This window comes from Cyprinodon tularosa, unplaced genomic scaffold (assembly GCF_016077235.1).
Source record: "Cyprinodon tularosa strain WSP-4 unplaced genomic scaffold, ASM1607723v1 ctg214, whole genome shotgun sequence".
NCBI lineage: Eukaryota > Metazoa > Chordata > Actinopteri > Cyprinodontiformes > Cyprinodontidae > Cyprinodon > Cyprinodon tularosa.
In genome coordinates, this window is record NW_024038796.1 from 2548450 (window position 1) to 2671615 (window position 123166).

Sequence of the window (123166 nt, forward strand, 5' to 3'; positions counted from 1 at the left end):
TGATAAACCAGACTAAATGTGAGATTGCCACTCGCAGGCAAAAATGATTTTGGCCGCTGGCAGGTGGGGCTAGTTTACTAGGCTAGTTTTGAACAGGAAGAATCTTATTTTAGAGATCAACAAATGGAACACTAGAGGCGACAGGGCTTCAAGTAAATGTCCAAACGGCCTGCCCTACTGCGCATGCTCCGTGCCTCTTTGTGGCCCTTGTCTTCTTGGTGGCTGTCTGGTCTACTGAGCCATGTTCTAGCCGTAAATCTATAAATACTCCACAGTTAGGCAAAGAAAAAAAACTATATATATATATATATACACATTTCGCTGCATTATTATTAACGCTCCTCCATCTGGCCATCGTTATAAATAGCCAGGAACAGACAGTGTCGATCCGGGGCGTCGACTGGCCGAGAGGCAGAGCATCCATTCCTCCTTTCAAAGGCTGTTAGCCTCAATTAAAGGCAGGGGGCAGCGGTGTCGGAGGGAATTCCAACATGTCCGGCTACCAAGGAAAGAAAAATATCCCTAAAATTACTGTGAGTACTTCGTGTCTGTTTTATTGTAGTTTCAGTTTACCTCACAATCCGATCAAAGCTAGCTGTTAGCTGCTGCATCCAGTCGGTTACTTTGATGATTCTAACAGCAGCTCTGCTGAAGCTCCACATACTAAACACAGGGGAGCATTCAGAACTAGATAGCTGGAATTGCCATTTGAATCTGTAATAGTTTATTTTTATTTTTATTATTAAATGCATATGTATCAAGAGGATGGCATCCCTTATTCCCAGTTATCCCACCATCAGCATCCTGGATTCATTGACAGCATCACATCATCTATGGACCCCTGACTCCTTTCTCTTATTTTAAACTGGCAGCATTTAATATATATTTAGTTTTTCATCCATGATATTTCAAGAGTGCAGTTTCATTGTGTTTAATTTGGGAGAAATCAAACTTCTTTTATAAAGTAGGTCAGGAGAGAGCATCTCTGCCTTCATTATGCAGCTGTCATGGCTGTCAGTGGGCTACTAACCAGACTTTGCTGTAATCCTACTCTCTCTAGATACTCTCTTCACATATAAAACAAATTGTTTTTTGTATTTGTTTTATTATTTTTGTGCTGGATTGATACTTAATAAAAAAATAAAACATTCCCCCCAGCCCCATGTGCATGTCTGTAGGGACATCTCAAACAGAACACAACTGATCAGAGTTGAAATGCATGCATAATTCTTTTCTTTTTCCCACAAATCTTGTTTTTTTAGGATTTTTATTTTAATCAGTTTGTAAAGAGGACGAGCTAAGACTTAAGTGATCCTATTTCATTTTCAGATCAAATGTTTTGGGAAACAGTTATAAAAAAGGATGACCTGATCAGTTTGTTCAGTTATAGCCCAAATGCTGTGTTTCCTGCTGCATCCCCCCACTATCAAAGTAATCACCAGTAGAACTGAATTTTAAGCAGCTCAATCCTCAACATATGAGCACATTTTGCATGTAGCTGCATCAAATCACTGCAAAGTCAGAAAAACAGAGATTTTCTGTATAAACTAAAGTATGAGTGCAGATTCCCTGCAGTGCTGCTGTTCTGGGAAACTGGAGAATACATTCATCCATTTTTAAGGGGAAAAGATGCATAAAAATGTAGAAATGTTTCTTGTCTGGCATGGTGTTTACAAAAAGTAGCTGATAAACTGGACTCCCTCTATCCACATTTCCAGATGTCAGTTTTGTGAAATTCTGCTGTGTTAATTTATACAGGTTTTCTGTGGGTCATTAAAAATCATTAAAAGTCAGTAAATAGTAATTTTTTTAATTAAGGCCTGATTTGGAATTATGTTCATTAAATGTGATTATTTTGGCATTTTAAAGTGCTTTATTTTGAAAACAAAAAAACCTTTATGAAAAATTTTATTAAATGATATATATATTTGCAAATATGCAAATACATCGCAATATATTATATCGCAGTATATTTGCATATATTGAGGCGGAGAAAAAGCTGGAGAATGGGAGGGGGGAAATGCTAATCTAAAAAAAAAAAGTGGCTGGAAATCAAGGAAATCAATGATTTCTAAGAAAAAGCATTAAATTAGAGTTGCTCATTCCTGTATAAACCCTGTTATACTTCCTCACCCAGACGGTTTTTATAGTCTTGGTTCACCCTTTGAAAAAAAAATGAAGTTTTTATTTGATACATCAATCAGGTAGTTTAAGGACGCCAGCAGGTTAGCTAACGGCTGAAAGCCGAGCAGGAAGATCCCAGATTCATTGTCCAGACAGGAACAGCTCCACAGTAGAGCCTCAAACCTTTAGAAGGTATTCCACAGATAAAATGAAAGGAGAAAAAAAGACAAGTTTAGTCTGAAATAGTCATGCATCACATGAGCATATAAATCCACTGTCTTGCATTGCTACAGCCATTTTGTTGTTAAATTTAATGATAATGCACTGACAGGGTTTTTTCTGGCTGATGATATTTTTTTGTTTTCTACTACTTTTCTTCTGTAATAGTGAGAGAACATAAAGTAGAAACATGTCAAGAAGATTCTCTCAGACTGAAATCCAACAGAAAATTTGGAGCAGGAAAGTTTTTCATTAAAACACATTTCACTGAACTTCCAACTGATTTTTATTCATTTAGAGGATTAAACAGTGAAAATCCTGATGGGACTTAATTGTTTTGACGCATATCATGAATAATGTAGGAAATTGATTTTTTTTTTTTTTTGTGCTGAAAATGCCAGTCAGGAAAAACTAAATTCCTGAATCCTGGCAGGTTGATTGGTGCATCTCTTTAATTTGATGCTTTGCTAATTATAAAACCAAAGCAAAAACCTGCAGTTGCAGCCATGTGCCTCTTTAATCGTGTCCACCAGGTAAACGCAGGTATTTTAGGTTAATGTTTGTGTTTACTAGTTTCTGCTTGGTCCTTTGATATTTTACTTAGTGGGCTAAGTTCAGAATAATCTGCTCAGGTTTAAGAACATCATATTAGTCTCTCAGCTTTTTGTCTTACTGCATGTTCTTGTATAATTTTTTAATGCTTCATCAATAAATGCAAACATTTTTTGTTCTTTTATTCTGACTTATACCTAAGAAGTTGTAATTAAATGACCCAGATCCCATCAAACCCTCCATGGTTAATAAACCTATATGCCCGCAGAGATGGAAAACTACTGTGAGCCACTGTGAGGCTTTCACAGTGCCGCCATCATTGGGTCTAAATGCTTCCCTTTAGAAAGCCTGTAGCAGAAGTAGGACAACATGCCACATTTTCTTTTCATCTCATTTTTCTGGAGCCAATTATGAAATGCGGGAGTCGTTGCTTTCGCCTAGGCTTTTGATCAATGATTTCCCGGCCCTTGTAGAAGTGGTGTAGGAAGCATTTAAAAATGGGGGGGGGGGGGGGGGGCACACATTGGCTAGAGGGAGGAGGCTTCATAAAGAGAGCAGCAGTTGCAGCCATGTGCGTCTTTAATCGTGACCAGCAGGTATTTAGGGGTGCAACTAAAGATTATTCTGCTAATCGATTAATCAGTTAACTATTTTTACGATGAATCGATTTATAATCGGATAAAAAAGATTTTTTTTTTAAAGAATTAAACCAGGTCAAACTAAATCTTTTCCACTTACGGAGTTCTGGATAGAACAAACTGACAGAGAAAGTTTTTTCTTTTATCTTAAAGGCAATATATAAATATATATTTTTACAATTTTGGTATGATTACTCCTCTAAGTGGGCCAGCTAAAGGCACATTTTAAAGTCTCTACACTCCAGTTAATGATTATTCAATAAATAAATTAGTTGACAATTATTTTAAATAACATTTCTTCGATTAATCACGTTAAAGGCACACTATGCAACATTTTTCAGTTAATTAATGTGTTCCATAACGTTTTGGATGATTAAATGAGTCATTTCAGGTTGAGCAAAGGTATTCTCGGCCGCCCTGGTGGTCTGTGGGGGAAATACCGCACTTGCAATTGCAGGAGCCCTCGGCCCGCACCCACAGGCTCAGAAGTCTCGCGAGAGTCGGTCTTGCTTTATGGCGAGAACTGCTACACGCCCCCAGTTAAAAGCATGCTCGTTGCTAGCACAGTGGCGATCTTTGTGCAGTTATCATGGTGGAACCAGCGTGAAAACAGCGAAAGCCCGTGTCGGAGCAGGCAAGAAAGAGGAAAAGGGCTCCGGACAGAGAGAGGAGTCGTACACGGGTGAACATAGGGCAAGCTTTTTCCGAATGGCGAGAGCTAAAATAAAAAGAAGGCTGCAAGGCTGACACGGACCTCGCATTTCTGCTGATGCGATTGTAAGTAACATTGGAATGGTTTCTCTCTCTCTGTGTGCATGTTCATACTTTCACTGTGTTAGTCATTCGTTGCGTTCGCCTGTCTGCTAAGCTCAAAACAACCGCGCCTGGCTTGACGGAGAAACCAGGAGAACAGCTGAGCATACAGTATTTACGACAGTGCACTTTTACTTTCGCCCTCTGGGGGGAGCCTCGCTGGAAAATCAACACCGGTTGCATAGTGTACCTTCAAATCGGATTAATTGTATTATTCTGTTAGTGCATTTTATCAGCCAACTTAACTCCAGTTAGTGGAGCATTTTCTTTAGAAAAATATCTACTTCCACTTTGATTTGACACACGTCTAAAGTTCAATTATCTCTAAAGTTCCTTCTCAGAACCACTAATCCAGGATCCAGGGAAGAAATGTTTAATCTGCTCAGCTGTAATCAATGTAAAGCCACCATAGTAGAACTTAGACATATGTGTTTCCACTGCAGTGTAAATATTCAAAAACTACTACAGACACAGTTAAAACTAGAAGTAGTGGAATCAGTGGAAATTTTAGACTTGTAAGTAGTCTGTCAATCTAGTGGAATGGATCCTTTCAGGGAGAAAGAGAAACGGATACATTTAAAGTCATATTTCTATGAATGTGTGTGTGTGTGTGTGGCCGGGGGTCTGATTGCAAAGCTTTGAAATGTGGAGGAAACATGCCAAATATTTTGAGTTCCTAGAATCCAAACAGAAATATGTGATTTATTTAAAAGCAAATCTTCTTTCAGAGCGACCGTCTCCTCGTCAAGGGAGCAAAGATAGTGAACGATGATCAGTCCTTCCTGGGCGACATCTACATGGAGGATGGAGTCATTAAGTAAGTCCTGCTTCAGGATTTCTTTCACTGCATGTGTGACCTTAACGCTGATTCAGCTTCTGCTTGTTTGTTTGTTTCTTCAGGCAAATTGGAGACAACCTGATTGTTCCAGGTGGAGTCAAAATCATAGAAGCCCATGGGAGAATGGTGATGCCGGGGGGCATTGATGTGCACACCCGTTTCCAGATGCCTGACCGAGGCATGGTGGCGGCGGATGACTTCTATCAGGGCACCCGGGCGGCCCTGGCTGGTGGCACTACTATGATCAGTTACGTGCAGATGTGCATGCTGTCAGGTGTAAGATTGTATTTGGCAGCGCATCATCATGCAAGAAGAGTAAAACCAACATGTTTATGTGTTGCTTATTAGTCGACCATGTGGTACCGGAGCCTGGTGTCAGCCTGCTGGCTGCTTTCAAACAGTGGAGAGAGTGGGCCGACAGCAAGTCCTGCTGTGACTATTCCCTGCATGTAGACATCACAGAGTGGAACAACAGCACCCAGGAGGAGATGGAGACACTAGTGAAGGATCATGGTATGTAGACAACACTGCTTTCACACAGACCACTGCTTGGGGGTAATCAACCCTTTTAAAGCTACAATGTGTAATTTAAAGTGACATCTAATGATCAGACTGCAACAACATTGCCCTCCAACAATACAGAGGCCATCAGGGTACTAAATGGCTTCCACGACGTTCGCTTTACCTATCTTGTCAAGTGATGACTCAGTTTTGTTTAAATTAGATGCTTCTCTCATTCTGCTTTGCCGCTCACTCCGGCCGAAGGCTCCTCTGATCCTCAGCAGTCCTGTCTGTCTCCAACAGTTAGCCTCTAGATGCTAGCATGGCCTGCCGTCATCTCTTCCAGCTCTGTCACCATGGCGGGCTCCTTCAATGTCACGCCATCCTACTTGCAGTAAGCTCTAGCCACGATTCTCTGCCTTCTGACCTCTCTCCGCCCGGCGGACAAATCCAGTCTGCCGTTCTGCTTCGATCCTCTAGTTATCCCGGGCCAGCTGTAGTCTCTTCCGGCGATCAGGGCTCTGTTTCATGGCAGACCTCTCCGATCTACCGCTGTCCTCTTCAGCGCTCTTCTTGAGCTACAGTAGCAGCTACAAGCTGCCGCTTTTGCCGCTGGGGCTCCTTAGCCGCAGAGGACAACGTAGCTGGCCGGGTCGTCCTGGTTATGGAGCTCTCTCTCAGCCACTGTTCTCACACTGATTCCCAGCCGCTTCTGTCTGAGCTCTGAAACACCGTCTCCCCTTACCTCTGTTGTCCAGGTGATTCATCCTCCTGTTTTAGGCAGTCTGACCAAAGCAAACATGGACCTTGGGCAGGAGGAAGATGTTTATAGGCTATAATGGTGATCAGGAATTGTGAGTTGTTACAAACCATTAATAATCAGAAGAAAAACAGAACTAGATATTGGGTCTTTTTAAATTTTTTTTACCTAAATTATTTCTTTGTGCTCTGAGTTTTTCCTTCACCCTCTTTGTTCCACCTTTGGCTGTTTTCTCTCATAAGCTTTCTAACTTCAGGTGTCAACTCTTTCCTGGTCTATTTGGCTTATAAGGACGTTTTCCAGCTTTCAGACGCTCAGGTATGCTTTGATGGTGGCCCACCTCTGATCTCTGCTGGCCTGTCTTTAGCAGTGTCTTCTTTTTTCAAAGGTCATTTGTTGGCTTTGCTGTGGATGACAGGACTTTATAAACGTTCACCTTGTTTCTCGCAGATCTATGAGGTTTTCAGCGTCATCAGAGACCTGGGAGCCATTGCTCAGGTTCACGCTGAAAATGGAGACATCGTTGCAGAGGTAAAAGAAGTTGACTTTTTTCACAATTTCCCTCTTTACAACCAAATACTCTGGTGTGTTTTTTTTTAAATTTTATGTAAAGGGAAAATAACAGCAAAAAAATGAGTCCAAAACACAAAAAAACATATGCAACAGAAAAATGCTGCAAACTAAAAATGCTGCTATCACTAAAAATAGACGCATCAATAAAACAAGATGCAACAAAAAGTACAGCAAGCGTAAAGAACATGGGGCAAACAAAAACAAAATGCTGCAATCACAGAGTGAAAATTATGAAAATAGTAAAAACAGCTGCAAACTCGCTCTAAAAACAGAAGTGCTCCAGACCACTAGAGGGGGTTAAGCAAAGAACTACACATATGCGACCAAACCCTCCATACAAACAGGAAAATGAGCTTTAAGGCAGAATTTAAAAAAAGAAAAAAAAGTTGGAAGAAGGAAGTAGAGGGTTTTTGTCTTTGCATTGTCAAACACATAATCTTACTTTAATACCAAGTAACAGTGTAGTTATGTATGGTAACACTCTGGTGGGATATGGTTTGTACTATACTACTATAGTTTTCGTAGTATATTACACTTTTACAGAACTGATGGGTAGAGGGATGAAGATAAATACAGTTTAATAGTGGAAAGAAGCCTAGCGTAAATCTTATTAAGGGTGTATTTACACCTGTCATATTTGGAGTTTGTTTCCCCCCTTTGATCCGGACCTTTTGTATAAATGTGAATAAAAACTAGCAAACTATGCTCTGCATTCAAATGGACTTCAGGTATGAATACAAACCGGCCTCTTTTCCACCCAAATACAGAAAGAAAATCTTTTTTTTTTTTTTTTTTGCAAGCAACCGTTGTTGTAAGTTGTAATCATACCTATTATGCTGTCTGTTGCTTAAATAATAATAATAATACATTTTATTCCAAAGGCACCTTTTTGAACACTCAAGGTCACCGTACAAAAGATAAAAACACAATGGCAGAAAAAATGTAAAAACACAGAATAAAAGCTATTTAAAAATACAAAGACTGGGACAGGGAAATTAATATTAAAGAGAATAGGCAAATTTAAAGAAATAATTTTTGAGTTGGGATTTGAAATGGAGAAGTGAGTCCATGTTTCTAAGTAGGGGTGGAAGAGAGTTCCAGTTTTATATTAGCTTAGAAATGCCGCTGCCAGCAGAGGGTGATTCTTCCTAACGCAGTCACCAATTTAAAGATAAAGATAAATTCCCAAAATCTAAATTAATGAGCTGCTCTAGACCCTATCCATGATTTATGCTGTATGCAGGAATTCCATCATTTTCCTCCATTTAAGGTGTTGTATTCTGTAGTCATTTCTGACTAGTTGGAGCATTGATTGTCAGATGAGGTTTGCTGTGAGCTATAGTCCACTTGCAAAAAGTATAAATTGAATTGAAACCAGACCAAAAAAAAAGTGCTTTTTTAAAATAGCTCCATTCCATTCGAATGGAATGGAGCTATTTTACAAGAAAGAAAAATCTGACTCTAATTCTGCAAATTCTCTTGGGCATGTAACTACAGTAAAAAGTTGTTCTTCGAACCTTTTACCACTTTAGCTTATGACCCATAAGATAGTGTCAATTCATAACCTCAGCTGTTTGTCAAGTATAAACACATTTCTACAAAATAGATTAACAACTGGTGTAAAAATAACAACCTCAACAACCCAACTCCTTTGCTTTCTCAATTTTTGCTTAGATCGATTCCTGTGTTGGATCTTAGGTCTCCGTACTGGTCACTCTTCCAGAATTTGGAATTGATGCCATAAAGGGTTAACCCAGAAACTGAATACAGATGTATATATTTTAGATTTCTATTTTTGGAAAAAATAACTGAAAATATATCATAAATTTTGCTTTCAAAAAACAAAGATTAAAAAGTCATGCCTTTGCTATTATACATTTTTTTTTTCTTTTTGGGAATGGAATTGTAATTTAGGAGCAGAAACGCATTTTAGAGCTGGGGATCACTGGCCCTGAAGGTCACGTACTGAGTCGTCCTGAAGAGGTAAGAATCTGATCTGTGCTGCTGGGGATTAAATAAAAAAAGCAGAACACTCTGAATTCAGATAACAAAACACCTGTGGGTGACATGACCTCTGCGTGCTTCCGTCATTAACCACAGGTGGAGGCTGAGGCAGTCAACCGATCGGTCACTATAGCCAATCAGACCAACTGTCCCCTGTACATCACCAAGGTGATGAGCAAGAGTGCAGCTGATGTCATCGCTCTTGCTCGAAAGAAAGGTAAAGAAAACAAAGGCTCAACCTTTTTTCTGCAGTTTCTTTGCTCTGACACCGCGCCGTCTGCTCCTATAGGTGCTGTGGTTTATGGAGAACCCATATCCGCCAGCTTGGGGACAGATGGAACCCATTACTGGAGTAAGAACTGGGCCAAAGCGGCAGCCTTTGTCACCTCTCCGCCGCTCAGTCCTGATCCCACCACCCCTGACTACCTCAACTCTCTGCTGTCATGGTAAGTGCTAAAGGCCATTACCGATAAAAAGCTGCAGCTCATAGGCAACATGCGGACTACTCCATATCATTTTTACTCCTAATCTCTCTGTTTACCACATTTATGATTCATCCTTTGCAGAGTTGTTCTTCAGAGAGGCAAATTCAAACCATTGTAGGTATCAGATCTGCTCAGGTGTTCAGATCTGCTCAGGGCCCTGCCCTTTCTTATGACGTCATCATACGGCAACGCCACCCGGACAAACTCTTTTGCACCCATTCCTTAAGAAGCAAATCTCTTTTGGAATCCCAACATATTACTACCCATATTTGCTATTATTTTCTATTTAATCCATGATCTAAAGTAGCCGAACATAGAAAACAATAATTCTCAGTCTTGAAGGAAAGCACTGCTTATAACTCAGCTTATTTTCATTCTTTTTATTAAGATCCAAGGGCAAGGGAGGACAAATGGAACATCTTAAAAAATGACTTTCGTAGCAATTTTAGATAAAGAAAACAAGTTATTCTACTTGAAGAAAAAGAACGGTTGTTGTTGACATAAAGTTAAAAATTGTGTAGCTTAATATAGCTAACTGACCGAGCTAAAACAGGCTAACCTGTTAGCTACTGAGCACAGCAAGTCACAGCGCTGCACAGCTCTCCCCCGTTACTTTGTTCACCATAAACAGATTTTTTCAGTTTTGTTATCAATCAGGTAAAACTTAATCGGTCATTAGACACTCCAACGCCACAGATGCTCCAGGCTTGGCACACGGATGCTGCATTATGTCAATTATTGTTACCTGGACGACCACAATGTTTTACAGCATGTGGCAACATTCAGACAAACGTATAGCATCACTGGCATACTGGAATGAGGCAAATAGATGGTTATGGTCTATTTATTTACAGTGGGGACCTGCAGGTGACTGGTAGTGCTCACTGCACGTTCCATACATCCCAGCGCGCAGTAGGCAAAGATAATTTCACCATGATTCCAGAAGGCACCAATGGCACCGAGGAGAGGATGTCTCTTCTCTGGGACAAATGTGTGGTAAGTAGGACCTATATGTATAGCAGTTCAAAACTACAAGGAAAAAAAATTTTTTACTTGTGTTTGTGCATCGGACATGTTTGTATTATTTGCTGCGTCTTTAAAAGGTGACTGGAAAGATGGATGAAAACCAGTTTGTGGCAGTAACCAGCACGAACGCAGCCAAGATCTTCAACCTGTTCCCCCGCAAAGGTCGCATCGCCGTGGGTTCTGATGCCGACCTCGTGCTTTGGGACCCAGATCTAACAAAGATCATCTCAGCAAAGAGCCACAACCTGGTCTGACTCTTATCGCCCTTATTATCTTTTTTCACTGCTTTTGATTTATTAATTTTTTTCTGTATTTGTTTGATTAGGTGTAAACTTTCTGTTGATCGAACCTATTTATGTCACAGGCTGTTGAGTATAACATCTTTGAGGGGACAGAAGTGCGCGGGGGCCCTGTGGTGGTGATCAGCCAGGGTAAGATTGTGTTGGAGGAGGGGACCCTTCACACCACGGAGGGCTGCGGACGCTACATCAGCCATAAACCCTTCTCAGATCACGTATACAAGAGGATAAAGGCTCGCAGCAGGGTGTGTTTTCTTTAACATCCATCTACTCACATAATATTCTTTCATTTTATTTCTGTTGGTCAGAAATTTAACTAGTTCAGATCTATGGACTATATTAGTGTTACAGTGATTTTAGGAATGCATTTTAAAAATATAGAATGAATCTTTGACACTTTGCAACTTCAGATAATTTAAAAAATAAAAATTGTTTTAATTGGTTGGGTAGAAGGAGAGCACCTCTGGCAACAATAATTCTCATTCACAAAACAATGAGATCTACGTAAAGTAGTAAAAACCCTAAGCAACCTTATTTTGTAGAATTGGTCCAGTTTGACTTTAGGGTTAAAGGAGAGTCTTTCTATTAGGGGTGTAAATCACATCCATCATGGCGATTCGATTCAGTATCGATTTCCTGACCCAGCGATTCGATTATTTTCGATACTCAAGAATACACCACGATACGATTCGATTCGATTTATTGGTAAATAGATTTATTTATTTATTTATTTTTATACACCTTACAGGCTAGACCAGTGGTCTCCAACCCTGGTCCTCAAGATCTATTGTCCTACAGATTTTAGATGCATCCCTGCTTCAACACAGCTGAATCAAATGAATGGCTTGAAAAGGTAATCAATCATTTGATTCAGCTGTGTTGAAGCAGGGATGCATCTAAAATCTGTAGGACAGTAGATCTTGAGGACCAGGGTTGGAGACCACTGGGCTAGACAATGTTTCAAATTTGACATAAATCAATGAAAGCTGTAATATCGTTCTGCATTTTTTTGAGAAACAACAGCAAATGACAGAAGTAGAAAAGTTGTACTCCACCTAGGCCTATTAAAACCTCATTCACTGAAAAATAATAATACCCCTGCGTTATAGATTCTTAAAGGCCTTGCATCAAAAAAATACTGCACAAAATCAGTGCAATGAGTGCAATTCAGTACCTCGGCTCCAGACGTCCCCGCCCCCTCCACAGACTCTCTGCTGCTCCTCTACCAAATTGTAGCTGACCGCAAACAGCGCCGCAGACAGGAGCCACCGCAGCACGGGAGGGAGAATTACGCCCAGGAGCAAATGGAAAAAAATAGACCCGAGGTAAGAAAACAACGGCTGTTGGATCGATGCATTGATACAAAACGATTATTATTTACACCCCTACTAAATGATGAATGAGACCAAGATCCATATTCTCCATCTTGCATCGCAGATGCATGGAGAGAAAAAAACATGGCGGATGAAATGCAGAGAGCAATCTTTCTTTTTGATTATCTTGGAAAGATTGCTTTGTTAATGCGCTGACTCTCCTTCGAAAAGAAATCGCTAGATGCGCTCCAGCACTACCATCCGTGGTTACCTCCATAAACACAGAGCACGCTCTCTCTAGTGTATGTACGGGACACTAAAGTTGTATGAATGCAGTTCACACAGTTCATTTGAGTCATATATATTTGGATTTGTGAAAGAACACGCAAAACCAGCGGAATTTACCAAAAATAAAAAATAAAAAAACTGCCTGCAGTGTGAACGTAGCCTGAAGTCCAATTTATAGCCTCTGTAACCGTCAAATCTGTCTCTGTGCGCGAAGATGTCCCCTGCGCAGAGGTTCTGCAACCGTCATCGCGCACCTCAAAATAAAATCCTGACTAAGCATCGGATGGTCGCAAACAGGTGCAGATCTTAAGCGGAACAGATGAAAAGCAGCTGTGACTGGTCCTTCGTATGTCTTTCCAGCTGTCTGTGTGGTCGTACTTAGACTTCGACAGATTTATTTTGTAATTTTGTATACACGATTATATACCAAAAGAAATTTTGTTTAAAAAGGCTCCAGACAATTTCATTTTTTAAAGTGCAGCCTTGAAAAACAGTAAGAAATACATAAAAAATAGTAATATAAACATAAGACTGTATATTTACAGTTCTAACAGTAATTATTTTATTTTTTTCCTTTTTTTATATATAGTCCTCGATTCGGTGCCGATGTCCATATACAATGGACAACTATGTCGAAAGGTCAATCGCTCTTTTTGCCAACTCCATTAACAGAACCTGTTTTTCTTCGATGTCCAGCAACTCTAGATCCATCTCCGTGAACGTGATATCTTGCAGATGCGCCATTGTTGTTTTGGAAGATAAACACTCCCACCGGCGCTACCGAAGTTCTTGTGACCATCCGCCGAAGTTCTAGCGAGTTCTTGAATAGGCTCCCCCCTGCGCTTTGGCGGGAAACTGCAGTGCGTCCCTAAAAATTCCAGACGGACGGTGCTGAAGCATACCAGCAGAACTGGTTCGCGACCAGACCCAAGCGACATTTGATGTGTGCGGTTGCAGAAGTCTAATCTGCCCTTTAGTGTCTCCTGGGTTGTTTTTGAAAATTCAACCATTTTTCAGGCCTCACTGGAGGTCAAATGGTTAAAAATGAAATCCAACCAAATGTTCTAGTAACAGAATACCCCCAAACACCTACCATATTACACCATTAAACCCATTACAACATTAAGCTTAGGAATGGCCTAAATCTCAACCATATTTTTGGGCCATGCTTAAAATGTAAGGAGGAGATTTAAATGAGAATGCCACAAGGTTCTTCGTCTGTCAGAGAGGTGCTGGAAACATTAGCAGAAGTGTATGTAAATGTTTGTATTTATAGTTTTAACTCGGCATCAAACATGTTTTTTTTTTCTCATAAGTCATCAAAGTTGTATGTATTATAATTAACTAAAAAGAACAGCTCAAATAAATAATTAAAAGCCCAACATTAAGGGCTCTTTCTTACCAATGCAGTGAATTTGAACTTTGTAGAACATGTTCACTGAAGACATTGTCCGTCTTGTCTAGCTCACAGAGCTGCGCGGAGTCCCCAGGGGCCAGTATGACGGGCCAGTATGTGAAGTAACCGTGACTCCAAAAGTAATGTCCCTAGTTTCCTCGACGAAGGCCTCCCCTGCTAAGCAGCAGCAGCAGCAGCAACAGCAGTTCCCTCATCAGCCGGTGCGCAACCTCCACCAGTCTGGCTTCAGCCTCTCCGGTCAGTTCTTGCAGGAATATTTCTCCTTCACAGCTGCTTAATCTCACCAAAAGCAGTCTGCAAACTTCTAATTACATATTTATTTATGTCTTAAGGCGCCCAGATTGATGACAACGTTCCGCGTCGCACAACTCAACGTATTGTGGCGCCCCCTGGTGGAAAGGCAAACATCACCAGCCTCGGCTAAGCTGCTTTTCCTCGACTTAGCCTCAGAAGGAACATGGGACCCAGAGGCCACAATTACCAACATCACACCCGTTTTCTGTCACTTCTGGCTCCCCTGCACCACTTCTGACCGTCTTACACCACAAAGTCACATTGGAAAAAAAGCACTATTTCATGTTGTGTCACCTCCCCGAGCATACATTCCTGTACCGAGGTAGGATCAGATGAGTTTAGGAAAAAGTTTGATTTACTTGTTGATTTATTTAGTTGTTTACATTGCTTTTATAACCTCTACATTTTAAAGAATAGATCAGAGCGATGGATTAAAACTACTCAGGAGAGGCAGTTTTATGATATTCTAACGGCAAATAAAGTTCAGTTTTGTTTTTCTCTTATAGCTGATAATTGAATGTTCTAAGGACAGAATCACTCCGTGCAAAAAAGTACAGGTATATCCAGATTAATGATGGAAACATGAAAACTTTAAAGATCCAGAAAGCAATCAATTCCTCCAACCATTTGTTGTTGTTTTTTTACGTTGCGAAGAAATCATCAAACTAATAAAATCTATTATGAATACCTGCTATGTCACTAGAACATGTTCTAATTCTGATCAAATCCATATTTATTTCTTTTTATGTAATTAGTTACATTATATAGGCCTTATTTCAGAGCCATTAACTGGTCAGTTGTTTTTTTGTTAAAATAACCAAACATTAAACTTCACCTCCAAGATATTAATATAAATGCAATACAATTAATTGCTAAATAATAGAGCTAAAATATCAAATCCTAAAACAAATTTTAAAATCATAAATTTCTGCTCCAAACTGTCTACTTAGAGCTACTGTAGTTTTAAAATGAGTTACACGCCCTTAAGTTTACAGACCGCTATAGTCCATAGTTTCACTAATGGGAATATGAGAAAACAGCGAATTTTGCTTTACCTGTAAATGAGGAAAAACATGTAGCCTTTTTTCTTTTCAACTGACTAGCAGTGTGCAGCAACAGGTGTGGGAGGGGCCCTTTATAAAATAACAGACTAATGACTCTGGCACTTTTTCTGATATTTCATTAAAAGAACTTTTTTATTGCTTAGGAAGGTTATGATGAAAACCTTTAGCCGGTAACGCTCATGCTCGCTGCTGTCACACCTATAATGATTCATCGGCAGGATGTCCTCTGCTGCCATTTTTTTTTTTAACCTTTTTATAAAAAAAACATTTTTTAAGCCTGCAGTATTTGATGTTTTTTTTTTTTTGTTGGTGCTGTAATATTCTTGTTTTGTAATGGTTGCACTTTCCTCTTTTATTTATTTATTTTCTTAAATAGATGGTTTATGTCGTGAAACGTTAACTGCACTAAAAGGGAGAGAGAGGGTATTTGGGGATCCTGCTACTCAACGTCCTGGGCGGTTCATGACATCTCGTGAAGAAATATGAACTTTTGCCCCGCATTGCATTGAGTTTTTTTTTTTTATTCCCCTCACGGCTTTAGGTCTTTTTTTTTTTCTTTTCCTTGAGGGTCGTCAGGGCAACCAGCATCCAATCCTCAAATGTTTGTTGTTCAGGAAACAGATTGACCCTAAAGAGAAGTTTGATTGGAGGTTTTTGCCAACGACCTCTCTGCACCCGGTGCTTTCTGACCTTTTTGCTGTATACCAGCGTATGATGTCCACATCCGTGCAGCGGTCGCCTAAGCTCTGTATGTTTAGCAGCCGGGGTAGAGCCAACCAGTCACCCAGTTTCTTTGTATTTGCACCTAAAACAATCCAAAAAATAGTTAACGTGTATGTGAGATTGCAACTTTGTACTAGATATATATGTACGTTTTAAAGAAACGTGTTGCCTGCCTGTTATGTAAGATATTGATAGTACACTGTATCAATGAAGGCTCTTTAAAGAAGTGGAAAGATGTTTGTTTTTTTGGGGAGACCTGATGGAAAAATCTTCAGTGTGTGTATATGAAGTCCCTCACAGCGTGCTGATGATGTCCTCTTTTCTTGGTGTTGGTGTTGTGAAAGACGTTTAATGATGCTGTATATTGTCCCTTTACCTTCCTATCTACACAACTTCGCAAACACCAGATTCACTTAAGCTAATAACAGTGTTCATGGCCACACACAGCTCCTCAGCAGAACGCTAGACTATTTCTCTTCATTGCCTTGTTAAGTGTAGGTTTTTGTATACAAAGCTATACTGTGAAGTGATATACATTTGGGGAAGTTCCTTGGAGATGGTTATCTAGATGTAATGTTAAGCACTGTTTGCCCTTTTCCACCAACTGTGATGCTCTTGCTCATGTTTGCTTGTTTTATTTTACTTGGATGTACCAGAGTTTGGAGGGAACCATCGGTCCTGTCAGCATTTGACCTTCTCTGTGTTCAATTCAGTGGATTAAAATAATAAAAAAGTTAACTTGAGTTTCTGACTTTCTTTTATTTGGAGAAACTATCTTTTTCGAAATAAAGACAGTCCCCCCATAGCTCACTAATAATGTAACAAAAGGCAAAGAAATGGTTATTTTAGGAACAAACTACCGTAACACACCAATTCTGTAATTTTTGCAATGTTGGGCAATGAGCATTGTCTCTTCTAAAGGTGCAGCCACTGAAATAAATATTAAATCTGTCAAAGTTTTACTCTTATATTTTCTTAGGTTTTTGAATTCTAATCAAGAAATTCATCAGTTCGACACAAATCAGGGTTTCTGGGGGTCATTAACCCATTTAGGCCGGGAAAGCATTACCGCATTTCTACCATTCAAGCCGGGGGCGCTGTTGCGTAATTCTACCATTGACGCCGGGAGAGCATATAAGTCAAGCAAGAAGAAAGAAGTTTTTTTCAAGCAAACATGGAGGAGTTTGACAGAGAAGAGATGTCGGAAGGCAGTGATTTTGAGGAGTGTGTCGGCTTTGATGACGGTATAGATGAAAATGATGACTTTGAACGCGCTGAACCAATCGAACTACCACCGCAATGCACGGAGTGTTTTCAACCGCACACCTGGAGTGAAAGTTGATTTGCCTGCAGACACCACACCGCTGCAGGCATTTGAGCATATTTTTAATGAAGAACTTTGGATGCATCTTGTTACCGAGACGAATAGGTACAGTGACCAAACAAACCAAACTCCAACAAGAGCAAAGATGGCAAAGTGGTCACCCGTGACTGTGACGGAGATGAAGACATTTATTGGGCTGTGTATGGGCATAGGACTTCTTGTGTTGCCAGTACGAAGAGATTATTGGCGACAGAGTAAACCTCTCTTCAGGACGCAGTTCCCCCAAAATATGTCCCGGGACAGATTTGTGGCCATCTGGAGGTAAGTTGTATGCAATTTATAACACAGACATATGCATTATTATGCATAATAATACTGTTAATAAGTAATCATCAGATAGTTATTTATGTAATGTTTGTTCTTTATTTTAAAAACGTTTTATATTGCACATTCTCAATGAAGACATGATCACATATGGAAAAAATAAAGGTTGAATTTTTTATTTTTTTATTACTGCTTTTCACTTTTTTTTTTTGAAGAATTTCAAAGATAAAATATATTTTGAGTTCTATCTGCTACAGAAGCTGAGATATCAATAATTTACTAGGCGTTGACACAGTTGCTGAATTTACAGAAAAACTTCAGGTTTTAGGGGTATTTTTTAAAATCGGCCATAGGTTTTTAAGGTGTTTTTTCCAGGCGTTTTAGGCCTAAATGGGTTAAAAATCATGAAGTCATAAAATTTGGCGTTAAAATTCATTAAATTTGATAATCGTGACATTAAAATGCTTCGGAAAAGAAGCTTGAGGCGGGGAAAAGGCTAGAGAATGGGGAAAATGTAAATTTGAACCAAAGTGGCGGGAAAACGAGGAACTCGGGACATGGCTGCAGCCTGTCCATGGTGAAGATGGTGAAGGATTTTGCCATATATATATATATATATATATATATATATATATATATATATATATATATATATATATATATATAAAGTCATGGGTATTTGTTAGATTATTATGTAAGATAATTTCTAACAGCATTAAAAGAGCATTAAAAGCATTAAATAAGAGTTACTCATTCATGTATAAACCCTGCAAATACATTAAAACAAATGATGTGTGAAAAAGAGGAATTATGCAGAGCTCATGAAAATAAGAATGTGTTTCTGGTAGCAGGTTTAATACTGATTGTTGCTGTGATAAAGCATGTTAATGGCAATTTTTACAGTTGATTTTTTAATTTTAGGAGCAAAACTGAAGACGAAATAAAAAAAGTGGGAAGAACATTTCCAAAGATATTTGATAGGAGTCAATAGAAGAATTAGAGAGACCTAGAAAGAACAGACAATTACTAGAAAAACACCTTGTTAGTCTCACTGTTCAAGAAACAGCAACTTAAACATTGTTTAAATTTTACCTAACATGGTTTAAATAAGTGGATATATTCTGCTCAGGTGAGGTCACAGCTGAACTCTAGTTAAGCAATGTTAGAAAGCTTGTAGAATCTAAATGTTTTGTTTTGCACATTTCCTGATGTTTTAATGGTCTGTGCTTTTACAGCACATGCGGTCCTAACACTAACTTCTGCTAGTTACGTGAAATAAGAAATATATGAGGTATCGTATCATCCTTAAATATTTATCTAATATCTAGAAGAACTTTGACAGAAACAGTCCCTTTCTTAATCCCTTCATTCATTTTCTGAAGTGTTACAAGAGTTGTCAGGATCTGGTGATAATTCCATGTGAATAGAAATATCAAAAATGTATTTATTGAGAAAAAGCTTGTCATTTTCACACTTATTTAACCCACTGTTTTCCTACTAAAACTGTTTAGCCTTTCTTTTTTTTAATCACACTGTTATTATAAATAGTGCACAGCATTTTTCTTTTCAGAGACTTAGATGTGCTCCCTTCCGGACATATCGACAAGATTTAATAATGGTCTTATAATGACATTAAACATTTCATGATTGTAACAACTGCATAACTGTCAAGCATAATTTAAAATGATGCATAGATTTATAACAATTTTAAAAATACAAATGACCCTCCTCTACTTTGATACCCTTAAAAGAATCCAGAGCAACGTTACCTTCTGACATTAACTCATGAATAAATGATGCCCAATTTAAATTTACTTTGAATAAAGCTGTTCTGTGGCGCCGTCATTAGATTTGTTTAGACAAAAAGCATCACAAAGACAAAGGAACACAACAGAAAAGTTTGTTCAAGAAATGTTAAAGGCAAAAAACATGTGGTGAGCCCAGCAAACATGGAGAAAAATGGATGCTGTCATCAGATGAAACCTGAATTATATTTTTAGCAAAACACTGAGTAAAAGAAACACCACCGAGAAACATGCTGATGGCAGAATCATGCTGTGAGGATTCTTTTCTTCAGTAGATTATCAAATAAAAAGATTGACAGAGATTAATTTAGTTGTTATGTGTCGGTTTCCTGCATGTTTCAGATTTTTCCCTGGATTAAAACACCAGATTTAGACTCCACTCTAGAAAAACCTTTTTAATCAGCTGTCAGGGAGGTGAGGTCAGGTGTGCTGAAGGAGGGGAAACCCTAAGACATGCAGGACACCAGCCCTCAAAGACTGAAGTTGGATACAACTGGTTTTAATCAAATCAAATTGATTTGTTAGAAGGAACCAATCAAAGTCCAGAACAAAATCCAGCTGCAACTCAGTGAGTAGCCAAAATAATTGATATTCGCAGAGTCTCTGAGGTCTGACTGAGCTTCAGCTATTTTGCAAAGAAGAAGAATAGAAATTTCAGGCTTTAGTCTCAAATAATCCTCTTAGCTCCTCTTCCTTCACTGTCCATATAGTAAGAACAAGACTGTGGGGAAGACAGGAAGCCTTTCAGTTGTGGCTATTCCACGGAAACACACAAGGATGATGCTGGTCAAAACCTGGACTGTAGCCTTCAGAAAAAAAAAACTTGAAAAAACTCACATTACATAAATGTAGTGAACAGCTGAAGCCCTCATTACTATAATATAGGTGCATCCATTTGCATGTGTCACATGAAGCAATAAGGTTTTTTTGTGAATTCATGAGGTGGTCTGTGCCTACATGCCTAATCCTGCAAAGGATTGTGGGATTTCCTATAGCTCTTAAGCACCAGATAGCAACATGGTGAGGTCCCTATGCTAAATGAAATATAATAGGAAGCATGCAGTCTCCTTTTCTACCTCTTTCCTTACCAGGACAATTTGAGCAGCACTTGTCATGGAGAACATTGAGGCAAAAAGTAAATAGTGTCACAGTCTAGAATGTGCAGCAGTAAGGACCATGGTGGATGGATGCAAATGCACACAACATGCTTTGTCTGTTTACATTTTAAAAACCATGCTTGGCTTTCTTTTCCTTTTACAATTATGCACCATTTTTGCAGCTTTGTCACATTAAATCCCAGTTAAATAGATTGAAGTTGATGGTTATATGATTAAGCCTGTAAAGGTTTAAGGGATATCAACTCTATAGAATCATCATCAAAAATTTACATTTTGAATTAGTGTCCCCCTAGCTTTGTCCAAATACCAAATGCAGGCAGATTAGCTGATATCAAAAGTCAACAGCACCTGACATAAAACAGCTGTTCTCTCACTGATCTGACAGCTACGCTGCATTTACCTTTATACTAACGTTTAATCTTCCAGCTCTGCTTCAAAAGGAACAGCTCCATGCATAAGCACTACCTTGGTATAGATTGATTTTAATGTCTCCAAAATGTTAAAAATAAGTCTATACTTAAGTCTAATATAAGGGGAGGGAACATTTTAGGACTCTTTATTAGGCCAAAACTCATGAGGAATGTTTCGTGTATTATGAGTGATTATTTCAATTAATTCCCCTCAAAGCATGCCTATAATTCTTCCATCTCACAATTAAAATATTATATTGGCCGAAATCCAAGGATTTAGGATTGATTAACGGGAATCCCACTATCCAAACACAGCCTATGGTGCTTAAATGCTGAAATTCCAGACACATGGCTATAAATCCTCATTTTCAAAGATAAATCACTGAAATTGGTCAATCCTTACGCCAAAAGGAAGACCGACTTATGAAGGACTAAAACAGCCCAAATTGGGCAGCATCAGAGTGATATTAATAATTATGCCCACAAATCCATGCATCCATACCTGCCTATATTCTCCTTTGGGTGAGTGCCTGTCCTCAGTAGTCGGTTGTTGAAAGGTGAACAGTATGAAGCTCAAGGGCTCTCATAAAGATGCGTGCACACACTCAGCCTTAAGGGTGTCATGATGGGTTCACTAAAAGCGACCCAAGAATGCAGAACACCACTAACGGACACAGGGATGAAAGTTTAACAAGTTTATTATGCACAAGCACACAGAATGTACTGGTTCTGGTTCGGGGCCTGGATACTGGTTCACCGGAGTCTGCGTGAGAGACAGTTCAGTTAGCGTGGCCAACAGAGGTTTGATTTCCAGAGGATCACTGATTGTACCTTGAGGGTTCTTGAGGTTAGCTTTGGGAGAGTCACTGTTGAGTCTGGAGAGGAGTTCATCAGTAGAGTCCGTTTGCTGCTTTAGCGTCTCATGTCTATAATGAACAGACCTTGGTTTGGGTTTTCCAGCTCTAGTCCAGAGCTGCTTGGAGGTTCTCTGAGATTCTTCAGGTTTGGCTCTGAGGGTCGGCTCGGCAGGTTAGCTCTTCCAGAGCTTTCACAGAGGAGACACAGGTTTCCTGGAAGACAGAGACAATAATTAGAATCCAGGCTGGATTCAAAGTCAAAGAGTTTCACTGAGGATCTAGGCTTAAGCGCTGACCAACTGAAACAACACTGCGGCGTTGAGGCAAGGTCTGAAGACAGCTTAAGTAGTGGATCCTCTGATGGTCTTGATGAGCTGCAGCTGTGCAGGAGGCTCCCTCAGAGGATCCACGGCGGACTCTGCTGGAGAAAGGTGGAATTTCTCCAGCTCCTAACAAAGGGAGGTTTACTTTCCTGTTAAGTCATTACTCCAGAGCTGTTCTATGCTTTTTTCTCTTCTTCCTACTATTACTATCATGATATTATTATTTAAAAAATCTGTGTAAATGTTCAAGTAAAGTAAACTAAGTTTTTTTTAGCTGTCTGACGAAGGCATTATCAGTTTGTTGACTATCTCTGGGAAGATTATGAGTCATCCAGGTCAAGGTCAAGCTTAAAACGTTGTCTAAACTGAACTTTTTAGTTTTTTTGATCATCCTGTTCTTTATTTTAAGAAGAAAGACTTTTCTCCTGCCTTTATATATATTTTATTATACAGTATTATACTCTATTATATTATATTATATTATATCATATTTAGAGGCTGCAGTGCTGACACAGCCTTTCTACAGGTTCTAAGCTGATTCCGAAAAAATTCTAAAAATTTCCACTGGACTTGGTCTTCAAATCTTGAAAACCAAGTCCAGTGGAAATTTTTAGAATTTTCACGGAATGACTATGACCTGGATGACTGAGAACCTACATCAGCAGTTCTAAGCTGATGCACCAACTGATAATTTTTATTATGTATTTGATTCTATGTGGTTCTATTTGACCCATTGAAGTTCAAAAAAGTTGTGAAAATAAAAGATTTGCAGTATTCTATTCTATTCTATTTTGATCTATTCTATTCTGTAGTAGCAGGAAAAAATGTAAATACTCCTCAGCAGGAAATCCAACTCAGACGTAGGCTATTGATGTGCACAGAAAACCCCCCAAAAATTCAGAATTGTAAACCAATGCAAAAAAAAAAAAATCTAATATTGTTCAGAATTTAAGCTATAGTACAGAAGAAAGTTAATTATAAAAATCATAACAAACACAATCATAAGTATTTAATTGATTATCATGAAAATAAAAGCATAGGCCTGTAGTAATAAACAGAAGTTAAAAAGGATCAAATGTAGGATCAAAGGAATGCTAATTACACACAGTTTATAGATTAAGTTACAGGAAATAAGAAATCACAACAAATTATTAAATTAATTGGTTGTTGGGTACATTAATGAATTACATTATAGTTATAAATGCATCACTATGAAATTGGTTTACTCCTCCATAGGACACCAGGTGGGGATACAGAGTAATGGAGGAGAGTAAAAGCATTCCTTTTTTTTTTTTTTTATGTTCCTGCTTCTATTTGCCTGCATGGGGGTGGACAGAAGGTTGAGAGCAGCAAAGTTTTGTGATCAGATAAGATGTCTCTCACTTGGCTTGTTGGACATTTGTCCAATTAGTGATGATGAGCTCATCCTGATTAACCTGGGAAAGAGGCCTCCCGTTATAATAATAACTAATATAACTAATTAAAGACAGCTTAAAAAACGTCACAGGGTTTTTTTTCTTTTCTTTTTAATTTTAACCCGGCTAAAACCTCATGGGAGAAGTGTGCAAACATGAGTCACCGGTAACACTTGCTATGCTTTCAGTCCAGTGAAGCGCAGAGGCTGCTATTAAAAGACCACACTCCCCTCCTGTAATTGATCTGCCACGACACGCAGAGTATTCCACCGTAAAGATTAAAAATATCCCTGATATAAACATTGATTAGGAGCCTTTTTTTTAACTCAACTAATTGGACAAAACATGGTAACTAACACTATGAATGACTAATCTAATATACGGGTAAGTATCCAGCAGGTGCTGATGAAACAAAGGATGCTCTGTTCCTCTATAGATATACTTAGTGTTCATTACAGCCATTTAGAAGATTATACATCTTTATTTCTCAGCTTTCATTGGCTGAGGGTTGAGTGGATAATCCCACTTTCCATAAAGAGCCATAACAAAGCGAGGAGGTTAGTTAGGGTCACCTGCGGCAGATGTAATTTATTGCCCCAGCCAGTTGCTCCTCTAATGGCATCTGCACAGAGATGGGTGTAATTCTCAGGTTCGCAGCCATGCCAGTCAATGACAACGCGGACACTTGCAGGCACTCTCGCTCTTGTGTCGGCTCCTTCCCCTGGGGGGGAAACTGTCAACTCCACTTCAGCGAATGAACTTAACATGAAGAGAGAGAGAAAGAGAGGCTGGCTTAACGATGCCGACTGCATCTCTTTCCGCCTACACTTGGAGAAAAAAAGGAGCGCATCTTGCATGGAGCAGGGAGTAGCCAGGAGGAAATAAATCGATACAGCTGGCAGTGGTTGTCCTCCTGCCCTTTTGATGCTTCTGCGCAAACGGAGGCACTTTACAGTCCTGGACTCACACTTAAACACTCTGTTTTTCACCTTTAGACTTAACAAAACACATGGGAGTCTGGTGGTCTGGTGAAGGCCACAGAAACGCTTCAGTGTGGAAGGTTTGTTATATGGGTAATGTGGCTCACTGCCCAGGGCGCTGTCGTATCAAGGGGATATAAGCAAAGGTTTAAAAGCACAATTTGAGATTTATTTTATTAGGAAAAACTAATGTTTGGAATTCTGTTTTCTCGTTAATTGTATTCTAAATCTTCTTATATAACCTTTTAATATATGTACAGAAGCTAAATGACCAAAGAATGAGAGAGGCTTTAAAGGGGAACACCGTTTTTTTTTACATTTGGGCCTTGATTTTATATTATTACATCATGTTCTACTCATCCATATTAGTTTTGTGTCATTTGGAGCTGTTTTAAACATATTCGGTTTTGTAATCCAAGTAACGTCTTCCTATGGGCAACGAGTAAAAGGCACAAACTAAACGGTTAATAATTTATTCTGTATGGTACGCCACCATTCATAACATGTAGGCGAATCACTGTCCCCCAGACATCCGAAGTTATATATTTTCTATTTATATTTTTTTTAAACAAAGCAGCGCGTGTATGACGTCATCCACGCGCCGGCTACCATTTATTCATCTGTCCGCTGAACTGCTGCTAGTTTTACTCCCATGCCTCTCGAAATGGAATTGAACGATTCAGATTAGCTCACCAAATGAATAGAAAGGTAGAGCGTAGCCGGCTGTGGCCCGGGCTGCCTGTCACAACACCAGTCCGGAGTGCGGATGATGTCATACACACTCCGCTTTGTAAAAAAAAAAAAGATATAAAAAATATAACGTTATGAATGCTGGCGTACCATACAGAATAAATTATGAACAGTTTAGTTTGTGCCTTCAACTCGTTGCCCATAAGAAGATGTTACTTACCTAACCAAATATCTTCAGAACAGCTCCAAATGACACAAAACTAATATGGGTGAGTAGAACATGATGTAATAACGTTAAATCAAGGGGCCAATGTAAAAAAAAAACTGTGTTCCTCTTTAAGCAATTTTTATTTTTCTCACTCGCTTTGAATTGAAAACTTTTTTTTTGGTAATTCCCCATAACAGTTTTTTGTTTTCAAATCTAATTGTCCTGCAGGTTTGGTACGATAAAAATTTAATTTTGGTATCTACTCATATTTAGTTTCTCTAACACAATTATTTTATGTCCTACCATGCCAACATGAACATGTTGTGTAATATGATTAAATAGATGCCAAAAACAGTAGCATTCTTTTTTTTTTTATCAGTGTAAGATGGGGAATCAGTTCCATTTTGGCTTTAACACTCTGATTGCACTCATTTAAAAAAAAATGCAAAAAAAAGAAAATCTGTTCTCGTCTACTGGGCGATACGAAAGGTTTTGATTTTCATAATATAACAAGAAAACTTGGGGCTTAAAAATACTAGAAGCCCAGGAATGCAAATACATTGAAAAACATAATGCATAATTTTCTTGTATCTACTTGAGCATATTTACTTACATTAACACAATTGTTTCATGTCCTAACCTGCTAATTTCCTGTTGATATTGTGTTAAAGTAACTGAATATGCTTAAGTAGATGTAAGAATAGGATGCATTACATTTTGTTGCAACATTAGATCCAGAATGAGCTTCAGACATGAAAGCAGGTTCTCAAAAGTATTATGAGCACTGCAAATAAAGTGAAACAATAATGTTTCTCTATTGTCTCAACCTGTTAAAGAGATGCAAAGCAAGCAAAAACGTAGAGTTTTATTATCTGCAGTGACACTGCCTTTTAGGCCACGAGAAAAGGCTGCTTAAAAACAATTATTTCAATAAAAACTTATAAATCCTTATTACTTTTTTAACGTGCTAATTTACAAAGATTATGATTGTCAAGACATGTCCTTTGATCTGATTAGATAAATAAAATGTAAGAGTTGGGCTATTACTGTTGCTACATTTAAAGAAAAAGCAGTGAAGTTCACTGGCCTGAAAACATCAATTAATTAAGTAAAGGTGGGATCATCTTATGGTTTGATTATTTTGCTGCAGCAGTTTTAAATATACTGATAAACACATATTTATAAATCACAAAAAGTTAATATTTTTAGAGAAAAACAATCGTGGTAACTTAAAGCAGAAAAAAATCTGTCTTAATTAAGAAGATAATTGTGTTTTTATTGTTCTTGTAAAAATCTAGTTTCAGCTGAATATACTCTGTATGGGATTGGCTGAGGAAAAATGATCTCACCCTGGGTTTCCTTAATGCAAGAACCACCACTGGTCATCAGTTATTAAAACTGACAGCAATAGAAAAAGGAGCGCAGCCTGAAAAAAGAATGTCTGAGACTGTGTGAGACTATCCTGATATATCTCTAAATCTGGCAGATCTTTTTTAAAGACGCTTGAGGTTGGTCAGGATCGAGGCCAGCAACCACAAGGTCAGTTAAAATTCCACAGTAGTGCATTAAGAGATCCATCTGGCAGGGCTCACAAAATTCATGGCACTGTGGGAATGTGGTGGGAAAACTAGAGACAAGTTGTTCAGTAAATTAACTCGAAAAAAGAAACAAAGCAGATAAAAAAACAACAAGCATCAGATGCTCGGAAATGTCCTCAGAAATCCTCCCTTGGGAACATGTCATAGGAATTTATTGTAAATGACATGGAAGCATGTGAGGTTTCCTCGGTTTGTACTGCGAACACAAACATTTTCACAAGATGAACTGCCTCAGGAAAACTTTGGAAATATCAGGAGCACCGGCACTTTAAAAGATATCCCTTAGGACCATGCACTTTATTCAACATTCATATTTACAATTCAATACATTTAAACCACTCTTTTTAATAAGACAGAGAAGATACAAAAGATCCAGATACTACTGTTGAAATGTCAGATTTCTATCATGTAAAAGAAAGTACATCACAGTGGATAATCTGAACTTTTGCAGCCTGGTTCAAACTGCTTGCATATCGATTATGGAATGGTGCCCATCCTTAGCCCAATACTTTGTTAAAGCCAACTTCTTCTTTTTCAGCCTTATGTCTCTCAGCATGGTGCCTCCTGCCTTTATGTCTGATTGTTACAGGGCACTCTTGTGCACGCCTCTGTTGAGATTACCCCAAGGATTTTTATTTATTTATTTATTTTTTTGGTCTATGGGTAATTTTAAAGTTTTTTTCTCTTTCTTTTCTTCTCATGAAGCCTTTCTTCTGTTGATGTGGATGTTTGATTTGGGTTTTCTCTGCTCTAAAATATTTCTGATGACTGGATATTTGTGCAAACATTCAGTAGTAGTGATGCTACTGATTTAATGCTTCATGTGAATTTTGTGATCTTTTAATGATGTTTCATGTTGTTTTTGCTTTGAACTTCATTTATAAAGCTGATTTAATTGGGCTCTAACACATTTTCCACAGGTTTTTTGGGGGAGTTTAACATATTTTTTGTTTATTTAGCCTGGGTGGCATTTTTTCTTTATCTAAAATTGCTTTCTTTTTTTCTATGTAACATAGATATATGATTAATAAAATACAGAAGATTGCTGTCAGTTGTACCACACAGACAGTATTGGTAACACAAAACAAAGGACTGGTTTTCCTCTCATTATTTATTGATTTTTGGAAGGATATCCAGTCCTTAGTAATGTTATTGATTTAGTTTAATGTCCTTAGTTGAGGGCTGAGCAGTGGAGCAGTGGGTAGCACTGCTGCCTTGCTGCAAGAAGGTTCCGGGTTCTAGTCCCGGTCTTTCTGCAAGGAGTTTGCATGTTCTCCCTGTGCATACTCGGGTTCTCTCCAGGTACTCCAGCTTTCTTCCACAGTCCAAAAACATGACACGCCTTCTCTAAAATTCTCCTTAGGTGTGATTGTGTGTGTGAATGGTTGTTTTTCTATGTGTTGTCCTGCGACAGACTAGCAACCTGTCCAGGGTTTACCCCGCCTCTTGTCCGTAGACAGCTAGACACCAGTACCCCTCATGACCCACAAACAACAATGAAAAACATTGTGAAAAAGCTAATTAGAAAGATGGTTCTATTGTATTGAATCCGATATAAAACGAGTTGACTGTAGGGGTAAAGTCTGATGATGGATAGAAAGAAATAAGAGGTTGTGCACAAATTTTTATTTTCTATTTTTCCCCTCTCAAAGATGACAGTTTGTTCCTTTAAGATTACTGGTACATGTTATGTGTATCATTAAATGTGAAAATCTCCTGAAATTATTCATTTTATTCTGACTTTTACATCTGAAAACCTGACATTTTAACAGGGGTGTGTACATTTTTCATTCCTGCTGTACATGTAAACATTTGGGAATGCTTGAAATAGCTCATCTAAATCACCTTAGCAATTTTGGTTCCCTTCGATTCAACAGAATTGACAGAAAACGTCTTCTTTTTGCCCTCTTGACTGATTTATATCTGGTAAAGCAAAAAGTAAAATTACGATATCAAAGTTGAGGTAAATCTCAGTTTCAAAGCAGCAGCAGCGTCAAATAAAATGTAGCATGAATGATACCTCAGGTTATACAGGATCTCCTTTTTCTGACAGGGATAGCTGGTGGATTTTAATAATTGGAAGGTCTCCAACAACACGAGGTTCCTGTGTAGGAGGCTCAGGACTGAGAACGCAGCAACAGGTTCGCTGGAGGCTTTTGTTGCACAGCTTGGCCACCTTGGCCCTGCTGCTATCGGCCGGGCCTTCCCCGCTGCCGATGGGGCCCACAGAGAAGACTTTCCATTCCCTGCTGTCCCTGGAGGAAGGAGTTCTAGACAGAGCTACGGATGAAGAGGGGCTTAGTCTGCAGGGACCCCCCCTGCTGTCGAGGCTCAGAGCAAGACCCTGGTTGTGACCTTGGGTTTGACTTTGGCTTGTACTCAGATGGTGGTGGTGCGGTCTGGGAGTCATCCTCAAACAGTGAATTCCAAGTAAACTCTGAAAAGCCTTTTTGAACTCCTGATTGGAGCATGGGTAGATGATAGGGTTGATGCAGCTGTTGAAGTAGCCAAGCCAGAAGGTGATCTTGAAAACTGTTTCAGATGGTCTGTGTGCAGGGAATATGGAACCTGCAGTGAAAAGGGACACACATCTTAGAAGGAAGAAACAACTAAGATGCACAGAATAATCAGTTGTGATCAGCTGTGTACAGAAAAATATGCTCTATAAAAATGGACTGACAGTTGCCTTCTCCTTGGGAAGCTTTTCACTTTAAATTAGCAGAATACATCATCAATAAGACTAAAGAAGGACAGTAGATATAAGAGGGGAGTACGACTTAGAAAATAGCAGGAAGCTGAAGATATCATATCAAAGTAGCTCTCTTCTATCCTAGACACTGTCTTTTGTTTTGAGCATCCTGATTTTTGTAACTTGTTGAGCTACAGTGAGTGGCACTAGAGAAAACAGCAAGAAAGTGCCTGAAAGCATATTTATAGAAAATCATAGTCATTATAAAAATTTGAATTATATTTATATAGATAGCTCAGTTCAGATCAGTAGCTCCTGCTACTAATTGTTAAATAAAGCAACATCTAAAACAACAACTTCCATCCAAATTCTTTCCATAAATCTGATTAACAAGGCATAATGCTGAAATACTGTCGTAACCTTTTTTTTGTAAAATCCTGTTTAATTGTAGAGCGTTGTAACACTGATTGCTCTCCTTTACACACAGTGGAGTGTTGCACCTGTTCCTATTATGAAATTAAGAAAAAAGACTGTTCAAGCCTCCTTTGCCCTTAAATATAGAATATCAGTGAGCTAGAATCTGTCTAAGAAAGGAGTAAATAAAATGTCTTTACATGGAGCTTTAGATATATCTCTGTCCTGCAGGATTTGATTGCATATGAATGTTTTCAGTGATTTAGAGACAGAAAGAGGAGCTATTTTGGATGGATTTTTTTTATAAAAACACAGTTTGAGTCTCTGTAGACACCCCTGCAGTATGTCACTGTTTGTGCCCTTTTTCATCTTTCAGACTTGAATCTACTATTCCCATTATTTATTTATTTATTTTTTCTTTCCCATAGAAAGTACCGGTACCCCTGGATCAGGGCTTCTGTGTTATTTTCCTGTGCATGCTCCATCTGTTCAGCCCCCAGTGGCAGAGAGCTAATCACACCTTTAAAAGGGAGTTTTCCCTTTTCACTGTCAGATTGATGCATGCTGGGTATGAGGGACTGCTGCAACTTCAACGTCACAATGCAAGCGACCATCCACATGCTCCTTGATGTAGAATGAATTCTGCAAGTCAATTAATGGATGCTATCAATGGGATTTCCTCTGATAACATTTTGATCCACATGGTTTGATTGGGTTTAATTCTGTAAAATGCTTCAAGATTTAATTTCAATTCAGTTTATTTATATAGCGCCAATTGACAACACATGTAATCTCAAGGCACTTTACAGTTCAACCAGATCATACAGTCAAATTGATTCAAGTCTAAGGAAAACCAGTTGATTGCATCGACTGATTGACTCAAATACAATCCCTCACACTAAGCATGCTTGTAGCAACAGTGGAGAGGAAAAACTCCCTTTTAACAGGAAGAAACCTCCAGCAGAACCAGGCTCAGTGTGAGTGGCCATCTGCTGAGGCCGACTGGGGTTCAAGGAGACGAGATGAAATGCGTTGCCAACTGGAGCTTTATTAACAAACTGAACTAAATTGAAACAGAAGTAATATTGTATAGAAATATATAGGCACTCAGCAAATCCTCACAACCAGCTGGATTTATGGTTTGAGAGAAACATTTAGTCCATCATTCCACAAGTATTTGTAAAAGTGATAAACTGTCCAATATTACCCAGAGACATGTTGTAAGCTTATTTTCAGTACTTTGGGTTAAAACTTGGATAGGTTTCCATTTTTAGTGTCTCTCCAGGGTTAAATTTCATACACGTAATCTACGGCTACGGATACGCTGGTTTCCTTTTCAACATTAAAGTTAATGACATGGCTTTTTAGTTCATAAAACTTCCACTGAATATAACCTCCCGACTCACCATTTGATGCAGCGTTTTAATAGAATTGCAGTAATAGACTGTGCTTTTCTTGATTAGAGGAAGCTCTCATGAATGTGAGTGGGCTCCTTAATGAAGAAGCATATGTAATGGCTTAACGGATGTATTATATGCAGGTCTGCTTGTCTTTGTATATGTAAGGTGACGTGCTGCGTTTTTGAATCATCTGAATAATTCAAACTGTCTGCTGACCTCACATATATTTGTCAGGTTGAAAAAATTAAATGCAAACCGTTGCTGGTTGTAAAAATGTGAGCCCTGTTTATAGGATGGTGATGTAATCAGAGATATATGTAAGAAAGGAGGATAGTCTGAGAGCAAATGATTTTCTATCTCTGTCTCCAGCTTTAGCAGAGAACAATTCGATCATTGTCTGTATCCCTGATAGATTTTTTTTCCCCCTTTAAAAATAGAGGGGGTGTAACAGCTGTTTGATAAATGTATTGATGGTCAAAATCAAAAAGGGGATTTGCAGCTCTGTAATTTAGTATTTCTGAAACCTTCAATCAAACAACATGTTTTGACAGAAGCTGTTGCATAACAATGGCTTGTTTTGCCACGGGCTTGTTTGTTGTATCTATTGAGATTTTGATAATGCAGCCGCCAAAATGTGAACTCTTTGAAAGATAAAATAATGCAAAGCATCAGTGGGATTGTTTTGCAACAAAAACAAGAGCAGTGGGAAAATGTAACACAATGAATGCAACCTTCAGTGCCACAAAAACAGAGATCTAGTCAATTATTATTGTTCTTTTAGACAGAATAAGCAGTATTTTGGTTACTGTAGGATCACATTTCACATAGGACCTTATAATGTTATAGTTGTACATACTGACTTCCTGTTGGGTTGACAAACATTGAGGAAGAATAACTTAGCTAACCAAGCAACCATTATTTCATCACTACAGTTAAAAAAACTATTTTTACAGAAGCAGCTGTTATTCACGCGGTATGATGCAACCTCTTCTAATATAATTATTGAATATCCTGCACCACAACAAATTTTGCTTTTGTTAAACTTTGCAATAGCTCTTAAAAAGGAATCAGTAACAGAATTTCAACCTTTTCAGCAGCTGGAAATTAACTTAGAGTATAGTATTTCTGAAATCTTCAATCAAACAACATGTTTTGACATAAGCTGTTGCATAACAATGGCTTGTTTTGCCACGGGCTTGTTTGTTGTATCTATTGCGATTTTGATAATTCAAATTTATGGACACTAACTTTACTTTTTTATAATCCAATTGATCTGGTTGTACATCTTTACCAAGTTCTTAGGCTGGGGAGCCGAAGTCAAAGCATGAAGTACAATAGGCTTAAAATTATTCACACCCCTTGAAGATTTAGACTTAAAGTAATCTGAAACAACATTAACAATTTAGGGCAGACAAAACTGTTAAGTCTTTGGAGGGAAATATTGATTAAGGTGGTAGCGAGACGGCAGTCCAGCCTAAAAGGCTGGAATCTCATCAGCAAAAGATAAATCCTCTAAACTCCAGCTGAAAAATAAAGAAAATGACATAAATTGTTTATCTGAACAAATCTATTCTTGACTTTTTTTTCTTTTTTTTACAAAACCAATTCTGCCCGAACAATATTCTTGCTTTATTTTTTAAGATGTAGGTAAAATTTCTTATGAAAGATATAATCTAGTTAAATTAAAATTATTCTAAGGTGTATTTAAAACAGCAGGAGGGATTAATTGCTTGTAAAAAAGTAACTGTCTCTTGACATTTCTGATGTCTGAAGGTTCAATTTTAGTAGATCTTTATCAGATAGTGCAGTTATAAATTTTAAAGAATCTGCTTCACTTTCTCTCTCCTCTGTGTCACTGAGCAGTGCTGCAGAGTGCAAAAGCTTAGCTTATTCCCCTTCACAGGTTGATGATTTTGTTGATGGGGTTGCTAGTTCTCTGCGTACTGCCTTAGACAACGCAGCTCCTTTGAAAATGAAAACCGTTAAAAATAGAAAGCTTGCTCCTTAGTTTAATGCAGAGCTGCGTACTTTGAAGCAAAATGCTAGGAAACAGGAGAGAAAATATCGCTCCACAGGCCTGCGGGAGTCCTTCCAAGTCTGGAAAAATGGTTTACTGCTGTATAAGAGGACCCTTTGTAAAGCAAGAGCAGCATACTTCTCCTCATTAATAGAGGAGAATAAGAATAATCCTAGATTTCTTTTTAATACAGTTGCCAAACTCACCCAGAGCCATAGCTCTGTTGAACCGTCCATTCCACCTGCTCTTAGCAGCAATGATTTTATGGGATTCTTTATAAATAAGATTGATCTTATTAAAAATAAGATCATAAGCACTCCTCTATCCGCGATTGTACCTGAGGTAGTCATGGAATCTGAACCGGGTTTAGACTGCTTTGATCCAGTTGAACTTTCTGAATTAGCAAAATTATTGTCTTCATCTAAGCCTTCAACTTGTATGTTAGATCCAGTTCCAACCAGGTTATTTAAGGAGGTATTCCCTTTGATCTCCTCCTCCATTTTAGATGTGATTAATCTATCTCTGTTACAGGGATATGTACCTAAAGCTTTTAAGGTTGCTGTAATTAAACCTCTGCTTAAGAAACCGTCTCTTGACCCAGATGACTTGGTTAATTATAGACCTATATCCAATCTTCCTTTCTTATCCAAAATTCTTGAGAAAGTAGTTGCCAAACAAGTTTGCGATCACTTACACCATAATGAACTTTTTGAAGAGTTTCAGTCTGGCTTTAGAGCTCATCATAGCACTGAAACAGCTCTGGTGAAAGTCACTAATGATATTCTCATGGCCTCAGATAATGGACTTGTATCTGTGCTCGTCCTGTTAGATCTTAGTGCTGCATTTGATACAGTTGACCATAATATTCTTTTAGAAAGACTTGAATATTTTGTTGGAATTAAAGGAACAGCACTAGACTGGTTTAAATCTTATCTATCTGATCGAATTCAGTTTGTTCATGTTAATGACAAATCTTCCACATGCTCACAGGTTACCTGTGGAGTACCACAGGGATCAGTGCTAGGACCAATTCTCTTTACTTTATACATGCTCCCAATTGGTAGAGTTATTAGACAGCATGGGATTAATTTCCACTGTTATGCTGATGATACCCAGCTATATCTGTCTATAAATCCAGATGAAGCTAACCCATTACATAGATTACAGGCATGTAATCTATGTAATCAGGCAAACCTGGATGACTCTTAACTTTCTGCTTCTGAATGCAGACAAAACAGAAGTTAGTCTTTGGACCAGAGTCTCTGAAAAAGAAGCTGATTAGCCAGTCACTTCATTTGGATGGGATTAAACTGATTTCAGATAATAAAGTAAAAAATCTTGGTGTTATTTTTGATCAGGACCTGTCATTTAAATCCCATATCAAAGAGGTTTCTAGAATATCCCTCTTTCATCTGAGGAACATTACAAAAATTAGAAATATCCTGTCCAGGGGTGATGCTGAGAAACTAGTCCATGCATTTGTTACTTCAAGGCTGGACTATTGTAATTCTTTACTATCAGGAAGTCCACAAACTGTAGTTAAAAGCCTTCAGCTGATCCAAAATGCTGCAGCCAGAGTTCTGATGAAAATTAAAAAGAGAGATCATATCTCGCCTATCCTGGCTTCTCTTCATTGGCTTCCTGTTAAATCAAGAATAGAATTTAAAATCCTCCTTCTCACATATAAAGCCTTAAATGGCCAAGCTCCATCTTATATCAGAGATCTGATTGTTCCTTATGTTCCTAACAGAGCACTTCGCTCTCAATCTGCAGGTTTACTAGTGGTTCCTAGAATTTCTAAAAGTAGAATGGGAGGCAGATCTTTTAGTCATCAGGCTCCTCTCCTGTGGAACCAACTACCAGTTTTAGTCCGTGAGGCAGACACTCTGTCTACTTTTAAGGCTAGGCTTAAAACTTTCCTTTTTGATAAAGCTTATAGTTAGAGAGGCTCAGGTTATCCTGAGCTATCTCTATAGTTATGCTGCTATAGGCTTAGACTTTTGGAGGACATAGGGACCCCCATTTCATCATTCTGCTTCATTCTCTCTCTGTTCTCCTATTCTGCAGAATCTGTTAGTTCAATCTCTAACCTTCTGCTCTCTCTGCTTTTCCTCAGAGTAGCTTTGCCTCGTCTGTTCCTGTTTGGCTGTGACGTCATCCTGGAAAGAAACATCAGCTGTGCTGCTTCCATCAACACCCTTGTTTATAGATGTTGGAGATCGGCTTGTTTTCCAGTGTGGTCCTGTTTCTCTGACCGTGACTGAGTGGAAGTGCTCTCTTCGTCCTCTGGAATGGGAGCTGGCTCGGAGCTCGTCTGCCTGGCTGTGTGTTTCCTGGACGGGGCCGCCTTTTACAGCTGCTTTTTGTGTCTCTGCTTCCGTCTCCTTGAACCCCAGTCGGCCTCGGCAGATGGCCGCTCACGCTGAGCCTGGTTCTGCTGGAGGTTTCTTCCTGTTAAAAGGGAGTTTTTCCTCTCCACTGTCGCTACAAGCATGCTTAGTGTGAGGGATTGTATTTGAGTCAATGAGTCAATGCAATCAACTGGTTTTCCTTAGACAGAAAACTTTGTATCAATTTGACTGTATGATCTGGTTGAACTGTAAAGTGCCTTGAGATGACATGTGTTGTGAATTTGGCGCTATATAAATAAACTGAGTTGAAAATTGAATTGAATTGATCTGATTATCTTTTTTTTATTCAAACATTTACAAACATTTTGCCTTATGTACAGTTTATCTAATTAGAACGACACAGCACATCTTTTAATCTTCTTATCATCTGGCTGAATAATCTAACCCAAATTATTTCTTCTATTACTAACTGATTTCTACAGGGAATTACAATTGTTTTCCCAAAACCAATTACCAAACATTCACATACTTACTGGAACTTTAAGCTGACACAGATGTTTGGTCAGACAGGAATAAAATATTTCTATTTTTATCGCAGTTTCAGGAACTACAAAAAAAATAAAACAGATTAGTGTGTCCCTCCATTCATCTTTCAGTTTCTGTACTTTAGCCCCAGGCTTATTGGTTTAGATGTTCTTTTAGGAACAAGGAAATTGTTTCATCTCACTGTGTCAGACAAATCAGTCAAGTTTTTAGGCTGGGCAGATCTAAAGGTCGCATTCAAAGGTCTGAACCCAGGCAATCAGTTTTATTGCATGTTGGTGAATTTCATCTAGATGGAAAGATGAGCAATTCAAGGGGCTGGGATTTTAGTGGATAGTCGTAATGATTGATGCTACCCTCAGCTGGGCAGTTAGTGCAACTATCTGTATCGAGGGTATTGAAATGATGACTTAAGGAGTTTTTCTCATATTGAATCTGTCGTGAGTCGTGGATCATAAAACCTGAAGCCGTCAACAAAAAAGTTATGTGTGAATTAGCAACATTTCCATCATTTGGAAGGAAAGTGGAAGGAAAATAAACATTTCCTTTTTTTCCTACAGAAAAAATATCTATATAGCTCAGTGTGCTTCTCTATACACCCTCCTTTGTCGCTTGTTTGGATGTGTGTCATTTGCTGCAACTACAACACTCTTAAATTACCTCTTTTCTAACATCTTGCATCTGGAAACATGTGATTAGGAAAGGTATTTATAATCAGATTTATGAATTTCATTTCTTTAGATCTCCATTTAGAAACAGGATCTAAAAATACATTTTTAAATTCCAGTATTTAATAATGGATTAATAATTACAATTTACAATTCCTTTAATAATCAAGTCAGAATGCATTTATGCATTCTCAATTATTGTGATTTCTGTTTCTCTTTATTATTACTTTAATAATTAAACTTAAAATGCATAATTAGATAATGCTTTTCTAATTGGATTTCAGATTGCCTGATTTAAATGTTAAATTTGAAATGGCTAGTTTTCTTTTTCAGTGACCCTCCATAATTAAAATGCAGAAAACGTAAAGAAAAATAATAAGCTGCCATGCATTCAATTCATTGCAAGAGTTCCCTTGTTTTGTTTTTGTCAGCATCACCTGTTGATGAACCTGTCACATTCCTGAACCCTTTCTCACTGCAGACCTCCTGGAAGAGAAAATATCGTACTTTAAGACTCCTATCATCAGCCCGGAAACCTTCTCATGCCTCTACAGTGCAAACTAATACTATCCATCTAGTGTTATATTGAAATCTGGCCGTTGTTGGGATCCAAACATCCCAGTCTGCTGCAGAGTCACCTGTTAACCTATCTGATTTATCCAAGGAACCCTGCCCTTGTCAGTCAGGAACAAGGAGCTGAAGAGCTGGACTCCTGTCCTATTTGCCGACTGGGAGCCCTTTGAACCAGTGAGAAAGTGATGTTTCCATGGAGATGAGGTTGGAGTATGTGGTGCTTCTCCGCTGATCTGGAACTGGCTAAAAACGATGTGAGAACTTCAAACCTTTTCATCCTCTTTCCTCCTTAGATCAGATAAAGATAGAACTGGCATAGAGTCAGAGATCTTTTCATTAAAGATTTTGTGAAAATCTAACAACATAAATCACCATTAAGTTTGGAACACTGAATAATAAATCACCTAAAAGCCCATGTATTATTTTACATCCGCTTCCATCAGTAGAACTAGATTTTAATGTCTAACTAATCTGTCATTTAGTAATTGCCGCTTGTGTTTTATTATTGATATTATTCGGCCCCAACCACTAAATAGGTGTAAATACATACTTTGATCAAAAATAAATTCACACTTTATGTTTGCTGCTCACCAAAGATTTGATCCTCATTCTTTGATTTCTGAAACTAAATCAAAATCCTGGTCTTTTTAAATGTCTGTTAATTGATTGTTTTCTGAGAAGGTCAGGAATTCATGTCAGACTCATAGATATATTGTTGAGTTAATTATTGAATACATGTCAACTATTGACTAATTAATTGTGTAGTAGCATATGATGCTAATATAATTAACATAATCCAAAAACGTTTTATTTTGGGCTTTTTCCACATTTTTCCACAATTTTTATGCCTTCCTTTTAGCCAAGGTTCCTTCATGACTAAACGTTTCCTGTCAACAGATTCTCCCACATGAGTTATTGATCCTCTATATCTACCAAGGGCCCTTTGGCTCCATTTCTCATTATTGCTCAACTTGTTTGTTGTTTTGCGATACTCTATTTTTGGATGATGGATCAAACACTTAACATGGTCAAAGCTTTGGATGTTGTCTTAAAAGGATGATACAGCTTTAAGTTTCCTCCTAACTTTATCCCAGACTTTTCCGCTGTGTTCAGTGGTCCTTGTGATGCTGTTCATTAACTAATGTTGTCTAACGATCCCTGGAGGCCTTCACAGAACGGCTGCATTTATCCTGAGATTAAGTTGAACTCTACTAATTGGGTGACATAAGAGAGCCTTGAGTCACAGTGGAGTTTATTTAGGGGTATCAAAGTAGACAGGACAATAACACAACATAGCTCTCAATTTTTAAACATTTTCTTACCCAATAATATGCTTTTCTTCTGGTGAATCACATTAAATATAATGAAAATACATTGGAGTTTGAGGCTGTAATGTGACAGAATGTGGAAGTGTGCAAAAGGGTGTGGATACTTTTTTTGGGATGAGTTGTTTTACGCAAAAGTTTTTGTTTTGTCACATAGTTGTTAAAACCCATAATGGAGGATCTCGCAGAGAAAGAGCACCGACACAAGATTCATTAAAGGCACTGTGGCTAAAAATAGAAATGAGAAAAACCAGTGAGACGTTATAGACGCAGTTTAGAAGACTGCAGACACACAAAACAACATTAAATTATTCCACTGACAGGATCTATTTTCTTGTACTGCCAGCAAATAAAGCTCTTATTTTAATTAACTATAGTTAGCACTGTTCAATAACACAGCAAAGGTACTTCTTAAATGTCAAGGGGAGAGAAGGACAATCCACAAATAAATTTGAGGCCTAACAACTTGTCTTTTTTAGGATCTCAATTGTTATCCGAGTCCCAAACCCTTTTTTCTTTCCTCTCATGACACAGAAATGTCACTCAATCATAGGCAGTCCAGCTCCATGTCAAAACAGGCTTCTGCTTGGTGACTCATTGCTAAATCCATCATCGTCGGCGGACATATGTTGCCTGTGGTATGAGAAGTGTCACTGGTGTCAGCGTGTAGCATTTTTGCTTGAGCGGGGGGACTTTTATACTCGTTTATCGGTCTGAAAGTACGCAACCAAATGGTCGTCTATATTTACAAGCATGAGACCATGGAACAAAAAAAAAAAAAAAACCTTCCAGGATTCGTCAAGGTTCATATCAGCTTGCTTTAAATTTCCGTCTCACATTATTGACATCTGCACGCCAGCGCATTGTTCGCATGCGGATGGAAAACTGGGAGATTTATTGCCATGCATGCTAGTCTTGTCATACAAGGCTCCAGTGCGATAGCCTTATCTGTCAGCGATGGGATTGGCCCTGAATAAGGTGAGTCACAAAGATACAAGGACAGAAGATGCTGGAGCAGAGAGAGTCTCACATCTCAGACAAAGGTCTGCTTTTTTAAACATACGTTGGTCAGAAATTCCCGGAGCTTGCTTACAGATGGTAAGGACAAGAGGACGTCAGAGATATGAAAGATTTATATAAGCTATTTATAGTCTGTCTACCCTTACATTTACAAGTGTGCACTGCTCTAAAGCTACAAGGCTTGTCTGAATTCTTGTAACTCCAGTCTGAAGCCACGAAGGAGTAATTTAATTAAAATGGTCTGACGATTAAATCGGAGAGCACTTTAAACCCTGGCAGCAGAATAAATCAATGAGTAACATCTGTCCAATTAATTAATTCAGAAGGTAAATGGTTCTTCCAATGTGGACTCAGATGCATCTGTAGGTGTGATTTGAAGAGAGCTACATGGAGGCTGATGTTTGTTAGTATCTAAACGTTGATATTTCAAGACATCCTTCCACCTCAAACAGGAGGACACAGCTTATAGTCGTCCCTCCTTACTCAGAAAAGGTCAAGCTAATCATCAAGGTGTTTTGAAACTTTTATCTCTAAGGACCTGTGAGCATCAAGATATAATGGATATTATATCTTATGGATATAAGATGATAGCCTGATGATATTTCAAGGAACACTGGTCCTCAAGGGCAAAGATAAGCCTGAAACAAAATGATGCTATTAAAGCAGATGAGATAGATCTAACATATGATGCAAGGACTCTCAAACGCAGTGCCGAGGTTAAGAGGTTGTGTAACAGGGGCGGGTGCTTACATAAGCTGTAGATGCAGCATAAGATAATTTTTTTAGTTTCATATCTATATATAAATGATTAAAAAATAAAGCACGTTTCTAAATAAAAATCTGATCTGATCTTTGTTTGCATTCTCTCCCAAATGGTAGAAATCTTGCCAACATTGCATCCAAGGTATATATATATATATATATGAAAAATACTCACCAATTGGTAATACCAGGAAGAACGGCAGCCAACACAACACAAAGCAGCCGACCACAATGCCCAGCGTCTTAGCGGCTTTCTTCTCACGTGAAAACTTTAGTAACCTCAAGGCAAAATGAGTGCGGCTGCGCAGCGACTCCTCCTCTAGTGCGGTGGTGTTTCCACGGTGGATCCTGAGAATCACCTGCTCCGAGTCCGACTTCTCCGTCTTCTGGCCCTCTTTGAGGCCCTGGCTCTCTCTGTGAGCTACAACATAAACCCGGCAGTACATCACCAGTATGATGGTCAGAGGGAGGTAGAAGGAGCCAACGGCTGAGAAAATGGCGTATCCTGGCTCCTCTGTGATCTTGCAGACGGAGTCGTCCTCTGGTGCCGGTTCTTTCCAACCGAACAACGGCCCGATGGATATGATGATAGAGAACACCCACAAGAGCATCACTGCCAACAGAGCCCTGCGCTTTGTCATAATAGAAGGGTAACGCAGAGGATAACTGACTCCAATATAACGATCCACAGAAATCACACAGAGGCTCATGATGGAGGCCGTGCAGCAGAGCACATCCACAGCTGCCCAAACGTTACAGAAAGCTCGTCCAAACACCCAGCGATCCAAAATCTCAAAAATGGCAGAAAAAGGCAGGACAGTGGAGCTCAGCATCAGGTCTGCCACGGCCAGATTAACAATGAAATAATGCGTGACCGTCCGCAGGTGTCGATGGCAAACCACAGATAGGATAACCAGGATGTTTCCGACCACTCCAAACAGGATGAACACACCAAGGACCATGCCTAAAACCACTGTCTTGACCATCTTGAGCTCTGGGATTAAAATCTGGCTGCAGTTGGTGCAGTTCTGGCTCAGAGAAGCTGGGGCCATGTTGTCCAGCACAGGACCCATCAACACCTAGATGGTGCTGATGCTGGACACAGTTCTGTAAAAACTTTAGCTTTCTAAAGAAAAAAGGGGCATCATTGAATTCCCGTGGAAGCTATTAGAGTAATGATCACATTAAGGCTTGTCAAAGCATAATTTAAATGATGTTGCTTCCAGCAAATGAGCCATTATCCCGCCAATGAATCAGGATGCTTCAAGAAACACTAAGAGAGGAGAGCAAGATATGCAAATGAAAGCTACTGTGCTGATATCAGGTAATCCATCTTGAAAATATTTGTGATGTTATTTTTGATACCATGCAGCTGGTGCCAAACACTGATTGAGAAGCATCACAGAAGTAGAAACAGTGGTGTACCATGCATCCTCTCTTGAAATATAAAAATGTCACTTTGGAGCCAAATCTTGAGTCTTTTGTTTTAAAAGATGGAAGGAGAATCCACTTCTCTGGGCAGAGTGGGAGGTGAGCAGCACTCAACAGACTGCCTCTTCCCATAAAACACAGGGGCATATTGAGCTTCAACGCACTCTGACAGCCTCCAGCGCCTGTGACAAGAGAGACAGAGAGCATGTTACACGGGCATCACAAACAGCAAAACAAAGCACAGAAAAAAAACAGCAAAACAAAGCAAAGAAAAAAAAACACCTATGTTTTTGCCCATTGTTTCAGGTTCGTAGTTTCCTTTTTCTTTTCCATATAGCTATTGCTCAGCCCTACTGAGTCTGTGGGTGACAAACGGTGTCTACAGTTAGTGTGAGAGCTGCATGAGGAGAGATATATCTTGCAGATTTAGAAACAAAATATGAAGTAAAGGAATGCGGAAAGCTACACTGGCATCATTTGAATAAAACAACTATTAGACAGATTGTGCAAAGTTGAACCAAAACTTAAAGGCAGAAAAAAATCCAGCAGCTCAATTGACACTTAGATGTGTAACTGCAGCAAATGCAGGATTGGCAGAATATTGACCTACGAGTGCTGAATAGAAATGAATCTCATAGTTCTCACTTTTTATTTATAGTATTAAAAAACTGCACTTCAACATTACACATTATTTTGTGTTGGATATCACATACAAGCTTGATCAAATACACTGAATTTAGCGGAGCTGAAATGATAACATGTAAAAATAAAGAAACATCAGGGGGTATGACTTTCGCTGCAAGGTAGTGGATGATCAAACTTCAAAGCTGCCTCTCTCTGTTAGTCACGCATTTCCAGTGAAATTTGATATATAAGAGTTGCTGATAAAAAGTTATTTTCTTTAATGTGAATTTAAGGCCCTTTGGTAAATTCCATGCTCTTTTGCAAGCAGATCATCAGGGTCCTATCTATCTATCTATCTATCTATCTATCTATCTATCTATCTATCTATCTATCTATCTATCTATCTATCTATCTAACTAACTATCTATCTATCTATCTGCTGAGGTGTTGAGCATGTCTGATTGATGTTCAGGTCACTTACAGTTAAGGTCTTTTTTCTTGCCTTCCTTGGAAAAAAAGCTCCATTGGATGGATGTCACAGCAAACCACCTTAAGCTCTCTCACCCACTCAAGTCAGAGAAGGAGTCTGGTAATAATGCCCATAAGGGATTTATGAGAGTTACATTTCCCTCTCTAAAAATGAAATCTGTGTGCACACGGTCTTGGACGATAAAGCTGATTTTATATTTCTTTATGTGGTGCTGGAAATATTAGGATCCCTCTGGTTGAAATATGCAGCATTTTCAAAGTGAGAGAAAATAAACAAGAAGCTTAAAAGGATAGATAATCCTACAGAAGAAAAACTAGTCTGTTACACTTCTTGGACTGTTTTGTAGATAAAAGTGAAAAATGCAACATGCTTTTGTATCTAGACTAGCCCATTGAGAACACATTTAAAAACCATTTTTACAGCAATTAGTTGGAAGCCTTTTGGGGATATACAGACTGGGTCCCCATCCCTGAATTTAGCCCTACCAACTAACGCTAAGCTACCCTGTCCTAAAAGAAAAGCGTTCCCACAGCATGATGCTTCCCTCCCTTGTGTCTCTTCTGACCAGACGACCCTCTTCCATGCATTGACTTATTTCTGGCTCCTACTTCTGCTTTCTTTCAAAATAGATTTCTTCCTTCCACTCTTTCATGATGCTAAACTTGTAGACCATACAACTTAAAGTAGGCATCTAGTCAACAGATTCCCCAGGCTGAGTTGTGGATCTCTGCAGCTCCTCCACAGTTACAATGGCCCCTATGGCTGTCGTAGGGTGTTTAATGTTTTCAAACCATCCTCGCAAAACAGCTGGATTTGTGGTAAAAACAATCAACTCTCACATAACAAAGTAAAAAATCTTGGTGTTATCTTTAATCAGGACCCGTCATTTAAATCCCATATCAAAGAGGTTTCTAAAATGTGCTTCTTTCATCTGCAGAATATTACAAAAATTAGAAATATCCTGTCCAGGGTTGATACTGAGAAACTAGTCCATGCATTTCTTACTTCAAGGCTGGACTATTGTAATTCTTTACTATAAGGAAGTCCACAAACTGCAGATAAAAGCTGCAGCCAGAGTTTTGATGAAATTTAAAAAGAGAGATCATATCTCTCCTATCCTGGCTTCTCTTCTTTGGCTTCCTGTTAAATCAAGAATAGAATTTTTAAAATCCTCCTTCTCACATATAAAGCCGTAAATGGCCAAGCTCTGTATCAGAGATCTGACTGTTCCTTATGTCCCTAACAGCAACCCAGTCTCATGGGAAAATGTACCCCCACTACGTTGGTCCACACTGCAAAACGTAGTGGAGGTACATTAATGGCCATTTTTTTGTGGTACTGTTACATTTCTTCTGCCTATACGCTTTCTATTGTTTTACGTCCTAGTCACGTGACTTTCAAGATTCCAGCTGGGAGAAGAAAAAAATATATATATGGCCGACATTCGCTCATTTTTTTGTGGAAAGATTAATGACTTGAGTTTGTTTTTGCATTAAAATGAGTTTTGATTACATTTCTAGTGAGAAATGTATAGTTTGTTGCCAGAATATTTACTCAGGGAATGTACATATTCACTTGCTTGTTCGTTTCTTGCAAAGATTTTTCAAGATAATGTGAAACTGTAACATTTTGGTATAAACATGGCTGAGATTTCTCTAACTTTTAGTGGGAAAATCAATAATTTCAATCAGTTTCTGCATTTAAATGGGTTTTGATTACAGAGCACTTTGCTCTGCGCTGCAGGTTTACTAGTGGTTCCTAGAATTTCAAAAAGTAGAATGGAAGGCAGATCTTTTAGTTATCACGCTCCTCTCCTGTGGAACCAATTACCAGTTTTAGTCCGTGAGGCAGACACCCTGTCTACTTTTAAGGCTAGGCTTAAAACTTTCCTTTTTGATAAAGCTTATAGTTAGAGTGGCTTAGGTTATCCTGAGTTTTTCCTCTCCACTGTCGCTACAAGCATGCTTAGTGTGAGGGATTACATCCGAGTCAATGAGTCGATGAAATCAACTGGTTTTCCTTAGATAGAAAACTTTGAATCAATTTGACTGGATGATCTGGTGAACTGTAAAGTGCCTTGAGATGACATGTGTTGTGAATTGGCACTATAAACCAAGGACGTAGGTTTGATTTCAACTTTGGTAGGGACACTATTCTTCAGTTTCATTGGTCCTTTGCAAAAATATGCATGCTCTTTTTTATGCTTAATGTGAGCTTCAGGGCTCATTTTGTTTAAAGAGAACAGCAGCATTTCTTGCTACATTAATACAAATCTTATAAGCACTACATGCACTAGATGCTGTTTATCAATATTTAAAGCATAACTTGCTCTGATGAATGTGGAATTAGGACTTTTTCCACTTTGAAAAGGATTGCATTTAAATTTACCTGCGACTAAGACAGTGTCTGTTTAACCAAATATAGTCTAAATATGTCTGTAATATGTGGATTTATCCTGTGTTTTCTTCTGAAGATATAGAATTGTGCAGAGGTAAACTGAGGTAAAACCCACTCTTTATTTTTTTTTCTAATATGCTTTTTCTGGATCATGCAAAATAATACATTCAAGGGACGGAAAATAAATGTATTGTATTTACATGTGCACTGGAACTAGAAGAGGAACTGACACTGAGCATTTAAAATATTAATATTAGAAGTTGTACATCTGGGCTGTAGTTACTCTGTATAGCTAATATCATGTATTTTATCTATGGCTGAAACAATTAATCATATTAACAAATTATTTAAATAATCGTGCACTAATTTAGTAATTGATTAATCGTTAACTAGAGTATAGGGCCACTTAAATGTGCCTTTAGCCGACAGAGTGACCCACTTAGAGCAGGAATTATACCAAGATTGTAAAAAAATATGTAAACATTTTGCATTTAGGAAGTAAAACATTTTTGTCTGTCAATATTCTGGATCAAGAATTCCTCCAAAGGAAACGTTTAAACGTTTCTGTTTTACCTGGTTTCATTTCATAAAAGATCTTCTTTGAGGAGCCTTTGGCTATCAGATTAAAAGATAAATTAAAAGAAATCCTAATGTTGTTAACTTACATTTCTCAAGTTCCTCAAATCAAAAAACTCTCTCCTGCTTCTTTCCAGAACTCCAATCAGAAGCTTTTGCCTGTTTTAGCGTAGATAATATTAAGTTTTTTAATTTGACTAGTTTCTTGGCCCAATATTAATTTATTTTAGTGTCTTTTTTTTCGCGCTCCAAGCACCCGCACCCGCACACATACAGACTAGAAAACACGCAATCAGAAAGAGAGAAGGCGGAACTTAAGGCAGAATAATCAGAGTTAAACCGCGCAGCACAGTTGATGCGCTGCTATGTGAAAGGGACAGGAAAGAGCAGGCAGCTGCAGCTACCAGGCAGAGAAGCTGCGAGAGGAAAAGAAGCGGCTGCTGTATAGTAAATTATAAACATGTTGTTCACTTCCGATTATTGGTAGGGACAAATAGGTCCGTCCAAAATTTTGGTAGGGACATGTCCCTATGGTCCCTATGCAAACCTACGCCCATGCTATAAACTATATATAAACTGAATTGAATTGAACTCAGAAAGCCAAATTTGATTTAATTCATATGACTCTGTGTGTAGTTAATTGAACACAAATATAAAAAGTTTGTAGTGAATGCAGGTTTAGTGTTTCACTCAAAACTTAAAAAGAGAGCAACAAAAAGGTCAAACTGACTGATGGCAATTATTTTGCTGTTTTGACTTGATTTGTATCTTGGGCTTGTATTTTTATTGATTCTCAGTGTGTTAATATCCAGAAGAACCAACACCTATAGGGGGTTGCTGAGTGAAAGGGCATGCATGCTGGGTGCCTCCCACCAGAGAAAGGCTCCATGTTGCAATAGCTGTATAACACCTGTCTTTTAAGGGAATAGAAAAAACATTATTTCTTTGGTCCTCTTCCAATGCAGGGCCATCTACAGGTATAACGCTCCATTTGGCTGCTTTCCAGTTAGAGACACAACAACATGTTGAGGTGGTGGACAGCTGGGCTGAGCCTCTCCACAGCGCCGTTCCCTATATAGTTATTTTATTTGGTCAGAGGTAAAAAGGCATTCTGGCACAGATGTAATCTCAATTTCTTCACCGCTTTGCGCCGGAAAATCCCAGCTCTATAAGAAGCCTCCTATACCTGCCAGAAAGTTCATTTCTGGCGCAATAAAATGACAATTGGACAGAGATGGAGCTCTCACTCAGACAATTTCTCCATAAGCCGACTGAAAATGTTTCTATGATAATTGATATCAAATCAAAAACATTCATATTTCTAAATGTCTTTAGAAACTAAATTTAAATAAAAAGAAATGTGGCACAGAGACACTCCCTTTTATTAAGAGAGACGAGGTCTGAATTTGGATCAACGGCGCGCAACAACTTCAGATGCACTTCAATCATTTGTGACAAGTATAATCTAATACCTTTAGATACTTTTATGATTAACTGCAATTATAGTGTAAATATAATCTCTAAACAATGGTATTAACAGCCACTGCAGCACAAGTGCGGTTAAAAGGTAGGACAGAGAAAAAAGGCAAAGTTACGCACAAGGAATAGTTCTCAGATATTTAAAATTAACATCTCTGTGACTCACCTAACTTTCAGTGTCTTCCTGCATCCCGATGGCTGGTGCGCTGATCGGGTCGGATCCCGCTCTGATTGCTGAGTCGCGCTGGGAGGCGGCTGGCGGAGCGCCAATGTGCGCTCATAACGGAGCGCGCTCACATCTGCCAAGCCAAGCGCAGGTGCTAGGAGACTCCTCAGATGATGATGAGCAAAAAAAATCACTCACTGCTCTCTTGAGTTATTTTTTCTCTCCCCCCCACCCCCAAAAAAGGCTGTCCCACCCCCACCCCCCCCACCATCATCCTCATATCACCTCATCTCGGCTCAGCATCACTCCCTGTGCGTCATCGCATCCAGTCACTGTCGACCCCGCACGACTTTCCAAGCGGTCGTCACTCACCTTGACAACTGTCAAACTGCAGAACTAAACAAAAAAACAATTGTCCTGTCTTCTGACATTGGATGTAATCATATATTCCTAGGTTTACATTTATTTCAAATGTCTTCTTCAAATAATACAGGCTGAAGAGCTGATGAAAAGCTTATTTCTTTTCACTTGTGACACTTTTTACTTTTTTTCATGACACTGCAATAAACCATTGATATGTTCAGCAGGAAATAAAAACATAAAATATTCCCTTTTCTTTCTTACTTCCACAAAGTTTCCAGTTGTAACACTGCATGTTTAAAATAAATAATTCTAAAAGTTTATTAAATACTCTATGGTATATATGACTAGGAAACAAAATTATTCCTGAAATTTAAATGTATGGTCTCTGACTTTTAAACCCATTTGGAGCAACTACTTGTCAAAATAAACTTTTCTGCCAATAGATTTCTTGCTGATTTGTTTGCTGAGGTTTGTTTTTACAAAACTTACTAAAAAATAATCTTATTGTGTTAACCCCAAACCTTTTCAGAAATCCTCATGTCCCTTGGATATTATAGCTGTCGTGATCATCAAATTTTATTTGACCAAATAAACAGTGTGCATATTTGAGAATGAAAGGAGACCTATATTTAAAAAAAATACTAAAAAGAAAAAAAAAGAAAGCCATTTGAAATTTGGAGCTTGGCAATGTTGGAGAAAACAGACATGTAACTGCACTTCACGCTAAATGCAAAATCCCTGTGTTGATATATGAGGGTGGTATCAGTATGGTTGCGTTGATGCTTTTTATCAGTAGGAACCATGGAAGCTGGGTTAAAGTTGATTGGAAAGGGAATAAAGCGAAATACAGAATGATCCTACAGAAGACCTGTTACATCCTGCAACAGAGTCGTGACCAGAGGGAGGAGGCTCATTTTCCAGCAATAAAACAACAAACAGCAGAGCTACAGTTAACAGCCTCAGTCAAATCTTCTTTCACTTTTAAAATCTTCCAGTCAAATGCAGGCCGATTATTATTATATGTATGTATCATAAATGAAGAATTAATGTTCACACACATGCTTCATAAACTGGGATAGACACTGATTTGCTGCTCTAGTCTCAAAAAGAGGAGGTTATATATAGTTGCTCTACACTGAATATAAAACAATGACACATTGTTCTTATTTTTATCTATGAAAGAATAATCAAAGACTTTTCACATTACTTTCCCATTCAGCAATTATTTGCTTTTATTACTTATTTCCAGACTCCATATTTCAGTCATATCTAGATTAATTACCATTGTATCCCTTTTTCTTAAATCCATCTAATAAACATTGCAAATTATGGTAAAGTGAGTTGATAATTGAATTAACATCTATGAATATAATATCTATTCCCATTCAGCAAAAAAAAAAAAATACCATAAAAGAATTATGAAAGCATTCATCTTCTTTACTTCTACAACCTACCTGACATCTGTTCTGTATACACTAGATACATAAGTCAGTGCAATTAACATGTGAAAATTTCAGTTAGTTCTTAATTATCCACAATTTTTTTCAAGCATGCTCCATGTTTCATCCCATTAAAAAGGAAGGGAAACAAATCACTATGAATAAAAAATGTACAAAGATTTTTTAGAGGAGGTAGTCACTTTTCTTCCACACTCTGGTCAATACCGCAGTTCAGCCAGACAGCATTTATCGTTTTTCATGAAAATGTAGAGTTCACCCGAGCAGCAGCCTGCTTAGACAGATGTTCAGTCCGTCTGTGAAGTAAACTGACCACTTAAAGAGCTGCTTCAGCACTCAATCAATGACCAGACTTTCATCTTACAATGCTTGCCTTTTTTTTTTGCCCACCGGAGGTTCTGTGGAAAAAAAAAAAGTCGACTTCTTCATGTTAAAAGCAAAAATCACGAGCACAGCTTCCTACTCTCTGAAGGCACAAACCCAGCAGAAGGCACAGGAGGATATAATTGGACGTCCCTGTTATGTATGCACAATAAATTGATTATTTCATCAAATCAAATATGAGAAATGGAGCCGCTTTCAGAATTGACAAACAATTTTCACAGCAATTTGGGTTAGAACTGTCATTACCTTTGAGGAGATTACCTCTATCTTTGTCCATGCATACGTGGCGCTGGAGGAGAGATCAGGGGGAAAAATTCACTATTAACACAACAAAAGTTGAGCAATTATGTCATGGATTGAAACAACCAATGGTTCTCATCTGCTTGCTGAGCTTGTTAATTTCTGGTCTGTGTGTTGCAAAAGTAATTAAAGCAGTCTGACTCGCCCATTCACTGAGGGGAACTGCAGGGTATGAAACATACTGAGATCAATATCTCTGCACAGGAATACACATTAACCATCACAGGGGTGACAACCCTGAGCCAAGCATTCACAGTAATGTTGGCATTTACAGTGACATTCAGTCTAATTGCATATCAAGAGAGTTGCCTTTCAGCAGTCCCGACTCGGATAAAATTCTGATAAGAGTTCAGATTTCAGCAGGTAAATAAAGACAGCTAACATCCTCCTGCAGCTGATGCAAAAATCCCCTCCTTTCATTCAGATGCATTTGTCATTGAAGCTCTTGCTTCCTGCGTCAATGTTGTCATCCTTTCCTTTCAATATCCCAGCTATACTGTGCCTGCTTTTGTTTAATTCATGAGCTTAAGGCTAAAAAACAGAGTTTTTCATTATGGTAAAAATCTGATATTTCCGTCATCACTCAGATGAGGCTCTGCAGGGTGGGTTTCAGCAGTCAGCCGTCCTCCTACACACAGATCGACTCCATCCTTGCACCTGAAACGACTGAAAGCATCAGAGTTAACATAGTGGATTGGAAGAGTCATGACTGTGCCGTGCAGCAGCTACCTGGTATGAGCGTCAACACATCACTGTCTGGCACCAGCTTGCTGGATTTGGAGCCAAGTGCCTTCATTCTCTGATTAAATCAAAACTGACAAACTTTTTCCTAATTAATTTTTCTCGATCATCTCCAGGACTCCGATATGGTTATACATTCACATAGAGCCATCTCAGACCCTGTTTCCTCTCTCTAAGGCAAAGGGATAGTCATTAAAAGGGATTTTGCTACATCAGTGGTTAATATGATGTTCTCATTAGCTAGGTGATTAAATCTGGGAAGAAGAGCTTCACATTTATCTTATCTCTCTAAGAAAGTGCATTAATAAAGTGGAAAGTGAGATTGAATGTAAATGGCTTAGCTTTTTATTATGCTATTATGCAGCCATGTTTGTAATGCTGCATTAGAACGTTTTTTTTTTTTTTCTTTTTTTAGGCACACAAGCTTAGATTAAATTATCATTAAATCAGTGCAGGTTCAATATATATATATATATATATATATATATATATATATATATATATATATATATATATATATATATATATATATATATATATATATATATATATATATATATATAAAATATATATAATATATATATATATATATATATATATATATATATATATATATATATATATATATATATATATATATATATATATATATATACAGTACAGTTATGTGAAAAAATCTATAGTCTTATCAATTTCAATAATACTACAAATTTCATGTAGTATACTTAAAATACTTAAAAATTTATTTTCTTACTGAAAATATATTTTTATATTTTCAAAGGTCAAAGGAGGACCTTTGACCTGAGATATGCAGTTTGCCATTTTCTTGACTGGAAATGAAACCAGACACTATGGTGAGATTAGAATAGTGATTTGAAACCAGAAGACTGTATGGAGCCTGTGTGACTGAATTTAAAAGAATTTGGTATCTGCCATATCTCTAGATTAAAAACAGTTTACAGTGAAGGACATTCAAAACAACTGGCAACATCTGGCATCAAAGCAGGTCCACCCTGAAATCCGTCCACAAGACACTAGAAGAAATTCCCCTAAAAGGATTTGAGCTGCAAGTTTATTCATATAATATATTTCAGTAGCGTTTCAAATGTTGCACATGAGAATAAAAGAAAAATTATAACAGTGGCATAAAGTTAACATGGTCTTATAAATCTAATGAAAATGAATAATTATGTAAGATAAAAAGAAGAAAATAAAGAAAAAGATTGTAATCTTTATACACAGGGATTTTTAGGTGCAGCTAAGGGCCAGGGGGGGTCTGGTTTGGGGGCCAGCGGATTTTGTCCCAGCTTCCTGCAGGGTCCCTGCTGCCGAGGCCTACAGCATGCACTGGGAGGGTTCTTAGCCGAGTGTGAAGTGACTGGGATGACAATCAGGTCCTCCAAGTCCACAGCCACGGTTCTTGACTGGAAACAGGTGACTTGTCTCCTTTAGGTTGGAGTAGAGTTCCTACCTCAAGTGAAGAAGTTCCAGTTTCTTGGAGTACTTTTCACAAATAAGGGGAGAATGGAGCAGAAGCTTGAAAGACGGATCAGAGGTGCTGCTGCTGCTATAATGCGGATGTTGCACCAGTCTATTGTGGTGAAGAGAAAGCTGAGCGATAGACAAAGTCTTAGAAATATAACATATCAAGACCTGAGGGAGTGCATAAGGTTCTTGTCGCACAAATCAACATTTCCAGCGTGGGGGAATTTTGCAGCTGCTTACAAAGGCAACTAAAAGCCTCCTGGAGAGTTTTTTATATTCATATGACACAAAGATTGAGCTGTTTTGCCTCTATAGAGACGAGAAGGACTGTAGAAACTAAAAACAATGCTTTCAAACCTGTGAACACTTTATAGACAGTCAAGCATGGTGGTGGCAGCATCATTCTTAGAGTCTGTCACTGTATTAGAGCAGTTCTCAAGAAGTTCTTAGTTCCTAGTTCTTCAACTTCCCATAAAATCAACAGCTTGATTTCTGGAATGTGGACAAAGTTAGTTGCCAAGATAATTGGCCAAAATGTAAATAATTATAGGATAAAGCAGACAACCACTGAAGTTCTAGACTGGTTTAAAACGGACAAGCTTTTAAAAAGTATGTACAATGACTTACAGCAACAATCCTGCCAGCGTTATGAACAAAGCTTGTTGATGACTTGAGGTGAAACATACTAAGAAGCATTTAAACCTGTCCAGGAAATGTTTGAACATTAATATCTGATCTTTATTATGTTTTGATTTGAGGAAATTTAAAGTAAATCCAGACTTTTGCCCCAATATGTTATTTTTAGAATCTAACAAAGTTATATGTAAAATAATCATTTATTATTATATATTGAAAAAAAGGAAAGGTTAATATTCAGTTATTAAAATCCTAAAATCCGCTTTCATATTAGTAATAAGTGTGTTAAACTCTGTTAACTTCGGGTTTGGAAATGTGCAAAAAGGCAACTAATTACAATTCTATTTGTTGTTAGAAGCAGAAAACCCAAATTGAATGTGAGTCCCAAACATTGTGTTGATGCCACCGTACTGTCACTAAATCTCAGCCCAAAATGTTGCCCCATTTTCTGTGGAGGATAAAGATCTTGAAGGTAATCTCTTTCCCTCTGAGAGCATTAGAGGGAAAAATCACAACACGGAGGATTGACATGAAGCAGCATGTTTAAAAAAAGCTAAAATCCTGTTGCTCAGCTGCACCTGTGCATATTAGATCACTTCTACAACCTGTTGGATCTGCATCTAAAGAGGCTACGCTCCGAGCTGAATGCCTGATTGTTCACATGTTATAATTACGTTTGCTTTTGGGCTTTTAGTAGACTGCAGGCCTGGGTCAATCTGCAGATGCTTTAATGGTGACTGACATAATTAACTCCAGAATGAACAGCTCTCTAATTATGGCCTTCATGCTGCTCTCAGTCTTTAGCATCATGCTCAACGGTTGTAAGGGGGCAAATGCTGCTGTCTTCCAAACACGCGGATGAACAACCATGCATGTACACACATTCAGCTCGAGGGCTCAGAGCACTCAGCTGTTCTGTGCAGGCATCACAGTCTCATGGCGGGGATTATCCAAGATAACAACACACTCTGGCCCCCCTCTGACTGGTGCCTATCATCTGATTAATTAATAGCCGTTCCAGATGTCCCATTGACAGTGTTGTCATTTGGTATGTGAGAGGGCTAAAGCCAAGAATGTTTGTATTTTAGACTGAACCTGTGAAGCCCACATGCACTGCAGCAGCAAACGTCAGGAAAGCAATCCAGACCAAAAATGAAGTAATGTCTAAAACCAAGCAGCGGCGGTGGCAGCGTTACCTACTAACAGATCAATCCATCATTCAGACTCTGCCTCCATTCATTTTGAATTCATGACTGTAAAATAATTGCAAATTTATCCAGTCTGGCAGATTGTTACAAGGCTTTGGAGCAGACAAAACTAAATGCCACGTTTCTAAATTTGGACTGAGTGGGGGTGTTTGGGTGAGGGGGTGGGGTTCATTCATTAACCTTGAGTGTAGGTATTGAACATCACAGCGAGGATCCAAAACAGATAAGAGGAGGGTTATTTAGCATACAAAGGCAAATGCACCAGTGACACAGATTGGATGTTCACTTGGGAGAGTCAGTGAGCATTAGATGGGCAAGATTGGTAAAGCAAAGGTCACAGCTTACCTCTGTTGTCAACAGAGAAAACAACCTGCAAATGCAACATGAATGCACTATCAATTACCCAAAGAGACATTGATACATTGTATATATCTCCGTATTAGTTTAGTGCAACACTTAAACACATTGTTATGTCACAAACACAAATTGCATTATTTTTACAGGATTTGTTGCGATAGAACAACATTATTTTTGTCAAATAGCTTTTATTTATTTATTTATTTATTTCTGTCGTGATCTTGGTGCTGATGACTGGCCTGATTACTCATCTCATTCACCTGCCTTGCTCTGGCCAGTTCTAATTACCGTTCATCTGATCCACCTGCTTCAGTCTCTATTTAACCTAACTACTTCCAGTCATCTGTGCCAGATTATGCAAGCCTTTTGTGAGAGTTCTCTAGCGTTGTTTCTGATTACCTGATCCTGACCCGTTCTGCCTCTGGACCTCTGAGCCTACCTCTCCCCGTTCTGATCTGTTTGCCTGACCTTTCCTCGGACTCCTACTGGATTTCTGCCTGTGTACCGAACCTGGAACTGATTTGAGACACCGTCCTGGATTTTCCTTCGGTTCCGCTTTGGATCGCTGATCTTCTGGCTATGACTACTCAGCACATCCTTGACACTGGCTTTGGCTTCGCCCACTGGTTTATCCTGCCTTCCTTCGTCTGCTCGGTTCTGATCTCCTGCCTGTTCTCCGACCTCCAGGGCAGCCGAACAGCTGGAACCAACCTTGCCCTCTGGGCACAGACTGAATTTTAGGAAAAGGTTAGTGACTCACAGACTCATCATCCTCCGCCAGACAGGCGTGGTCACAAACCTGTGTTCTCCTCCTGTAGAGGTTACGGCCTTAGATACTGTGATGAGACATAGCTTTTATTTTGAAGGTTTCAGGTCAATACTATTATTATACGTCACACGCACTGCTTGTTAGTTAGTTAGTTAGTTAGTTAGTTAGTTAGTTAGTTAGTTAGTTAGTTAGTTAGTTAGTTAGTTAGTTAGTTAGTTAGTTAGTTAGTTAGCTAGTTAGGGCCAAGATTCAGTTTAGTAACACATAATCTGTAACGTGTTAACCTCCTTCAGTCAAGTATTTAAAACTACACTCTCTGTCCGACCATTTCGTGACAGACGCCGCCACTGTTTTCTACCGCTACGTCTTAAATAAAAATATTTTGTTAATCCTTACTGTCTCTCTGTCTCGAATACTGGGTCATCTTTTTCTCAGCCTGACAATTTTTAAAAATAACAGTGTGGTGTGCAGCCCTTTTGTGAAAGCACCACTAAATAAAATCCTGTGCAACCAACTGCCCTTTAGAGGTGACCTATTGAGTAGACACTGTCCATCTGTGTGTAATTTAATCTCAGTATAGATGCAGGTGTTCTTTGGAGGCCTCAGAGGTTTGTTGGAGAACAATAGAAGACAAACGGTTTGACAAAGTCTAAGAAAAACAACAGACAGCTCAAGGGTAAAGAGAGAGAGAAGGGAGCACCATTCAGTTCTTCATTCAAACAAAAAAGAGCCAATAATTGCAAAATAATATGTGTAGATGAAAACTATCATTCTGAAGACAACATCCCCTGATGAAACAATGCGGTGGAAGCATAGTGCTCTGGAGATAATTTCTTCAACAGAGGCAGAGAACCTTGTCAGGGTTGATGAGGACAAAGGATGGAGATACAGACAGGAAATGTAATGACATCAAACCTAACAAAAGCTGCAAAAGACTTTAGGTTGAATTGGAGATTCACCATCCCACAGGGAAAGGTTAGATAATAGACTATATGACATTTGAATGGCTCAGTTAAAGGCACACTATGCAACATTTTTCAGTTAATTAATGTGTTCCATAACGTTATGGATGATTAAATGAGTCATTTCAGGTCGAACAAAGGTTTTCTCGGCCGCCCTGGTGGTCTGTGGGGGAAATACCGCACTTGCAATTGCAGGAGCACCGACCCGCACCCACAGGCTCAGAAGTCTCGCGAGAGTCAGTCTTGCTTTACGGCGAGAACTGCTACACGCCCCCAGTTAAAAGCATTCTTGTTGCTAGCACATTGGCGATCCTTGTGCAGTTATGCTACGTTCACATCGGACGCAGCAAAATCACGTCTGCTGCTTCATTTTTGCTGCTTGTACCAGTTAGTTCTGACGCGCGGCTGAAGCAGCTTTGCTGCTCTGGCTGCGCGGTGCAAAAGTGTGTCTGACGCGCGTTGGGCGGAGCTTCACTATCCTTTCTCTGCCTTGCAGCTATATTTGCTGTGATCAGTGGGAATAAAGTAGTTTCAATATGTGTTTAAGTGAGAAAATACACCTGAAAACGCAATCAGTGCCGTCAGTTCATTCAGATTATCATCCTGCCTTCAATATTTTTTCTCTCGGAGCCGCTCAGACCCCCACATACCAGCGGTGCGCCGACAGTAGGGATCCCTTCATCAGCAGCCTCTGGCCTGGTCGCCTCCTCGCGGTTCACCACGGCAGCTGGTAGGTGTTTTTCATCTAAATAATCCAAACTGCATATTCTGCCGGCAGATTTCTGCATTTTAAGTTAATTTAGGCGTCAATAAACTGTTTAAGAGGAGTGATCATCAGCGCTGTGTCTCTCTCCCTGCGTCAGATGCTTAAACGCGCCCGACGCGCTGCTTCAGCTGCTCAGACGTGCTGCGCCTGCTGCTCAAAACGCGAAGCGGGACCTTTTGCTGCGCCTTGACTTTACGTTGCATGTAAACTCGCTGCTTCTGTCGCGCCAGCTGCGGTGTGAACGCAGCATTAGTCATTCGTTGCGTTCGCCTGTCTGCTAAGCTCAAACAACCCAGTCTCATAGGAAAATGTACCCCCACTACGTTGGTCCACACTGCAAAACGTAGTGGAGGTACATTAATGGCCATTTTTTTGTGGTACTGTTACCGCGCCTGGCTTGACGGAGAAACCAGGAGAACAGCTGTGCATATTTACGACAGTGCACTTTTACTTTCGCCCTCTGGGGGGAGCCTCGCTGGAAAATCAACACCGGTTGCATAGTGTACCTTTAAAGCACAGATCTAAATATAAATGAGAAATAGCAGAAAGAGTAGAATTTTTTAACACACAGGCACTCCATCCAACTTAACTAAAATTTGAGTAAATGTTTAAATAAGAATGGACTAATAATTCAGCTAATGTTTACATATATACACCTTTAAAGATTTTATTCGGATTGTTTTTAAAACATATTTTTATTTAACATGGAAAGTTATGTTTTAAAAGAACTTAAATTTTTCCCTCACTCTCACACTGTGTTGATCTATTGAATAACATTTCTAGAAAACCATGCTGTGGTTTTAAGATATAAAGACGTACAGTTAAACTTCCTATAAAATGCATCATTTAGCTTTTCACTTTAAAAAAAAAACAGACATGGTTACATCTGCAAATCTGCTTAAAAACTAAGCAATGTTAGTGAGGGTAGAGGGCTTTGGGATGAGCAACGATTCAGCAGGAACGAAAAGGACAGATGAATTGTTTTAGGGCTTATCCTCCTCCTGGGATCAACAATAGAAATCTAAACTATAACAATGGAACTCATGCTCAAGGTCAGCATTTACACAATCACTATTGACTCATTCTGCCCAAAGCATTTATCCATATAAGCATCCATGTTTAATTATTCATTTCAGGGCAAATGTCCAGAGCTCCAATATTTAGTGGTTGTACTTATTCCATCTTTGATCATTCCTGAGGTGGCTTTTTGCCCTGCATGACTAATTCGATGATATTATGTTCCTCTGTGGACTGAAATACCTAAACAGCAGCCCTTAAAAGGCACAGAGAAATGTTGTATTTTTTATATTTCGTCTTGTTTTTTTTTTTTTTACACAAATTTGCAGTTAACTGTTCCAAATGCCAAAAGCGATTTATTGCATAATTTGATGAATAGGACAAATCCAAGGGACAGATGTGTCCTTTTTGAAAAGACATATGATCCTTTCATCTGCTTAGTGCTGCAAAAATGAAGTTATGTAATAAGTAAAAAAATGCATCTAAAATGATGTCAAAATGTTTGATAAAATGAAGTTCAAAAAATCTAATTTACTGATTATCTTAAGAACGGAATGATTCCATATATATATATATATATATATATATATATATATATATATATATATATATATATATATATATATATATATATATATATATATATATATATATATATATATATATATATATATATATATACATTATTTTTATTATTATTTACAATAAATGAACTGAAGCCCCGTAAAATTAGTAACCATCCTGGTGAAAATTGATGGAAATCTTAACAAATAAACTAAAAAAAAGCCCTTGGATGAGGCAAAGTAGCCTATAGGTTTCAGCTCCTGTTTCATAAGAATGCATCAAAATCTGCAAAATGTGCAGAAACTCTATGATCTGGGAACACTCAGTTATTACAACGCTGTCCTGTGAAACAGAGCTGGACATACACATCAGAAAATTAATCCTGACAGCTCTGTATCACTCTGCTTTGACCTACGGGCTTCAATAACAACCCACTGCGCCCTCTTGTGGGTAAAAGTGGCACTTGCAAGTTACTTCTTTGTCACTGATTTTAAAAAGTGAAGCAATTGCATTCATTACACATAGAGTTGAATATTCCAAACCTTTTGTATCCAGGTTAATCACCCTTGTAAGATCAGAAATAAAGAATTCCTAAGAAAGAGTTAAATTTTAAATAACCATACTCTTTGATAATCAGAATTTAAAAATAATGAGGTTTTAGAAAAATCCACTTTATTTCTAACTGACCTGTATAATATTTTTGTTTCACCCTTTAAAATGGGTGACAAATATATAATTTATTGAACATTTTAAGATGTAAAATATACTGCCTTAAATAAACCTCTCCTATAGTTTATCTACTAAAAATAAATTGATGCTGATACAAAACAAATTTATTTCCTGTTGATGACGAGAGCTGCTTATAGATAATAATTGATTCTAGATTAAGAACTGGACATACCTACTTGAATGAGTTTCTGTTTGTACTAGGGAAGAGAAATAATGATATATGTGAGGGTTGTGAAAGAAAAGAAAATGTGGGTCATGTTTTGATGGATTGCATTAAATATGCGACTGAAAGAGAGAGGATGAGGAAAGTAACTATGAAAAAAGGGAGAGAATGGAGTGTTAAAGGAATTTTAGAGACAGATGGAGATATTGAGGAAATTTTGGTTAATAATAAAGCATTGTTTTTATTTTTACATAGCAAAAATAAAAAATAGAATATAGTAGGTGGAACTACAGAGCTATACACTGATGTACAGTAGGTGGCGGTATGCACCTATAAGTTGTTTGCAATCCGCTAACCTAACAAAGAAGAAGATGAAGAGCTACGTATGCGCATAGATGCGTATGCGTACAGCAGCGTCACTGCAAATCGACGCGGAAGAATCCTGATTATAAACAACACCTCCGCGATATCACCGCTAAACTTGTTCTAGAAAGTCGCAGTCGCTCTATTTTAACTTAAGGTTATATTTTTTATACAACGTTTGCTTTAACTGTTATAGCTTCTGAAGAAAAAATATGATTGCCGCTTCTTTTATTTTTTTGTAAGTCTTTCTGCCTGAAAAACGTCGTCAGTAAAGTGTAGCAAGCTCCAGGGAAGCTGAAGAAAATGCCAGCTCGGAATATTGTATCCCATGATACTCCTAACAGCAAAATTAGATACTCAAGGTTAGCCACAGATGATGACGGCTATATCGATCTACAGGTAAGACGTGGCGAGGCGAGGGTTTATCTCATGTTTTTGGGAGAAATAACAATGCTTATCATATAAATAATAAATACATAAATTGAACTTTATTGATCTCACAATAGAGATATGTACCGCTGCATTTACCCCATTCCCTTGGGAAGCAGTGGGCTGCTACTGTGCAGCGCTTGGGGCGCAGTGTGGGGTTAAGGGTCTTCCTCAGGGACCCAGACTGGAGGCTGTGTGGATCGAACCTGGTACTTGCAACCTTCTCACAGAGCAAAAGTCCACTGCTCTAATCGTTAGGCCAATACTCCCTTGAAGGTTGTAACAAAAATGTCCGGTCTTGAGACAGGACATTGTTAAAAAAATAAGTTCCCAACTTCCTGCCGAAATCCGGGATCGAACCAGGGACCTTTAGATCTTCAGTCTAACGCTCTCCCAACTGAGCTATTTCGGCGGGTATCCATCACACGTCTTCAAATTGATGCCTAAAGGTTTATAAAAGCTTGCTCTGTGTTACGTTTTGTCTAAATTAATTATATCACAAAATAATTAGACTGAAAAGGAATCATTAGGAGCCATGAGAAATGTCTAAATTCAATAATGATGTCAAGAGTTTCATAAAATACAAGAAACTTTCTTTATTGTCTTTTGAATTTACTGAGGTTGCATATCTCTTCCATTATTGTTCATTCCTTTACCTTAATTTTTTTTAATATAGTTTAGATTTTTGTGGCCAATTTTTGGTTGCAAAGGAGATATTTGATCCCCAATCCTGGTTAACTTCAGCTATAAGTTAGATAACTTAAAAGATAAATGTTAGAGATTAGCCTATACAGACAAAAGAATAACGAAGCGATTAAAAAGATCCACGCAAGAGAGCATATTATAAGTTATGAAGTAAAACACAGTAACCTTTAGTTTCTTTCATTTTGAAATAATTGATCAAGTAAGTTGGAAAGACAAAGTATCAAGCTTGTCTAAGGGATAAATCAGATACGGTTTCATTATCGGTGCATATTGTCATAAAAGACTTATTCAGTATTACACTATAAAAATGTATGCGGAAAAAAAGTAAAAGTTTCTTAAACTCCATTTGTATTTTGCCCTTAATTTGAGGAGGTTAATTTAATGATTGACCAAAAGAAGAAGGGTTTCAGCCCTTTAAACAAAAGTAATAAGATGCTATGCACTTGAAATAATATTCTTTTTTTTGTACATACAAATTATCTCAAATGTTCTGACCTACGTGCTTAAATAGATGTAATATACACCTATTTCCAGAAAAATATACTTAGTTTACAGTTTGTGTTTGCAGTGCAGAGGCTGCAACAGAGGCCAGGGCCAGTTCTACAGGGGCACTGGCCTTTGTTGGCCCCCGTATAGAACAGCCCATGTTACAACCTACAAATCTTAAAATTAACTTCTTTAAATATGGCGTTGTGTGTAAAACTTAGAAAAAAAGAGATTCATCGGAGACCATTTGTGTCAGGTTTTGTGGAAGTTGGTTGAGGACCGCAGTGCAGAGACGAGTTTTGCTGATGAGGGTTCCAAAGGTGAAAGAGGCAAATTCAACGAACTAAAAATACAGGAAACCAAAAAAAAACAGGAGATTCCAGAGAGAGACAACACAGGGAAACAAAGCAATGAAAGGAAACCAGTACTGATGAACTGCAGAGGAGGTTAATATATGGAACACAGAACTAGGAGTAATCTGTTAATTGGGAGCAGGTGTGGACAGAAGCACATAGAAAGGAGCCAAGGGGAAAAAACTAAACAGAGAGTAACACAAAAACACAACACTGCTATTAAAAACAACCACAAAGACACAAGATTATAGTGAAACTAAAAAGAAACCCAAAGAAAGGGCAGAACCCTGACAATTTGAAATAAGGCAGTAAAAATAAATATGTAGACTCAAGATAGTCCTACATTTTAAACTTTGTGAGACTAATCCAACTACTTAAATCAAAACCTTCACTTAACATGTATCTTCATAATCCTCATGTAACATGACTGATAGACCTCTTATAGATTTTTTGCTGCCAGTTCATGTTTTCCAGTAATACCTGCTTGTCTTGGGGCAATATTTTAAACATAGCTAACTTTCTGCTACATAAAGGTTTTGATTGCCAATTTCTCTCCCTCTGCAGTTCAAAAAGAGCCCACCCAAGGTCCCGTACAAAGCAATCGCCCTCGCCTCAGTGCTCTTTCTAATCGGCTCAGTCTTAATCGTCATTGGTTCTCTTCTTTTGGCTGGATATTTTGGAGTTACCGTGAGTTATATTCATAAATAGACCTTTCATGGTAAGTTTGTATTGGTTTTACATGCAATAATTTAAGTAAATATTTTCTTCTGCATGTTTCAGCACTCTGACCGAACAGTGCCTGTCCTGATCATCGGCATCATTGTCTTCCTGCCTGGAATTTACCATTTACGGATAGCTTACTATGCATCAAAGGGCTATCCAGGGTACTCCTATGATGACATCCCAGACTTTGATGACTAACCCATAACAAAGCTTCAGCTGCAGCCTGGCTACACCTGCATGTGTTCATGTATTGCTTGCAGTTTAAAGTGGTTAAAAAAAAAAGCTTAAGGACGAATCATCTTTAATAAATCCGTGTTTAGATTTTTTTTTCTAGTTAGTATGTGATTCTTTATTTTAATAAATTATCAAAATAATCCTTTATGTATTTGTGTAAGGTCTTTTTTCAGCTTATCTATCTTTTTATTGCCAATGAATTTCACCTAAAAAATGTGATTATTTGAGATGTTTGAGTAACAAATGTCTACCTTTTTATAAACAAAAAGAAGCGACGTATCACTTTAGAATCCTGGGCTAGTTTGGTCTGTAATATGCTTATGTATTTAGAAGCTCAAGAGAACTGTTTTCTACACTATATCCTTTGTGTTTATCAGCTAAAGCTTGCATAGTTTTTTTTCTTGGAGGATTTCATGTGATTAATTCAGATCCTTTGATCTCCATATGGTGCACCTGGTCCCTCTGAGTCAGCATTATCAAACAGAGGGCTACTAAAGCAATTACAAGCCATCCCCCTGTCTGATCTCTGCTATCCACTTATAAATATCCATGATTTTGAAACAAACCAATGAAAGACTGAACCTATTTTCATTCGCAGGAGATCAAAATCGTGTAAAAAATGTTGCTGTAAAGGTTGAACTTTAATAATCCCTTCAGATGTGAGGCGGCCTGCTGCTTTCCAAAGGGTTAATTCAAAGATGCTTCCTTGCTATTAATTGCAACCCCTCGGAACAATTACTAAACCAACCATACCTGGTATTAGTCGGATCGGATTATTCTCCGTAAATCAGCTCAGGAACTTTTTTTTCAACAGAAAGGACTTTTTTTTTTTTTTTATCGCTAACAAAACACCTCTTAATGATAACCATGTTACTTACTAAATCAGCTGCATTTATACATGTGTGCCAAATAGACACATTAAAGTAGGTTAGATACACAAAAGTAGACAAAAGACAAGATTTGGAGAGCTTAAATTGACATTAAAAAACACAACCAAATAACAGCATTATAGAGATAAATTGTATATAATTGCTATGATTTAAATGTTTTCTTTGTTCTATTTATAATATACCTTCAGTTTTATAAATTGGAGTATTAGAAATGGTAAAAGATAAAAGTTTTTATCACCTGTTTTGCTTGATAACCTATACAAAGTGGATAAGACCGCTAAGGTTACTTAGAAAGTGTAGATACTTGAAAATATCTGGAATCTTTTTTTTTTCTTTTTCCTGAATTTTATTTTATTTTTTGAGGATTTCCACTATGTACACAACAATATGGCAGGCATTTCAGTTAACTGTTAGAGCAGCAAGTGCATAGAAGAATAATATTAATGCACTAGAGAATATCAGCACAAGATATCAAAGAAAAAAATTATTAGGATAAGAAAAATATTAGAGCTTGTATTGCAGATCTTTTTTTTTTCAAGAATATTGAAAAGTTTAACTGTTTTCCATAAGAGAGAAGAGTTATAGTTTGATCTTTGTATGTAACCAGTCATGAATATCCGTCCAAAGCTTCAGGGATTATGCATTGATAAAACAAATGATCAGAGCTTTCAAAATAATAATAAAAAAATATTTGTTTCAATATCAAATCTCTGTTGTAACATTCACAGCGTTTAAAATTTTTAAGCAAATTTCTCTCTTTTGGATTTAATTTTTCCCAAATCCCCTCTGCATTCCATCCATACTTGCTTCTCTGGTTTTAGTTCAGCAGGGTTGTTTCTGGCATATTACCGCCACCTAGTGGTGGTATTCCTGGGTCCTGATTGGTCACTTTGATTGAAAACCACGCCCCCAGTGAACCTTTAAATACAGCTTCATAACTTCCTCTGAAATGTATCTTATTAAAGGGGAGCTCTGCAACAATAACAAGGTGAGATCATAAAAAACGGGTTACAAATACATTTATTTTGGTCAACGGAAACAATGCTAAATTACAGAATGTTTAAACCGTCATGCTAGCCTGACTTTGGCATTTAGCTAATCAGTTTTTCTGCATATGAAAAAATGAGAAGGAAACGTCGGAGTTACCTGTAAGACTAGATGGTTATTGATGTATTTGTCTATTTGAATATTATAACTGTTGGCTGGCTAAAACTCATTGTTCAAAACATCCATCCATCAATTTTCTCCCGCTCAGCCATTGTGAGGATCGCAATGGCGGGGCCGGTGTCCGGTCCGCTACGGGCGAGAGGCGGGTTCACCCGGGACAGGTCACCGGTCTGTCGCAGGGCTCATTCAAAACTGTGTCCTCAAAATTTAGAAATTAAAGAATATGCATTTTGAATAAAATATAGCAGAAATAACCTCAGTGATAATATGCTAAGCATGTTATGAAGCAGTATTATAAATATATAAGAATGTAAATAGGAGCACGTTAGTCAAAGGAAGCTACTAATAAATCATAATTCATCAGTCAATGTAAAATATTTACTTGTAGACCCTGGCAGAAATATATTAACACCTGCTATAGTGGCAGCGAGTTTCCTATTGTTTCAGTCACCAGTCTATCCCACCCAAAGGTGTTTTTGTGTGAGGCGCTAAAGTGCCACCTTCGGCAAGTTGCTGGGCGAAACTGGGTTAATTACCGGAAATAGATGTTTACCCTTTCAAAATAAACTTTTTTTTATGTTGCAGAGAACTATATTTTTCCCCATTAGAACTATGCTTACTACTAAATAAATGTCTGGTTAATTTGAATTTGCAAATAGTTTGGCTTTACTTTAAGTAACAAAAAAAAAAGAAAAAAGTAAGCATTTAGTAATTTTGCTTATGTTCCCTCCACAAAAAGCACATTAAGAAAAACATACTCTAAAGCATTTTTGCCAAGGTCTATGTTATTTTTTAGTAGATTCTCATTAAGTGTCTCAGTAAGTGTAAAACAATATATATATATATATATATATATATATATATATATATATATATATATATATATATATATATATATATATATATATATATATATATATATATATATATATATATATATATATATATATATATATATATATATATATATATATATATATATGCATGGAGGGTACCACCCCAAATCCAGTACCCTAAGACTGTATGCCAGCCGTAAGGAAGGAGGCTGAGGACTAGTGAGCTTAAAGGAATAGTACACCCAAAACATAATTAGCCTTCATTTTCTACTCACCCCCATGCTGAACAACACTCTGGAGTACTTTTTTGATACTCCAGAGTGTGAGTAGAAAATGAAGGCTAATCATGTTTTGGGTGTACTATTCCTTTAAGAGCCACTATCCAGGAAGAAACATCCAAAATCCATAAATTCATCAAGGACAAGGCTCCAACGACATCCTCAGTGAATGTCTCAGACAATGAACAGAAGATGAGGTGCCAGAGACTCCGTCATGGGAGGATAAGCCCCTACACGGGATGTACCACTGGAACATAATCGAAGTGGCAGATATCAGGAAACCCTACCAATGGCTAGACAAAGCAGGACTGAAGGACAACACAGAAACACTCATCATGGCTGCACAGAAGCAGGCCCTAAGCACCAGAGCAATAGAGGCCCAGGTCTACCACACCAGACAAGACCCCAGGTGCAGACTGTGCAAAGAGGCCCCTGAGACAATCCAGCAGATAACTGCAGGGTGTAAGATGCTGGCAAGGAAAGCTTACCAGAAGCACCATAACCAAGTGGCTGGAATAGAGTACAGGGACATTATTAGTGAAGACTGACTTTGGCCAGATTTCTGTTTGTATAATTGTCCATATTCAAACAATTACTCAAAAAATAATCCTAAAAGAACTCCAATGGCTACTTCTGAGGATTTTTGTCATACATTTTATTTGTTAGTTTTTGATATAATCAACCTATACCTGATATATAAATATTGTTAATTGTTACTGTTTATATCTACATTTCTAATTTCATTGCCACAATTTATATAAACCAGACTGGTTTATACCATGCCAAATACTTTTAATATGTACCCTTTGCATTTATGTTATCAAAAAATATGATTTAAAATAAGATATTGCAACAAATTAAGCCCTAATTCAATTTTACAAAAAAATACGTTTCTGTTCGTGCTTTGTGTATTTTATTTTTTTTTAACAGTGTCCTGTCAGGCAATGTGGCAATAAGATAAATTTTCTTGATGCCTAAAAGAGCCCAACAGATTTTAGTTTAACAAGTGGAGCAGTACGGCTATCCCCATGGTGTTCTGCTTGATTTCTGCATATAAATAGCTTTATTATAATTCATACAAGGAGTATTAGATTACATGGACACTGCGATGTAAGAAGAACAGGAAATGAAAAACAGAAGAAAGGGAGAAAAGATTAAAGAAAGGAGATAAAAGGGGAGATAACAATAAAACATCTCCAGTCTGCTTCATCACCTGCAAAGAAATGTAAAAAGAACAACACAACCAACAGATATAGTATAAGAGATACAATAAAGTAACACCTTAGTACTATTGCTGAAGTATAAGTAGTATTATTTAGTCTGACATGACTACTGTCGTAGCTAGATAAAGATAAAGAATATAAGAATATGATAACCTTTATTTTGAAAGGTCAAACAGGAAGTGTGGTTGTGGTGCTGCTGTGCGACTAGACAGCAGTGTTTACAGCCCCTGTAGTAAAAAGAGGGTTGATGCTAATGAGAGGAGGGACAGAATCAACAGCAGCGCTCTAACTAACCCCGCGGCGTGCTCTCCTCATCAGTCCTGCGACTCTTAGATGCTTTACTTCGACTGAATGTCACTTTTTATTTGCGCACCACTTTGAGCAAGTTTAGACTGAAAACAATGCTAAATTAAACGCACTGCTTGAAAGTTTATGATGACTTTAAATGGGCTAAGGTCGGATGCAATTAAGTTTAAAAAAATATCGGATTTCTCGGGACGTCCGATCACCATGGAGGAGCGGGATTAATACCACTTCCATTTTTCTCCCTTTGGACGTTCAAAAAAATGAACCTACCTGCAACACTTTACCTCATGATTTCTGTCTAAACTTATTTTAAGCATAATTATCCGTGGGAATAAAGGAATGGGCATTTACAGCTGAAGAGAAAAGTAGAAGAGCATCCATGGATTGAGTGATTGTACTTTCAGCTGAAGTGTAAAGTGCCTCATGAAAGGTAAGGAATGTGCAGGTGGAGCTCAAACATCCTCTGCAGAAAAAAAAAGAAGATAAAACAATATATGAGATTTGAACCTCAGTAGATTGCAAGAATTAAATCTTTCTCTCCAGAAGCATCCATTTAAATCATGTCCACTCCCCTGATCTTCTGTTTATTCCCTGCTAACACATGTACTTAATCTAACTCTATCAATGAATGTTTCTCCACAGCTTAAATGTTCCCAGTAACAGCTAATCTCACAATCTTACTATTGTTATAGATATATTGCTGTTTTGGGTATTACACATTCTCCTTCTAATCTCTGAACGAGTCTTTTTTACATGTTAAACCATTCTAAAGAGGTTTATCTGTCTGCAATGGCATTTATACCAGGAGCTCAGCTCCCTGGATTAAAACGTGGAGAAACTGACAACAGTACATATGTATATATGTGGGTATCTATATATGTTTTTCTTTAAATCCATCTTCTTATATGGCATTAGAGTCCTGGAGTCCATTAAAAGATGCACCTGTTTTGTTGAACAGGATATCTGGATGGCTTGGCGTTTGTGTTGGTGCACCAGTTTATCTGCCTGCTGCTCTGTAAGGTGCAGTCTGTCGGACAAAAGCTAGTTGTTACTGTCTTACACAAAGGGCTGCAGCTGTCTTTTGCGTTTTGAAATCTGTGCACCGCTCTTCTTTACTGTGCTGTCCTATTGAAGTGTTTGTTCAGAAACCTGCATCTCTGCAGTGGCTTGTTGTGTCGGACCACTGTACGCATACTCTTAACCTCTGCTACTGGTCATATAAATAAGCAAATGTGTTTTTTTAATCAGTTTTAAAGTAAGTTTTAACATTTGCTTTTTTTTTTTTCAAACAATAATCCCCAGTGAAATCCATTTGGTCTTGATTGTTTATTGCAACTCTGGCTTGAAAATGTTCTTGAATTATTTACAGACGGCTGTAAAAACCTTTTTTTTTTTTTCAGAATCCTCCAAGTCCTTGAACCTTTGCATATGAGCAGCTCAGGTGTGACTTTGCATACTAATATCCATCATTACTTGTCACGGAGAAAGCCTTGATATTAATTCTGCATACTGCATAAAATAATTATGAATATTTCACGATCAGGGGTCAACTGCTGACAGGCCGATGGGTTGGAAGTAAGCTGTTGGTCTCAGAGACGTCTAAATTGATTTGCTGAATGTTTAAGGCTCCTGATATGCAGATTTATGACAAAGCAAAAACTGTTATCAATAAATGATTAAATGTATGCAGGTATAACGAGAGCAGTTACAGATTCAGTTCATTTCTCCACCTCACAATACAGCAAATCTCCTCTTAAAACACTTTGAAAAACAAACCGATTCTGTTCATATGCATGTATAATTTCTAGATATTGGAGGATTACTGGCACTCTGTGGATTCTAAAAAGTTCTAGTTTCAGAAATGTTAAATCTTTCAATTATTCCATTCCTACTGTGTAAAGTAGTCATAACCTGGTATTTTACATGTACAATTTAAATAACTCTGTATCGATAAATGTTTGCTACTCAGTTAGCCTGATAAACCAGACTAAATGTGAGATTAAATGTGTAATTTAGCCTGGCCCTGATGAATTAGACATCAGAAGATTGTTGATGAGAACAACCCGTTGTCTTTCAAACCATGTCTGTGCCTATTGGCCAACGCTCTGAGCAATGAGCGCAACTGGCTGTGACGTCGTAAGCACGTCAGGAAGCTGGTGGGAGAGTGTAAATAAACAGCCTGTCGGTAAAACGGCGAATACGTCCTATTAAAAATGAATGAGCGTAGAGCCTCTTCCTGCTCACGTTTCAACGAAAACCCCAAGTCGAATCCTTCCAAAGCTGAGTCAAACGAGAACTGTTCAATAGTTGTTGCCATCTTCCTTGTTGTTCTTTCTCCAGCGTTGCACAGCTTTGTCGTTCCGCCCTCAAAACCCCGCCCACTTTGCATCCAGAAATTCAAACACATCTCTGCGTTGTGATTGGCCAGTCATTTCTAGGGCCTGGGGTGTTGATTGAGGTTAAACCACTCACAGGCTAGTTTACTGGGCTACTACTCAGTACCATTTTTTATAGCATGGGAATAAAAGTTGCCAAATAATTAAAAACAATTAAAATAAAAAATTAATCTTCATTCTAGAAATCTAACATTACAAATAAAAAGGTTGTATATAGTTTGCATACCATGCAAAATTAGTAATGGTATCCGGATACAGCGTTTGAGTATTGATAATTTTTGACAATTCTTACACAATGCTACTTAAATAGTCAAACAATCAGTTTTAGGAAAAGCAAAATAGAAAGAGCTCATTCTGATCTGTTTTTTGTTCTTCCCCTTTCTATCCCCTGGGAGTAAGCATTGGAATGTGACTTGTGTTTATGCCTATTTAGGTGGATGTAGCGTTAGCAGCATTAGCAGTTTTCCGTTGTTTCCCAGTCTGACACAATAGTTAAAAATTTAGCAGCAACACTTACCAACTGCCTGTCGGCGAGTCTCTGATTAGTGGAATTGTTGCCCATTCCTCTCTGCACCAGGACCTCATGGTTCCCCCTGCGGGTGGTGAGCCCACTGGGGGATGGCCTTGTGTCACTACTTTGGGCTGGGCCTTGCCGGATCCCTTGAGGAAGATCCCAACCACAAGGCGGTCACTGAGCAACCCCAGGCCTGTTCCCAGGGCAAAGTCACGTGCCTCAATTTCTTCATCATCATGGGGGCATTTTGAACCGCTCTTAGTCTGACCCGTCAACCAAAGCCTGTTTGATGTGGGAGAACAACATCCACATCCAACCAGGGATGTTTAAACCCCCAGCAAAATATCCTCTGGGATCATTCCAGGCACTGAAACCCCTCCACCACATTAAGGTGGCATTCTTTTGGAGGAATAGAGATGGGGATGGTGATACGAACATGGGCTAATATTAGCACCCCTCCAGTTTTTACGACAATACAGGGGGACCAAAATCAAACACCCGATTGCTCAACACCCTCTCAAAACACACATTTTATCATGTACAAAGTTAGATTTCCAGTCTGGATATTAATACTAATAGTAAATATTTCACTGTTGTGAAAATCTCATTCATTTCAATTAATTTCAGTCCACTGCAATTTTTTAATCCTGTTCAGATTCAAGCACATTTGTTCCAATATTATCCTAAGTATTGCCCAGAGCAATCACAGTTTCTGATTTCAAGGCAGTCCCACTGAGTTGTTAATCTTGCACCACTCAAAAACAGTGGAAAAGAATCAAGAACCACTTAACAGTAGGAAACCTCCAAACTCACTGTTCTATAGCACCTATAGCCGTCTACCATGCAGTATACCTAGCATGGTTTTGTTTTCTGCATCACAGATTCACACATCCATTCCCTCTCCTCATTAAGAGCCATCTAAACATCACAGGAAGGAGTCTCATTGTGTGAATACTCAATATATTCAGATTGTTATGTCACTATTTGTGCTACAGATCCTGACCTCACCTTAGAGCTTCAGTTAGTTTTATGGGACTGACCTGCGTTTGAGTTATAGGCAGTGATGGACAAAAGCTCAGGAATTGGATACCGGTAATTTGTTTTGTTTGAGCTACTGTACATTAAAGCAGATAATTTTAGGAGAGAAAAAAAAAAATCAATCAGTCTCCTCATGCATGAAGCACATGTGTAATTTATGGGTTTAATAAAAGGATTCTTTCAGTTTCTGCAGAATTACAGCAGAAAACTTGAATGCAAGAGAGAGACCGCTACTGAGGCATTGGAAAGCCCTCAATAGCGGTTATTGTTAAACTGAGTAGTGCCATATGTTATCAGCAATCACTGGTAATCCATATGCAGTGGGTTTTCCCTGGGATCTCCTTTTGTGTAACAATACAAATGAATGGATTTTCCAAACTAGGTTGTAGCACCAGAATCCATATCCATGCATCGACTGCTCCAGTCCACCGGCTGGTTGCAGAGTTTTGGAACCAGTCACTGGGTTAATAACTGTGATTTCCCCGATACAACTCTTTAGTTGATCGGTCATAGTTTCTGCCTCAGAAACACTCGTAGTTGCTGCAGCACACAGGTTTGTGCAAAGGCCACGGCCTGTTAGGATTAGGAGGGATTACTAAGAGAGTAATACTACTGCTTATCAGGCCTGTATCTGTCACTAGCATCACTGATGGGCCTGCTTAGGCACAGAGGGATAAGGCATACTCCCTCACACATAAGGTCAAACAGCCAGTTTAATTGTTACATATAAAGAGTACAAGTCAGGCGTAAAAGGGTACAACACAGCCTGAATAATTCAACATGATCTAGACGTGTATTCTTAAATAAAAGTGTTGTAGATGAGACGTACATGGAGCGATTTAGCCTGCCTGCTGTTTAAGCTGTCAGGGTTCAATCAACCTCTTACTTGGGTGCTGTTTGCAAGGGAAAGTCTGCAAGTTCCGTAAGATTTAAATGTCTGTGTAAGGTGTCTAAAAAATAAAGGATCAGGGTGGCTTTAAAAACCTTAGTTCTCCGATTCATGGAAATGTAGATCTCTTATTTTGGAGACACATCAAATTTTATCTAAAATAACCTGTCAGAGGATATATCTATGTTCAAATCTGCAGGTGTTTACCTTAATACTTCTTGCTGCACTTCAACAGCGAAAGCCTGTAAAGATCAGTGAGTTTAAATGTCACGTGTCCTCCACGTCCGAGCCTGAGCATCACATTAAAGCTGCCGAACAGGTAAAGGATCAATGCTGTCTGCGCTAGAAGAAACTCTGGAACCCTCTAATGTGCAGAACAATCGGGACTTGTTATAGCAGTGATTGATCACTGCACAGCTACATGAAAGCACATCCTTCATATGTCTCAACAGTTTGATCTTTAATTCAATTAAACTATTAACACAAGAAACAGGAGGCCAGGATTAGACTGGGTGTTAGAAATGTGCCATCCAGAAGGCTAAGTCATGCTGAGATCCAAAGCAATTTGTGTCAGTGAAATCCAGTGGAACATGGGACGATTACACGGTGTCAACATGCGGCCTTTACTTCGAAATATTTGCCTTTGAAAGATTACTTTATTCTGGTGTTTCATTTTTTCAGCAGTGAGAGGGACAAGGAATATTTTTTATACTTTTTGCTTCATTTAACTATTTACTATACTTTATTTCTTGAACTGCTTGAAATTTTGTCATGTTTACAATAAATAAACTTTACAAATGAAGTTAGGGCTTATCTGCAAACTAGAAAGAAATTAAACATAAAAAAAAGGGTTAACCTGTTTGAATTCAGGCTCATTTACTCCATTCCCCTTAATGAAATGCAGTGAAAATGCTTTCAAACGCCACTTAAACCTGCCTGTGTGTTATTTTGTTAGTTAGAAAACACCACTAAGCAAACATTATCAAAGAGACAGCGGCGTCTAGCCAAACTGCAGTCATACTTAAAGTAGATATGACTATCCACCTAAACTAACAGGACTGGAAAAGGTAATATTCTCCAAGATGCACATGGTTGCTGCAGAGTTAACATGAAAGAATTAGTCTGCATGATGCTTATTTGGTAACCGTACACAATTTTATAAAACCCCTTAAAGCATGGTGGTGAAACTATCATGCTTTGCGGAGGTGTTTCTTTAACAGGCCCAGGAAGATGATATAAGGATAATGGAGTTAATACAAGGAAGTTCTAGGTGATGCCTGTGTCATCGTGGTCATAGCAACCACAAAACTGACTAAAATTAGAAGGCAGCCGGACTTTGGATAAATTTTTTTAGTATTTTTTTGAAGGCGTTACGACACCTAACCAGGAGTCTTTGTCAATTGGTCTCTGTCGAATGAACTAGAGCCACTGTTAGTCCTGGAAGACTGCAAACAAACTTAAAACTAGGGTGTAAATTCACCATCCATCAGAGCAACAGCACTAAAAAGCCTAAGATGGACCAGTTTATATGGGAGATGCATCAGTGCCATACTCAGATCTGATATTAGCTCCAGTATTGGCTAATTAGCCGGATCGGATGAAAGGTGTCAATCCAGTCAATTCTTTTTTAATTAATATTGCTTAACACAGCGATACAGTTACAGTGAGTTTCAGGCTGGTCTATTATATATTGGTCTTTGAAATATATTTTATATAATATAAGCTTGCAGTGCACTTTACATGTAAGTGCTATTTCTTTATTTTGTTGCTAATATACTTTATTTGTCCATCCATCCATCTTCTCCTGCTTAGTCCTTGTCAGGGTTGCAGTAGGTGGCAGTCTACGGGTGAAATGCATGGTACACTCTGGACAGGTCCCCTGTCGTTTACAAGTAATATCAAGTAATTTGTAAGTAAATCGGCTTTAATTTTGGAGACCAGTGGATCGGTCATGTGGTATTTATTTGGTCATGTGACAATGATTGAAATGCAGGTCAGGATTGTGAGTCTCAAACTCACAGGTGTCAAACTGGTTTCAGAAAGTGTCGGTTGGCTGCCGGTTTTCTTTCCAACTAAACAATAGCACACCAGACTCCATTCATATTATGAAGTCATCATGTTCAGATTGGACTCCCTAAGATGAGATGACTGGAGTCTGGTGTCCTATTGCTTGGTTGGAAAGAAAACCTGCAGCCACACGGCCCTTTCTGGAACCAGTTTGACACCCCTGGTCACCGTCAGCCTGAAAGACAGTATTAATTTAGGACAATGTATCAGCTCAGATTTTTATATCAGTGCCTCATTAGTCAAAGTGTAGATGTGCTTTAGTTACTTTGATTACAAAAGGGGTGGGGGGGGTGGACCTCTGTATTCTTAACATGCAAAGCTGATAAAGACAATTCCCCAAAAAGTAACAGCTTTAGTTGCACTAAAACTGACTCTCTTCAAAACATCGACTTACTGTGGCTAAATATTAATGCATGGCTCAATTTTTAGATCTTCTTTTTTAACTTTTAAAACCATGCATCATTTATCTTCCATCTTATTGTTGTATGTTGAATTCTTTTGGGAGGCATCGTTGCTTTGTGTCATTTGATGCATTCACTCTGAATTTAATATCTAGCCTCCTTTGGAAGCCCTAAGAGTGCACATGCCAATTAAATAGCTCTGCTCTGCTGCGTGAGGAAATAACCTGCTTGTCTCTGTCTAATACTGCACCTGGAGACAGAGCCCTCCCCCTTTCAGTCTGTCCCTGTCGGGCTGGCTGCTGCAGACTGCCACGCTGTATATTCTGGAGTGGCAGCTGATTGGTTAAGTTTAAAAAAAGATGGTTTGAAATTGTCAAATGTTGCTGGAGGTTTGGTATTAAGATTAAATTTCAGAAACACTTTAAATGGAGCTACTCTATATAGCATGGTGTGGATATAAATGAGAAGGTGATGGTAGAGAGATGAGGCAGCGAAATACAATCACTTCCATCAGTTTTGCCCTCTGGAGGTGACACATAAACAATTTGGATTGTACAGATTTGTTGTTTATCTTCTGAATCCATTGCTTATTTCATCATCCCAAAGGGCAAACAGAGGGTTGCTGAAATAAACCCTGGCCTTTCTCATTTCGCAGTGATGCCTGACTGACTCTGGTCTGGAAATCAACAAAAAGGCATCAGAATATTTTGATCTTAACAGCCGCTGTACTGGTCCAGGGCTTGGAAACTAGTTCATCCTTCTGCTCCGCTATTCTGGGCTGTTTGTTTGCTTAAGTGTCGCTAAGCGATTAAATGTCCCCAGCAGATCTTGGAGTCGGTTTGTGTTTATGCGGGGCTTCTGAAGTTACTCAAATGAACTTTAAGAAGTAAAGCTTATAGGGTACTGAGGGAAGTAAATTAAGGGGAGCCTGAGTGAGCTTCCATTATGTTTGGAGGGCAACAACATTAACTTCCCTCCAATCCAATTTAAAGTGGAGGACCTCCACAGGAGCTACAGCTGTTCAGACTTTAGAGTAGCTCAACACTTTTTTTGTTATTTTTTTTCTAAGTGGAGTCGTGTGCTGGGTTCACTAGGTGATACAAATCTGGATATTTTCTTGTTGAGTCATTTGTCCATTAAACCGTCAACTGAATCTTACCAGATGCTGCTGTTTTATTCAACAAGTGCTGTGATCTACAAAGTCTTAGTCTAAGTGTAAGCAAAACTGCTTGTGCTGCCTAACATCTGGAGTTGGTACTGTAGGTCTACCTTTCAGTGTTGTCCCTGTCAACCACCAACTGCTGTTTGTCTATTCAGAATCAGACAAGACCTTATGGATGAGCTGGACCAATCCCAAACAACAGGTTAATCTGTACAAACACCTAGACCCTGAAAGAGGCCTTCCTTGTGGCTAACGACACCTAAGTCCAGGCGCATACTAATGGTTCTGAGAAGCATCAGATTTCGCTTTGCCTTAATCCAAGAAAAAACAACTCAGATTATGTTTTTAAAAAAGGCATTTATTCACCAACCTAAGCACATTTGGAATATAGTGTTTTTGCTTGGATAATGTCCAGACATTAACTGTAGGGATTACATTTATATAAAGAGGGGGATGTGTAACCACCAAGCAGTGGGGATTCGGTCACAGCTACTAAAGTCAAAGTGATGAAGGCTAAACAGGATGTACGGTTTTGTTTTTCAGACCTAGGGATGCGTGGAGGAGAGTGACGGACGGCCATGGGACTGGAGAGACGGTGGCTTCAGGCTGTCACCACTGCTGTAGCCATCTGTCTGCTAAGTAAGTATGCTAATGCAAATATCGATTGGCCGCATTTCTTATTGATGCGTTTCCATGCTTTGTATTTTTTGATTGCGTTGAATATTTCTAATTACCCCAACAGTTTACTTTCCTTTGCAGAAATCAGATAATTACATGTATTTGTGTAAAATAAAGTCCCACAGTCGAGATATTCAAAGAAAATATTTACAGCTGGAACACTTTGTGTTACATGGCACAGCTAGATCACAATTTTCCTCAAACCTTGCCACAAAAAAAAAAAAAAAAAACATCTATGACCAATATTGAAATCACATAGGATTACTTGGATCTAGTGAAGAACAGTATAGAGAAGGACAAAGCTGGGAATTTATGCTTTATATTATATATTTAGAATAGAAAAGAATAGAATAGAATATCCCTTTACTGTCCAACAATGGGGAAATTGTGGTGTTACAGCAGCAGCAAAAGTTTATAGCAGAAGTGGTCACACAATGTGGACCTTAGAAAGTGCTTAAAATAACAGAATTGATTCTTATTTCTGTCACCTCCTAAAAATAACTGACAGAGTAAAGAAAAAAAAACAAATAACATGCTGTACTGTACAGTTTTTTTTTTTTTTTTTACAATATAAATACTCTGTATCTGGAGGATAAATAATCAATAAACAGCTGTGGACATTTTACAGTAATGGATAGGTAAAAAATAGCAGCAACACCAGAGATGTGCAAAAAATGAAAGCCGCATGTTATTTAACTGACTAAGTTAGAAACTGCAAAAATCAGCATGAATGTGGCAACTTATTGAGGTTTTTGGGGACAGTTTTATAAAGTCACAGCTGCTGGGAGGAAGGATCTGTGATAACGTTTCCTAGTGCATTTAGGGTGCAGTAGTTTTTCACCATTTGGATGGTTGCTAGGTGACCTTAATGTCAATTAATGGTGGGTGGTCAAGACATTGAATTCAAATAAAAAAATATGCACTTGGAAAACATGGGTTTATAAAAACTGATATATTTATCACCATTGTTACTAAGCTATATTATTGTCCAAAAGTTCAAAGTTTTCTTGATATTGTGCAGCCTTTCTGCATGACATAAGTAGGTTAGCATCTCGCAAGACTCACAAATTGAGTCTTTAATATGATTTAATGTAAGAACATTAACCTAAAAATACTATTGTTTTACTGTTTCACAATATTTACTATAAAAATTGAAAAGGCAATGCAGAACATTATTGAAAATCTGGGATAACAAACAATGAAGTAAGAAAATGTCATAATCTTGCCAAAAATAATGCAGCACATTTTGAGCATCTATTTAACATTCATTAATTCATATTCTGATTGTGAAACACAAACCATCTCACTGGTGTAGAATAAAAAATCTCAGAATTTGGTAGAAGATTTTTTACTGATAGTTACATTAGTAGACCAAAGCTCGTATAACGGGGTGATTAGTTAGGCTATCTGCTGCCTGCAGTCGGCTTCCCAACATGCAGCCTACAGCTGGTAAAAGTCTATGTTAAAACGGTGTCTCAAACACCTACACAGGAGTGAGAGGTGGTGCTCCTTTATAAACCAAATCACGACTCTTCCCAACTGTGTTCTTTTAGCCAGCTGAGCAGCAGTGTGCAGTAACAGGTGAGGAAGGGCAAATCTGCATTACTTTAAGCTTCATAAAGTTGAAGAAAATAAATAATTTCAGCTCTTTGGAACTAAAAATGGAAACATTTTGAAGGCATAGCTCTTTATTACCTGGGTTAGATTTCCACAGTGTTTAGATCCAAAACAGTCATCTCACTTTTAATTGGTCCAATATTATCAAATTAATGCTTGGATGTATAAATCAGGCAGAAACAATATTTTTAGTACCTAGCATTACAAGTCTGATTGACAATAAAGGTTTTTTGGCAGGTTGGATGGGACTTTTACAATAGTTAGTGACTCAGATGCTAAAGCTTAAAGGCAGAGGTGCAGACAGCTAGATAATGGAAAAAATGAGAAAAGTAAGAAAACTGAAATATAAAAGTAAACTTGGAATATTAACATTGAAATTTCATTGTTTCTGATTATTTTGGATCCCTATCCTCGATATACCTTCCTACCAGAAAGCATCCCTTACCAACATCGTCTCTAAGGATCAACAAGCATCTGTTGAAGCTTTAAGAAGCAGCAGAGGATGTTGTTGATCAGCTGGATGCAGACGGTCTGCATGTCCAACATCGTTTATCTGCAAAGCTCCCCGTTTCATGTCGAGAGAGAGAGAGTAAAGAGGAGGGGTTGCAGGTCAGACATGAGCGGACAGGAGAGAATGGGAGCAAAATCCAACTTTAACAACATATCTCTGGGTGCGGATTTAGATCAATCCGGGATTTATGCTCCCCCCCTCAGACCCCCAACCCCAGGCACGCTTCTGTGTGTGCGTACTTGTGTTTGCAGAAGGGGGGGTGGTGGTGGGATTGATCATGCTGGTCCACAGACCGTTCGTATACCCCAGGGGGTGGTGAGAGGTTGGCTGGACCAAACACAGAGGGTCCTGCTGCATCAGAGCTTCACCCCTCCTCCTCTGAGATTAAAGTAATCACCAGGCCAGATGAGTAGTGGAGCAAACACAGGCACCCAGTTGAGCACACACCCATGTTAGCACATGACAGCGAGGGAGATAAAGGAGGTAGAGGGACTGCTTCTTGCTCCAGGTGCCACTAATGGGATTGCAGCTATGCAATCTTTTTACCAAATGCCCGCATGGTTGTTGAGAATGCCCTCTGACGGCCAGGCTTTTAACAGTCTGGGAAAGTCAAATTCAGTAGCTGATCTGTGACCAGTTTCTCCAAAGATCAGTCATGGCATTGCTTTTTAGAACCTGTGTGTCGCCCTCTTCCCGCCTTTTACTGGAGGAAAGGGTTGGTAATAGATTCTCATGTCAGGGAGTGAAAATAATACCAGTCTACTCTGAAATAACAAAAATAAATGTATTATTGCATGACATGATTGCTTATATCTAAATTAGTAAAGCAGCAATGACTCCTACTGATGCTAAGATCCTTATTAACATGTTACTACACATCATTACGGCCATATTATTATAATTTAATATTAGATCAAAGCCCAACATCCTGCTTATACAAATTTTTATTTTTTTAAAGATCTAATTTAATTCTAAATTTGACTGACAAAAATTGAAAAATGGGCGGCTGGTTGCTGGTTTTTAAATGACACTTTATGCATCACAACGTACGTACTTTTTCCCTTTACTAATTAAAAGTCAATGCTGTTAGTTGATGAGGTTTATTGACCTTTAAGGTTTGGCTGCATATATTGAATCAGATTAATTGTATCAGAGGGAAAAATTTAATCATTTTATTTTAACATATTTAGATTTCAATACATGGACAAAATATAAAATAAATTAAATTTTACATAAGTTTTAGTTGTAATTTTGATTAGACGCTGGAATAAAAATGTTGCCTTTGGCTACTTCTGCTGTTTTGGAAAGGCAACAACTTATTGGATTTACCTGAACATCTTGATGTTCTCTGCTGCTTTTCAAAGCAAACATTACAAACTATACTATTCACATAGGAAGCTTGGATGTGTGCTCCTTATTGTAAATAATTGGTTATTATTGTTTACCTATTGTGGTTGCATATATTTATTAAATGATTTGCAATTTATTTTGCAGCCCATTTCCACACTGACTATAAGTTTTTTGCCAAATTAGAAAATTTCCCTACAGCTGAAAGTTTGGGAGCCTATTTTCATCCAGCTGAGCGTCTGTAATTTGTCCGTTCCCTGTTTATTGCCCCTTTTGCTGTCTGCACAGACCCACCCAGGACTTTGCGCTGATGATATATTATTGTGTTTCCAGGTGTGTCTCAGAGTTTGGCATCGCTGGTCCGTGCCAGAGAGGGTGGCTCTGCAGAGCTGGACTGCAGCCTGACTCCATCATTCAAGGAAGCCACCACCCCAAACCTTTTCCCTTTACATGTTGTGGAGTGGGTCCGCCTTGGCTACAACGTCCCTGTCCTCATTAAGTTCGGAGTGTACGCTCCGCGTGTTCATCCTAACTATAAAGGTAAGAAAAGCAGCTCCTTTGAGAGAGTAACACATAAAAACAAACCCTTTTTTCTTATCTTGCAAGAACAAAGGAAGCCAAAAGAAGGTTACACTGCTATTAATAAAGACTTAGGGAGGAGAAGTTGGGTTGAAACCCTACCCCGAATAGATAATCTTCCCACTGTCCCTGTAATTACAGGTGTTGCTCTAGTCTGTGTTTTCAGTATGCACTTTTACAGCAGCTTATAGGGGAAGGGTGAGAATGAGCGACAGTTTAAGAGGGGGTGGGTTGTAATGAGAAAGCAGGAAGGGGGATACCAGGAACGCTGCTCACAGGGGGATTAGAAGTGTAGGTGGGGGCTTGCTTTTAAGCTGACAGAGTTATATGAGTATGCTGAAGGGTGACCCAGTAAGAAGAGCTTGTTGTGTTGGAAGGAGGATGGATGAAGCATTTGGAATAATGGGAGTTTTCCTTGCTGGAGCCCTATAATCCTCATTGTCTGCCAGAGCCCAAAAGACAAAAGAGGGGTATCGCAGCCTCCCGTCGCGTTTCCAAAGCCGACAAGACGACTGGGGCACCCCAAATCCTGGACTGTCCCAACTGGGTCACTAAAAAGTAGCAAGTGTCCCCTTTGAAAAGCCCAATTCATTTGCTGCATAGGTGTGAAATGGACAAAAAAGCATGAGAATAATTAGAGATAACTGAGGAACTTCACTGACTCCAGAGACGGGGGGCTCAACTGTATCCATTTAACCGTCTTTCATACTGCTGTATATATATTTCTGTTATAGTCATTATCTCAGACATGTGCACCTAAATTAAAGTCGGTAACAGCATAGGTGAATGAAAACATAATAGGGTGTCTCCTTGTTTTGTTGTTTTCATCCTTTGTGTGTTTTTGTCTGGTGTGGGTTTTGCCTCTGTCTGCCTCGGGTCCTCATATTTCCCCTCCCACTGGGGGCAGATGGCAGCATGTGAGGCGTGTCAGTGATGTGGGTCTAATATATTCTGCCCTGAAATTAAAATTGTTTTGGGATTTAAGATTTGACCCTGAGACTTGTCGTGTCGGCAAGCATTTCCCAGACAGAAAAGAAAGAGGAAGAAGCATGTAGCTAAAGATCAGGATCAACTCTATACTGCAGCAGAAATGCAGCTATCAGTGGAAATAAATGCAGTACAATTCATACCATGTTTACATTTCATGTTAAAACTACAGACTTGAATGTATTTATGGGTATTTTATGTGTTCGACCAACACATAGTAGTTCGGGGTGCATCTGCTTTAGGGTTGTCAAAAGTATCGATACTCAAAAAAGTATCGATACTGAAACGTTGTATCCGGATACAATACTCCTTTTCAAAAGTATCGAGTACCAGTCGCACCTAAACAGTCATTCATCAAAAGTGCAGAATAGAGGAAAATGCACTTTCTGAACACTGTGTGATCGAATAATTCTACGCACTTTTCAGTTTCAGACTTTTTTTGTAACAGTTGCAGCTGCTGAGAATTATTTTTTTTTCTTAACCGGTTTGGCTAGTGGCATTGTTATGTGTACAAGGCATAGCCAAGTAAGGAAAACTTAATTTTAATTTTGTAAGTTTTTTATCAAGCTTGCTAAATACTGTGCACAGAAAACAACCTCAAAATGTTGTTCTTATTGTTTATTGTATTTGTTTATTTATTGTATTTTAATTATTAATCAAAATATTTCTGTTGAAATTTTATCGTTGTGGTATCGAAAATGGTATCGAGTATCGAATATTTTCCTTAGTATCGGTATCGAGTTGAAAAGTTTAGTATCGTGACAACCCTATCTGCTATTGCACATTTCTGGCAGAAAGCAGAACATGCCAATTCCAGTTTTGAACAATACAGATTTTTCTTTTTAAACGGACTCTGTCAGTGTTATAGGATCATGAGAAAACTTCAATATTTTAATCTCACCTTACTGAAAAACACTGAATCCTCCCCATTTAAGAATAAAAACGTAAATAACTGCCCAATAGAGAGTAGTGATCCTTCCATCCATCCATTTTCTGTCATGCATCATCCCAATTGGGGCCGTGAGGGGTGCTGGTGCCTATCTCCAGCTGTCTATGGGCAAGAGGCAAGGTACATCCTGGACAGATCGTCAGTCCATCATAGGGCAACACAGAGAAAAACAGGACAAACAGCCGTTCACACACGTATTTACACCTAAGGAGATTTTTTTTTAGAAAAGCCAATTAACCTAACAGTCATGCTTTTGGACTGTGGGAGGAAGCCAGAGTACCCGGAGAGAACCCACGCATGCTCAGGGAGAACATGCAAACTCCATGCAGAAAGACCCTGAGCTGGGAACCAAACCCAGGACGTTCTTGCTGTAATGCTATCCACTGCTCTACTGATCAGCCTGATAAGTATTGATCTCTAGTATAAATACAAAGTTTAGTACTTTCAGACTTTTTGCAGAAAAACTAAATTTTAGGGATGCACGATATTGGGATTTTGGCCGATATACGCTAGGCCGATATTTTAAAACTCATGTAGCTGATTACCGATATCGATACCGATGTTAAAGCTGGACAAAAATAAGTAGTCATTGAAAATAGCAGTTTTGTTATCCATTTCTGACACTTTCAAAAATAATATACTCAAATATATTTTCATATGCTGATATAAAATTTATTTTTAAAAACGCGGTATTGATCAATTTTACTTTCAAAATCTTGTTAAATTTCATCTTTCTGTTACAAACTCTCGTGATATTTTGCAAATTCTTGTGAGATTTTGTTTGTAAAATAGATCGATACCGCGTCAATATATCAACATATAAAAATATGGAAAAATTTTGTGAATTTTCGGGGGATTTCGTAGCATAACGACGACATATAGCAATATTTTATTAGTAAAAGAGATTGATGTGGTGTTTTTAAATGGCAAATATCAGCATATTAAGATATTGTGATATTTTAATGTATCAATATTTTTTCCCCTCGTCTTTAGAAGTTTTTAAGTCTGTAAAAAAGAAGTTTTTGAGGAAGAAGGAGAAGTATTTTTTTTTTTTTTTTTTTTTTAGACTTTAGAAACTCAGAAGCTGATGAAATATCGGGTTAAATATCGGTGGGGTGGCCGATGTCCGATATTCAGTTTTAAGGCCAATACAGGCCGATACCGATAGGGGGCCGATTATATCGTGCATCCCTACTAAATATCGTTGAATAACCAATAGGAGTGAGTATTGGCATAGGTGTCTCGATACGATACATGTCACAATACTTGGGTAACAATACGATATTATCACGATATTACAATATCACTATATATGTTGCGATTTTGTTTTCAGCTATCAAACTAAAATGTATAGATAAAGCAGCTCGTCTATACGTACATTAGAAGATATTGATTATTTAGCTAGGTTAGCAGAGGTTGCCCATTTCTCCTCATGGTTTTACAGAAGGTAAAAAATAGATATATTTTTTTTTCAAATCAATACTAAGAATGGAAAGATCAATATTATATCGCCAAACATCTCACCAAATTAATTTTTTCCCACACCCCTAATAACCGATCTTCCAAAATGAAGGAAGTCGATGCCAGTCAATAGGTACGCCCCTGATAGTAGTGCATCGTTTTGACATGAAAGGTTAGATAATATAATGATTGTCAAAATCTACTACAAATGAAAAACTAAGGAGTGTTACGTTCATTTGTATTCACCTCCACCGAGTCACCTTTTGCTGTGGTTGCAGGGTATCTCACTATAAGTTTTGCCTATCTGAAGGTTTTCATTTTATCACCTTCTTTACCAAATAATACAACATCTGACTCTCAGTGAATAGTGCCAGACTCGCTGCAGGTTATCTATTGGATTTAGGTGTGGAATGACAGCCATTCTAACTCTTGAATGTGTTTTGATCTAAACCATTTGCCTCTTCTTGTACGTTTAGGTTCGTTGTCCTGCTGGTAGATAAACCTCAGATCTGGTCTAAGGTCCTTAACTACCTCACACCATGATGCTACCACCAACATGTTTCATGAGGGAGGTGGTTCCTTTAGGGTGACATGGACAGTAGTTTGTTGATCAGTATGCCATCTTCCACGTTTTTTTTTTTTCTCCCTACATGGCCTGTGGTTAACTGGTTCTAGCTGCTTCTGATGGTTACTGCTCTTAGCTGGTCTGGATTTTATTTGATGTTATTTGCATTTTTTTTGTTTTGTTCTCTTTGCATCTCTATATGGGTTGAGCTGCTTCAGAAAGCTTGCTTAAATATAAACCAATACAGCTTTAATGTCTCCCCAGCTTTATATCTGACATGTCTGCTGTTACCCATTGCTGTTTATTTTGCTCTATTTTCATTAATGTTCTCTAACAAACCTGCACAGAAAAGTAAGGTTCAAAATCAGTAAAAAAGATAAAACGGATTAAATACAAATAACCAGAACGATTTTTAGGTTTTTTTTTGTTGAAAATATAGAAATATATGTATCATTTATCTTTTATTTCACTGTTCCAAACCGTTAATGTAAAAGAAAAACTTTTCCGGCTTTTGTGAAAAATTGAAGGGGTAATCATACTTTTGCAAAGCCCTGTAAGGTAGGAGACAGGGATGTTAAAAAAAGATTTTTTTTTAAGAATGCTCCGAGTTCCCCTGTACCAGCAGTACTCATTGCATTGCAAATAATGCCATATGCCGAGTGTCCTCTGCTGTAGCTTCGTCCCAAGGTCGTCAGAGCCATTCGAATTTTTTATCAGTAGAGATGAAAAGGATCACAGTGAGTGGCATCCACGCAGCTTCTTTCCATCCATTAAAGCAGCTGTTTTTGATATAATATCAGGTGCGCTTGAGATTGTAGTGTGGTCTGGAGGAGCCCCCCCCCCCCCCCCCCCCCCCAACACTTCAACTATAGAAACCATTAAACACAAGCCCTTCTATGTGTCAGAGACTGCTTCATGTTTCATCAGCGGTTTGGACACTTCGTTTACCAGTTTCACTCTCCGCTTGCCCCTGCAGGGCTAAACATTAGTCAGCTCACACCTAAGAGGAAACAGCCAGACAAAACTGTGACTGACGCTCTTTTCCAGCAGGCTTTAGTTGTATCTTTCCAGACAATGTGTTTGAGCCTGACAGTGTCAGAATGGTTTACTGTTGCAGCGCTAGATCAAATGTCTCCGGTGTGGTGAGGAGAATCGGCAGAGACTGCGAGCGGGGGACTCTGACCTGAGGTTACAACGACAATGGGCAATCCCCCAGATCTCAGGAGGCCGCCCTCACACTCTCTGTGTGACCTGTGAACGCCGTGAAAGTCAGAGCCGGTGTTTTTTTCACACACATGCAGCACTCAGTGACACATTTGTAGTCTTGGAATCACACAAATGCCGAATTTTTAACACCTACCTTCTAGTGAAGCTCAGTGGAATTTATCATCAAACAGCCAGTCCTATGTAAATATGGGTGTGTTTTATCCTCAGAAGCATGGAAAAAAAATAGCCCAGTTGAAACATACACCTGAACATCATTTTTTTTTGCCTGGACCAGAGTGATTGTGCAGTGAACAATGACCCTGAAAGGCATAGATGCCTGAAACCTAAGTGCTTTATTTCTGTTTTCTTGGAACAGCAGGTGGATGCAGGGACACAAGTGCCCGATAGCTTTTAGGGTTCATAAAAAGTCTACAAAACATTTGAATTTGATTATTTTAAAGGTCAAGTTTGACAGAATAATAATTCTGTCTCTAAAGTTGCATCCATTTGTGTGTCCATTTATCAGCCTGTTCATCCATCCATCAATCCATCCTTGCATCCATCAATCCATCCTTGCATCCATCCATCCATTCATGCATCCGTCCATGCGTTTATCAGTACATCTTCCATCCATCCATCCATCCATCTGCACATCCATGCATCCATCCATCCATCTATCAATGCATCCATCCTTGCATCCATCCATCCGCCCATCCATTCATGCATCCGTCCATGCGTTTATCAGTACATCTTCCATCCATCCATCCATCTGCTCATCCATCCATCCAACCATCCATCCATCTGCACATCCATGCATCTAACCATCTGTCTATTCATCCGAACTTCCATGCATCCATCCATCATGCATCCATGCATCTGGCCATCCATCCATCCATTCATGCATCCATCCATGCGTTTATCAGTTCATCCATCCGCCCATCCATCCATCCATTAAATTAGCACAAACCACAAAAAAGTCTGGAACTTTATCTAGAATTGAAAATAACTTTGCATTTTCTCAATAGGAATACGTTTTTTTTTTATCTATCATTTCTTCGACTGAACAACTCAAATAATGACCACCCTGCTGGAAATTATTAACATAAGGTTATCTCTCCTGGATGCTCAACAAACTTCACTTTCCTCTCTATAAAGAAGGTTCAATAACTGTTCCAATGTACTGAACAATGAAGTTCTTTTTTAAAGGTTTGAAATTTACAGAGAATACTTTGTGGTCATGCCTAAACCACTTATGTCCATATTAAGTTCAGTTAGCGTAGTAAACTTCAGTGCATGAGATTTATAAAGCCACGTCCAGCTCTGTCAACCTGCCGCCCTAACCACGCTGGACTTAGCGAGAGGGGCAGAGTTAACTGTAATCTATCCCATGACAAAGAGCTATTCATAAGAGGGTTAAACTGATTAGTGGGACAGGAGGATTGAGAAGAGAAATTTGGGGGAATGGGTGGGGGGGAGCTGTCAGAGGCAGGGGCCAGTCCCAGACTTATGATTGTATTCAAATCAAAACACATCCCATAATGCAACACTCCCTCACTCACATGTGGATGAACAAAGAAAAGCAAAGCTGATGCTCTCCAAACAGAAAAAAAAACTGTCTTCCTCTGAAGGTTACCCTGTCAGCATGTTGTAAAAGGTTTTATATATATACGCATTTGGAACAAGAAACCTTTTGCACTAAAGCTGCAGCTACTATTAAACTGATCAAATACAGTTTATATTGATGGATAGATGATGGGTTTATAAAGGATTAAAACTTTTATTAGGCAGTATCTAAAATTGTGGGGGTTTCACCTCCACATCCTTTGATATATATTAGAAATGGAGCAGATAACATCAGGTAGACCAGCCAGCGGCGGTGCTCTGAAAGCGGCATGACTGCCAGCCCACCACCCACTGGGTGAGAACCCAACTTGCTAATATGAAGAGGCTGCGCCGAGTTCAAACAGCACTGGTGGGATTAGCCTTTCCATTTTCTACCCTTGGCTGAACTGCTGCTCAAACCTGTTGGAAACAAGAACTCATTTTTAAAATCGAGCTGATCTGTCTTGTGATTGCGAATGGCAGTAATAAAAAAAGAGAAAAAAATCCTAGAGGAGGAGGGGGAAGGAGGTAGACACGATATGGAGCAGCAGTTATTGTTTCTTTTCTCCGTAGAGCTTAATGGCGTTTGACTCCCAAGGTGGACTCGTGGACTTTGTGTTAGTGTAGGACTGGAGGGGGGGGGGGGGGGGGGGGGGTGATGAATGCGTCTGCTGGAGCTCAGAGGTCAAGAAGGTCAACCTCTCATTGGTTTCAGTTGATTATCGATGCACATAATTTGAGTAACCTCTCCATAACCTCTTGTTCAGTTCTTCTCTGATTCAAACACATGAAGGGCTGTTTGTTTCCCATCGGTTTCCCATTTTTTTCACACTTGCGTTCACTTGTTGAGGCATATTTGTTTGCTATGCATTAAAGGGACGAGCAGCCATATATATATATATATATATATATATATATATATATATATATATTATTTTTTATTTTTTTTTTTGGGCTCTAACAGAATAGAGCACCTGCAGAGTGCCATCTGAGGTTTAAATTCTAGCAAGCATCCTTCAGATTTGGATAAAGCACCATTTGTCACACAGCCTGGTCGTCTGGTCTGCCCGCAGGGTGAAAGGAAAAGTCCTCTTTCTTTGCAGTCATTATTCCTCTTGCTCTTTCCCCCTCTGTCTCTTAGGGTCCGGATTTTATAATCTGAGCGAATGTTTTTCACCGCTTGTAATTTTTCAAATCTTTGACAGTAGAAACCGAGCCCCCACCCACCCCCTGCATGATCGACCCCGCCTCCACCCATATTTGGCCACGTCGTGTTTCTACAGCAACTGAATTTTAAATCTGAACCTACAGCCCGGGCTTTTCTCGGTCCCATCACTATGGTAACCCGAGAGCCCAAGGAATGACGGGGTGAGGGGCTGGGGAGGGGCATTTCTTTGTAGTGACAGACAAGGGGGGAGGATACAGGAAAGGGTTAAGACAGGGTTTGACAGTGAAACCAGAACTCCCTTGTGAGGGCTCAGGGGGGCAGGGCTCACTCTGGTTTTTGAAAATCAACATGTATTTACACACCCACGTGCTTCTGGGCCCTGTGGCATCGTCAGGATTTCCACAGGCTGCATTTTAGGGTGCAATTAGCCACAAATATCCCACAATGTGCAGCTCCACTCTTGCACAGAGGGCAATAAATTCCACATCTGATGAAAAACGCGCTCAGAGGAAATGTGCAGCCGTGGGAGGATCCCTCATGGAACGATTAGAGGAAAATATCTAAAGTTATCCCCATACCTGTTATCATTTCCCTCCACATTTCTCCGCCTCATCTTCTAACCCTTCCCAGCTGTTTGAAAGATGATGACCTGAAACCAAACCCTTTCATTTTATGGATCCTCTAAAGTTAGCGCCGCCCATCAAATGCTTCTCTGTCTTTAGGGAGGTCAGTCAATCATTAAACCTAACTAGTAAGCACAGCAACTAGACCGACAGGAATGCATGGTTAATTGTTACCTATTGTTGTTTGTCCTCTCTCTCTCTGATTTTCAACGCGTTTTAAAGGCCGTACGCATAGTTAAACAAATTTTAAAGCTTTTAGGCTTTAATCGATGGCCTCACTTTCTCAGAGGAAAACCTTGTTAAGTAGGGAGATTTTAAAGAGCACTAATGTTGCTTCAAGGTTGGAGGATATAGAAGAATTTTCTTATGTTGTATCGTATCAAAAACATCTGTGCTATATGACCTGTGCTCCCCTTAAGGGTTCAATTCAACCTGGAGAGGCAGACAATCAGAAAACATTCAATTTATTTATACAGGTTACACATTCATATTCTTCTAAATATTTCCTCCAGCTGATTGCGAGGACTCGTTGACTTTCTGCAATCCATCGCACTGAGCATGCATGTAACGACAGTGGAGGGGAAAACTTCCTTTTAACAGGAAGAAACTGAACCAGGCTCAATGCGAGCGGCCATCTGCAGAGGCCGACTGAGGTTCAAGAAGACAGAAGCAGATGAAGACCTAAACAAAATAAGTTCTTTGGCACTCGGGCCCCAGCAGAAGACTTCCACACTGTGAATCAACATACATTTTGAAAGGATTAGAGTACCGTAGTCTTCTCCCGTGGCCCGGACACTAACGGTGGAATAAGCCAGAGAATAAATGGGGCTGAGAATGAGGGAGGAGACGGGGTGGGTGAAAGTTCACTTGTGTGCGGGAGAGAGAAGCAAGGACAGGAGCTAAATGAATCGGCTTCGGAGAAGCTGCGGCTCCCGAGTTGATTGGCTGGAGCTGAACGAGGGACAACGCAGATGTTTGATGTGAAGCTGATAAGAGTCATCCAGATTGAATGTACGCTTGAGCTTCAATAAAGGAAACTAATTTTAGGTACAACACTGCAAAAGTATTCATACCTCCTTAACATTTTTGTATTTCCACATTGGAGTATTTATCTCAGGTCATTTCTTTGTTATCTATCTACAAATCATTACATAATTGTCACAAATAATTCAAAATTACATTTGTACTCAGGCCTTTTTACTCCTAATAGTTTAACGCAACCAGATGCCTTCTGAAGTCACCTAACCATTATCTAGGATCAGTATAAATCTAGCTGTTCTTAGATCTCAGGTTGTTGGTTTAAGATCAGGTCATGGTCCAAGCCTAGAGTATCAAACAGCTGCAAACATACATTGCAAAAGCTGATCTACAAATGAAAATACAAAATCTTTTTTTTGCCAATTGCATGTACTTTTCATTTGAGCAGGAAACACAAGATGGTCTGCCAAGGGAATGAATATTCTTGTCATTTAAATATGGTAATTACTGGTAATGCACTTAGAAAAACCATTGACAAATTGTCTTACCTGCTCAAATCTAGGAAAGATACACTTGCTTCAAGAAAAAAATAAAATAAAATAAATATATATATATATATATATATATATATATATATATATATATATATATATATATATATATATTACGATTTCCGTAATAGGTCAAGGTCATCCACCTTAGGTGCATCAGGCAAGGAGGCCTTTAATCCAAGAGGCAGCTAAACAGAAACAACTAACAGAGATCCGTAGCTCAGATGGGAGAATCTTCCAGCAGCAAAACTAACTGTCAACTGTCATTCACTGCGTCCATCTAAGGGTTATGGAGGAATGACAAGAAGAAAACCTGATTGAAATAAAGCATTAATACGTGGTATTTGCAGTCTCTCACAAGTCGGGAAACAGGTGGAGCAAATACGGAAGTAGAAGGACAATGAGGATACAACTGCCAGGCAGGAGACCTAGAGGAAGAGACTTCTGGGTGGAATTAGAGAGGACATGCGGTGTGATGGAAAAAGAGGCTAGATGGAGGCAGGTGAGCAGATAGAGGAAGAAGAGGACTTGAAAAACTCCTCAAAACACATTTGTAAAAAAAATCTTTTAAAGGTGGCAGAAGACTAAATCTTGAAAAGTGTTATTTACACATGATCTCCAGCAAACACCAAGTTTGTTGAGACAAGAATCTCTGAGACATGGCATGGATTCTACAAAGTATTGCCTCAAAGATCCTTGAAAAGAAACTGACGCCCAATTTGTTCAAATCCGAGAAAAACTTGAAAGCTGTGGGACATTTTCCTTCTACTTCTTAAATAAATTCCGGTTCTATTTGATCTGTCTCACTAAATCGCCAATAAACATCTTTTTAAGTAACTTTCTTAAGTAACTTTGCAAACACCCTGCATGTAGATATTTTTGCTTGAGTGTCATTTTTAAGCTCTTGGCAAAGTTTCATTAATGCACATTCGAGCTAACCTGCAGACTGCAAGGAGAAGAAACGGATGATGGGAACTCCTTCACATTTCTGTTTACTTTCAAACTGCCCTGGCAGGGTCTGGTATGAGCATCGTGTGTGTTTTCCCCCCCACCCGCATCCTCCAGTCATTTAAAGCCCTCAGATTGAAGGGAAGGGGGGTAAAAAAAAGGGTTCATTGAGAGACAGAATAAAAGGAGGGGGAGTACCCTGAAAGCCAGGCTGCAGTCACCAGGCAACTAGCATATCAAGTTTCAAAGCTTGACAAGGAGTTGTAAGAAGTACAGAGGGCAGCGGAGGAAGCGGGGTATTGGATGTGTGTGGTAGAAACGTGCGCGCTCGTGCACGGGATCCATCTGTGTGCGAACGTGCTCTCACACAAGTGCACAGTGTGCATCTGCCATGCTTCTTCTTGTTTACTTCTGTTCTTTGCCCCCAAAGGAGAAAACAAGTGACTCATTTCTCCCATGCATTGTCTTAGATTTACATTTTCATCCGAGCATCGAAAATAAAAATTACTCATATATATATTTTTTACATTGAAGTTTTTTAATGATACCATGTTCAAGAATTTCTGGCTTGCTAACTCTAGCTTTCTGCTAATCCGCCCAAAGCCTAAATGACAGGACACCGTCTTCATCTGTCATCTTATATATCATCCTAACCATCACTGTAGTGATTCATGTATTTGCTCTCCACCTCGGGGCCACTGAATTCTCAGCATCTGAGTTGGAATCAGATGAAAAACCCAGCATATTAAAGCTCAACAGTTTTCACTGCATTAAATTTGAGCTCTGCGAAGAAAAGCACTTGGATTTATTTAAAATCAAAAGAAGTCAGGGTTGCAGAAAGGCATAAGACATAGTAAGAAATACATCTTGTTTCATTTTGATTTAATTGTTTTTTAGTGTTGTTTTGTTTAATGAAGAGGTTGTCGCAACCCTGTGCAAAATTGTTCTGAAGTTCCTTTTGGAGATTGATTGTTTGCATTTTCACAAGACCAGCCTACCTTGTCTTTTTGGGATGAAGCCATGGAATGAGGGAGTGAAGAGTGGCTTATTGTTAAAAGTTTCAGGATAAAATTTTGGATTTCACCCTTTCAGAAAAATGACCCACACCTTTAGTAATGTTTTAACCACAAGCTTCAAAGTATTTTCTTTTTATTCTATATATTAGAACACTTATCAACTTTTTTTCCACAAACAATGATACGTAAGGGCTGAATACATTTGCATTCACTGCTTTTCTCTCTAAACTCCCTATTAATCTAGAAGATTGTCAAAAAAAAAGCCTTTGGATGAAAGGATGCCATATTTGGTCCTGTTAATAGTCTAACAATCTAAACCCTGTGCTCATAGTGAAACTGGATGTAGCAGCATCATACTGAGGGATTTTTTTTAAGGCAAAGACAGAATAGCTAGTCAGTGTAAATGGGATAATATACAGGTAAAAACAAGTCTTGAGACTTGAGACTAAGATAGAAGTTCACCTACTAACAGAGCAACAACCTCCAACAGGCAGGAATTTTGTAGATTGGTTTACATTAATTCAATAAATGGGTTTGAATGGTCCATATGCTACCCATTGAGTCTGATTATGCATAAGATTATCTGAATAAATAGGAAAAATGTCAGTCTAGGTACTTGAAGCTGGTAACAACAGGGCTAAAGGACTTGCAGCTTTTTGCAGTGCAAAGTGCTTCCATGAAAAATACACACTGGGATGCAAATGCACTCCATACTTTTCAGATTTTCTCTTATTAAAAACATTTATAAAGAATTTCCTTTGATTTTACAATCAAACATTACTTTTTGTTGGTCTGTTGTATAATATCCGAATAAAATGTATAGAAGTGGGTGGTTTTAACCTGACTAAACAGAAAGAATTAAGGTGGTGTGAATATTTTTGTGTAGTGCTGTATTATGATGTTGTTATTTTTTCTTTTCTGACCCACGCTGCCACTTTTGATACCTTTCATTAACAGGAAATTATTTCTATACCTCTCTCTGTAAAAAAAAAATAAAACAACCAAGTAAAACTACAGTTGCAAGCATTCCTGATCTCGCTTTAGCCCTTTTAGGGACCTTAGAAAGACTTACAAATTAATATCAAATGTGAGATTAAATTCAGATTAAAATTGATTCAATGCATATGGTTTCATTACTTCTGCTGCTTTTATAGGTCTTCAACTACTCTAAGCAAAACAAAAGAAAACATCCTCTTTCCACTCAGTGTGGATCTGTCTGCTTGCAGGAAGTCGATGACTTTGACACTGGCCTTTGTGACAATGGATGGCTGTGTCCTTTGCGTGAAAAGCCCTCTTCCAGCATATGCTGACGTTGCCTGTCTGCCTTTGTTTGCCTGTTAATCTTTTTTTTCCCTCTTTGCTTTTCAACCCTCACCCTTTCTCCCACAGGGCGTGTGTCTCTGACCCGGGGCGCCTCTCTGCTGGTGGAACGACTGACCCTGGAGGATGAGGGCTGGTTCGAGTGTCGCATCCTTCTCCTGGACAGCAAGACAGACAACTTTCAAAATGGCACATGGACCTTCCTCTCCATCACAGGTGCAGCTCTACAGGGTGTTGGGGACACGGGAGCCATTTCCTTCGTTGCTGGTTTAGGCTTTATTTAGAACATCCCAGCTTGGGGTCTGGCTATACTCTGAAGGCCCTGGCAAAGGGAATTTACTGAACATCATTGCTGTGCATTAAAGATATTGCTTGTTACACACTGGATGAGAGGGGATCACAACTTGTTTTTATCTGTGATGGGGAACTGACCAGTGCATGTGAGGTTTGCCATTAAAGATTAAGGTTAAAGGCCCAAAGCCTTTGACTCACATGCCTCTTAGCTCTAAGTCTCACTCATACATGCACCTGCTGCCTAAGCTGAGGTGGAGTTATGTCACTCAGAGTGTGAAGTAGAGGTTTGATAAAATAATAGTACAGTCAAGGAAAGCTGTCTCTTTGTTGCATCATTTTACAGATGACCCTTTGTTGTTCATTGCACTATTTCTATATTTTGGAATATTGTATTACATCAGTTCCTGGAAATGTAGTAATCCTAAATCCAATTTTGACATAAAAAGTGTTATATCCAATGTTTTGTTTGCTACAAGTCATGTAGATGATCACTCAAAGGAGTCCAGAAGATTTTGTTCTACATGTGAACTTCTATGTGTTGCAGGAAAGGGGCTGTGCATCCTCTTTAGCTCTCCATTCTTACTGGTAAACATGTTAGAATAGGTTTCCTAAACGAGGTGGTTAGATTTTCATAGAGAAATGGGTGGAGCCAATTGCAGCGCAACCCTGGGGACTTTTAGCAGGACAGTGACCCTGAGCATACAGCTAGAGCTACAACATAATGATAGATCAAATATGCTCATCCTATAGAATGGCCCAGTCAAAGTCCGGGCCTAATTTAAATTTCATTCCAGGGCTTCAAATGGAATTACAGATGCTCATTCATTCTGACTCAGTTTGAGCTATTTTGCAAAGGAAAATAAAAAGTTTATACATTTGTTAAGAAATGCCCTAAAATACTTGCAGGAGTAATATCTTGTAAGCTGTATTTAATTTCTTTTGTGTTGGATTGTGATACTAAATTCCAACAAATGACATTAAAGTAAATGGTTGTGACATGAAAAAATATAAATAGTACTTTCACAAAGCATTGAGGTTCACTTATCCCTAATTTTATCATGTAGAGAAAAGTAACCAGTGATTTTACAATTTTTTTATTTTGCTCTAGCTCCACCTGTGTTCATTAAGACGCCACCGACTTTTGTGGAGGTTCTGCTCGGAGACTCGTTGACTCTAAGCTGCGGTGCCCACGGCAACCCTCAACCAACGGTTGTCTGGCATAAAGATGAGAGTCCAATTGAGAAACATGAGAAAATAAAAGTGAGTCACATCAACAGATTGCGGCTTGTTTCAGTCATTAAAGCAGTTTTTTTTTCCCTATCCAAATGTATTTTGTGTTTAACTACTGTATTATGCTCTCCAACGCTGCCTTAGGTGCTCAACGGTACCCTCTCTCTGGCCACTGTCACAAGAAACGTTTCAGGAGTGTATAAATGTCATGTGTCTAACACAGAGGGGAACCTAACCCACTATACACAGCTGCAGGTTCAAGGTAATTGTTGAATGAGCCGCAGTTTTGGTTTCTTATCAATTTAAAGCCTTGAAAACAAAACTTGGCAAAAGTGTAGGACACATCGTCTTTGTTTTGCTGCCACCTACAGTTCATTCGGTGCTTTGCAGCAACTTAAAACTGATGAGCAGTCTTCACTGATGTGTGTTACTCCTTGAAGGTCCACCAATCATCATCATCTCCCCTGAGGACACGACTCTCAATATGTCTCAAGATGCTGTTCTCCAGTGTCAGGCAGATGCTTACCCTTCAAACCTCACCTACGAGTGGCTGAAACAAGGACAGAACGTTTACCACATTGAGTGAGTCCAGATCTATGAAAAACTAGCAAGCATAGTTGGAAACATCACACTTGTTCTTAGTTACTGTAAATATTAGAAAAACATCTTTCAGGTGTTTCCCCTAAGTACGCTGCTAATACGATAAGTTTTAATTGGATTATTCATTAGACAATTCTATCATGTGATCATGAACAAGCTGAGACAAAGAAGATTGTAGCGTAGATTAACCTACTATCTTCTTAAGCTTTTCTGCCCATCCTTTTAAATATAAATACTTTCTGCATTTCAGGGTACTTCTTAACTAGGCAGTTTAATCATGAACTGCATCAAAATTTTCAATTTTTCTGGTTTTAGGTCCCTTAAGTCCAGAGTAAAGATTTTGGTGGATGGGACTCTTCTGATCCCTAATCTTATTCCAGAAGATGCCGGCAACTACACCTGCATTCCAACTAATGGAATACTGACACCACCCTCGGCTTCTGCCCATCTGAAAGTGAAACGTTAGTGTTTTACCTTCTTGTTCTGTGCTGTTCTGCTCACTAGAGCTGCAGGGAGTGTATTATCCTATGAATCTGTGATTTTAGATCCTGCCCGTGTTGGAAGAATGCTGCGTGAAACCTATTTGCCAGCAGGGATGGAGGGGGTCATTTACTGCCCAGTTCAGGCCGACCCGCCTGTCCTGTACGTAAACTGGACCAAAGACGGGAATGAGCTGAACCTGGACAATGTAAATGTTAACACCTTTTTATGACGCGCGTTATCTGGATCTTAAAGTCGCCTTAGGGCTAATATTGTTGTTTTGTTACCTGTTTAGTTTCCAGGTTGGATGGTGAATTCAGAGGGTTCCGTGTTTATAGCGACAGCCAATGACAATGCTATAGGCATGTACACCTGCACTCCTTATAACAGCTATGGCACAATGGGTCAATCTGAGCCCACCAAAGTCATTTTACAGGTGAGGTTCCTGTTTTCAGGCTTATTTCAATTTCAAGTAAAAGTAACACAAAGCTGTGCAGAAATGTGAAGTGAAATTAAACCTTTACATACCGTATTTTATGTTTATTACCCTGAGGTATTACTTCCTATAATCACTTTTTAATTAAAAAATAGCTATGAGTCTTTTGTCCCCACCAGCCTTTTTGGTCTATTTTCTTCACAAATGAGCTCTCGCTGAGTTAGATTCTGTTTATAGCATCACAGAACAGACACAGAGACCTAGACAGCAATCATACCTTGACAGGGAAAATCTGCAAACTGTTTGCAAATTCCCCTCAAGCTTTATTAATCTGGGTACAAAGTCAGAGTTCTCACCTCAGAAGTTAAATGAGCAAAACCTCATTTTGTCTCTTAAAAGGGTCCAATTCAAAGCTCATAGTGCTTTAACTTCTCCTCTCCCTGGTTAGCTAAAAATGTTACATTAGTTCAAACCATAGATAGACCACTAGAAGAAGTCAGGGTAACACCAGCAGTATGTGTACCACAATAAGAACCAGGGATTGAAACCATTTCCTCGAAGCACTGGCTATGTGTTTGGGGTCATTTGATGGGTAGTAGGTGACCTTCTGCACCAATCTGAACTTTATGGGTTTTTTACAGATTCTTCTGTAATAAGCTTTAATTATCTTCAATTAGCTTATCTATCTCTGCTAAGATCAATCATCCCTGCAGCATTATGCTGCCACTCTCCTCCTCATGTAATGTTTCTTTGTGGGTAAAATAATTTCATTTTGCCATCATCTAACACGAAAACCTTCCAAAAAAATTGTTTCCACTTCCCATCATGCTTTATCCCTGCTGGGGTTGCAAGGAGTGCTGGTGCCTATCTCCAGCTTCTACGGGGGAGAGGAAAGGTACACTCTGTACAGATCACCAGTCCATTGGAGGGCAACTGAAAGACAAACAACCATTCACAATCACACCTAAGGAGAATTTAGAGAAGCCAACTAACCTAACAGTCATGTTTTTGGACTGTGGAGGGAGCAGAGTACCTGGAGAGAACCCACGCATGCTCAGGGAGAACATGCAAACTCCATGCAGAAAGACCCTGAGCTGGGAACCAAACCCAGGATGTTCTTGCTGTAATGCTATCCACTGCTCTACTGATCAGCCTGATAGGTATTGATCTCTAGTATAAATACAAAGTTTAGTACTTTCAGACTTTTTGCAGAAAAACTAAATTTTAGGGATGCACGATATTGGGATTTTGGCCGATATACGCTAGGCCGATATTTTAAAACTCATGTAGCTGATTACCGATATCGATACCGATGTTAAAGCTGGACAAAAATAAGTAGTCATTGAAAATAGCAGTTTTGTTATCCATTTCTGACACTTTGAAAAATAATATACTCAAATATATTTTCATATGCTGATATAAAATTTTTTTTTTAAAACGCGGTATTGATCAATTTTACTTTCAAAATCTCGTTAAATTTCTTCTTGTTGCAAAGCAGCTGTGCTAAACACTGCTCCACTGAGCCAATTTAAAAAATTAAAAATGCAGCGTTGTTATTTATGGGCATCAGAGTCAAAGGGGTTTAATCCGATTTAACTTTTAAATTTCACACTTTTCAGATTTTTTTAATTGTGTAAAAAAGTGAACCAGTTTACATTTCCTTCAATGTCACAATTATGTTTACTTTATGTTGGTCTATCATAAAGATTCAATACATTTGTGTAAAATTGTGGTTGTAACATAAAAACTGTGAAAAGGTAATAGGGTTATTATTAGGGAATTATTTGCCTATATATAGAGGAGCTGAATTAGGAAATAGTGCCTTTTTTTTCCAGGACCCACCATCATTTCGAGTCCCCCCTCTGCCGGAGTATCTCCAGGAGGTTGGCCGGGAGTTGATCATCCCATGTGAAGCCAGCGGAGATCCTACTCCAAACATAACTTGGAGCAAGGTGTGGGGAAAATCTGCTTTTCTACAGACTCAGCTGTATCTGATGGATCCCTAACATGAACTTGTTCTTGGCAGATTGGCCCGAGTCCTCGCTCCCCGTACGTTGTGTTGTCCAACGGTTCCCTCTTGCTGCAGCCACTGAGCAAAGACCACCATGGAGGCTGGGAGTGTTTGGCCACCAACCGCGTGGCAACTGTAAGCGCAGGCACTGTGGTCTTTGCACTGGGTGGGTGTATTAACATTATCTGTCATAATATTTATCACATCACTTTGAAAGTTTGTTGTTAGCCGGTTATATGTGTAACAGTGTTTGTTTCTTTCTCAGGCACCAGTCCTCATGCCGTGTCCTCAGTGACCGTTACCACAGAGATGAATCAGGCCAATGTGTCCTGGGTCCCAGGGTTTGATGGTGGATTTACGCAGAAGTTTACTGTGTGGTCAGTAGCATTAAATGTACCCAGTTTAAAACACTTCCTGCCAGGAACAGTTCAAACAATTTAAAAGCTTTGATTTTGTTTTCTAAAGGGTCAAGCAGGCATCCAGGGGGAAACACGAATGGGCATCTTTGCCCGTACCTACCTCTAAAGACTACCTGCTTGTGACTGGGTTACTCGCAGGCACCGGCTATCAGTTCAGCGTCTTACCTCAGAATAAACTCGGCTCAGGACCTTTCAGTGAAATCGTAACCGTACGGACAAAAGGTTTGTTCTGTTTGCTCTCCTCCTGGCGTCCTTGTCCTGTTCTGCTTTCGCTAAAGCTCACCTATACATGCCTATTATCCTTTTAGCGGTGCCAACAGAGCTACCTAAAGCAGACTCAGGTCTACCGGAGCTGGAACCCCCCAGCATGCTGTCAGCTAACCAGACCAGTCGAGGTGTTCTTTTGCAGTGGCAGCCTCCTGAGGCTCCCGTCTCTCCACTGACAGGTTTTGTCCTGCAGGCCCGCAGAGATCAGGGCCAGTGGGTCATCATTGGAAGCAACATTCACCCCAATCAGAGCAAAGTACTTGTGCAAGGACTGCTACGGGTGATTGTTTACTACTAGCACTGAAAGAAACTGTTAACATGAATGTTTCCCATATAGTCAAAGACACAACCTGTTTTTTTTGCAGGACTCTGTGTACGACTTAAGGCTCATGTCACGCAGCAACAAAGTGCTCAGTGAGCCGAGTGAGTCTGTGAGCGTTTCCACAACAGGTAGGTGTTTTTGTTTATTATTATTATTTGTACACATCACACATTATTATTATTAGACAAATAATTGTGTTTCTTACGCACAAAACTGTAAATAATTGACTCCGGTTTGATTACAGGAATGGAGATCTACCCCCTCCCTCCCAGTTTCTTAGAAGTCATCCCCAAACCGCTGATGGCTGGTATGATTGGGGGAGGTTGCTTTCTGTCCCTCGCAATTATCCTTTCGGTGGTGACGGCATGCTACATGAGCAACAGGAGAAAGCGGAGACACAGAAAGAGAAGACAAGGTTAGACGACAAAACTTACACTAATATTCGGTTAGATGGAGGTTTGTGCTCAGGTTCCATCGTTTTTTAGCCGTTTGCTCTTTAACATCAGCTCTAGAGGTGGGTGATATAGGATTTACATTTTATCTTGATCATCTGAATCAGTTACTTTAAAAGCTAAAAATAGTGTTTAGAATTACTTACAAAAGAGACCAGAGGTCAATAATTGCCTCAAATTGCCTTTTAAACATGCATTATTATGTTTATAAGAAACAAACATATGAAAGAAATATTTTTCAAAAAGTAAAAGCAACAATCATAACCAAACTGTTAATCCAGTTTTGACATCAAGATTATGTGATTTAAAACACCATTTTGTTCATTAAACTGTTTTTATGGAAAGACCAGTCTTATTTACTTTAAAGTCATAGGGAAATCATATTTAAATGTCAAATCATTCTGGCTTAAACATGTATATAAATGTACTCTTTATCAGACTATATTGCCCCAAAATTTAGAAAATTTCTATGTAAAAAAAAAATCCTGTCTTAAAATCTTTTTTTTCCCCCTTATCTTATGCAGGCCAGTTAGTTATACGTCAGCCTGAACACCTAAATTTGACCAATCATATATCAACGGTCATCTTTCAATCAAATTTTTTAGGTCATTGCATCTTGATTCATATGTCGTAGATAATATACGCAACGGTTGAAATAAGAAATAAGAATCATTACCTTTACCATTGAGTTACGTCCCAGTGTTCACGGGGATGGATGTCGGTGTCTTCGGCAGGCGTAGAGTTAATAGAACTGGCAGCGTTGCGAGGCAAGTGCTCAGACATGCGCGGCTCTAAGCCTTCTACACCAAACCAAGCATCTGCCACCATGGCGTCCTCTTCCACAACATCTTCGTCCCCACTCTCCTCCTCTAAATAAAAAATGTGTGACGGAGGAGACTCATCCATGGCCTTCGACACAAAACTCTCCTTCTCTTGCATGTTTCCGCTGTCCTTGACAGTCCCGTTGCTAAGTGCTACTTGGTCCCAATGTAATTTCCCATTGGGAACCTACTAGCACTAAGTTGTTAACTGGTTAGCAAGATGCTTCCGAGAAAAAAGCCACAAGACGCGAACCTTCCACTACAACAACCCCACCCCCTTGATAATTGACCAATCACATTCAGTTGTGTAAAGTCGGGCAACACTCAGGAGAATTCGGAAATACAATGGTTGGAACGGCTGCTTCCCTACGACTTTAAGTTTTAGATACATTTAAATTTTGATGATATTAGTTTTTTTCCTCCAAAGCAGCATTAAAATAGGTCCCCAAAATATTCACTTCCTGCTACTTTTCTTTCTTTTAGACCTGCCAACTGCTTTACAGAAAAACCCTTCTGAGGAGTAAGTATCTCATTTAGTTTAATTTTCCTCAACCAACATGTCCTTATTGACTCCATCTGTAATGTTTGAACCTTTTTTTTTTTATCTTCCCCAGAACACGATCACCTTCTCGAAGTCCAGACAGCGTCCTCAAGTTTAAGCTTTGCCCGCCTCTTCCCTTCTTCCCCAACACCACAGCTTCACAGTCTGATCGCTCCACCTTTGACAAAGGCAGCCGTGGGGAATACCATGATCAGAGGAAACAGCTTTTGTCCAACTCATCTCCTCCACCTCATTACACTCTCTTTGAGAGTCACCTGGGTTCTCAGGCACCTTCAACAACTGCTCTGGAGTCTATTTCCCGAGGTCCAGACGGACGCTTTATTGTTCAGCCGCTTCCGGAGGGTTCAAGTCCTTCCAGTAAAAACAATATAACGAGGGATGTCCTGCAATGTAACGGGAGCATAAAAGGGTCGGGGAGCAACAGGTCGTCAATCAGGGACTCAGAAAAGGACGAGAGGAAGGAATCTCCTCTGACGGTGGACGTTCCTGAGTTAAGCAGGCCCCCAGCGTCCCCTGGCAGAGTACGAGCCATGGCAAGAAACTTCTCGCGTCATGGCTGCTTTTACTCTGACGACGAACAAGGCTCAGAGATTCTTTTGGAAAGAGCCAGCTTTTATTCTGATAACAGCGAGAGAAAGACCAGTGATTCCTTACGGAGGTATCGCATGCCCGGCAACCATGAGGACTTGTTCTCCAGTTTGGGAAGGAGAACAAGGCTGCTGGACAGAGACAGACCTCATCATGGAGGTTACCAACCCATGGAGAGCCATCTGACTGACAACAGCACCTTAGTCTCCCAGCTGGAGGGTGAGCTGGAGAAGGACAGTGTGAACAAGTGTGCCCAGTTGGCAAAGGAGAGGGAAGAAATCGAGAGGGAGTTGAAGAACTTTGCAACCAATCAAAGACATCACAGTAGAGTGAGGGAGGATCCCTCTCCATCTAGAAAACCAGAACACCTTCAAAGGGCTGCGTCCAAATCAGTGGAAGAACCTGTGTGGAAACCTCAGGAAGTTACTATCAGACAGAAGTACAAGCCCTCTGGTATGACAAGTCGGGTTTCTGACTATAGGAGGGCCTGCTACTTTGGGAACACCAGCAGCCCGCTGGATAGGCTCCCCCCATCCCGCATACAGTGGGACATTAGCCCGGTTACGTCTGTCACCAGCCTCATTCCTGCTCAGTCTCCTTGTGAAACTATGTCCCCTGGGCCATCTGGAGACTCCACAGAGGAGACTCTCACTTTACATTCATCTAGATCACCGGTTACCCAGAACACCTCCTTGCCCATGCTCTCTCCTGACGTCACGCCAGATAGAGCTAAGTCATTGAGTCCACAGAAACAGCAAGAGACAAATACCAAGTCCGGCCTCGAGCAGAACTTAGAGGAAAACAAAACAGACTTGGGTGATATTTCTAGATCAAGGAGTCCACTAGCTTCTCAGCTGCAGGGTTTAGACATCCAAGAGAGACCAGGAAGTTCTTTGTCTGTCCAGTTACATCAGACTGAGAGAACTGCAGATGGAGGCTTTACAAAAACAGATGATCCCAGTCCCTGTAGTTCTTCAATCTCAGGCAACAAAAAAGCAGGAGCCAAGTCCAAAGACAGGGAGACTCATGGTCTCAATGACCAGCGGGCTTCAGGGTTTTACTCCGAGGTGGAGAGGGAAGGCATCCGAACACGCTCCAGGAAAAGCGAGAAATGTCTCTTCCCTGACTGTCCCAGCCCGATCTCAACCTTAAGTCTGGTTGAAGAAGTGGAGAGTGACCAGTCTCAGTTTTTAGTCCCCCAAATGTCCGGCTCCTTTAAAGCCAAGCCTACAGCCCCGTCCTCCAAAATGTCCCCACACCAGACAAGTGCAATCCTTGAATACCTGAGTCTTCCAGGCTTCATTGAAATGAGTGTGGATGAACCTGTGGAAGAGGTGCAGGGGAGCAACACCAACGAACAAGCCTCAGAACAGAAGCCTGTAGAAAAACCGGTTGTGGCTAAGCCTGATGTTGTTCCTAGAAACTGGGAGGTTCATGTTCAAGAAAAAAAAGAAACTGTATCAAGTCAGAAAAAGACTTATTCTCTGGATGCTGCAGATTCAAGCTTTGATGCTTCTAAAAAACAAGGGACTAGAAGATCCCCTCATGTGGAAACCAGAGTACGATTCCCTGACGACCCACGGCCCTCCTCTTCGGGCCCAGAAAAGACAAGCAGGGAGCTGTATAACGAGAAAACTCGGATACGAGCAGGGACGCCTGAATCTAGACCTGGGACCCGATCCGTTCATACTCTGTTCAATGCAGCTAAAAGTATGGCAGATATCGTGTCAAAGCATTCTCAGAGTTGTGATGACAGACACGAGTTTTCATCAGAGCAGCCCCAAAGACAAGCTTCTCAGGGAAGCAGGACTAATAAAATAGTTTCACGAATAACTCAAGCCCCTGTGCCATTTTTGAAGAAATCCTTAAGCCTTGGTCCCTGTAGGACTCTCTCAGGCGTGGCTCAGCCTAGGCCTTACCTTAAGAAATCCATCAGCTTGGGCTCACAGCGGTGGGAGCATTTTGAGACCCCAAGAACATATATTTCTGAGAAATGTTACTGGGATGAGTTTCCAAACCCAGATGTGAGGGTCAAGTCCTACAGTTTAGGCCGCACGCCGCCTTCCCTCCCCACACCGGGCCCCTGTTGGAGAGAATATATTCCATTTCGGCGTCCCAGCATGGGAAGCTTAGAAAGGCCCCACCATACAGAAAGATCTTTAGCTAGTCCTTCCTACCTCACTGCTATGTACCCACCTAGACAAACCTCAATGTCCCCAATGCTTGAGCCCTCAGATCTACGACACCAAGCCGCCATTTTCCCAGAATCCTCTAGATGCTCCCCCTCTTATCAAGACACGCTGGGATCTGTCCAGCACCACTATGTCCCTGTAGCTACTAATCTACCATACTACCAGCACTGGCCGGAACCCAGGAGAGAAAGCATGAGATATTTGGAGCCCAGATTTGGCCCTCCGAGATCCTACCTTCCCAGGGGCATCAGCTGGCCTTCTCCTCACTACCCCGCCTTCCCACCAAGGGAGGGAGAAAGCTACAGATATCCAGACAGGATGATGGGGAGGGGAGGGGATACTGAGTTTAGAGACGGGGGCAGGGCTAGTTATGCCAGTCAAAGCAGCGGTAGAGGCAGTGCTGGTCTCTTCAGACAGTCGCTGTCCATCACTCCCACCCTGCTCAGCTCTCCAGAAACCACAGAGGAGCATCAACGTCACAGAGCAGAGATGGAGATGGCTAAGAGGAGAGTTAAAAGGTGAAAGACCAGCACAGCATGACTGGAATGACTGACGATGCGGAGCATCCTCTTCTCAGATGGATTTATTCATGTTGCCAAAAATACTTTTATTGTGAGGCTCTTGTTTCTTGTCTCATTCCTGTCTGTTTCCTCACCACTTTCTGTATATCTCATTAGAAGGAACACTTCAGTAGATGAAAGCTATGAGTGGGACGCTGCTGATGCCTGTTTGGACTCCGAGGTCCTGGAGGCCACCAAGTTTGACCAGTCTCAAGCTGGTTTTCAGCAAAGCCGAAGGGAACTGGGATCTGATCAAACTGGCGGCCTCCGGGATCAGCAACAGAAAGGTGATCTTTTTATTCTTTCTTTTTTTTTAGGGCTGCATGTGTGATTGGTGGTGTGCTTCATGCGACAGTGCTGCATGTGTTCCACTTATGTTCCAGTGCTATGATTTTTGTTAGCTCATCCCATGACATTTCCCTCCATGCCTTTCCTGTCCCTGCTGCCCACCCAGGCCCACCTCCCCCCGTCAACCCTCCTCGCTCGCTAAGTGAGGCACGCTTCACCGCTCTTCGCCTGGAATTGCAAGAGTACAAGCGGGCTCAGGGGTCCGCGTGTGCCCTGGAGCCCCGCTCTCATCCCGACCACGATTCCGACTCAGACTCCAGCTCAGCGCTGCTCTAGCAGCTGAACTCGGTCCGTTACTCTGCTTGAACCTCCCACCTTTTTTTTCCTCATTTTTCCTCCTGCCAATGTTTGCCTGCTTAAATCCAGTCTGCATGCCTGTATTTTTTTTAAACTATCATCTCTGTATTTTCACATTTTGTCAGGTTACAACCAGAAACCCTCAGGTATTAATGTTATAGGCGTATAAACCACATAGAATCCCAATAAAATGTATTATCTGTGATTACAATGTGACAAAGTGTAAAGATAGAGACCATGGATGTAGATTCTTTAATTTGAGCTGCTTTTAAATATTTTAATCTCGTTTTAGGGCTTTTTTTCTCATCCTGTTCTACCTCTTTTCTTCCTCCCCTGCAGATGCATCAAAGGACAAAACCAAATAGCAGCTGTACTGAGCACACAACAGCACCATGGTCCTAAACACTGGAAACATTTCATTCTTGTTAAAGATTTGAATCCTCTGCTGCAGCCTTTTCAAGACGACTGAAATGTTCTCTTTGTAAGACATCCTCAGCTTTTTTGATTAGTGTTCTTCCGCTTGACTTTGTTTCAGCGTCAAACCGACAATCAGATAAATTGAAGAGATGGAGTCCTGTAAGGCCACAATTCAGGATAAGACCTGCTTTCTGAAAGCGGCAGTCCGCTTTGCAAATCAATGTTTTTCTACTCCCCTATTAGTGATGCCAAAAGGTGCTCTTCACAGTTCTGTAGGTGTACTAGATAAGGTCTCTCTGTGAGAATCGCTTTATCTGTACAGTGTCCCGTGAATGAATGGTGCTAGTTTTCCTCTCCATGTCCACTTACATTTATGACGCGGTATGAACAGATAGGTAACTCCAATAACTACTTTAATCCAAAATAGCCCTGCTGTTTCACAGTACATTTATGTTTCACCTGCCTATTTCCTGGAATCATCCCCCCTTTGTTTCCCATTAACCTTAAAGTATTTTGTTCAAAGTGTATAAATGTTCATAAGTATAGTTTATTGTGAATAAGTTATGCTTTTATGAAATCATCCTCGTTACCATTTAATATTAAATCCATGATTTTACCCGAAATAGTCTGACATTAACGGAGATGATCTTTGCCTTATTTTAGTTTATTAAAAAAAAACGACAGGACGGCGTTATCCGACAAGCGAAGATAAACAAAAGCGTGATCAGAGATTGAAGAGTATCAAACACATTTTTCTCCTCATTCTGCATTGCGAGTGTATTTATTGAGACGAGTAACGATATGCAAAAATGTTTACAATTCACATCCCTGATGTGATGGCAGCACTGTGAATATTTCATAGACTTATGATTCTATATTTGAATCGAAAGTCTGTCATGAATTGTGTGCCGTTAGCCTGCTGTATGTGGTGTTTTTTTCTCTCGTTTGTATTTCATCAAACAAAAAGCAAGCTGTTTTTGTACGTAACTTGTTAAAATGATGTACAAGATGTATTTGTAGCGATACTTTGGGAAGAGAGCCTTGTTAATTCTTTTTTACTCCAGTTTTCCAGATAAAAAAAAAAAACACACATGTGGAATGACCATGCATTCCTGAGGATGGCTTAGGAAGCCTTGTCAGAGAGGAACATTTTATACCCCCTCACCTGTTTTTGTCATTTTTACATGTTTGTAAATGAATAAATTCTTATATCCTGAATGTAGCTGACTGAGGTGATTTTTTTAAGCTGTTGATGAAACAAGTAATTGTCCATAGGATCCTTTTTACTAAGCTGCATGGACGTTTTTAGCCTATTTTGGGGTTGCTGAAGCAACCCAAATTTGAATCAAGGCACCCCTAAAATATGAGGGTTTTTTTAGTACTGTATGCGCTTGTTACAATAAAAAAAAAAAAAAAAACAGAAGAAATGTGACATTGTAAAAACTATACAGTATTTGGTTACTTAACCCCTTCAATTATGTTTTGGTTCATCAGAAATAATAATAAATAAAAAAAAACAAGTCTGATGGAGCTCCTTAACTAAAATGTTGACCAATGCTTTGAGGAAAACACTCCATTCAGGTGTTTCTGAAATATTCAGTCATATTTCTGCACCTATTGATGGTATGTTGGTGAAATGTTCATCAGCGGGGTGCTCGAATGTTTCTGAAACTGGTTTGTTTGATTATCTTTAAAACCACAATGCGATATCAATATTTACATTTACCGAATCATTAGTAAATCATTACAATTTTTTTCAGTTTTTAGTTATTTGAATTTACAATCAATTTTATGATTGCCAGTCTAAAGAGGGAGAGGTGTACAAAGGTCAGGAAAAAACACAGGTAAGAAAACAGAATAGCAGCAGTTGTTAAAGTGGCAAAGAAAAACTTTTTATTCAGTAGATTACTTTACATTTATCATGGAAGTAATTTTGGCAAACACAAAAAAGGAATCTCAAAAGTTTCCATTAAATTAGATTCAAAAGCTTGCTTTGCTTGTCCGGTTTCTGGCACAAGTCTAAGATACGATGCATTAGTGAATAATGGAGTCAGTTATTAGCAAAACACACTGAACAAGTTTCAAAAAGTGTAGAAAACAGTGAAATTGATCTTGTCTGACCAGACAGCTCTCTAAACCTCTGATCCTAGAATCTGCCCTGCTAAATTATATAAAAGCCGGTGTAAACTGATGTAATTAGAATAGCTCTGAAAGAGTTTAATTGTGAGAGGATAAGATACAGTAGCTGCCAATTTAACTACTCCCAGCCAGTAGGTGGCACTCTCCTGTTGTTATCAATGGGTTGCCAGGTTTGCTAATGCTAACATATATTCTTGTCTTTATTTCCTTCTTTCTATCTTCATTTTGGTAGAACTCTAATGACAACTTATTTCGAAAGAAAGACAGACAAATAGAGAGTAAGAAAGAAAGAAAATATAACTTCAACGTAGCTTCTTAGCGCTTTTGAATCCTATTTGAACTGATGTAACAGGTACATTTCTCCACTTTGAGATCAGTAGCCCAAAGTCAATCAATCAATTAAGCGGCCACCATTGTTAAAAAAACTGACTGTTATTCACTCTAGTTTTTTGGGGGCTTGAATCTGAGAAATGCAAAGTAGAGAAAAGGTCATTTTTCAGTCACATGAACTCTATCTTATGTGACACCAGGAGTAGATATTTATATATTTTGGACCTGTCAAAATGTATAAAACAGTTATTCATATACTCTTGTTTTTGCTTGTTTGTTTTTTTTATTTATTAATAGCATACTTTTATTTTGCACCTCCCTAGGCGCCCTGAATTTATTTTATTAGAATCCTTTAGCTATGACCTTTAAACTGAATTAAGTTAAAAATTAGTTCATAATCCCTTAGAGTAATTATTGTTTAGTTATTATTTGAATTCAGTTCAGTACTACACATATATATACTATATGTTATTTTAATTAAATATTTTAAAAAGTTGCATTTTAGCTGTGGGAGGATGATATGCATGTTTTAAGTCAATCTAAGTAGCTGTTTCAGGCTCCAACTAAATTTAATTTCATATAATAGCCCCTTTCATATTCTTCAGTCAGTGTTACTCCATAGTTCCAAGCTTAGTCCAAAATGCTGCAGCTGTTCGAATCAAAACTACAGAGCTGGGATTTCTCTATTGTTTCTCTATTGTTTTATTTAGCTCTTTTCTATACTAAAGTTTTTGTTTTTTTTTGTTTCCTATAAAAGTCTTTCATACCTGATTCATATAAATGAATCACTTCCTTGTTATGTCATCAAGGCATGAAGGAGCTTGTTTATGATTTTTTTTTTCTACAAAAAAGCAGTTGATGAAAGCTTTATAGAACTTTAAAATATTATTTGGTACCCAAACAACTTTAAATTTTCCTTGAAGAGTTAATGATCTTTAGAAATTGTTTTCTGTTTCTGTTTTACTAATAAATCTAGTTGTGTCCCTGATGTGCTCACCAATCCACGCTGACGTGAGCAAGATTACAACATTTAATCATGAATCATCTTGTTGTTTCAACATACCACAGCTGCTGTGTTAGTTCCTCATTCAGGAGAAAACGGAACTTAAGTCTTATTCATGTCAGGCTTGAGCAGGTTGAAGAAGTTGAAGTCTGAATCAGCACTGAACGTCATATTTGGTTAACTCTGTAGTTTTAGTTTTCAGTTGTGCAGTCTTTAATAAAAATTCAGAGAAAAGCACATGATTTCTCCTAATCTGGAGAATTTAAAATAAAAGAAATGAAATTATGATATTTTTCTTGTTTTTGGTCAACACTACAGAAATAAAGTTGATTATAAATACAGTAATAAGGCCAATGTAATCTCTCCAAGAGAAAAGAAAGTTATGTTTTTGGAAACAGCCAATTTCTTGAATGACACACTTGATCAAATTTCAGGTTTCGGCTAATCATTAAGGAACCCTCGTAGAGTAGCATTTATATGCAATAGCAATCAGACACGACCCAAGAAAAAATGTCTGACATGAAATATCAATAACAAGCTGATTGAAACTAGAGAGAACATATTGATCTGTTTTTGTGGCATATGCATATGATTCAAGGTGTAAATATTCGGGAAAGCAGAAAGTAAATGTACAGATCTGGTTTAAATGGCTGTTTAACTTCCCTGTTCATAGGTTATTAGTAATAAATAAGACTATCTTTACCTTTTTCAATATATGATAATCTCATATTACATGGAATTTTTATACCCACAGTGTAATGTTTAAAGCACATATTTCTGTTTATTATGATCATTACATATTAAATCTAATGTGGACCAATGTTCAGTTTCTGTAAAAACTGAAATATAACCAGAAATCTTTTCATATGAAGATTGCTAGTGTAGAGTTTTCCATTTAATACTTTAAAACAGCCTATTTATGGGGGAGAGTTATGGCCTGAGAGATTACCAGCAGAGACCCTCAACAACGACGGCAACTCATAAAAGATCAGAATTCTGTATCAAAACTGTTTTGCATCAAGCACAGAGTTCTTTAACAGCGTATTTAAAAAGTTGAGTGGAATCAACTTTTCAATCAACTTTACAAGTTCAATCAAGAGCTTCCTTTGTTGACAAGCTTCATAGAGATGCTAACAAAAGTACAATTATCTGGCTTAATGATTGGTCAGCGCACTTATCTGTACCAATCTGGACTAATCTGGGTTTCCTTCACACCTGAGCAGCACTGCAGGCACATCAACAATAAAATTTGTCTAAGTCACTGTGTCCACTGTACAGTGCACAGGTTTCAACCGTCATTAAATGCCCTCTGCTTTCCTACCTGAATATGAAGTTAACATCAGCTTTAAGCTTTAGCTTAATAGAAATATACACTTGAAATACATCATTATTTTAAATAGAGTGATCACATAGGAGTTTCAGTTGTTTCAATTGTTGGGGGAGTGGCGGCCTAGTGGTAAAGGCATTGCGCTTGGATTCCAGAGGTACTAAGTTCAGGCCCCACTCCCACAGACTGACACTGAGTTCCTAAGCAAATACCCTTAACCCCACACTGCTCGCCAGTAGCCGCACAATGGCATCCCACTGCTCCATAGGGGGATAGGTTAAATGCAGAGAGTTCATTTCGTTGCTCTGCACTGGTTACAGTGTAATGATAAAACGCTGGAAAAGGAAAAAAAAAAGGAAAATTTTTGTAATATTTATTCGACGGTAAGCACACGTTTTCCTAAAATAAATGTTATCATAAAATACTCAATTTGCATTTTATCTAGTGCATCTTTATTATATTTAGGTGAGATTTTATCACAGTATAGAGGTGAATGCTGAACATTCATGACAACCTTTACTTGGAGGACAAACGCATCACATGTTTGACCATATTTCCAATACCATCAAATATATAGTGGTAGTGGTAATCTGTCTCCCACATGAAGGATGGAGTGCTGACCACTTTATTCTTCTCATCCACATGGGTTTCGTGAAAGGAAAGGTTAAGGTCAAGGCAGCAGTGGAGTTATAAATAAAGATGAACAGGCTTTATAATGAATTCATCATTAGAGAAGCTTTGGAAGGATATGTATGGCTCACGGACAACATGGCGAGCACCCATGCTCTTCACAGCCTCCACCATGTTGGTTTGAGGCCAGTTTCCCCAGTTGGTTTTTTCATCCCGCTCATGGCCCATGGTCACCTCAACGCTGGGCAACACGCGGCAGGCCAGCAGAGGAGCCATGCTGGCCAGGCTGAAACAGGAGCAGAGTCTCTCATCATTTTAAACACCAGTCATATCATAATATCCTATTTAACAAAGTGAGCTTAAACCCTGTACAATGTGTCTGATTACATGTGAAGTACATAAGAATTTTTTTAGCTCTATGCAAAGAAAAAAAAATATAGACCTGAATTATTTATCTTGTGAGCAGAAACGTTTGGCTTACACATAATCTAGCTTTTAATTTCATTTAACACCATCATCTTATCTACATAGATGCAGCAAGCTTTCTGATCAAGTAAAGCATGAGATCAAAATTTTTGCAATTTAAACTTCCCTTTATGGCTCCCAGTTAAATCCATGATAGAATTTTAAATGATCCTTTGCACATATAAAGCCCCTAATGCTCAAACCCTGTGGTCCATCAGAGATTAGATCGTTCCTTATGTTCCTAACTGAACTGTTTGCTTCTAGATTTCTTCCTAGATTATCTAAAAGTAGAACTGTAGATATTTTGGTCGTCATGTTCATTTCCTGCGGAATTAACTTCTAGATTTAGTCAGTCAGGCAGACACCCTGTCTACTTTTAGGACCTTTATCCTGAGCTATCTCTGTAATAGTGCTGCTATAGGCTCATACTGCTGGAAAAGATACCCATCACCTCTGTCCCTTTCCTATTCTCCCTTACTACTCCAATTATGAATTAGCTGCTGTTACATATTTCATTTACTAGGATTCCTTTTAGATTTTTTCCTCACAAAAGTAAAAAGCTGTTTCTGCTTATCTATGAAACCTTCAGGGAAATTGGGCATAACCTCTGCCAATGGTGGCAATAACTTCATGTTACTTGATATTTGTCTTTTCTAAGTAAAACTATTAAATAATCTATTGCTGTCACTGTGTCAATGATGCAGTCAGATTTTCATCAACTAAACTAAATGTTCCTAATTTAGATTGAATCAATAAAGGAAGCACTGCTGCATTAGCTTTTCATTTGAAATAAAAAGTACCCCTAAGTTTGCTCTTAGTGTTTTTTGTTTATTCTGCTCTGTCTGCTGTAACCAACACTCAGTTCCAGCAGATGTCGGTCTCTTTGCTGAACCCGGTTCTGCTAGAGGGTATCGTCCTGTTAAAAGGGGGTTTTCCTTTCCATTGTCACCACATGCTTTATCAATTTGAGGGATTTCAGCAAAGTTATTGACTGAAAGCAGGTATAACTTCCACTGTAACAACATATTTCCCCCATATCATTGATTGATTATTGTTATCTCTCTTTCTATTACTTGTTGTTTTACAATAAATTTTTATAAGTATTTAGCTCTTGTGGTTTGATGTCTATATTTCTGTTTTTAACCACTGCCAAACACTGTGGTAAATCAAACCTTATGGTCCCAGTTAATATTTTAAAATATTGATAGAAGTTATATATTTGATCATTATACCAATCTAAAACAATGACAATTTACATGGTATTCAGGCCAACCATAAGTGGATGTAAACGTTTCACTGGTGCAGTGATTCAATGAGCTGAACATATATAGTACCCAGATAAAGTTTATGAAAATGCTCTCTGTACCTGCATTAAAGATTACTGTCAGACTTTAAGGTACCCATTTCCACAAAAACAAACACATTTTTTTAGTTTGTTTCGGCAGCCATTGTTTTTGTGGAAATATATAGTAATCTACCTTACATTCTGTTAATAATTAATATAATAATAAATTTTTTTTTCAACTGTAAAATAGAAGTAGGATAGAGTTCAGCAACCGTTGTTATGGTGACCATTTCTTTTTCGTCTCTTCTGCATCCAGCTCTGCTCTTCCTAGTTTTTCCTGAAGTCCTAAATTTCCTTCATTTACCCACCTTAAACTAGAACCCACCTCTCATCTCATCTGACCTTAGAAGTCCACGCAGTAGTCATCAATCCCTGTCTAACCAGACTGGGACCTGCAGCTCTGTTGCAGTTATTCATTTTAGACCGAAAATCCTTGTAGGGATTATAATAAACTTATGTTATTTCTTTAGAATTTCTCATAAAAATAACATTACAGACATTAACGAGCATCCTACATGTTGGTCTGTTGTAAAACAAAAGAATATCTTCAGAGGCTTTTCCAGATCAGCTGTAGAGACAGACTGAAAATCCTTTCTATCTATAAATATCAGCATCTACTAAAATGTTTTAAAGAAACCCTAGAACATCAGCTGCAACATTTAATTTCCCTTTAGGATAAAAAAAAAGTATTGAATTGAGTCTACACTGCAAAAAAATTCAATCTAAATAGACACTTTGCCAATGGAAGAAGACAATTTACATTTAAAATAAGAAAAAAAAAAATTGCCTTGTCTTATTTTAAGTGCACATTATCTAATTATTTTATTTTAAATGTAAAAATACTCATTCCATTGGCAAATTATCTTATTTGACTACTCAAATTAATGGTAAATACACTTAATGTAATTATTTTTTGCTGATTTCTAGATCGTTTTTGCAGTGTAAAGTTTAACCAGGAGGGACCAAGTCTAGGTCTTGAGAGCTACTATCCTGCAACCTTTAAATCCAGCCCTTCTTTCCTTCAACATACCTTAAAATATAGAAAGGCTTATTACCAAGCTCCTGCAGAAATTAATGGCTAATGAGAAGGGAATTCAGCCTTTTAATTTTGCTCTTGAGGCAGATGGATCTAAATGTTGCAGGATAGCAGCTCCTTTGAGGGCTGAATTTCTGGTCTACACCTCTGTATAGATTCTCAGTCATCAACGACAAAAGCCTCCTAAGCCTCATTAGATGGTTAAAGTCCAGCTGGCTTCTTTTTAATCACTTGAGATAATGCATCAGGAAGCAAACTGATCCCTTCTTCCTCACCACCCAGCAACAACTCTCCTGTTTGCAGATTGTTTTTAAAGCAGTCACCAAGAACAAGTTGATTTTTCACACAATTTTCTTCTGTGAGTAGACTGACAATTGTTCAGGTGTTAAAGAGATAAACCAAATAATTCTATCATGCTTTAAATTCTGACCACTTGTCAGTTTTCAATTGCATGACATTTGTAGCTCTTAAAAAGCAAAATGAGCAATGATTTGCTTTTGAACCTCACCCGGTTTTTTCTGCAAAAGGAAAAAAAATCCTTATCACAGCAATGCCAAACTTGCAGGAACTGTTATTGTAACTATCAAAGAGCCTAACTTGTTGAAAAAAGAAACTTCATTGGATCCAATTCTTTCAGGGCATTAATAGGGAGGGATTACCCTTTGGGGCTCAACAAACTCTTTAACCTTCTGTCATCATGGTGGAGGCCTTTTTACCTGCTCCTCCTTCGCATCCTCCTTCACCCTTTCCAATAATTCCTGTAATCCTCTCCACTCCTCACATGCCACCCAGTGCCCTTTCACCCAACCTCATCCCAGACGTCTGCCCGTCACCTCATCACTCCGGACAGGATCTGTTGTTTTTAACATGTCGCATTAGTTGAAGCCTTTGTGTTAGAGCCTTTGTTGTGTCCTCCCCGCATCAAAGGATTTGCCTCCTTTCACGTTGTCTAGTTTGGGCTTAGGAGCGAGAAGTCTATTTTTACGGCATTGGACTCGCTGCCCTGTCTCCAGAGAGACAATGTTAAAAACTCTCAACTCAAAGGTTCTTAAAAATAAGATTACAAGAAAACCCCATTTTAAAACTGTTCATGAAATACATTTGAAATTGTTCCGACATTTTTTTCCTTTCAAAAACTCGTGAATAGAGATCAGATTTATATCTGTAAACAAAAGACTACTTAGAAGCTTTAGGCTTTATTGTTCCGAACTAAGCCTTGTTAATTGGCTTAACGAACTTTAGGAGAGATTGTGGAAAGAGGCAACATTTCTACCCAAAATGGACAATCAAAGGCTATAAGAACATGTAAGAAGAGATCATAGCATGGCCACCAGAATCATCAGTAAAGTTGTCTCCCTTTGTTTTTTATTTGCCTGACTAAAAATCACCGTCATCAGTTTGTGTGACTCCTTATAGTGTCCTAATTCCATTACAGGGCTGTTTAAAGCTTCTGTTTATGTAAATAGCTGCGTTTAACTAAAATAGAGGCTAATTGTCCCTGACATTCTTCAATTCAGCCTCATGCTTGATGCTATTTAGTACCTCTAATAAAAACTCAATCCACCTAAGTACGGACTATGAAAAAGATCAAAGTATACATACCCAATAGGCTTACTTGAATGGTGGAACTCTTTAAGCACCCTTTCCACATCATTATGCAACTTGCAGTCTTTGCCATCCTTCATGAAGGAGGATCTAAAAGTAGAATAAAGATTTTTACACTTGCATTAGTAATCCAACTGTAAGCAAACTACCTAGTACCTAATATTAATATTGTTTGCACAGCCCAGCTTGAAAGTGACTCCTCACAGATTCTTGACGATCCCATGGCCTCCAGGAAAGATGACAGCATCAAAGTTGTTGACATCCAGAGAGGACAAGTCCTGCATTTGCCTCTTTACCTGACCATGATGGAAGCGAGCTGACTCCATCATCATGTTCCTGTATAATTGCCAGAAATAATCAAAAATACTACCTTGTGGACTGTAAAGTCAAACGGTTACCCGTGCCTTTAGTCTGTGTGGCTCCTACCGGTTATCTCCTGAGATAGGCTGCTTCTTCATATGATCCATCACATGCATTTGCTGCTGATTTGGTGCAAACATCTGGAAGCGAGCGCCGTTCCTGCTCAGGTGGTACATGGTGCTGCAGACAGGAGTTTATAGCCAACATGTCTGCATTGCCTCAAGTGCATGCCATGATGTGAATTTCCTGATCTCTGGATACTTACTACACTCCTTCGTGCACATCAGTTCCGTCCCACCATCCACATCCTGAGAAAACCTGGAAGGTATTGACTCTGAATTGGTACATTTCTACTCACCCATTGCATAATAATTAGATAATCTTACCAGTGCAACATTGGTGTTTCCCCAGTTGCCATAATCTCCATGATGAACGCAGCAGGCAGGCTGACGAGAAAGAACAGCCACGGTCTGTTGTGACAGCAAGGTCCTGGTCGCCAGCATGATTAGCTTTGTTCTCAGTGATTCTGAGGGAAAATACCAGATTAACAGATTGCCACATAGCCTGTAAAGTGGACAGATATTGATCTCACAGAAGATCTCAGTATATATACTAGCAGTGTGGGGCCAAGTGACGTGAATGCATAATCTGAGCTCCATTGCCTTTTCACGACGAGACTTCTTCTTTCCAGAACACCCCTCCCTATTAATACCTTGTTAATTCTTCTGATTAACTTAAGGTATTTAGCCACGGAGTGAAACCTTAGCTCTAGCTAATATCTTAACCCACTAAGAGTTTGGCACTTGATACGGTGCTTTTATTAGGAAACAGTTTGCAACTCAACTTTGCAGTGGGAGACAATTTGCCCTGTAAAGTCCATTAGGATGTAAGGCTCTTACTCTTTATAATGCTGTGTTTTGTCTAGACAGTAAACCCAGAAATACCTTCAACAGGTGGAAAAGTCTGTCAGAGTGAAAATAGCAGCTGTATCTCACACACTGATATATTATGAGTGTTTTTATTGTGAGGATTGCAGCTTAAATAAAAAAATATATATATCAAAAAGTTAGAATTTAAAAAATTATCAGCACAAATATTTTTCACTCAAAAAAGTTGTGACATATTTAATAGGAAAGGTTAAAGAATTAACACTTGATGTGTCAGACCCACTCCATAAGGGTAAGGCACAAAAGGATCTAGCAAAAGAGGTTGGCTGTTCAATGATTGCTGTATCCTGACCTGATCATAGAAAGTTAAGTGGAAGGAAAAAATACAGCAGATAAGTTTGCACCTACTGGGATAATTGCAGTGAAGCGAAGCCATTTTAGTGGTAGAGTTAGCACATCAAGAGCTACTACAGTATAAACAGATGCATGTTGGAAAAAAGGCTAAAGGCAAGTTATTTTTTATTTATATAGCATGTTTCAGTGGCAACACAATTAAAATGAACATGTATAATTAAAGAGGACAAAAAAAATCATTGTTAAAATAAGATTATTATATATTTCATAAAAAATAATTAGTGTAGTGCTGAGAACATGAAAAGAAAGTTGGACTGCAAACTTATGTTTCAATAGCAAAGTCCAAGGCCACTCCTAACAATTCAGCTTTTATTCCTGATTTAAAGCAGCTGAGGGTTTCGGCACTTTGACAGTTTCCTGGGAGTTTGTTTCAGGTTAGTGGAGCATAAAAATAATGAGCTGCTTCTACCCATTTGGTTTGGGCAAGCAGTCAAAGGTGGTTTTAGAGTCCAGACAGGGGCCAGTGCCCCTGTACAGCTGGTCCTGGACCCTGCAATAAAGATATATTTATAAATTAATTTCATATGATCATGCATTGGTACAGAAACTGTAACTAGTGTAACCAATTTCCTTTTTTAACTTTAAAATTTCAGTTAGTGAAAAATCAAGCTGTTGCACTTTTGTCTGCAGTCATGAGATGACATTAATTTCCATCTGCTAGATCAGAAAACCAGTGACTGGGTTATTTAATGAATTAAGCAGAGAACTATTACCCTTTTTTTGTTTCATCCCTGTGCTCTGCAAAACACACACATGTATATATAAATTATATATATATGTATAATTACACATATATTTGCATTTTAAACTGAATCACAGAGAACCTTTAGATGATACTTTAATTTATTGAGATGCACCTGTAGTGGGAGACAGCTCACAGTGAAGATTCACAAAAAAAAGAACAATTTGTCGATCTACAGATGAATAGAAGGCAAATATGACATTAATGTTATAATGGCCACTTTATGTATAAACAATCAATATTTACATAAAGGTGAAGAAAATACAGTGAAGAACAAAATGCAGAAACCAAACAAATGTGCAATCACTACATCAGTCACAAACTCAAACATCAGCAGGAACCTTGTGTGGAACATCCATGAGGTTCTGACCATGCTCCAAAATCTGAGATCAGCAGAGCGTAGGCATGGAAAAACCTATCAAAGTGGTCACACATGGTATTCACAGAGCATAAACAAATTCTTTTTTTTAAAACTCAAACACAACAAAGGTGACATAATTAACATTTATGCTGTGAGGTTTGCTGTTGAACAACGCTTTCTCTGCATCTAAAATCCAACCGTGTTTTTTAAAAACACTAAAAAGTCCTGCCTTGCGATTTCGTAAATGCTTCTGTTATTTCTAGCACGAAGGTGAAATAAGGGATGAAAGTAGTGAATAATAAAGCAAAAGAAAAAAAAAAAAGACAGCACACAGAATAAATAAGGTCCATTGTTGTATAAAATACATGTTTAAAACAATCTTGTCAGTGTTGATGTGTTTCTGCAACTATGCAGCATCAAGAAAAACATACAAACATGACAAGTGTATCAAATGAAATCACAATGCTGTTTAGCAAGGCTCCATCCAAGTCCAATCATAGCTATGGCTGATGACAACATTCAACAACAGCGTTGAAGCTGCTTATTCCGTTTCTCGTGATGAGCGCCGTTTGGTGCTTATTTTGCAGATGACTTTATCTTTACATGTAAGGACCAGATCCTAAAAGCCATTTACATGCAAACCACTAACCACCTTAGCAGTGAGAATTAAGTAAGAATTAAGTCTTAAATTGATACCACCACTAAAGAAAGCTTTCATGCACCCAAGCCACCGTCTTTCAAGGAATCAACGCACTAATTTGTGCACACATTTCTTTCATTGCCAAGAGTATTTGCAAAGGTATCCATTTGATAAATTGAGCGTTGTTTGAACATCAAGCACATAGCTGTGCTCAGAGATATAGATGTTTGCAAGGCCAGCTTGGTTGGATTAGGGCGTGTAGGCGGGTGGCGGCTGAAACTGATTGGCAATGTCATAATCGGCAGGAAAAGTCTCGCTGCTGTCCTCCATCTCTGAGAGCAGCTCTAGGGCCTGCTCCTCTTCCTCAGTGGGGTAGTGGCGGAGGAGGTTTGCAGCAGTGGCGAGGATGGATGCGCCACCTGCACCTGCCACCAGGTAGAAGCTGATGGCAAAAGTGACGTATATGAGAGAGCCGTGGTATTTTTTGTGCTGCTGCTGAAGTGACAAGATCAGTTCCGAGGCCCAGTAGCAGAACCCAATTACTGTGGCACACTGCAAAACTGAAGAGAGAGAATTTAGGTTAGTTAAACTTATATTTTATTAGGTTTAATCAACACAAATCAGCTGATGATTTCTTTTTAAGTGCCCTTTGCTTACGTTTTAAATTCTTTGTTTACTTGGTAAGTTGGCACAAAATGTAAACATCTGTATTAAACCTTTGTTTTGCTTAAGTGCTTTGGCAATATGTTTTTCATTAACTCCTGGATACCCATTGTTCCAAATATGCAAAACAAACCTTTGTATTACCACCACAGCCAGGTAGCATGTGCATTTCCTCTGCACCATTTTTTACACATTCAGTCTGGACCTAGGAACCTTTGGCAAGCTCTTAATTCCGTTGCAATTGAGTCCCTAACGGTGCATGTATCAGTTACCATTATAAAATGTTGTTACAAGTTTGCAATATACCTACATTTCTAAATATGTTTTAAAAAAATATAAAGTACAGACATTTAAACAAATGTTCTACATAAGTAAACAGAGCATTATTGTGATTTTTACTATTAAATAGCGGCAGGCATTTACTGTTAATGTTACAAGTTTCCAGTCATGATAACAATTTTTATTTATCATTTAAATGATAAATTAGAATTCACAATCATAAAACTCCTGAGACTGGGCAAATTGTTAGAAATTTTGTTTTTCTTTTTCTAACATGTTTTTCCTTTGGACACTGAGAAAGTTGAACAATATGATTAAATGCAGTTACTATTAGATTTTTAGCTAAATAAATTATACTTCTCTTCGTAATTGGTGTTTTAAGAGTCACAGCCATACAATTACCCAAGAAACAGTTTGAAAAAGTAATGGGTTCTTGTTAATTTTAGCTTTTAATGTCATCACAGTAATATCACTCAATATAATGATAAGATTAAAAGTACATATTGTATAACTTATAGGTATAATTTGCTTTGTTGTGTAGTTTTATGTGTATAATAACTCTACATTTATTTAGAGTTTATATATCAAAGTTAAATAAGCTAATGGTAGCTAATGGTATTCATGGTATTCATCCTATGTTGAGTGGAGTAATTTTGTTTTTGTTTATCTACAGCTCTTACGGTGTGTCTATGGTGTATTTTCATTTCTGATGATAAATGGGTTGGAATACCCCACCATAGTCCATCAGTTATCATCATTGAGTTTGTCGTCTGAATAAAGTCTGGCTAGACTGCTACACTCAGCCCTACTAAGAAAGGTTTAGATTTGACATTTCTGTCATATGACCAACCTTTAATTTATATGTTAATCTAAAAAAACGCGACCTTTATAAAGAAAAAAAAAACTCCAGTAAGAGGGACCTTTACCTGTTAATATATGTGCAAAAGCATATCTGCGTGTGATTTTTAGGGCAGGATGTTTGGGTCCAAACACATCCAACAAAAAAGCGGTTAGACTACATAATATGCCAAGGAAACAGAAGGCAGCGATGACCCTCAGCAGCAGGATGGTTTGTGGGTTAACACAGTAATCTGAGGAAATAGAGGAAGACATCAAATTACAAATAAACCACTAGATTAATAGCTGCCTACAGACATGTATGTGATTTTTCTCACCCTCCAGAAGCTTGGGATCGATGTACCCCAGGACATCAGCTACCCCCAGCTCCTGTCTGGGACAGGCCCCACCGTGAACTCTTAACCAGGCCGGCTCAGCTAGAGCCGTACACAGCGCTGTGATGGAGAGAGCCCCGGGCAGAGCCGACACCAGGCTGCGCTCCGGCTGCTTGGGCAGGGAAGGGCCCGCTCTCCTTCTTCGACCTCCGGGGAGAGTGGAACCAGGTGGAGCATACATAGTTACAACTTCTCCTTAACACTTGGCGTTGTTTTAAAAGTCAGTTACTCCTTATTTATACTCTTCCTTTTGTAGATTAGAGATCAGTGATAGAGCAGCTCAAGGCCTTGAACCCGGGACAGATGAGGATACCTGGGCGATACAGGGATGACAGCGACGCTGGACTCTTTTCCGATCAGATATACACAATATGTCAGAAGAAAAGCGGGGATGATCGATAAAGCCAGTATTTGCCACAAGAGCAGACAATGAACAGATGGTTTCCTGGCCTGTTAGCTTTCCTGTTAGCCTGATAAGCTAACACCCTGTCAACTTCAAAAAGCAACCGACTCCCTGAACAAGAATAAACCTAACACACAAAAAACAATGTAGAATACAACTTAAACACGCGTTATAGACAAATACGCTAATAAAAATATACGGTTACTTTGGTACGGAAAAAGAAACACAAAACAAAACAAAAGACAGCTTACGCTGTTTTCCTCGAAGTGTTGACTTCCTGTTGGCACCGGTCTAGGAGTGGGGGCTGTCGCCACCTACTGGTGACTAATAAAAGAAAAACACTACAAACTACAAACTGTATTACTCCAAAAATGTTTCTCTTATACGCGTCGTTCAAATATTTTAGTCCAGTTTGAGATGTAGTCTCTGGTCTGGTCCGCTTGGCTCTTACACAACCCTGGAAATAAATCACCTGGGCTACTGCCATTAACACCATTGTTTAGAGAAGTTGGAATTGAGCCTGTATTTTTAGTGTAGTCCTATTTCATTTACTGGCTTGGAGCTCGGATGTGTCTTTCCTGTAGAGGGCCACCTGTGGAGCTGGTTAACAGTTAACTTTTATATCTCTGCTTGT

The 123166-nt window shown here is 38.8% G+C and overlaps 6 protein-coding genes and 1 non-coding gene across 9 annotated transcripts; 3 read left to right on the plus strand and 4 right to left on the minus strand.

Moving 5' to 3' along the window:
* Positions 1 to 234: 234 nt before the first annotated feature.
* Positions 235 to 16673, plus strand: dpysl2a (dihydropyrimidinase like 2a). 2 transcript variants are annotated; one of them, XM_038285734.1, is made up of 14 exons: positions 237 to 533; positions 5075 to 5163; positions 5247 to 5431; positions 5533 to 5697; positions 6702 to 6763; positions 6896 to 6976; positions 8933 to 9001; positions 9119 to 9239; positions 9312 to 9468; positions 10362 to 10503; positions 10611 to 10781; positions 10898 to 11077; positions 13898 to 14087; positions 14183 to 16673. In XM_038285734.1, the coding sequence occupies exons 1-14, from the start codon at positions 492 to 494 to the stop codon at positions 14272 to 14274; spliced, it is 1746 nt and encodes a 581-aa protein (XP_038141662.1). In that variant the 5' UTR covers positions 237 to 491; the 3' UTR covers positions 14275 to 16673. The 2 variants fall into 2 exon arrangements, with proteins under 2 accessions (XP_038141661.1, XP_038141662.1); XM_038285733.1 differs by having other exon boundaries at positions 235 to 533; positions 6702 to 6976.
* An 11329-nt stretch (positions 16674 to 28002) lies between these two features.
* On the minus strand, positions 28003 to 48103 carry adra1aa (adrenoceptor alpha 1Aa). The gene is made up of 3 exons (XM_038285691.1): positions 47909 to 48103; positions 40921 to 42358; positions 28003 to 29551 (listed from the first exon to the last, which is right to left on the minus strand). Exons 2-3 carry the CDS (start codon positions 41816 to 41818, stop codon positions 29010 to 29012), a joined length of 1440 nt encoding a protein of 479 aa, XP_038141619.1. The 5' UTR covers positions 41819 to 42358; positions 47909 to 48103; the 3' UTR covers positions 28003 to 29009.
* Positions 48104 to 60210: 12107 nt separating this feature from the next.
* tmem230b (transmembrane protein 230b) lies at positions 60211 to 63609 on the plus strand. Its single transcript, XM_038285661.1, has 3 exons — positions 60211 to 60571; positions 62710 to 62832; positions 62926 to 63609. Exons 1-3 carry the CDS (start codon positions 60476 to 60478, stop codon positions 63064 to 63066), a joined length of 360 nt encoding a protein of 119 aa, XP_038141589.1. The 5' UTR covers positions 60211 to 60475; the 3' UTR covers positions 63067 to 63609.
* Positions 60941 to 61013, minus strand: trnaf-gaa. Its single transcript has one exon. It is a non-coding gene; the product is annotated as a tRNA-Phe (tRNA).
* Positions 63610 to 67745: 4136 nt separating the features above from the next.
* igsf9b (immunoglobulin superfamily, member 9b) lies at positions 67746 to 107889 on the plus strand. 2 transcript variants are annotated; one of them, XM_038285696.1, is made up of 22 exons: positions 67746 to 68232; positions 76813 to 76908; positions 80756 to 80962; positions 94445 to 94591; positions 95778 to 95929; positions 96044 to 96161; positions 96340 to 96481; positions 96815 to 96960; positions 97045 to 97187; positions 97275 to 97415; positions 99251 to 99367; positions 99442 to 99592; positions 99692 to 99803; positions 99892 to 100067; positions 100154 to 100392; positions 100478 to 100562; positions 100679 to 100849; positions 102191 to 102227; positions 102322 to 105567; positions 105727 to 105896; positions 106064 to 106245; positions 106594 to 107889. In XM_038285696.1, the coding sequence occupies exons 2-21, from the start codon at positions 76848 to 76850 to the stop codon at positions 106231 to 106233; spliced, it is 5931 nt and encodes a 1976-aa protein (XP_038141624.1). In that variant the 5' UTR covers positions 67746 to 68232; positions 76813 to 76847; the 3' UTR covers positions 106234 to 106245; positions 106594 to 107889. The 2 variants fall into 2 exon arrangements, with proteins under 2 accessions (XP_038141624.1, XP_038141625.1); XM_038285697.1 differs by lacking the exon at positions 106064 to 106245.
* Positions 107890 to 111895: 4006 nt separating this feature from the next.
* es1 (ES1 protein, mitochondrial) lies at positions 111896 to 117525 on the minus strand. The gene is made up of 7 exons (XM_038285669.1): positions 117298 to 117525; positions 117177 to 117229; positions 116978 to 117091; positions 116756 to 116887; positions 116549 to 116641; positions 112221 to 112386; positions 111896 to 112121 (listed from the first exon to the last, which is right to left on the minus strand). The coding sequence occupies exons 1-7, from the start codon at positions 117412 to 117414 to the stop codon at positions 111987 to 111989; spliced, it is 810 nt and encodes a 269-aa protein (XP_038141597.1). The 5' UTR covers positions 117415 to 117525; the 3' UTR covers positions 111896 to 111986.
* Positions 117526 to 119037: 1512 nt separating this feature from the next.
* tmem127 (transmembrane protein 127) lies at positions 119038 to 122833 on the minus strand. The gene is made up of 3 exons (XM_038285761.1): positions 122073 to 122833; positions 121824 to 121988; positions 119038 to 120515 (listed from the first exon to the last, which is right to left on the minus strand). The coding sequence occupies exons 1-3, from the start codon at positions 122308 to 122310 to the stop codon at positions 120205 to 120207; spliced, it is 714 nt and encodes a 237-aa protein (XP_038141689.1). The 5' UTR covers positions 122311 to 122833; the 3' UTR covers positions 119038 to 120204.
* Between the last annotated feature and the right edge of the window lie 333 nt (positions 122834 to 123166).

Bases quoted from the DNA above. Each gene is read 5' to 3' on its own strand.
- dpysl2a (XM_038285733.1), top strand. From the start codon at position 492: ATGTCCGGCTACCAAGGAAAGAAAAATATCCCTAAAATTACT. The intron at 9,240-9,311 runs GTAAAGAAAACA...CTGCTCCTATAG, and splicing joins CGCTCTTGCTCGAAAGAAAG to GTGCTGTGGTTTATGGAGAA. The intron at 9,469-10,361 runs GTAAGTGCTAAA...ATTTATTTACAG, and splicing joins CTCAACTCTCTGCTGTCATG to TGGGGACCTGCAGGTGACTG.
- adra1aa (XM_038285691.1), bottom strand. From the start codon at position 41,818: ATGGGTCCTGTGCTGGACAACATGGCCCCAGCTTCTCTGAGCCAGAAC. The intron at 29,552-40,920 runs GTGAGTATTTTT...TTTTCACTGCAG, and splicing joins CTTCCTGGTATTACCAATTG to GTTCCATATTCCCTGCACAC.
- tmem230b (XM_038285661.1), top strand. From the start codon at position 60,476: ATGCCAGCTCGGAATATTGTATCCCATGATACTCCTAACAGCAAAATT. The intron at 60,572-62,709 runs GTAAGACGTGGC...CTCCCTCTGCAG, and splicing joins ACGGCTATATCGATCTACAG to TTCAAAAAGAGCCCACCCAA. The intron at 62,833-62,925 runs GTGAGTTATATT...TGCATGTTTCAG, and splicing joins CTGGATATTTTGGAGTTACC to CACTCTGACCGAACAGTGCC.
- igsf9b (XM_038285696.1), top strand. From the start codon at position 76,848: ATGGGACTGGAGAGACGGTGGCTTCAGGCTGTCACCACTGCTGTAGCC. The intron at 100,393-100,477 runs GTGATTGTTTAC...TTTTTTTTGCAG, and splicing joins TTGTGCAAGGACTGCTACGG to GACTCTGTGTACGACTTAAG. The intron at 102,228-102,321 runs GTAAGTATCTCA...TATCTTCCCCAG, and splicing joins CAGAAAAACCCTTCTGAGGA to AACACGATCACCTTCTCGAA.
- es1 (XM_038285669.1), bottom strand. From the start codon at position 117,414: ATGCTGGCGACCAGGACCTTGCTGTCACAACAGACCGTGGCTGTTCTT. The intron at 117,092-117,176 runs GTAAGTATCCAG...TCCTGTCTGCAG, and splicing joins GATGTGCACGAAGGAGTGTA to CACCATGTACCACCTGAGCA. The intron at 112,387-116,548 runs GTATGTATACTT...CTCCTGTTTCAG, and splicing joins CATTCAAGTAAGCCTATTGG to CCTGGCCAGCATGGCTCCTC.
- tmem127 (XM_038285761.1), bottom strand. From the start codon at position 122,310: ATGTATGCTCCACCTGGTTCCACTCTCCCCGGAGGTCGAAGAAGGAGA. The intron at 121,989-122,072 runs GTGAGAAAAATC...CTATTTCCTCAG, and splicing joins CGATCCCAAGCTTCTGGAGG to ATTACTGTGTTAACCCACAA. The intron at 120,516-121,823 runs GTAAAGGTCCCT...CTCTCTCTTCAG, and splicing joins TTTTGCACATATATTAACAG to TTTTGCAGTGTGCCACAGTA.